Raw genomic sequence first — 126,465 nt, forward strand, 5'->3', positions numbered from 1 at the left:
AGTCTTGTGTAGGCCCTTTTACAGTATTGCAGCAACAAACTATATTAGATGAATTGATCATGGGTTGATCACTTGAATAGAAGCAATAAAAAAATGTGATGTGGCAAGCCAAAAGATACATTGTGGTTTTTAAATTGTCCTTTGTTCATTCAGCCAAAACATCCATTGTAAATTTGTTTGAATTACTATGCCAACAGTGCCCTCTACTTGATAAATTAAGCAGTATTCTTTCACTGGCAATGCCCGCACTGTCGGGATAAACACATTTTCATTTAATTTGACATATATCTACTTTGCAATGTCCAAAACTTGATGTATTTCTATTGCTTAGAAATACCCCATATGCATTGGCTTGAGAGGATTACCACTTCCAGGTCATGCAAAGTCCTAGCAATCGATCAAGTGTGGTCAAAGTAATGCTGAAGCTAAAAGATTCCAGGGGAATGAATCTCATTGTTGTTAGGGTCAGCATATTGTAAATGAACCCACATTGGAGCTCCTGCAGGATTAGAGAAACTACATTTAGACGTTTTATTACCTCTGTCTGTCAACCTCAGTCATTACTGCCTATTGGTCTTGGCAGGAATCTCTGTAACACATATCGCGGGAGTTCCTTCCCTGTAGGTCTCCTGCCTGGTGAAGGTGATATGCAGTGGATTTCAGTAAGATGTTTTTCTTAATTATCTGTTGAAAGTACATATTATTGCCTTTGTGTAAGTATCATACTATAAAATGGATGATTGAAAACTACAATGCAATTTTATACACATGTACTCCATATCAAGATGTAATCTAACCTAAAATCACTGGTGCAGTAACACAGAATCTACTTGTCGCTTATTTGTGTCCTAACGGGTCAGTGGCCCCCTGTGTCTCTCTCTATCCATCCATCCTCCCAGCCAGCCTACAGTAGCAGCGTCCTACAGCACCTCTGTTGTGATTCCCTCCACGCTCCTCCAACCCCAGCATCATGCCGGATGCAGCCCTGGACAAATGTGTTTCAAAGCAGCCCAGCGTGACAGAAACCCGAGCTGCACCTCCTCACGCCCAGCCTCATATTTATCTAACCTCTGGGTTTCTCACTGAAGAACCAGGCGAGAGAGAGGAAAAGAGACAGCAGAGCATTCTCAGCCTAGAAAAACATTAGAGTTCTTCAAAGCCCACTGACACGTGGTAGCCATGGAACCAGAATGGACTCCAGGGACCCTGCTCTTATTTGGGGGGGGAACGGTGGAGGAGAAGAGGGCGGAGGAGCAGGAAAAGGGGGAGGCAGAAAGGGAAGAAAATGGCAGAAAGAGCAGACACATTCACCAAAATAATATGACATATTGCATCATACTACAGCACGCTAACCTGAGACTCTACACTCTTAGACAAAAAGGTGCTATCTAGAATCATAAAGGGTTATTCGGCTGTCCCCATTGGAGGACCCTTTGAAGAACCCTACACAGCGGGTTCTACATGGAACCCAAAAGAGTTCTACCTGGAAGCAAAAAGGGTTCTATAAAACCTAACCCTCTCTCTACATTATGAAAACCTCAAATATGAACAATGAGCAGTAAGTACCCTGACTATACTGAGAGCCTCACTCCCACCTACATGCAGTGACCACACAGCACAGGTCAGGTCCACACAGATAACATGTATTATCTGCTAAACCATTGAGGATGCGTGATCCATTTCCAGTTACATGGTCCTGGATGGTATGAACAGGTCTCAGCTGAATGAAATTCTTCTAACTCACAAAACCCAAACATATACTAATGATTATAATGTGGTTATTGTGGCTATGACTTGTAGCAGCCCGGCTGGGTTTGGAATGACTATACGGCCGTCTCAAGGAGGATTCACATGAACAGTTATCTCATATAGGTGTCCAAATAGAGGGGGCCAGTGTTCCTGGAGACCGGGCCTCATTCGCATGTTTCCTGACAGACTGCCACACTTCATGAGGACATAAAACTGGGGTGTATTCTCAGAGTGACCACAAAGCAGTCACACCATCTCTCTGCCACCGGGATGAATGAAGTGTGTCACTGTGCACAAGTGGACATAAGTGAAGGGTAGTGTGTGCATGTGTGTTTGTGCGTGCGTGCATGCATGCTTGCGTATGTGTGTGTGTGTGTGCGTGTGTGCGCGTGTGTGTGTATGTGGATGGTGTTGTTTCAGCTTGGGAGCATCTAAGCCTCTGTTTGCCCTCCTCTCGGATTCCATGAAAAGGACCAGAGTGCTACTGGGTAGCTTGCATGCGGGCTGCTAAAGAGCTCATTCTAGGACCTGCTGCTAGATCTACTGGTCATGCAGAGCAATGCATGATTGCCATATCAATCACAGTGCTGCTGAGCCTATTTATTAATAGGTTAGAGATATTAGTAAATCATGTACCTTCGCATAGCCACTAGAGGTCCACCTTACCCACATGGAGTAACCTACATTATTGCCTAATAAAATGCAATGTGTTTTCCCTTAACACATAATGCTCTATGGTTGCAAAGCATATTCTACTACAGTCTTATGCATTGATGCTGCCAAAAGGGTTTATGTGAAAATGACGAAGTTGACAACTTTATATACAGTTGTTTCATCACCTGTAATGTCTGCATGTCAAAACATGGCTTGCATAGATAGAAACCCGTTACAATTCCGACGCCCACCCCATTATCTCAGGGGAAAAAAACATCAACACAAACAGAACGATATATTATAGGGATGGCTGAGTGACAGCTTGTTGGACCGGTGAGAGAAGACAATGGAACACAGCTCCAACTCAACCTCGTCTCCCAAGTGACGGTATAGCCCGCCCTCTGATGCATGCTTCGTGGACTGATTCGGAAGAATAGAGAGTTGTTGTCGTGAGCAACAAGTAGGTGCTCTGCGAACTATTTAGTGGGCCTACTGTATTGAGTACTAGCGGCCATTCATTACGCTGAGAAGAAGGGGACTTTATATGAAGATTAGATGCTCAAGTGATCTTCTGGACTTCTCTCTGCAGATCAATTAGTACAGATAGGTGCGGTTTGTGTCCCGATAACTTGTGTTAGACCGAACAGGGGAATGCTTCGGAAAGAGGAAAGCACGCATTAAACACCCCAAAGTTCGAGGTAAGATACATTGTAGGCAATAGCACGAGCTAAGTAAAAGGACAGTGTGGTTTTGAAACAACTCTCGTTGGTCTATTTTGTACAAGACACAATTTACATGTTTCAGATGAGCTATGGCACATTATAGCCGTTTTGATTGATCATCTACGGGTCTGGCCTCATGATTGTAACAATGTAACACATGTTGTAGTGACACGGAGGTGGCCTTGCTGGTTAGAATCCAAAGAATCAAAGCCTATTCCGTGGTAAATAATGCGGCACACCTCGGTAGTGGGCTACCCTGTCCCAGGCACCCCCCTAACTTCGGATCAGATTTAAATCCTAGCGGCCATCAAAAAACATGGGGGATTGCACGCCACTGTTGTGCCACTAAAAATGTGCCCGGAATTAATAGGATGTCATCCCCAGACCCCTGCCATACTAATAACATGCATAGTTGCTTTGATGTAGTTACATGTAATTGTGATGTTAGTTCATGTGGTTATTATTACTTTGGTTCAATAGCTATAAATTACCAAAGTACAGTAGCTATTATTGTTAGGAGTAATGGTGCTCTGATTGTGGTCTGAAACAAATAGCCACATTGAATCAGCTGTGACGTAGATGTAACATTTACTAGTTCATTGCGTTAGGGTTGTGATAATAACACATGTTTCTGAACAACATATTGTTCATTATAAGCCACCTGGGTGTTTAGAAACATACGTTTATACCCAATGTGCAGTTGTAGCAGCAGTTATTAACATGCATACCTAGGCCAGCGGGTGTGGCCAGCGCCACCGACTCTGGTGCGACTTCTCTAAAGAGCTTGTGATTGGTAAAACATGCCAAGGCCTGGGAGCCAGCCTCCGGTACATGTTAACGGGGACTCATGGATTTCCTGTCTTGAGTTTGTTATTGTTTTGAATATTTCTTTACCTTTAACCCCCCTCTGATTACATACTGTAGCCTTGAGTTTGTTGTTGTTAAGACTAGGAGCAGTGGAATTCCCATCGTATGCTGGGTGTTGGGTCTCCGTTTCCCACTGTAGCACCAGCATGCATTAGAGATCACACACAGTTGGACTAGCTGTCTGGCACACATGCATGTTTTGTGTTTCCCCCTCAAGGCTCTATATCTGGCTCATTTGCGCTAAGGTCTTGTCCTAAGGGTTTGGCCAATTGTCTGTAAGCTATCATGCATGTTTTCGTGTAGGACTTGGTCATAGTGGTTCATAAAGACTGATAGAGTACTTTGATAATAGTCCTAAAACCAATTGCTGCACTGCATCCTGTAAATAGTGTGTCTTGTGTATGAAGCTCAAAGCAATGCAGCCGTTCTTGTGAAACACTAAATCAGGGTCACAGAGTGTTTCTTGGTTTTGAAACAAAAGTGTACACCTCACACGCATGGGCTATGGGCTTCAAAAAAAGAAGACACCTGTACCATGTCAGATATGGAGTTGAAATGTATTGTTGCGTTTGCATCCCAATATTACACTTTATACACATCATAGAAGACTGAAATATAACAAAACTATTTGCCATAGAAACACCAGATTTTTTGTCTGTTACATGTTTTGAAATGTTTATTAATGATGAAACTATGCTAGATATGAATAATGTTCCACCCACGAGGCCACTAGTCATTTGACTGCAGGAAAGGTCTACGTGTGTTTTGCAGCTCTGGAAATAGAACTGTCAAACAGGAGAAAGTGGTGGCTGACATTCCTTACAGTGGAATACTCTGTTTAATGAAACTGAAGTGGGTCCATCTGCCACTTACTGCCTGGGTTGGAATTTCAAATCCTTATGAGAGTGGTTCCTCACAGACCACAGGGCCTGCACAGATTGACCTGAAAGTTCTTTCATTGGGGTAACAGTGGGGTAACAGTGGGGTATAGGGAATTATCCTGTCTGAGTTTTAGCCATATGTCTTGTTTTCTCGCCAATTTAATCACTCACGGATCAAAATATGACCTTTTTCTTATTGAAGTGTGATTTTAAGGACTGAGTTGCTAAAGGAAATGGCGTACTGGCATCTTGTCCGCAGCAGTAGAATAGTAGGTGTCCTCGGACTGTCTAGAGGACATACAGGACACAAATCAAAAGTCTTTGCACAAGTCTTTGCATGTAATGGATGATTGGAGAATGCGTTTGCTGCCTGAGTTTCCTCCATTTTCAATGTGGTAAGGCAACAATAAAGACCTCTATGAACATAGTACTGTGCCCCACAAGACTTTCTGACTAAACACCCATGACGCACCAACTGGGTAACCTGGTAGAGAGGGGACCGGTGACACAGAGGGAGACCATACCACGCTTCTGAACCATCAACACCTCTGGGGATAGTTATTTATATTTCAGTTTTTCAATCTTAATAAACTTTCATCAGTTCGTGTGGCTGTTGGGCTGTTTCACAGGGAAGTAATGTTTTGAGCGCAGAGCTCAGTGGCCTATGCTGTCTTCCCTGCCCAGTGATTTGTTTTCTCTTCACTCCCCTTATATGCCTGTGGTTTTGCTGCTTTGTAAGCATGGTCACAATTCCAATCATTCCTGCTTTTCCGGTTTTAAGCTGCTCTCCGACTTCAGAAGTGGTTTTCCAGTGCCCAACTGTCTCGGTGTGATACGAGGCATGCCTGTCTTAGTGCTAACTGCCCCTCGTGAAAGGTTGCGCCCTCAATCGCAGTGCACATTTCCTCCAACAAAGGACAGGACAATAGAAGCACAGTACTTCAGATGGAAGCTGTGTTGGATAGGGTTGAAAACATGATGGCAACAGATCTATTCATAGCACTGAGTCAAGTATGGATTTAGCTAACCAAATTAGCCTTTTTTTGTGTTGAGTCAGTGTCTCACTTGGATTGTACTATGTGTTCTAGTGGAGGACATTGATTGCAAACAGACAGAGGCTCGAGGTCTACCTCTGACATTTTGTTGCGTCAAATTAAACTCTGCACTTCCGGGATCTGCTCGATTACTACAGTATCATCATAATAAACATGAATAACTCTGTCCAGATCCTCCGTTTCAATCTTTCCTTTGTAGCATTCTAACTACAGCTGGGTTTACAGAAGTGCCCTCAACTGTTCAGAAGGGAGCAGGTGTTAACCAAGCCAAGTCTGCTCCAGAGAAGGCCACCAAAAGCACATGTCCCAGGCACTCCAGTGCTGTTGACACACCTGCCTGTGGCTGGCCTGCTCTCCCCCTCTCCCCTGTGACATCACAGCATTTATCTCCCCCTCATCACCATCAACATATTTATCCATTCTGTAAACAGAGTATAGTGCGGCCTGGTCGGCCAAACACTCACACAGGTTCCTCTGGAGTCCGCGCCTGCTTCAAACACTCACACAGGTTCCTCTGGAGTCAGCGCCTGCTTCAAACACTCACACAGGTTCCTCTGGAGTCCACGCCTGCTTCAAACACTCACACAGGTTCCTCTGGCGTCGGCGCCTGCTTCAAACACTCACACAGGTTCCTCTGGAGTCCGCGCCTGCTTCAAACACTCACACAGGTTCCTCTGGAGTCAGCGCCTGCTTCAAACACTCACACAGGTTCCTCTGGAGTCCGCGCCTGCTTCAAACACTCACACAGGTTCCTCTGGCGTCGGCGCCTGCTTCAACACTCACACAGGTTCCTCTGGCGTCGGCGCCTGCTTCAAACACTCACACAGGTTCCTCTGGAGTCCGCGCCTGCTTCAAACACTCACACAGGTTCCTCTGGAGTCCGCGCCTGCTTCAAACACTCACACAGGTTCCTCTGGAGTCAGCGCCTGCTTCAAACACTCACACAGGTTCCTCTGGAGTCAGCGCCTGCTTCAAACACTCACACAGGTTCCTCTGGAGTCCGTGCCTGCTTCAAACACTCACACAGGTTCCTCTGGAGTCAGCGCCTGCTTCAAACACTCACACAGGTTCCTCTGGAGTCAGCGCCTGCTTCAAACACTCACACAGGTTCCTCTGGAGTCAGCGCCTGCTTCAAACACTCACACAGGTTCCTCTGGAGTCCGTGCCTGCTTCAAACACTCACACAGGTTCCTCTGGCGTCGGCGCCTGCTTCAACACTCACACAGGTTCCTCTGGCATCGGCGCCTGCTTCAAACACTCACACAGGTTCCTCTGGAGTCCGCGCCTGCTTCAAAGACTCACACAGGTTCCTCTGGCGTCGGTGCCTGCTTCAAACACTCACACAGGTTCCTCTGGAGTCCGCGCCTGCTTCAAACACTCACACAGGTTCCTCTGGAGTCAGCGCCTGCTTCAAACACTCACACAGGTTCCTCTGGAGTCAGCGCCTGCTTCAAACACTCACACAGGTTCCTCTGGAGTCCGCACCTGCTTCAAACACTCACACAGGTTCCTCTGGCGTCGGCGCCTGCTTCAAACACTCACACAGGTTCCTCTGGAGTCCGCGCCTGCTTCAAACACTCACACAGGTTCCTCTGGCGCCGGCGCCTGCTTCAACACTCACACAGGTTCCTCTGGCGTCGGCGCCTGCTTCAAACACTCACACAGGTTCCTCTGGAGTCCGCGCCTGCTTCAAACACTCACACAGGTTCCTCTGGCGTCGGTGCCTGCTTCAAACACTCACACAGGTTCCTCTGGAGTCCGCGCCTGCTTCAAACACTCACACAGGTTCCTCTGGAGTCAGCGCCTGCTTCAAACACTCACACAGGTTCCTCTGGAGTCAGCGCCTGCTTCAAACACTCACACAGGTTCCTCTGGAGTCCGCGCCTGCTTCAAACACTCACACAGGTTCCTCTGGCGTCGGCGCCTGCTTCAAACACTCACACAGGTTCCTCTGGAGTCCGCGCCTGCTTCAAACACTCACACAGGTTCCTCTGGAGTCCGCGCCTGCTTCAAACACTCACACAGGTTCCTCTGGCGTCGGTGCCTGCTTCAAACACTCACACAGGTTCCTCTGGAGTCCGCGCCTGCTTCAAACACTCACACAGGTTCCTCTGGCGTCGGCGCCTGCTTCAAACACTCACACAGGTTCCTCTGGAGTCCGCGCCTGCTTCAAACACTCACACAGGTTCCTCTGGCGTCGGCGCCTGCTTCAAACACTCACACAGGTTCCTCTGGAGTCCGCGCCTGCTTCAAACACTCACACAGGTTCCTCTGGAGTCAGCGCCTGCTTCAAACACTCACACAGGTTCCTCTGGAGTCAGCGCCTGCTTCAAACACTCACACAGGTTCCTCTGGCGTCAGCGCCTGCTTCAAACACTCACACAGGTTCTTCTGGAGTCAGCGCCTGCTTCAAACACTCACACAGGTTCCTCTGGCGTCAGCGCCTGCTTCAAACACTCACACAGGTTCCTCTGGCGTCAGCGCCTGCTTCAAACACTCACACAGGTTCCTCTGGCGTCAGCGCCTGCTACAAACACTCACACAGGTTCCTCTGGCGTCGGCGCCTGCTTCAAACACTCACACAGGTTCCTCTGGAGTCGGCGCCTGCTTCAAACACTCACACAGGTTCCTCTGGAGTCGGTGCCTGCTTCAAACACTGCCTGGCTTCACTGCCTGATTGCTTTTTTTGTTTGCTTGTTTAATGGGGAAGTTAAGTCTGCGTTTGATATGTGTATTTCAAATACAGTCATTTTCTGTGAAAATGGATGGAAAACAAGTCATGAAAGTCACTCACTCAGACCTGCCAGTGGCCAGAGTTTTAAAGTGCAAAGATACTGTCAAAGCAGAACCTTGCCATGAACTTTAGTAACCTTCAGTAACCCCTGAGAGGAAAGGCTCTTCGTCCTCCTTTCCAACTTGTCATCCCTTGTATGAGTTGATCCCACATCTGCACTTTTAATGATGATGTGCCTGCGTGTGAGGAGAGCAGCAGTGTGCAAGCTGGGCCTGTCCTATCCAGGTCCACATCATTACTGTAGCCTTCACCTCCACCTGCTCAGCCTCTATCTGCCTTTGTCATGCACTGTGGTGGCGGTGGGGGTGGTGGTGGGGGGGGGGGGTCTCTGTAGCTAACACGAAACTACTTAGTCCTAATGTAATCATAGGTCATGATTATATTTGAGAGAAAATAAAGTCATGTTGAAAGGGATTGTTGCTATTAGTTAACAGTGTCCCTCTTGTAGCCCGTGTGCAGTGAACCCCGTAGACATGACCATTTCTGTTGTGTTATCAGTAATAACACTCATGTTTCTATTTTTCTTAAAGGTTAGGTCAGTAAAGAGCAGTTTTTTTTGTTGTTGTCTTTTTTATTTGATATGATATGAATTCACTACACCCACTGTGTTACTTCATCCGCAGCAACACAATTTCCTATTTTTACAGTATAAATATTTGAATTGATTTGGGTGTCTTTTTGGGTATGTCCATTAGAACAGAGGCCATTTAGCGTTTGGGCGTGGGCATGGGCTTAGTAAGAGATTTCAGATTACTCTCCTCGCAGGAAATGGCTATGTGTTGATAATTACTTTTAATTAGCACTATTTCATGGTCCACTGCGCATCATAGTCTCATATCAGGAGTTTGGTAGAGTTTAGTCATGTCCTTCTGGGAAGTCAAATCATTCATCCAAATGACCTTTGTACATCCTGTGAACCACATTGGAGTTAACTACTGATGTGGACTATAAATGGATGTTTATTAAGCCTTGGTTAACTAGTAATGAAGACGCAGTGTAAATACTGTGGCAGGTTTGTACAATAGGCCTTTTCAGGGCCTGATAGGCTGGTGTGATAAGACGAACCAGCAGCAGGTGATAAAACATCCTCTCCTCTCGTTAAAGATGTAAGACTGCCCTCTACCCCGGCCTTCAGGTATTATGGTCTCAGTCAGGACCTGTAATAGAACATTGACCTGTAATAGAACATCTTTCTTTCTTTAGCCTCTCGTTCCCACATCTCATTAAGCCACATTAAGAAGGCAGGCAGACAGGCAGCTAGGGCTCAGTTTGGGGCACCATGTTATGGCTGGCTGACACTTGTATCAGTTAATAGAAGCTTTTTTATTCTGATACCAGTGTTTTATTTTTCACCTCAGACTGATGACAGTCAGTGTAGAGAGGTGGATGGGGATTGTCAATCCGACCCCCTGCCTGCATGTCTGTGCTTCTCTGAATGAGCTGCAGCTCTCTGTCTTTCTGCCAGAGTGTTGCCTATGGAGCGGCCTAGCTGCCTGGGACTGACCGGGAGGAGTGTCATTGTGTTATCAAACTGGGTTTGTTTACAGACAATACTGCACTAAGCCCTGTCTCTAAACCCTCACTACTCACACTCCGGGTCGGCCCGCTGTGCACATTGATTTGGTTCCCTAATATCTGGTTGTTGTGGTGTGATGGTGTTACTGTTATAGTTCTGGTGGATGGAGCTGAGGGATCCTTTCTCCTGCTACAAACAGTGGTTATTCACATCCTGGTGGAGAGCAGCCGTTCCTGGGAAATGATCTAACAAAATGTCATTCCGGTGTAGAAAGTGATGATGAAGTTATGACGTTGTTTACCGCACTTTGGCCGGACAGGTACTTTTTAACAAGGTATTTGAGATTTTACAACTATGCGAATGAAGAGCTTTGTTTTTCACAAACAACAGGCCATATTCTGATTTAGTTCACTACTTCTTCTCAATAGGCCCGTCTTCCTGCTTGGCTGAATGTACCGCTCTTGGTTTTCCTCTGTGTTTATCGGAGCAGAATGGTTGCTAAGAGCAAGGCTCAAGTTAAAGCCTGAAAGTTTAGTTTCAGGGAAAAATGTGTCTCTCCCTCGTGTCCTAAATTCTCTCATCCACAAATGTTTGATTCCTTGCTGTGGAGGGAGTCTCCTGATGGGGGTTTGTTTTGTGCAGACTGCAGAGAAAGGCTGTGTCAGCTTCACATAACTGCTCATTAAAACAAGTTGTGGAAACCTGGACCCCCCCCCCTCTGGGTCTGTGAGTTTTTCGGGCTCTGCTTGTCGGTCACAGCTGTATCTGTGGAGGCCAGGTAAAATGTTGTGGTACATATCCTGATATCTATTAAAGCAGGACACAGGCAGGCTGATCCTCTCATCCAATAGCAAACATCTCTTGCTCCTCGATCCTGCCTCGAGGACAACCTGTTACAGCAGGAGAGCTACGTTTTGGATGGTTTAAACTGCAGTTTAAATCAGGGGCAGATTCTGGTCTTAACTCCCCCCACCTCCTCTAGCTTCCCCAGAGTCTCGCTTTCTTTAGTGCTCCTCACATGCATGAAAACCTCTCAACAGGCTCTTAGCAATCTCTGTATTTGGGCACCGCCATCTTCAGTGCCAAGCTGTTATCAGGCCCCTTAAATACTCCGTCTGCTCTGAGTGTTCTCCATCCTTGGTATGCATTCCACCAGAACCCTTCGCTGGTTCAGAGGAGCCACTCAAATGCCAAACCTTTTTAAGAAGGTTTACTTCTAAAGATGTCTCTGTTTATTTTTGCAGCACGTTATAAACTAAAATAGTTTTTTTATTTTTTACACTGAATGCCCGCCATATAAACACGACTCTTTAGAGATGAGGTGAGCCGTTGAGGGGAGCATTAACCGGGCCTCTGGTTAAACTTCCACTCGATCATACCACCCTCCTCCACCCTCCTGACCTGAACACATGCCTGTACCCCACCCCCATCAGAACACACACAGTCACACACAGTCCTTCACCCCAAACTGAGAAGGCTTGTTTAGACAGATTTAGACAGATTTAAACACAGCGAGCGTGGGGCTATTTCTGCTCGACTCTTATCTCCGTGGTAACTGGCTGTTTAGTGTTTTTATGGGGCTATTGATGTGAGGACTGATTAGACACTATTGTTTTACAAAATGCACTCACAGCGCAGCGAGATGAATCACCAGTTGTTGGGTAATTCTGAAGACATTTAATGTATCTGAAACCACTCTTGGCCTTTCTACATCATAATCCCAACCCAGCTGTAGCCATAATATATTCCCTTCTGGTTTGCCAGCAGTTCAGTTCCCTAAACCTCGGAATGACTGGGGCTCCAATTAGAAATCCCGGGGATTGACTTGCAGCAGGGATCTCCAAACAGTCAGTTATAATGTCCGAGCTGCTTTTGTCGGTCGGCATGGAGACTTCAACAGTGAGACAGCTGATTGGTTGAGCTCCATGATAAGTGAAGTGCAATGTTCCCTCTAAACTGCGGACTGCCACACAATCCCGTTCCGAGATTGAACTTCACTCAATTTTCTAAAGTTTTTCCCTTTAGTTAACACCATCAACGTTTTGCTATACTGTGGGAATTGTGCTCGAATCAACGCAATATTATCCACTTTCAATGAAACATTCCGAAACAAAATGAATTATTCAAGGCTTAGTATGCAAAACTAACTGTGCGTGAGATTTTCTTGTAGGCAAAGCCCATTGGAGTAGGATTCTTTTTGGAGTAGGATTGGAGTAGGATTCATTGGAGTAGGATTCATTGACAGGCAGGACTCTACACAGACCGATGTGCCATAACCAATCAGAGCGGCAGTAGGCCTTTATGCAAATAGCCATTGCCATATATGGATCTGTGCCATTCACTTTGAACTGGACTGTGTTTATAGTGGAGTATGTGAGCAGAATTGAGTGATCAGAAATCTCGCTCAAGCGGTGTTTGCGCAAATTCTCAGGCCAACGGCTCCACTAAAAACCACTCCACGCTCACAGGAAAGAAAACTGCCACTCCAAATTGAGATTAAAATGAATTCATATCACAATTTAACCAACACCCATCTTTTTTTGTTTCTACCTGGACCTACCATTTGGTTTTGAAGCATTGAAACCAAACCACACGATTTGAATTAAAGGTATTTTAATAAACTTGAAAAGGTGAATGTAAGAAGCGCTCATCATTTCAAATTGGTTACATGTTATATTAAACAGCATATGAACAATCTAAATAGGTCAGGAGACAGACAGGGAGCCTAAGAAGGAACTACAATCTTTTAGGCCATATTATTTCAATTATTTCAATGCTATAGCTTACAAAGAAATGCATTGTGAAATACACTGGCGAGTGCGACACACTAGGCTGGTAGGGAGTCAGGGACATTAAGCGCTCAGCATTTCAACAACATTTTGTTGTATTAAATCATTATAGTCTATAAATTGCGCACATAGGCTGTGACTTACTTAAGCAGTAAGGCACGAGGGGGTGTGGTATATGTCCAATATACCATGGCTAAGGGTTATTCTTATGCACGATGTGAAGCGGAGTGCCCAGCCCTTAGCTGTGGTATGTTGGCGATATACCACAAACCCCCAAGGTGCCTTATTGCTATTATAAACTGACTACCAATGTGATTAGAGCAGTACAAATAAATGTTTTGTCATACCCGTGGTATACAGTCTGATATACCATGGCTGTCAGCCAATCAGCATTCAGGGCTCGAACCACCCAGTTTATAATTAGAATTAAACACAAATGAAACAAAAACAAAAATCATTATTAGGCTCAGTATACAGTGCCTTTGAATACTTTTTTTTTTTTAGAAAGATGTGTTTGGCCAGAGTGTGTAGCTTCAGGCTCATGCGATGGTGCCTGGAGAGCAGGTCAGCAGTAGAGAATATCCTCTCCACACCTGCAGAGCTACTGGGGATGCTAAACACCCTTTTGGTCACTCTTGCCAGGCTGGGCAGGGATGCGGAGTTGTTATTTCTTCTATACGTAGGCCTTAAGGTTTTTAGGCAAAATAACCCAATCAAAACAGAAAGCTCTGGTTTTGATATCAAAACATGCGCATCTATTTGCGACCACTAATGCTTAAAAATCAGAGTATGTGACGAGGATCGGAGCTGGAGCGAGATTCCCGAAGGCTGATGCATCGGCCTTCTCGCCCACTCCAATATAAATATTTTCAGAGAGAAACTGATAGAACACACAGGTGCAAAATCAAGGTGACTTACAAAGATGAGGAGGACCAAGAGCAAGAGAGGGAGTGCAGTGATGTAGTGTCCACAACTAAAGAATCATTGTGGAATCTAAAAAGACACCTATCCCCAAAGCATGATGGCGTACTGCATCTACCCACCTGTGCACATTTGTTCATATTCTTTGCTAGTTAGTGAGTTATTAGCCCAGTTATAGGTCGTTTCTAGTCAACAATTAGGGAGTGGTTGCTTCCTGCAAGAGCACAAAATGTGTGTATTTCTAGTCATCTTTGAAAAGCGAGTTAGGTAAAAAGCTTTTTTTTAATGTCTTATAGAATGTAGGCCTACATTGAACACCACACATTTCCTGCCTCTGACAGAACAGCTATTTCCATGTTAAAATGTTATGGGATGCATTTATCTCCATAGTTTCTTTTATTTTAGTCCACCCTGGTAGTCCTACATGATGATCAAATAGTCACAGCAGCCTACTTGGCCACTGTTGACCTTTACGGGATCCCCCCCCCCCCTACTGCGCGGGATGGTTAAGCTAACGTAGGCTAATGTGATTAGCATGAGATTGTAAGTAACAAGAACATTTCCCAGGACATAGACAAATCTGATATTGGCAGAAAGCTTAAATTGTTGTTAATCTAACTGCACTGTCCAATTTTCAGTAGCTATTATGGTGAAAGTATACCATGCTATTGTTTGAGGAGAGCGCACAGTTATGAACTTGAAAATGTATTAATAAACCAATTAGGCACATTTGGGCAGTCTTGACAACATTTTGAACAGAAATGCAATGGTTCATTGAATCAGTCTAAAACTTTGCACATACACTGCTGCCATATTCTTGCTTCAGGTCCTGAGCTACATACAGGTAGTTCGATTTGGGTATGTCATTTTAGGCGAAAATTGGAAAAAAAGGGTTAGATCCTCAAGAAGTGTATAAAACTGTAACTTAAAATGGGTACAGCCTCAGTGTTCACAGTAAACACATTTTAACAATAATCATGTTTGCGCCCGGCAAACCTGAAATTTGCTCAGTCCTACAAAAGATTTTAGGAAACTTTGGTGACATGTCCTGTCATAATTTAATCAAAATAGCTGTTATGAAAAGCCAAATAAAAAGAAAATGATATATAAATGTTAAATTGTTTTTACCTCAAAGATTCTGGTGGTCGGTATGCTCAAAATCCCCATATTTGCTAAAACTGCATCAAAACCTCAGGAGGGGCAACAGGCAACATTGCCGATTGCCGTATGCAGTGCCTACCTTCCCCTTCATTGAAATGCATAGAAATTGTTGGTGCACACGCGCATTCCTGACTCCTACATTAATTTAATTGAGCGATTTCATAGTTTGTGCTTGCGTGTAGCCTTAAAAAGGTTGGTCGTCAGAGATACTCGGCTCTTCCTCTCAGTGGTCATGGGCGTCTCTACATAGTTTGACGCTGGCATCCCCTGAGTGACAACTAACATTAACGAAGCTAGCTACCCACTGGGCAAAAACTGGTTGCACCAACGTTGTTTCCACTTCATTACAACAACAACAAAAAATGTATCTAATGACGTTGAATCAACGTGGAAAACGGATTGGATTTGCAAAAAGTCATCAACGTAAAGGAATTTGGTGGTTTTTTTCACCCGACTTTGAACCTAAATCCAATAACATGGTGAAATGTTTTGTTAATTTCACGTTGAATTCACGTTAGCTGAACCAAATGTAAATCAAAACTAGAGGTTGATATGATATCTGTGCCCAGTGGGTAGTTAGCATTAACAATAACCTGACAAAACAAACAATTTTCCCTTCACCCAGAAAAGTAGACGAATGGATTTAATTTACATTTGCAATTAGCAGGTCACAGGTGAATGAACATGAGAATAACTGGTTTATTACAAATGTGTAAAACATATGTAACTTGCTCTATCATTAACAGGACCACAGAATACACATTTAAGATCTGTATACAGTAGAAAAGAGAAGATTTGAAGCTTCGTAACGATATCATAACTCTCTGATCAGCTGTTAAGAGAAAATCACAGATGTTTGCCGTCATTTTTCAGCCCCGGCGCCATTTGCATTCTGCTTGCAGCAACGCAAGTGTCGCTGTAGAATACATGGTCTGTCTGTCTGTTATTTGGTGTGTGTGTGGTAGAAAGATGACCTTGCTATTACCTGGGTCACAGTGGCGCCAGTGGTATCAGGTAAGGCTAGGGAGTCTACTTTCCCGAACATGAAAGTTTACATGAACTGTTAGCCGCTTCAATATCTCTTTGAGTGACAGACAGACGCTAGCATGGCATTAAGTAGACTGTGAATCCCACAGTCTATGGTAAACAAGTGTAATAGATTTTTTTTTAAAAAAGGTATTGAATGCATGAAACATTATTTGCCAAAATTGGAAACCTGTCATGGTAGAGTAGATAAGCTGGAGAGCTTTGAAGGTGTTCAGTTAAGCTGGTATTTCCCTAGTGAATGGTTCCTTAATGTAACCATTACGTAACTTAATGGTGTGTTCCTACCGCATGACTGCTTGTTCATAGAGACACATACAGGCTTTGATTAAGAAAAACACAAATAGCCCATATCCTTTGTCATGCCTGTTTTCCTGCATATTGGTATAAGCTACGTAACCAGTTGTGTAATGCTGCTATCTATCTGCCTTCAGGGGATGACCTTAGCTGCACATGACCCCTGACCTCTCAGAGGGCCTGACTGGCCCACAGTACAAAGGCTTTCTCATGTTCCAGGGGGAAGTCCCCTAGAGACTGTCCCACATGCTACATCCCATTGGTGCCACAAGGGGTGTGTGTGTACGTGATCCAGCCCTCCATGTACTGTTATTCCTCTGAGTCAGCTCTGTAGCCACACACACACACACACCACACACGCACACACGCACACACATGCGCGCACACACACACAGAGTCCAAAACCACCAGGAAGGGGACATTGACATCCAGACTATTTCTGCAGGCCCTTGTGAATGAGCATCAGCCCCTGTAGCTCAGATTGTTCACGCATTCTTCCACCATGACGGAGGCATGCACATATAACAGCCTGAGAGTCTCCACCAGGGCTCCAGCCGTGCTCTGACACCAGGATACCTCATAGCTGCCATGCTTTTCATATAATTACTACGTGTGCAGATGACGGAGGGTTAAAGCTAATCAAATGTAATGTAATGAATGGGTTAGCAAGTAGCCAGCTAATCCGTAATCACCTTATCCTATTTCAGGCTTCATGTCATTCATGGTGCAGTCTTAGCATCATCCACATCCACACAATAATATCCTTCCCTGGTAATTGTGTGGTGCAACAGGGAATTGGCTTACCTAGGCTGAAACTACACTACATTAATGCTGTCTCTTCTCCCTAGACTTACTACTAGGGTCCTCCCTCGCCTTTGATTTGCGGTATGTTAGTTGTGCGCCAGAACTGTTGTGCTTTATGATTTTATTAAGAGGAGACAGTTTAAGTGCAGTTAATTCCTCCTAACAGAGACCAGGGAGCCGAGGTAGAGCTGAAGAGTGTTTTTTGACGAATTTACCCAGACTAAACAAATGGGTGTTTGGCTCTGGCCTTAGCTGCTGAACTCACAGTTCTCCACACGTTCTGGGATTGACCATAGTTCTCCATTTTTGTTTAGTGGAACACTCTGCTTCTAGGTTTCTAACCTGACAGACTTTGCAACCTGCCCAAACAATCCGTGTTGCTGCTTTGTATTTCAGCAGATAGCTGAATGAAGTTAAACTCACTGACCTAGTTCTTGTTGCGGACCAGCTATTCTTTCTACCATACTGAGGTATGTGTCCTCTGTTGGCTGATTACCCATCCAGTTCACCATCACCACCACAGTCCATCAAACTAAAGTTCTTATGAGGCCACTGAGGCTGTGGTTGCAGAGCAAATCAATTCCACACACACGCCTCTCATCCACACAGACTGAGACAACAACCCGAGGATGTACACAAACACAGAGTTAATATGTTAGTTGTGTCGGGGTTTGTCAGACTCCTTGTCGTCGTTATCACCAATAAGCACTCTCTAGCTTTTTGCTAAAATGTTTTCGAGCGCAGAACGAGTCACTGGTCCTTTTTTAATGCCGTCGCTAATTTTTGGGATGAGAGACTGCAAAACCAAAAGTACAAGCATAATTGTTGTGTTGACAAAAGCATTGCTTGCATAACTGTAGCAGCCATTTTGATTGAAAACAGTACTGGTTTGCTTGGGCTAAAGGCTTCTGTGTTCTGTGGTCTATTGCGCAAAAATTGCAGCCCGTTGCCCAGCCAAGCCCTCTCCCCTCTCCCTTTGAAGATCACAGGATGTTGTTGCTTAATAATGGGTATTTTTCTAGATATGTAGAATAATCCCCAGGCAGTGCTCCGTCATGCACCATAGGTACCCTGGCCTGTTTTTAAGGATTAATCAGGGGACATACGACTAATGTGAAACATGTTACAGTGTTTCTTGATACAGTGGAAATCATGCTGCTATCATTACTATCTTGTTCTAGCTATACTGTATGTGCTATTTTTACATAGTTTTAACTTCAGGATAAAAAAAAAAAAATAATTCTGCATGGTACACTCTTAGAAAAAAAAGGTGCCATCTAGAACCTAATATGGTTCTTCGGCTGTCCTCATAGGAGAACCCTTTGAATAACTTTTTTTTGGTTCCAGATAGAACCCTTTTACATTCCATGAAGAACCCTTTTCTCAGAGGGTTCTTCATGGAACCCAAAAGGGTTCCACCTGGAACCAAAAAGGGTTCTCCTATGGGGACAGCCAAAGAACACGTTTGGAATCCTTTTTTCTAAGCATGTAGAGTGTGAAATTCTGAAAGACACGCTTGGCTAGCATCTCCTTTCCTCACAGCTTTTTGACAGCCAGGGGATGTCCAGATGCTTTATAGGTCAGAGTTCAAGCTCTTTGTGGGAGTCAGTCAGTCGGTATATAGGGCTGTGTGTGTCCGTCCCTCTGTCTGGCTGTGAGGGCTTAGAGCGTCAGGGTGAGATCAGTGGGTATAATTAGAGGCAGTTGATTATCCCTCTATCCCGTCTGTATGTCTGACTCCAACAGTAGCCCATTTACTGAGGAAAGAACTAGAAACTGATCCAGGAATAGAGAGCAGGACCTGCCCCATGATGGATGCCCCCTCACTCCTCCTGATTTATTCATGATGCTGAGCTGACTCTGAGCTTCCTGTTGTCTGGACCCCCACTTCCTGTTCTGTCCTGTCCTCTCCCTAATTAGAATAGTGTTTTTTGTGGGGGTTTTGGAGCTGACCAAATGTACAGGTCGAGTTTCAGCGGTGCCAGAGAGCTAGCCAAGGCACACAACCCCCTCCCCCCACCCCTTTTTTGTGTGAATGCCTTAAGAAATTGATATGGTGTGGAAAACCGCAACCGTAATGCTGATTCTGCAGTTCGCTGCTACAGTCGCTCTCCTGGCCCATCCTAGAGGGGTTTTTTGCCTCTTTTTGCTGTTTCTTTTCCTTCGTCATTCTCAATCTCCCCTCTGTAGCCATGTTCAGCAGTACACTGTTCACCACTCTGCCTTCCTTCCACCCTCTGTCCCTGCCTGGTCCTGGCTGCTGGTAGAGATAGAGATGCTCCTCGCTGATGGTGATCACTTCACTGCTCAGTAGGTGGATGATGTATTTGGACCAAGTTAAACCAGCACCTGCTTAGTGTGAGGCCAGCAGCAGCAGGCCAGGCTGTCTGGTTCCTGTCTGGGGCTGAGGGTTGGCCTGGCGCTGAGGCTGGGGATGGAGTTGGAGCCTAGAGCTGGGGCTGAAACTGGGGCTGAGGCAGAGCCTGGGACTCAGGGTGGTTGGTGTTAAGCTAGGACTGGGATGTGAGCTTTGATGAGAGCAGAGTGGGGCTGGGGCTTGAGCTGCAGAAGTGGCTTATAGAGTGGGGGTTGGGCAGAGTTATGGTCTGTGTAGTTGTGCTGGTGGTTGTTGAAAGGAATTATAGCTGGAACTTTGACTTCACAGTGCAGGATTAGCGAGCCCCTCTATGTGACTGACCGGCACCTGCAAGACTGCAATTCAGTTTAAAGTCTGTTTAAATCCGCTTTTCATTTTGTTGGTGGACATGGGTACACCGTGTGACTTGAGACTCAATAATCAGATTGCCTCTTTAAACTCCCCCCTGCAGAATGTGACTTGAAGCTGATTGCTAAACAATAGTGGGGGTGGATTATCATCTTAAGTAGACAGAAGACAAGATAACAACAATAAGTAGGATGGGTTTTCTATTTACTCAGCTCTAGGCTCCCATTGAGCGGTTGCTTCACAGATGAAATGGATGCTGTAATGGGTTGACAAGGGCAGACATTTTCCCCAATGATACAATAAAGAGGTTAGTTGTGACTAGTTCAGTGTTGTTGTTGGAGTCTGTGTAAGGCCTAGTGTGTGGTGCCGAGATGTTTTAATGCCCGGGTAGAGCTGGTTAGACCCCAACGCCCTGTTATAGGTGGGTAACACGCTCGCCAGCTCTCGTGAGATTCTCCAGCATGGCAAGGGCGAGCGTTGGGCCAGAAGCGTTGGGCCAGTAAACGAAAGGTTGCTGGTTTGAATACCCGAGCCGACAAGGTGAAAAATTGGTCGAATGGCCATTGCGTAAGGCACGTAACCCTCATTTGCTCCATGGGCACCATACTACTGTGCCTGAGCCTGTAAAACACATTTCACTGCACGTACCTGGTGTATGTGACAATAAAACACGGCCTGCTCTGTTCTCTCATAACATAAACCTGTGGTGAGGCGTGTTTCTGCGTCACTCTGTGCACAAAAGCAGGCAGCCTCAAGCGTGTTTGTGTGGTTTTATGCATTGATCAAAGATAATATAATAACTGGTCCAAGTTCAAAGTGAGTTCACAGTACATGAGGAAATAAAGTTAAAGAGGAAGTATGCATTGCAGTTGGAAAAGTAATGTGACTTTCTCCTTAGAAGATATTCATTGCTCACTGTAGTGCAACATTGTCTGTTGTGGTCAGTGTCCCTGCACAGTTGCTCTGCCTGTCTTCCTGCTCATATCTATGAGACTACTTGTAATGCAAAGTGACATGTTTGGGATGAATGGCAGGGCTCGTGCCAGCCAGGACTGTTAGGCCTCTCTGTTCACTTCTCAATGGAGACACTTCCTGTTGCTGCTTTGAACAGAGCCACATCACACAGACCAGCTGACTTTGGATCAGGGTATTACATGATTAATGGTGATGATTTTGTTTTCATTTCTCACTTCAGTCAGGCCCATAATTATTTGCACCAATGATAACGACGAGCAAAAAAAAAGACTATAAAATAAATAATACAAATACTGAGCAATATTATATGATTGAAAAAAAGTATATTATTGTATATTTCTGATCAAATTTTTGTAGCATACAGTATAGATCAGTAGTTGTATTATTTATTTAATAGTCTTTTTTGGTCATCTTTATCAAGGGTGCCAATCATTTTGGATCTGAGATTTTACAAGAAACTTAGGCAAAGGAATCGCCTGCTCAAAGGAGTGAAGTTCCACCACATGTACACAGACATTTTGTACACCTCCAGTCCATGAAAACAGTAGCCTGACGACTAACACTAAATTATTCCGCTGCTCTGTCGTTCGCTACATTCACTACATGACCAAAAATATGTGGAAACCTGCTCATCGAACATCTCATTCCAAAATCATGGGCATTAATATGGAGTTGGTCGCCCCTTTGCTGCTATAACAACCTCCACTCTTCTGGGAAGGCTTTCCACTAGATGTTGGAACATTGCTGCGGGGACTTGCATCCATTCAGCCACAAGGGTATTAGTGAGGTCGGGCACCGATGATGGGAAATTAGGCCTGGCTCGCAGTCGCCGTTCCAATTCATCCCAAAGGTGCTTGATGGGGTTGAGATCAGGGCTTTGAGCAGGCCAGTCAAGTTCTTCCACAATGATCTCGAGAAGCCATTTCTGTATGGACCTCGCTTTGTGCACGGAGGTATTGTCTTGCTGAAACAACAAAGGGCCTTCCCCAAACTGTTGCCACAAAGTTGGAAGCACAAAATTGTCTAGAATGTCATTGTATGCTGTAGCGTTAAGATTTCCCTTCACTGGAACTAAGGGGCCTAGCCCAACCATGAAAAACAGCCCCAGACCATTATTCCTCCTCTACCAAACTTTACAGTTGGCAATATGCATTGGGGCAAGTAGCATTCTCCTTGCTTCTACCAATCTCAGATTTGTACATCGTACTGCCAGAGGGCGCGTTTTCCACTGCTCCAGAGTCCAATGGTGGTGAGCTTTACACCACTCCAGCCGACACTTGGCATTGCACATGGTGATCTTAGGCTTGTGTGCGGCTGCTCGGCCATGGAAACCCATTTTAGGAAGTTCCCGATGAACAGTTCTTGTGCTGACGTTGCTTCCAGAGGCAGTTTGGAACTCAGTGGTGAGTGTTGCTACAGAGGACAGACGATTTGTACGCGCTTCAGCACCCTGCAGTCCCATTCTGTGAGCTTGTGTGGCCTACCAATTCCACTTCACAATAACAGCACTTACAGTTTACTGGGGCATCTCTAGCAGGGCAGAAATGTGACAAACTGACTTGTTGGAAAGTTGTTATCCTATGACGGTGCAACACTGAAAGTCACTCAGCTCTTCTGTAAGGCCAATCTGCTGCCAATGTTTATCTATGGAGATTGCATGGCGGTGTGCTCAATTTTGTACACCTGTCAGCAATGGGCGTGGCTGAAATAGCTGAGTCCACTAATTTGAAGGGGTGTCCACATACTTTTGTATATATAGTGTACTTTAGTCTGTGAGTGCCAGCCTTGAAGTTGTTTGTGCTGACGAGATCCAGACTCATTGCCAGAGAAGAAACTAACGCCCGTGGGCGTGGCGTAGTGTTTGGCCGGAGCAAGGAGTCTGGGTAGCCAGGCAATAAAAACAGCACACAAAATACTAAACTATTTAGACCTTATTCATCAACAACAAAAGCCCAAACCTCAGGAATGGTCTCTCTCTCAGTCTGCAGCGTTCTACACAGAGAAAGAAAGCAGGGTCGTTCCATATGATTTCATTTACTTTCTGACTGCACCCCTTTTGATTTGAATGAAACCTTCCATTTGCTGAGTGGTAGAAGTGGTCAGGAAGGGACTTGTTGGACCTGAATGACAAAACATTCAGGAGATAGAGAGCCTCAAAATGGACCCACCATATCATCCATGTTACGTCGTCTGAGGTGTTTGTGTTGTGACCGCCAATGCAGCATACTCTTGAGTTCAAGGTGTCATTTCAGTCTTAAGTCTTCAGACCACTGCAATTTTGCTGGTACACCATTGAAATATAAATTGAATTGAAACTTTTATTACTACCGGAAAGATTAGCCGCTGGTCCATCCACCATCAAATGCCAAATTGAATGGAGATGTCTATTCTATTATCTATATTTCTGTGATTTCAATACGGTTCGCGTGGAGGAGTGACTGTTTTGATTGAGAAACAATGGATATTCCTAGTTAAGTCAACATTCTCTGATGTGTGGACCTCCAACCATCTTTGTGGTACCATTTGAAAGTTTGAACCTTTATTCACATTTGAGTACATTTTATCAGCCAATACGCGACACCCATCTTGGATTCAAGAGTCTGCTGTGTCTCAACCGATGGAAGGCAACAACACAAACACCTCAGATTATGACACAAGTTTCATTAAAACACTTTTTTTTCTCTCTTCTCAATAAATCATCAAATAGTTTAACAACCCTGTTTGTAAGCTTTCACATTGGTATCAGACTCAACCGTTTATCTTTTTCCAGTGGTGAAGACATGGATGTCTGATGGTGGGGTGGGTTTTATGCAACATAGCCTAACTTTGAGCACCTCTAACTTTGAGCACCTCTAACTTTGAGCACGTCTAACTTTGAGCACCTCAATCTCCTGAATGTTTTAGCAGTTCGGTTCCAAAAGTAACTTTCTGACCACTTCTACGATGGTCAAACATGTATGGATGGCTTCGTTTCGAATCAGAAGGGGTGCAGTCAGAAAGTGAACGAAATCACATGAAACGACCCACCAGCTAGACGCCTTAGTTTAGAGAAAAGGGGGAAAGGAGAAACAGGGTGGCCATTAAAGGCCCAGGCAACTAAGTTACTGTAATGTGCTCTTAATTATGGTTATTAGGCCTGATTTTTGTCTGTTAAATGCCTCGTCTGATCCCAAGCCTGGTGTTGCTGCAGGCCAAACCGCCATCCGTGGGCTGACTCAGGCTGTTGGCCGATTGTGTGGACTGATACAGAGAAGTGGTAGCGTGAGGCTGTATAATGGCTGCTTACCTCATGCTGCCCTCTGCTTCTGGGTTTACTACTGCAACACTGATGGTCTCTCTCCTCTCTCCACAGTGTCCAGTGTCATGAAACTACATCCACAGCAAGCTCCACTATATGTAAGTACTCCACTTTAATCCCCAATCTGTCTGCTGCATCTGAGGAAATGGATTCAAAGCTTCAAAACATATTATGGCTATTTTCTATTGCTAATTAAAAGTTATATTTTGGTGACATGTAAATTATATAGTGTTGTTGAAATATTTGGATTAAAGGAACCTAAGAATAAAAGAGAGAATTGCACTCATTATATAGATAGATCGTACATATGATGTATGTGTACATAACATTGGGTTGAGTGAGTGATAGATAGAGGCCTGTCTGTTCTCTGTGACGATGAGGGTGGGTTGTAGGGCTGTGCTGGATAATTGCATGTTGGTGCTTTGTTTGGGTTCGAGCACGTTTCATTCGATTTACACGGGGTATGAGGCGCCCACGTGTCACAAGGGTGGCTGGGCTGGAGACATAACACTGTTACTAGATTATGTGGCAAACCTGTTAGACTCTGTTTAAACATGCAGGCGGTACCTCCCGGTAAAGCTGGTTGTCCATGTTCACCCTGTGTGTTAAACCAGACCGTCTGGTCTATCTGAACATGGATATATAATGGCCGTGTGTTGTCTGTGCTGGTGGCGAGGTCCTCGCCCTATCGTCTTAGTGATACCAAGTCTGCTTTGTAAACATAGTTTAGTATTGCTGCTCATATCCTAGAACCGAATGTGTGGGTTAAATAAGTTAAAGATTTGCTTTGACTTTGTTAAGTTGCTCTTTTTTATTTATTTTTATGACAAAACATGTTGATGCATCCAGGCAGGGAGGGAAATGTGACATTATGACCCATCTCTGTAAAGTAACCAGTGCTTGACTTGCACTGAAATAGGTGCCGGTACTCATTTTGGGTACTGTTTATATTTAGGTGCAGGAACCCCACAATAGGTTTGAGCTAATATTCTATAAGAGGTGCAGGAACTCAAGAAGTAGAACATTTGAGGTGCCAGGACTCAGTTCCCGGTAAGCTCCTGCCCAAGTCAGGCACTGAAAGTAATTCCTAAGTGGGCCTTAAAACTGTGACCGAAGCACTTTGACTTGGCAGTGCGATACCGTTTTTAGGGTGCCAGTCAATGTTTTTAGCGGGTCATGTTCGTTTTTGCTTCACAATTAGCTTTTTGAAAGTGTATTATTATCGAGATTTATTTAAAAAACAATGGCTATGCAACAATGGGTATGCAAACCAGGTATTCAAAAAGTTGGTTGAATATTTGCGATGCGCAGTTTAGTCATCATCATGTTTCTAAAGGCTTTCCCAGAAAACCTTCCCAATGAAATGTTGACTAAAAAGAAGGACTGCCCGACACAATGATATCATGATGATTTGAACCAATCGCGGGGGGGGGGGCATTTGTTTCGCAAACTCTGCCATCACATGTAACCTACGCTGTACATTGTACAGTACAGCTAGCCAAACACAACAGTCTCTTACTAGGCGAGCAATTGAGTCTAAAGGGCAACTACACCCTCCAATTTCTTATGATGATTGTTCCCAGACCTCAAAAGTGGTGTTCTGATGTGGTCGTTGTGGATTTAGAATGTCCAATTTTTTTGTCATTGCGCAAATGTTTTATTTTTTCTCTCCCTCCTAACAATCAAAGTGAATATGATACTGTTAAGTTAATTCAAATGTAATTATTTGTATATGGCGGGTAGGCTATTATAGGCTGTAGGCTACTTGCTCATTCCGCAAATGAAAGATAACGTTTAAATGTTGCGGACATCATCCGTTTCCCGGGCATGCTAATTTAAAAGATGGCTAGTCATAAATTAGCCTGGTTCAGCGCCGGGGAAAATTGGTGCCATCAAATCCTGCCGGTGTCATCAACTGAAAAAGTTGGTCTAGAACCCTGCTCATAAGTGGAGTCAATGGACAATGTTATCTGTGTGACAATCTCGGTGATGCGAATGGGAGGCCTGCGTGAGTTAGGGATATCTCAACCATCTCCGTGGCCTATTGTTAGTGTGTAGCATGAGTTGGCTCCAGAGGCCTGTAACTGGGTGTGTGGGTGTGGCTTTGGATGGGGCCTGGCTTCATGTTGCCATTGGATCCCTGAGCTGAGCTTTCAGCTCGGCCTGTGGAGCGGAAGCGGGTACACTGAAAGAGAGGGGGAAGGAGGGGGTTGTTGCTGTGTGATGTGCGCCCCGGCAGCGTCTGATTTCAGCGAGCAGCCACACGAAGAAGGGGGATCAGCTGGGCTCAGTGCACACAGCTAGGTCTGGGCTCTCCTCCCGGCAGAGCCTTCTGAGCATGCTCATTACACCAAACAGGAAACCCAGGGCCATCAGACATATAGTAGGAACAGGCTCCAGTCTTCCTCTGACAGCCAGGGGTTTTAATTGGGCAGAGACAGGAGACGTCTGTGTCAAATCAGCACTCTAGATGTGGTTTAGGAAGGAGACGTCGTTCATGCGATATGTGCTGACTCATCCTCATTAACAGGGAGGAAAGCAAACAGAACCTGATCACTCTGAGGATGCGATCCCAGCCCTCCTCTCCACCACAGATATTCTGCTCTCAGACACGAGTTCAGCTATTACGACTCTGATCTAATACATTCATACAGTCCTTAGCTAGCCTCAGATCTGTGGCCTGCTGTATTACCAGGGCTGGAAAGAGTACTGAAGTATTGTGACTTTAATTACATTTTATTCTAGTAGAAGTAAAATTACTGGAGCTAAAAAAATGACTCAAGTAAAAGTCAAATGTAGCATTTAAAAAGTACTCAGGGTAAAAGTAATTGAGTTACTTTTAAAATAAAAACATTGACCTTGATAATTAGCTAATTTCACTAAGGTTACCTGAATGTTGTTACACGTGATCTTTTCCATACATTCAACGGAAAAGGAAGAGGAAACTAATGTGCAGTACTAATTTCACAAACTCCCCCTTTCACTCACTCACCAGGAGTGGAAACTGAAATATCCTCATCAAGTAGAGGTACTGTTACTTCAATTACATTTTACTCAAGTAGAAGTAAAATGACTCATTTGGAAAAATACTCAAGAAAGTACTCGGAAAAGCTACTCAGTTACATTAACTAGAGTAGTTGTAATTAGTACTTTACACCTCTGCGTATTACCTCATTTTGCAGCTCAGCACTTGCTTTAAAACTCTACTTGGCTGAGTTTACTGACGTCAATCAAGACTGACGTGTATCTCGTGACTAAAAAGGGTGTTCTCTGGAAGCGTGCGACCTATCCCTCTTTGTGCCTGTTGTGGTGGGCCATGCTAACTAGAGGATTCTGTCAGGAATCCAGGAATCCTCCTTAACACATTGTCTAGGGGTACCTCTCCTACACTCAGCCTGGTGTTGTCTTACCTTCCTCAGAACTAGAAAGCTGCAGATCAACGTGACTGAGATGTGCTGCAGTCTGTGGTCACGCTTTTTTGCTAGCTTCCTGCCTGTGTGTCCTCTGTCTCCTGTGCATTACGTGACGCCTGCCACCTTTCTGTTCTAAATATTGAACAGGGAACATAAAAAAAAAAACAAGTAGCAACTGAACTCAAGTAACCCCTTGTTCTAAAAGAACACATTATAAGTTAAGTGGTGTGAGAGCAGTTGATATGCTTTGAAACACATGGCTGGTTAGGCCCTGGGGGTTGCAGAACGAGAGAGGGAGGGACTAGCTGCACACATGGAGAAGTTCATTCCTTCTCCTCTGTTGGTCTCACTCTCTCTTTCTCCGTCTGTTCCTGTCTCCTCACCTTAGACAATGAGACGGTGAGCTCAGAGTTTGCCCCCCCCCCCCTGGCCCTATGGTCCCCTCGCGCTGGGTGTGGTGTGAGTAGAGAGTCAGGAATGTAACAGGGCTGGGGCCACTCGTGACAGTGACTCATTCACATGTGCGGGGTGCGCTAGTGTGGCTGGGTTGTGTCTGTACAGGGACCCATTTCAGCAAGGGATCCTGCACATACAAGCTCAAGAAAAAGCAGTTTTGTTCACCTGATAAGTGTGTTGTAACTTGTTTCATTTGAAGGCTCTGATTTCCAGCCGTCAGGGACAACTCTGGTCGTGGCCTTGGTTAAGTGCTAAATAGGTTAGAGCAGGGGAACAGTGTGGCTAATTCAATCAGATGCCCTGCCCTCCGTGGATTTGATGTAATTGTTCCAGCCAAGAGAGCAAATGTAGGAATACAGAGTCTGTGTCCTGCCCTTCTAGAAAGCCTGGGTGTGTGCTGTCGGGATTCTTTATGCCCTTGGAGTAATACAGCTGTCTCTGAAGAGGAGGAAACACACTCACGCACACACACACACACACACACACACACACACACTGGGCCCGAGAACCACCCAGTCTTTTTTGGTGTGAGTGGTGTCAAGGTCAGTCTGTCATTAGAGTACATCAGTAGCAGGCAGCCAGGCAGGAGCTCCTCCTTGGACTGTCTCTCTCTGGGGTTATTTCCAGTCAGGAGCTCTTCCTTGGACTGTCTCTCTCTGGAGTTATTTCCAGTCAGGAGCTCCTCCTTGGACTGTCTCTCTCTGGGGTTATTTTCAGTCAGGAGCTCCTCCTTGGACTGTCTCTCTCTGGGGTTATTTCCAGTCAGGAGCTCCTCCTTGGACTGTCTCTCCCTGGGGTTATTTCCAGTCAGGTTCTCCTCCTTGGACTCACTCTCTGGGGTTATTTCCAGTCAGGAGCTCCTCCTTGGACTGTCTCTCCCTGGGGTTATTTCCAGTCAGGTTCTCCTCCTTGGACTCACTCTCTGGGGTTATTTCCAGTCAGGAGCTCCTCCTTGGACTCACTCTCTGGGGTTATTTCCAGTCAGCTTTTAAAACTACCTCTGATGTTGATCTCTGGAACAGCATCACAAACAACCCCAGAATGCCTATGAACACGCTAGACTAGAGGCAAACCACTCCAGACCCAAGAGCAGTGGAACCGTTGGAATCTTAATGGAATGGTTGGGACATTTGTTCTGTGAACTTATCTGTCAAACTTCTGGTACACATGTAGCTTACATAATTTTGAACTCATAATCACGTTTTCAAATCCATCAAAAGTATATAAAAAGGAGGAAGGGAAGCTCTGCTAAGGTACACAATAGTAGATTTTGGTAGACACAAGGTGCTCTTTGGTAAACAAAGTTTAAAAACTCCTACAGGTTTTTCCTGCATGAAGTACGCCCCGATGAAGGCCAAAACGCGTCAGAGTTGGTTTCCATTCCATACAAATATAGGCATTTTAATGAATTATATGAAGAGTGCCTTGGTCCTCCTTTCTTTTTGATACATAAAAATTATATTTCACAAACCCCTGCAGGGTGGTCTTTTGGCAAATGTTTTGGTTTAGTTCTCTTTTTGCTCTTGCTCTCTTTCTTTCGGCTTCAACACCTGTTTGTCTATATTGGGCTTTTACAGTAGAAGTGGCCCAAGGCCCAGTTTACCATTAGTGTGCATGCTCTTCCTCCTGAACACCACTGCATTTTACTCTCAAGTTGTGATTCATTCTTTTTTCCAACTAGTCTTTTTTTTGTTGTCTTCAGCCTTTTGTCATTGTTGAGAAGCACTTCATGGTTTTACTTTGTATTGCTTGGATTTGTTTTAGACTGTGACCTTTTGTACTTTTGATTGCTTGAAATAAAATATTTGTCCTCAGAGGCCTTCCGATTGCCTTTTATATCGCTGATGACAGTCCTGAAGCCTTTTCCAAACAAGTCATACTGGCTGCTCAAATGATTTAATAGCTTTGTGTCACAGGATTTTGTCATTTGACCTCGGTCTAAAACCTGTCTAACTCCCTAGCCACTTTTACATAATGGAAAAACCTTTTGACTGTTCTAAATGAGAAAAATTAAAATGAAGTCTACTTCTTTCTCCCTCATCACGCCCAACTGGCATCTCCAAATAGAAGCCTCTGTTCAGAGTACAGGCTCCAGTAAACCAATCAGCAAGCCACGTCTGCCACCCTAGGGCCATGTCAACACCACAGAGTAGGACACATCACATCAACAGGTTAAGGAGGTGTGTCCTCCACATCGATCAGAACACAAGACAGGGAGGGAGGGAGCTGCAGACAGACATGCTAGCTACCCTCCTCTTTTTGTGTTGCCGTCGGCTACTCATGTAGAAAATGGCTGCTGCAGTTACAGCAGAAAGATCCCATTACTAATCTCTACCTGTAAAACAAGGGTCTTTCTTTCAGATGATCTGCTCTACCACATAGACAAAAAACAGACTTTTAAGATACATACATGAAGGTAAAGTGCTCCAGGCCAAATACGTTTTGCACCTACACTATGTATACAAAAGTATGTGGACACTCCTTCAAATGAGTGGATTTGGCTATTTCAGCCACACCCATTGCTGACAGGTATATAAAATTGAGCACAAAGCCATGCAATCTCCACAGACAAACATTGGCTGTATTTGCACTCACTGTATATAGACTTTTTGTTTTCTTTTGTTCTACTGTATTATTGACTGTATGTTTTGTTTATTCCATGTGTAACTCTTGTGTTGTTGTATGTGTCGAATTGCTATGCTTTATCTTGGCCAGGTCACAGTTGCAAATGAGAACTTGTTCTCAACTGGCCTACCTGGTTAAATAAAGGTGAAATAAATCAAAATAAAAATGGCCCATACCGAAAAGCTCAGTGACTTTCAACTTGGCACAGTCATTGGATGCCACCTTTCCAACAAGTCTGTTCATAACATTTCTGCTCTGCTAGAGCTGCCCCGGTCAACTGTAAGTGCTGTTATTGTGAAGTGGAATTGGTAGGCCTCACAAGCTCACAGAACGGGACCGCCGTGCTAAAGCGAGTAGCGAGTTAAAATCCTCTGTCATTGGTTGCCTCTGGAAGCAATTTCAGCACAATAACTGTTAGTCGGGAGCTTCATGAAATGGGTTTCCATGGCCGAGTAGCCGCACACAAGCCTAAGATCACCACGTGCAATGCCACGCGTCTACGAGCAGGTCTCCACATACTTTTGGTCATGTGGTGTATACAAGATGAACCATAGGATGGCTGGGGGTTTTCTGTCCTCAGGCAGTTGGTTCTAAGCACAGCTGTATGTTAAACAGTGCTAGCGTACACGGTGCAAGAGCTTCCCCGTTGGTTCTAAGCATAGCTTTATGTTAAACAGTGCTAGCGTTGGTTCTAAGCGTAGCTTTATGTTAAAGTAAGTGCTGCAGTGTTAGCCTATATGCTTTTCATACTATATTCCCCTGTATTGTGCCTCTCCTCCTCTAACCGCTTGTCATCAGCCACAGACAGACCAGCTGACTGGCATTCAGCACTGAAGGATGTGGCTTTTGCAGTCTGTCCAAAGTCAACAGTCGTGTCCACATACGCCCACTGTACGCCATTGAACATCCACTATACAAAGCTAGCTAGCTAGCCGCTACAAAGACTACAATTGGTAGCTCCGGACACGTCGCGTGTATTTGGGAATTGTTTTATTTTTGCGTGTGACTAAGTAAACTATGCATTCTTCTTACCCATGACATCTATGTTTCCCACATGCATTTTCCATCTTCAGTGTTTATTTCTATATGAAAAGATCCTGCCACTGAAGGAGAGAGATGGGTTATTTGGACTAGTCCGTACCTTTCTGTCCCCCTATCTGTTATTCCTGCTGCATGTGATAAGGTGGATATGATGTGGACCTGTGAGGAAAACAACAGACGGTAGGCAGACAGCTCCAGCAGTACAGTGCTTTGGACCGGCCCACGGGTAACCTAGAAATAAGGAAACAGGAAACATAGTCATCCTCCAATCTTACCCTCTTCCTCTCAGGCTTCTTCCTCTCTTGCTATGTGCAGCTGGCTGTCACACTGGACCATGCGCTGGTTGAAGCGGAATGACAGGTAGTCATGTGTTTACACTGGGGTCCCTCAATATAACAGACCTGTCAGAGATCTGCACACAGCCTGGTTGTAACTCTAGGCTGGGGGCTCTATCAATTTGAAGAGTTCTTAGTATAAAGAGGTCTCTAAAAAAAATAATCATTCGTTATAATACACACCGATGCAAGAAGACACACACACACACACACACACACACACATACACACACACACACACGTGCAATACACTGTAATTAAATAAGGCAGGGTAATTATTGTTTTAGCAGAGTTTGTTTTTATGTATTCAGTCGAGTATTCCGCCCTACATTATGGGTTGATAGTGCTATAATAAAACACAGCCTCTTCCTACCGTAATAAACAGGTGCTGATACCTACCTGGAAAATGTGTTAGCTGTGGGGGGCAGTTAGTGGTAGTGGGGGGGGGGGGGGGGGGGGGGTTAAAAAATATGTATAAGTACTGAAAAGCTTGGTTCTGGTGACTTTTTAAAATGAAAAACTCAAATAAACCACCTAAAATATAATTTCCACCCCCAGAAATGAGCTCAATAACGTATCAGTAAAATTATTATAGTACACAGTCTGCAATTTAAGGTTGAGTGTTGCCGCTATCTAAAGAAACACAACAGAGACCTTTCTGAAATAAAAAAGTTTATCTTGACAAAATGAACAGAGGAACATTTGACTGAACATGAATTAGAGCCCATCACAAAAGGAGAGCTTTTCAGGTTCCGACAAAAACCTAGTTCTGACAGCCTTTGTCAGAGCACTTTATTCTTCTGGGCATTTGGAAAAAGATTTCCAACGCCCTCCTGTAATTGAGCTCCTTGATGGGGAGGGGGGGGGGGGGGGGGGGGGGGGTGTTGATGGAGAGCCGGCTGGATGCTCTCCCTGCAGTCTGTTCCTCAAGTCTGTTTTGATCTGCAATAACAGAAAGAAAAATAAGAGAAGGGAGAGGGACAAAGAGAGTCGATCTACTTTCACATTTAAATGTTCTTACTCGTTTCATTGCAGAGAAGTCCCTCTCACAATTAACAGAATACACTGGTATAGTCAGGAGTAGTCTGCCCCCATTGCCGTCAGCTGGTCCAACCCCTAAAATACAGGTGTTTCAACCCCTGAACTACAGGTGTTTATCCTCTCACTAGAGAACGCAGCCTGAGGTCCCAACACACCCCAGAATCTCCAGGGGTTGGAACCTCCGGTCTAGGCTGTCCTGGAGCCCAACAAGATGACCTAATTAGTTAATCCAACACACATGATGTAACATTGGTTTCATCACAGCATTTGAAAACACACCTCCTCTCTGAACCAAGCCCAGAACTGCTCCCTGGTCTTGGTCGTCTCCACCTGGTCTCGCTCTCCTCCGCCTCCTTGATGTTGAATGCTCCCAGACCCATTGGGTCGAGGTCCTGGTGGAGTTGGCTCAGAAATAAACACATAATCCTGTAGACTAGTACAGGCTAAATATGCACCATTTTTTTTGTTAGCCCTTAGCTAGCTAACGTTAGTCAAACAAACAAGCTAACGTACCTTTCTTGCAATTTCTCATGCAGGAGCACTCTGAAGTGAATTGTGTTTCGCGCCGCAGAGCGTCTGTATCGAGCACTGGTCACAGGCACGCTGTGTTTCTTGGGTTGCAGGCTGCCTGCCACAGCTCACAGAGCTAAATAACCTTCAGAACTGTTGAACTCAGAATGGATGATCTATTTACTAAGAAAAGAGAATGTGTATTACAGAACTTTATTGAAACTATGTTTGGTAGAAATATATATTGTTACTTTTGGTGTAGCAGGAATGATTCTGCCGTAAATGAACGCAGAGGAAACTCTGCAGTAGAGTATCGCAATATAATCTTTGCCGATTGCATTTGTGAAATGCAACCAATAAAACCCATACTTTTTTTTAGCTAGCGCTAGTCGGTTATAACGATAGGTTATCCTCCGTCTTCTTTTGAAATGTTTTAAAGAGTGTGCCAACATGTTTTGAGCACTTTTACCCCGACATTGATTTCCTCACGCTCTCTCTTGTCTTTCTGCCGCATATACAGAACAATATGTTTGGAACATCGAATCACAATCAAATCGCAGTACTGAATTGCAATACATATACAGTATAATCGCAATACATTTCGTATCGGCACCTATGTATTGTGATAATATCGTATCATGAGGTCCCTGGCATTTCCCAGCCCTAGTTTAGAGAGTAGTTCATTTCCTTCGCCATTCTGATGCAAGCTCTAAAGATGTAAACTGAGTTAAACCAATCCAAGTATGTGGCTCAAATGTACAGTATGACTGTATTTCCACCCGTCTTGTCTTTTTCCAGGGTGAGTGTCTTCTGACGGTGCAGCTTGGTGATGAAGATCATTTGGAGGATGAGGAGGGTGTAGAGTTCTACCTGCTGTTTGCTGGCACCAACCAGAGGCACCTGACCAGCACCTTGAGGATCAGCCATGTCACCCTGCAGGCCGTGTGCCCAGGTAAGTCCCACAATGCACCGCAGGGCGTAAAGGTCCCAAACATTCCATTGAACAGGCCAATGGAAAGTACAGGAGTACTGCCACACTGCAGGCCGTCTGTCTCCACAACACTTTGAGTCGTATTGCATCCGTTGCCACACTGTACACCACACATGGCTACTCACGCTCACGCAATCCCACACACCTGCAGCCCAAGGACTTACCATACCACCGGGAGTCCTGGGAATATGGCCGGCATTTCTCAAAGTGTTCCAGATTGAAACTAGACTAATAATTCACTCTGAGACAGTCAAACACACACTGCACTTATAGCTAGAGACCTCTAATTGCTGTTGATGTTCGGAGACATTCCATCTTAATGTAACGGATGTCGGAAGTGGAGGAAAACCTGACAAGGCTTTAGAGAAGTAAACACCGATATATTCAGCTCCTGAAAGCCTTGCCCCGAGCGTGTGTGCATATTGACCCTAGGTACCTGTATAAGGACATGTATTTCCACTCCTTTCCCTTAGTATTAAACAGAATGGAATAACTCAATCCTTATCTCTAAAATCCCTTTTCCCAAAGTAGTAAACACACCATAGCCTAATAAATACCTCCACAAGCCTTGCTGTCATCAGTCAGCCTTACAGTGTGTGTCCGCGTGCCAATCCAGTAAACCATTTCCCCCCCAATGTCAGGATACCTTATCTAGCCTATCAACAATACGCTTCATCCCTGCTGTCGCAGCGCTAAATCAGGTAGAACTGGATGTGCTGCAGACTGTTTAAAGTATTCCCTCTGTGTGGTTTAGTGGCTACGATGTCATCTACATAATATGAAATGACCTCACAGCGTAGCTACGGTACATTTCTTCGTCCTGTGGAAAGAGCCACAGCAGCAGCAACCGTGTCGTTGGCCTGTCGATATACACAACACTCCACGGCTCAGTGCGGTGCCAGGCAATCGGGGAAGACACGGGGTGAAAGTGAAATAAACGTCTGTGTGCTCTGACAGATGGGTGGCTCGTTGACGGAGAGAGTCCTAGTGAGGCCGGAGGAGGGGAGAACAGAGCGGGGTGGAAGATTCCAGTCGAATGGCTCCATGTGCGTCCCAAATGGCACCCTATTCTCTATTTACAGCGGTGCACTACTTTTTTACCACGGCCCACAGTATCGGCAGTACGGTGCTGTTTGGGACAATCTGACTGTAACACATGCCACTGTGCAGCAGCAGCTCATTGGCACGGCCTGTGTAATCAATCCAGTGTAAGAACACTTAAAGGATTTTGGCCAGTGCATCAAAACCTTCAAATGAAGAAGAGCTTCAGAAAGCTCTGTCATCCTCCTCAGGTGCACTTCTGTCTCCCTCACAGAGCTCTGCCGCCGCCGGTGGTCCCGGCTCTTGTTATCGTGAAACTGATGGTTGCTAGGACGTTTTTATCAACAGGATTTAAACATTGACATTTTGTTTTTTTAACCCCACGGGACAGTCAGACGAGAGATGAGGTTTTAAACAGCATTCTGGTGCTGGACGGTGGTACTGGTTGTGTGTTTGTCTGTGTGGCAGAGCCGTTTGGATGAACCAAATCTTTTATAGTTACACGCACGCTCACGCACAGACATTCACACGCACACATACACGCGCCCGCACACACCACTCTTCATGGGCAAATAGAGACATTTTACATGGGTTTTCAGCTAAGGATGTGTGCTTTTTGCTTACACTGAGATGGGACGAGCCTCTTGGCAGCTGACACAGGAATGTCGTCTTTGTTTATGACTGCTTCTCTTCTACATGTACACCACTCTCCCAGTCCTTGGAAATACATTGTTCACAATGTGAGAACTTTGCTCCATAATTATATCTGTCTCAGTCTGGTCATTGGTAGTAAACCATGTTTTCATCCACGGGGTGTTTGTCTAGGCAGCCTTAACCAGAAGATGTCCGAGAGATAATTCCCAAATATATTTTTGTCCGACAGAAAAGTTGTTTTTATATTTAACCCCGGCTTCAGTTATCACCCTGATCACCAGGTCCATGTAAAAACATGGCCGACATGTGGCATATTGATGATGTCGTGATGGCTGCCCCAGCTCGGATTTATCTGTGTTTGTGTTGTGTGTATGGACGTCAGCAGAGCCATGAATAGGAGTGGGTTGGCCTCCTGAATGTTTGCGTGCTGTCCCCCCCAGTCCCCTCAGACCTGTGTCATGACTAATATGAGCTGTCAATAAAAATATGGCTCTCACATGGCCTTTTGCTGTGGAGTCGTTTTCAGAACAGGGAGGGACATAGTAAAGGAACAGAACAGTACATCATGTCACTAGGCCATGTCTTAACCCTTTACACTCGTGGGAATTGGCCTATGTGGATAGGGCTCCATGGAAATGTTTCTTACAGAAGAAATATGAAAAGCATAACATTGATAGCAATTGAACGTTTTGGGGGAAATGATTAGACCAAAGTTGAGGACACAACAGTTCACCTGACAAAACTGAATCCAAACATTACACTGTTAATTTTACATTTACTGTACTTGTCGCCACATTCTGAAAATACTCTGGATACATTCAGTACCACGATACCACTATTCCTGGGAAATGTGGGGTCAGCTAAACATAAGACCAAGAAATGCTAAGGGTTTGAGTGAGAGGACTGACTGGTGTCACCACGTGGCTACACAGGCGCACACCTCTCCAAAGTGTGCACGGTTCCTAAGTCATTTCAATGCACTTTTGTGACTCAAAATAGAGTCTTCAACGACAGTATAAGGTGCTACAGTATATACTTCAACCACAGTATATTTTTTAGCTCTCCTAGCTGTGCCATTGAGGAACTAGAGCAAGCACACTTGCCACTGTTTTGTTTGGAACACAGCCCTGCATCACACAATCACTGTTGTTTACACAATCCCCCAAGAAACGTCCCATTATAAATGTTCTATTGCCGACATGACTAGCTAAGTTCTGAAATACAATATTACAGTGTTAGGCCTTCACAGGGCAACTCAGAGAAACAGATCGTACTGTTGGTGCGCATGGAAAGGAGTGGTGTGCATTCAGGTGGTTGTTTTCTTCACATAGCGACAACCATAGGCTCATTATGTTCAGGACAAGCCGGGGTATGACGCCATGTCATCTTGTAACTGTACATCAAACACTGATCATAAACGTCGACACTGTATATGACATGGGTTTTATGATATGTAAATGTGAAGTGTATGACATCAAAGCAGTATGTATTATAATCCTCAGCATCTCATCTTTCAGAATACATCGAGTGCTCTTAATTTACAGCATTTCCCTTCACTCAGACAACAAAACATTTGCAAAAGTTGCCCAATTACCAGGAGGGATTTTCAAGCCGTATACGGGTACGAGAGTGAAGGGCTAGACACTTTTCATAGATGCCAACAGGTTTTGATGGTTATCACCCCTGTTTGCAACACCTGTAGCTAATGGATATTCCTCTGATTGTGAGACTAGCATATTTACCTGTTGGTTCACAGGCTTCTACAATAATACACCTTCAAATAGAATTAAAATGGCCTGTTTAACGGTCCACTGTTTAAAGGTCTGAAACCTGTTGACACCAGCCAAGTTATTTGGGCAAGCTAAGGCTCAACTGAGCTGTATAGGCCGATACACGCTGTAAACTCACTCTGTAAACTCACGCTGTAAACTCACACTGTAAAGTATTTTGGCATGTCTGAAGCATGTGTCTGTACAGTAACAGACAGGTCCCATGCCTTTATGTAAGAAGTAAACTAACCCCTTCTCTTCCGTCTCTTTCCTAGCCCATGACTGCTCTGAGTCGGTGCAGGTCACGCTGTGCTCGGCGCGGCCCGGCGGCTCCGTGGACCCCGTGGCTGAGGAGCGCTTCCAGTTCGTCCAGGACCTGGCCTTCGACATGGCCCAGTTCCTGGTGAGCGCTGCGGGGCAGGCCGACGGTCTGGAGGGGGCGCTGCTGCTGGACGAGTGCCAGATCCCGCTGCAGGAGTGTGAGCGGCTGGACGACAGCCTCTCCCTGGCCCTTAGACACCTGGCCCTGCCCCAGGGGTGGAGCGTCCTGGGTACACACGTGGGCACACCACCAGGTACCAACCTGGACAACAGCATAGGTGAGTAGGGATAGGGTCTCCGCAGACCTATTTTTGAGTGCTTCTCACGGTGTGGTCTGCTTTATTCCCTCTTAATGTGCCTGTAGATTTCATACAGTATGTGCTGCCGTGTTCGGTTCACGCCTCGGTGAGGTAATTAAGTAGACTGAGAAACATTTGTTCCCTTCCTCCCGAAGTGAGAGATGATTTGGCCGGGTTCCCGTTCTACTGAATGAGTAGTGGAGCGCGCCCACCGGGTGGTTCACTAACGATACTTTAGCTCCGCCTCCCGGGCATGCATAAAATCTGCTCCAGCCACTCACGGCCTCCGGAGAAAGAGCCGGTCGTGGTAACGACCAATCAGAGGTCACTTTGTTGCCTTGTGTTTTTTTTGGAGGGGGGGCTTTGACATTTCAATCCCACTGCAGTGATTCTGTTAATTGGCACACAGGAATCCTGACAGTGAGAGGAGTGAGAGTCTGACCAGAGAGGACTGCCCTAGTGAGGAGAGGAAGGGCTCTATCTGAGAGAGGGAGGTTGCCATCATGCCGCAGTGTCCCCTGGGATAGCTCCAGTCCTCCCTCCTGATGTTTTTGGCTGGGCTCTCCGGCTGAGTTCAGATCCACTTTATTTCCTCCTCTGTGTTTCTGTTTTCTGCTCCTATTGGGTCGTCATAAGTCAGGAACGCAATGTCAGATATGCTAAAAACAAACATTCCCACCCAATGAAGAAGTGGGCAGTAACCAACAGTGTTTATTTGGTCTATTAACCAGAGCCTGGGACTTGTTCTGGAGCTCAAAGGGGATTGTTGGGATACATGTCGGGGGCTCTGGTCACAGCTGACTGATGCTTGTTACATTTGGAGCCTGTACGCCTGTTCTTGTCAGTAGAGTGTTAGTGTGCTTTCTCCTCTTTTTCTCTCCCCCCTCTCTCTCTTTCTACCTCTCTCTCTCACACTCTCTCTCTCTCGCTCTCACACTCTCTCACACTCTCTCTCGCTCTCTCACTCTCTCTCTCTCTACCTCTCTCTCTCACACTCTCTCACACTCTCTCTCGCTCTCTCTCTCACACTTTCTCTCTCTCACTTTCTCTCTCTCTCACACTTTCTCTCTCTCTCTCTCTACCTCTCTCTCTCTCTACCTCTCTCGCTACCTCTCTCTCTCTCGCTCTCTCTCTGCACCGGGAATTAAAGACTGTATGAATTAAGTTTCATACAGTCACTTGAAAGATCGGTTGGAATGTATGGCCCTATAGAGCCATTTAATAGTACAAGACCCAACATGAAAACTATAGGCTCCTGCAGGTCATTTGGAACACCAAATTGAGTGTTGCTGAAACATACGGTCTCATTCCAACTCACTGAAATCTAGAGCCCACATGCTTTTTATGCATGTCTGCGTCTAGGCGTCTACTGTCTTTGTATTTTGCTTTGACTGATGACAGATTGTCATACTAACAGAATGTGTTTAATGCTTTAATGTTAGTTACACATCGTGCATGCTGTCAGAATGTGGAGGATGGAGGCCATGCTGAGCCACTGATGGCTGTTATGGCTAGCAGATGTCCTGTTGTGATGTTACCATGTGCCTCTGTCAGGCATAGATAAGAAGAACACAAAAAATGCTGAGAGCTTAAAGACTGAGAGTGCCCCTCCTCCAGGCTTTATTTTTTTTATCCCATCAGCCTCTTTAAAGGACTACTTGATCTTGGCCTCTCAGTGAAAGATATATCCTATTAAACCTTTTGGGATCTGAATGACGTCTGTCCCTTTTTGCTCAGGGATTGAGCTTGTAAGAGCTCAGTGATTTGGCAGGGATATCTGCCCAGCAACAATGTACAGAACTAGTCAACAATGTATGGCGACCTAGAAACACCTGTCAGATGGTTTATATGTTTCAAGTGGTTCTGGGCCTGACGTGCACTCAGACGAAAGCACTGCAGTCCTTTATGAGGTGGGACATGTGACTCTGCCTATTTCCTCTGTGCTTTGCATCTCCTCCGGTTCCACTGTGACCAGAGGCCCCTGATAATATTTGATTCCAAAACTCTCTGATGTTTGAAAAAGGAAAAGAATAGATGATCCTGCAGCCAGGTTAAATTCCTCTCCCCAACGGTTGAGTGGGCCAGCTGTGTAATGCCTTCTCCAGCCCTGGCATTTCCTGAAGCTGGTCCCGGGTACCTGGACGACAGGCGGTGAGCCCTGGAACTACTACTCTCTCTCTCTCTACTGGCTCTGCTGACACTGCCCGGCCCCAGTGCCCAGCCCCAGTGCCCAGCCCCAGCCAACAACTCATTCTGGTTGAAATAAAGCACAGAGGGCCATTATTATCATGAAAAAAATGCAGTAAAACTCCTAAAGGCATATTTTATCCCTTGTCACATCGACTGCCAACACTCTAAATGCCAACAGAGGATCTGCTAGCATTCCAGAGCTTCGCGTAGCAGTTATACTGAGGGTTTGTGGGAGAGAAGCAGCCATGAGAATCCAGCGCTGGTGGAAAATCTGATTTGTTAGGGTCTCTCCCTCCTCCTGTAAGTGGCTGGAGTGAATACGCTCCTACCATAGAATGTGGCTGACGGAGAGGAAATGGCGGCCCATGCTCATATTGTCTCCGTGTTTCTGCAAATCAGATGCACTGAACTGAGTCTAGTAGAGGTCAGGACAAGGGTTGATTTTCCTTTTCACATTGGATAGTTTCCCATCAATGTTACAAACCAGCTAACCTGCCATTTGTTTTGTATTGTATTGAGTATCTGTTCGTGTGATGCAATAGAGTACGTGTTTCTTCTTTTACTTGCCTTTTCTCTGACAGCATTTCACTACTCTGGTCTGCTCTGATGTGCAGCAGTCGTTCAAATGATCTGCTTCAAACGTAGACTCCTGGTGTCAGACCTGGTGCAAACGGTGTTAAATTAGTACCCTCAGCTCCGCTACGACCTAATCCCCAACTCCTCAGCACCGGATTACGTTTCTAGTAGGACTCCTTTTTGTGCAACACCTCTTTTTATGGGGGCTCCAAATTGGTTTGTTGAATTCCCAGTGGGCCGTTGAAACCAGGGCAGTCTCTTTCCCAGACTCTCATTAACCAAAGTAGAACAATCCTCCCACTGTGTGTCCTCGTACTGCTGGGATAGTAATGGCGACCGCCCGGTCGGCGAGGCTCTCTGCTCTCAGAATAGAGCCACCTGTAACATTGCAGATAATCTCCTAATACACCATTGTGAGTAGTCTTGCGTTGGGAGAAAGTCTCCATAAGACTTAATTACCCACACTGAAATGGGACTGAAGCTGTATGGTTTGTAGTAAAAGACACACCTCCGTGTCAGGCCTTCCGGCTGGTTCAGTGTGTATTGAAGCAGAGGCTCAGCAGTCTGACCAGTGGGAGGGGTGAGAGGGGAAAAGGGGCGGGGTTATTAGACACATGACTCAGACAGGATGGTGGGTCACACAGGTTAGGAGGGCGGGACTCTGACAGGGCTGTCACTTCAGGCTTATAGCAAAGGTGGGAGGGGTTAGGGAGAGGGGAGAGAGGGAGGCGCTCGGCCCGTGCATGCCTGAAAATGCACTTAGGGATTTACACGTGAACATACTGCACTGCCAAACAGGTTACTGATCACACAGTGGCAGAGTAAACACGTCGGCTATTAAGCAGAAGCTGGAGTGTTGTTGGATGCCTGCTGGCAGCACATCGTTGCATGTGTGTCGTGTTCTAGTGTGAGGACTGGAACTGTTGACCGTCGCTGAGCCCAGTGTAACTCTCCCTCCCTGTGTGTCCCGTTCAGCTGAGCCCGGTCCACACGAGACCCTCCTGCACTTTGCGGCTCGGCGCGGTCTGCGGAAGGTGGCCTTGTTTCTGCTCCAGCAGCCAGGAGGAAGAGAGGCTCTCAGACTGCCCAACAAGCAGGGCTCCACACCAGTCAGCGTGGCAGAGAAGAGGGGCCACGGCCAGCTACAGCAGCTCTTCACTGGGTAAGTACTCACCTGCGTCCCATCCTATATACGTCACACAGGGCCTAAATATGAACAACCTTTACTACAGTAGTGATAATCTTCAGATACACGATTGCTATGCTTCTATAGGAGTAAGCTAGCTAGCCAGTCATTTCTACTACCTCGGGTACGTGTGAAAGAAAAGCAGAACCTGTTAAAGAAACCGTGTCTTCATAATATATTCTGCTGTTTTCAGAATGTTGTCTGTGAATGAAATGCACAACCCTCTCCACAGCATTTAGTTGCTCTCAAGTCGTTAGGTAGCTCTTCGTCGCCCTTTTCGTTAACACATACTTTTGCATTCCTACAGATGAATAGGCAAGAATTTCAAGCGAGCTCATTAGGATCCAAACGAGCGAGAGGTGTCTTTATGTAACCGTGGGAATGGGAACAGCTCTGGTTAGTTAGGAGCTGGGGATGTTGAAATGTGTTTGGAGTGTTTGGGGAACACAGAGACAAGCAGACAGACCAAGGATGAACTCTGCAGCTTCGCTCCGAACTGCTGCTGTCAGCACAGAGTCCAACGCTGTATGCACTTTAAGTACGTCAAGCCAGACCAGTATTTGGTCGTCTTTGTGGGACAAAAATCACAAAATGTACCTAGCTGGCGCCTCAGGATGGCATACATTTGAGGTCCGTCTTTTTAATTTGTACTGTTTTAGAATCAGGAGGGGATGTTAACGTGCTGGACGACAGCTCGTACGCTACTCTGTGTTCTCACAGGCTGTACCAGCTGTATGGGATCGGTTACATGTGCTCACACATCTGAGCTATAAAATCTCACAAGAAAAAAAATCGCCCAGCCAACATTTTGGTTTCAAAACTAGACCAATGTTAACTCGGCAGCCCCAGTAGGTTACATCCCCCAAACACAGATGACAGATTCACCACTGAAAAAGTTGTAGTGAAGATGGTGGGAAACAGTGGTTTCATGGAACTACTATAGAAACTGCATTTCCAGTTTATCTAATAGAGATAATTTGCTCCCGGCCACAGCCTCAACTAGCACCTCACCAAACCAGTTTGAATACCTGCTTTTACCATCAGTGTTGTCCGTGACACAGTGGTGATCTGTTCTCCAGCTGAGCACATACGGTTGACCTCATTACAGAGTTCACCAGAGGTCACTTATCTCTCTCTCTATGACATTGAGGTTCAGATGTCACCTAGTCCCAGACAGGGACGTGCTGGACCTGCGTGGACCAGTAGAGACCGGATCATAGGGACACTCTCAGGTCCCAACACCGCATGGTGTCTCTCTATCTGCGGCACACAGACTGCTTTGCTGTCCCCTGGGTCAACGGTCTCTGTCGGGTCTCTTTCGACCTGGTTTGGTGGAGGCTGTGAAACCCGATCACCGTAGGAGAGCGAGAGAGAGCAGCACTAGCGGGAGCTCCTCAGAGGCACTGTGTGTGTTACAGAGGAGAACAAAGCAACTGTTTTCACTAGACTAGACCAGGGATTTCTCCGTACCCACTCTTCTTGCGCTTCCTCATCTGCATGTAACAGTTACACCGGTCACATAGACACCAACCCATGTTCATCTCTCTGATGTTGCTTGGTGTCGTTGGGGAGGCTGTTGTTCGGTGTTGTTTTCGGGAGAGTTGTGGAAAGATTCCTGAAATGAGTTAAGCTGGGAGTGGAGAGATTGAGTCACCTGGCTTCTGACGTTAAATGCTCTGAGACAGGATTAGTTCAGGTCAGGGACAGCCGGCTGTTTATTTGGCACAGGAGAACAGTTAGGTGTCATGGCTGAATCCCAACAGCATAGTTGTGTACATTCCACCCGCTGGCTGTAGGAATAAGCTGGTTAGGTCATATACCATTAACAAAGGAATAAAAAAAACAACGTTTATAGTACAGTTGTCTTCATGGCAACTGTGTGTTGTTAAACGCTTTCTCCCCTGGCTCCCGAGATTGAGGCTGGGTCCTGGCTGCATTCGGGTTCCCTACTCAGGTCCCACAACGTGGCTCTGTTGTGTTCTTCCCCCGTGCCGTGTCCTGCCTTTCATTCCCCAGTGAATGATGTTAGGGGGTTGCCATGGAGACCCATTCAGCCCTGTGCTGGCACCGAGCGCCAAGAGGCAGGTGAGAGCAGCCTCTGATCTCATCGCTCCTGCAGACCAAGGCTCAAATACTATTTCCAACCATTGAGTTTTTGCTGTAGCCTGCTTAGAGTGGGATATGGAGCAGGGTTTTGGAACTATTCTATTGGTCCGTTAAGCTGGGCAAGCTCAATCAAGCATGGAATAAAGTATTGGAAATGATTTCAATTAATATTTGAACCCAGGTCTGCACTCCTGTCACCAGGGGCTGGAATCTTACTAATCCAATCCATTTACTGAATGACTCCCTCATGCCCTTTGTTTCCATCAGATTGTTTTGGTTTTGTGTCCTTCTCACCGGAGCTTACCAGTGGTGACATCATCACCCCTGAGTCGATTAGAGTCAGTTCCACTCATTGTGAGAGAGTAGAACAGATGACTCAACCCAGGCAGAGAGAGACTCACACCCAGAGTCAGCAGGACAATACACTACTAAAGTCCCTCCCAGGATTTAGCCATTACAAGAGGCGTTTAGAATAGGTCCATGCAGAAAACGTAATTTTAGCACGGCTATGTTTGATCTCTTTTCTTTGTTTTTTGTTCCTCTTTGTAACTCAGTAGAACTGGTTTCACTGGTGGAGGAGATTAGAAAGGGAGAAGTGGCGTTTACTTTTTCAATTCCACCGATATCATAGAACAATTAATTAAATACCAGTTCTGTGATTGAGATAGAAGTAACAATGAAGCTGACCAGTTTTGGTGGTGAGGTCGGCGGTGGAATGGTGAAAGGTTGGTCTCCGGTGCCTACCCTGGGAATGAACCTGTGGGTCACAATAGCTGTTATAATATGGGCGTAGGTAGTGCTGCTGAATGCTGAGTCAGTGCTGAGTGCTTTGGCTACCTCCGCTCTGACCAGGTGTGTTCTGTTTGTGTTGAGCAGGGTTGAGACCTCGCCGGACACCCGGATAAAGGCAGAGGAGAGGCAGTGTTACCCAGGAGGCCGAGCGCTGCAGCACCACCCTAGACTGAACACCTACACCCTGACGGTGGACACGGTGCCAGGGAAAACTCCGCCCAGCCTGCAGGGAGAGGTGGAGGAGCTACAGAAACTCATCCGCTCACACAGAGACAACAAGGTGAGCTATAGAACTCTAACTCCGTCTGCGTTCAACTCTGTCTGCGTTCAACTCTGTCTGCTGTCTCATTTTGTTGCTTTGAACTATGACTTACTTGCCTTATTCTCATACACTGTCATCTCAGAACCCAGAATCAAATCTTCTGCCTATTGTTACCTGTGGGTTTTTGTTTGCTCTGAACATTTTGTGCATGTCTTATCTTGACTCGAAGTGAAGATCCCTGTGTGTAATGTGTGATGTATAATGTGTGTAATTGACGTTTAATTAATGGGACAATTATTCACCCTGTGTTTCTGTTTGTACTGTAGGGAGATCATGTGTTTCAGCAGCAGTCACCAGTCGAGCTAAACAGTACAGCAGGATCCGGCGGCATCAGCAACACGTCAGCGCACACAGCTTCACACCCCCAACACAGCCATGCCCACCTCGCGGGAGGGGCGTGGCCTCGTCCGAACGGCCAGCCAGAGGAAGGGGAGGCGGGCCCCGCTCAGGCAGCAGTAAAGGACTCTGTGAAGGCGTTGGATAAAAGAAGTGAAGCTGCAGCACAGCGGCGGAAGAGGGAGGGTGAGACTCCAGCTGTCAGCACACCGTCCTGTGGAAACCAGCAGGAGGAAGCTGATAGGGAGAGGACAGGCGTAATCACTGCCAGGCAGAGCAGCAAGGCAGGGCGCCGTAAAAGGAACAAGGAAGAGAGAGAGAAGAGGCGAGCAGAGACTGAGACGGGCGATAAGGCTGCTGCTTTTCCGACGACGGTTACGCCAGCCATGGGCCACGCACAGTCCCAGGAACACCCGGAACACCCAGAAGACAAGCATTGGCCCCTGGAGACTGGGGAGAGGAGTACAGTCAACAGCAGTAGCAGCTGTGGGGACTTGAGGGCTCAAAATACTATGGAAAGGCAGGGGGAGCCTGACAACATCGAGGAGATGGATTGTAGAGCACCCTGGGCTCAGATAGAGGCTGGGGTTCCTGTGGAGAACGGGCAGCACGGCGGACATGGCGGCGAGGTGGAGTACGCGGAAGCCGCCTCTGAATGTACTCTGCAGACAATGACAGGAGCTGTGAGCCGCCATCAGGCACAGGCTGCACAGTCACAAGACCCCGAACAAAGACAGGAAATCACCACAGCGCTGACAAGTTATTCTGAGGAGCAGGATTTGGCCAATAACAGCAGCCAGACCCGGGGGTCTGAGACTGAAAGAGTTGGTGATTGTGGCGGTACACACGAGAGAAAGAGAGAGGCAGGAAACCCCGGCCAACAGACTAACGGTAGCACTGAGTCAGCCAGCAGCCGAAGTGGAGAGACTGACACAAACAGCATGAAGCAGAGCCCCAGTATGACAGAGGGAGAAAGCGAGAGCAGCCGTTCACACGGACCCAGTAGCGTTACAGCACCAGAGCCCAGTGAGCAGGTCCTGGATCAGACGGCGGAGGGCACAGTGGAGGTAGTGGTACCACCACAGCATAACCAGGACGGTGCCCACAGCGAGGGCCACGAGGCTGGGCAGGAATGGGAGGAACAGGCGTCCACCGACTCAGCCAGAAGGACAACTGAGGATGGAGAGAGACCGAGCGTAGAGAAGTGGACCATGGGGCCACAGCACTCTGATGGTGTCACAGACCTCAAACCCTCTCGTGAGGAGGAGGAACTCGTCCAGTCGGATAGTTGCTCCGCGGACAAACTGTCTGAAGAGGGGACAGTCACAGGAGAGGAGACCCCTGCAAAGAAGAAGGTGTCTATACAGTGGGCATCGTTAGAAGAGGCAGACTCTCTGCCTTGTAGGGAGGAGATAGCAGCCACAGCTGTAGCAGTGGTGGCCATAGCAGTAGCAGCTGCTGTAGCAAACATAGAACAATGCCTCTCCAATTCAATGCTGGAGGCAAGCCATGTACCGGAGGCTGTTGACAACCAGAGTGAGCATCAGACTGGACCCAAAGACACTGCACCAAGGTCAGGGGTCACTGTTTCTGAGGCCACTGAGACCCTTACCTTGGATGGGGGTCCTATTGTCTCACCTGGGGAGTTACAGGGGGATGTGATGGACAAGAACCCCTCAAAGGGAGAGGATGAGCCTCGTCTTCTACAAGGAGAGGAGAGCAGTGACCCATCCGAAGCCAGACCTGGGAATGAGAATGAAGTTGAGGCCAGACTAGCAGGCCTGAGTCTGACCCAGGGAGAGAGTGTAGAAGCCAGCAGAGAGTGTGGAGACTCCCACCCTCAGACAGACATGTTGTTACATGATGAAAGGGCTGTGGACAGACAGAGCGATGAGGTCATCACATCCTCCTCCACTATCTCCCCAGAGAGATCCTCAGAGCTGACACATCAGGAGGCTATTCCAGAGAGACCGGCCACACCTGCAGATTTACATACAGCCAGTGACTCTGACAGTGGTACGGCCCAGAGTCCAGAGCTGACTTCCCCCTCGGAGCTAGACAGTGAAACAGGCCCGGGTGAGGAGAAGCACAGCTTCTCAGTGGAAGTAGATGGTGGATTGTCCTTGGGCCTGCAGTCCCCAGACACACTGGCCAGCCTGGATGGAGCGAGTGAGAGAATGCTGGATACTAAAGTGGAGTGTTCTGAAGCTTTGAGACCACTTGACAAGTCTGTGAAAGGTAAGGCCACAAAATGACAAAACAATGATAACTGTCCCTTTTCATAGCTTGATGTTGCTATGCATTTGCTTTGCTCACCTATAGATTCATTAATGCAGATGAGTAAGAAGAAACCATTTATTTGAAAGATTTCATTCACGGATTCATAAGTAAGCATTTCACAGTAAGGTCTACAGACCTGTTGTATTTGGCGTATGTGACAAATACAATTTGAGTTGATGAGTTAGTAGAGCTGGGACGAGAAAGTGACAATGACAGACATGGACACTGCCTTCTTCCTACCGAAGCATTTGGCTCACGTCGGGATCTCGCTACGCAGGGCTTCTGTTGGATTGTTCTACAACCATTATTTGGTCAACGGTAATAGCCTATGCATTATGTCGACTCATGCTCTGAAAGCATCTGTCCCAGTTCAGCTGCCGGCTGCTGTGTGAGTGAGCCACCCTCAGGGCTCAGAGGAGGGGAGAAGCTCAAACATATGACCGTTACTTAAAATGCAATTGCGGGAAAAATACTGTTTTCAAAAGCAGCTACTGTTGTTCCAGTTTTTTTCCCCCACACGGAAATTGGTTAGGGGATTGTGGATCTGTCGCCGTCCGTTAGTACTTTAGCATGTTTGTACGTTAGCCACAGACAACATCTCAGACAACACAGGGGCGATTTTGTTCAAATTTAGGTGAATGACGCGTCGTGCCATAGAGAGCCGGCATTTACAAAATGATACTGCTTGGCCCAAGGGGGGCACTGCATCATTCGTGGGGGATGACAGGTTTACTGTTGTTGATTTTATCATTATCGCCAAAGAATTGTCAATTTATCGATTTGTTTTGTTCATATCGTCCAGCTGCAGTAGTTAGTACAAGCTCAAATTCAAGTAGATTTGGGTCATGAGGAAAATCTGAAGCTCACTTTACATGTACATAAACCCTTTACTATATATCCCCTACTTTATATCCCAGCTGCTAAATTCAGGCCTGGTGTGCATTTTTGACGTCTTTCTTAACTGCACCGTCCGTTCTGTGTGAGCACACTGTCGTATGACTCTGAGCATGTGACCATTTAGTTCAGCTATGCCTGAGCTTTTACCGTTGCTAAAAGGGGATAGGCTGTCATTTGTCATGGCATTCTGTGCAGGTTGAACCACAGAATATTTACCTCAAAACAGGAAGTAGATTATATTAAAATGTAACTTTTAACACATTTTTTCAGCTACACCATGTAAATTGTAGAATGCTTGATTTTCAGGAGAAACATTATATGAGACTCTCTGGCAAGGCTTGGGCAGTATCCAGATTGTCATACCTTCATACAGACCTTGTGCCATACCGAGATATTCTGTATTACCAGCACTGAACACAAGGGGCGCTATGTTCAAACAACACTTAGCATCTGTAATCCGAAGGTTAGCAATGCTAATAAGTACATGTAAAATTACATAGAGGATGCTAACTAAATGCTAACGAGCGCAATGTGAACATTTTATACAGTCTCTGACCTAAACTATTTGCAGGACAGACTTCCCAACTCATAAAGTTTTACAATGAGCTCAGAAATGCTACTCACAGTTTACTCCAAGCGCAAGACAAATATTAGACAGCAAGGCTCTTGATCCAGGAGGGGATTTTCTGCTGTTAGGATTTTGGAAGAAGCTAACCAACCACTTAGCTAGATAGCTAACTAGATACTAAATTAGCAAACAAAATGCACAACTGCAGAAAATTAGCACATTTTAACCCGTTAACTTAATAGTTATAAGATGTCTAGCTGGCAAACATTTAGTTGTGAATTCCATACTGTAAGTAGTTCACCTGACGTGTGCTGCACAACAGTGAGCGACTGAGCTCCGGTCTCTCATCTGCTGTGTTTATAAAGAAACACCACATGACTGGGGATTACCGGTAAACTTCATAATGAAAGATTATGTGGCAGATGTAAATTATGATTGCGATCTTCTTTATCTCCTAACCTATAGAACAAGTTGACAGCAGGGATTTACTTCAAGTTCAGTAGCTTTAAATATTATAATTTATTCAAAGACTTCTGAGAAATTGTTTAAATGGTTTTTCCAAATACCCCGGTATAAGGTATATATGGTATACCACCCAAGCCTATCTCTGGCCTCTCGTCCCTGAGTCAGTCTGAAAAGGTCAAAGGCTCCATGTCAGTCATCTAGAGAGCTGTGTGATTGTGAATGGGGCTGTGTGTGTGTGTGTGTATTTACGTATCCAAGCAGCAGTACAATGATCTCTCCAGACCTTACAGTAGGCTCTGAAAATAAAGGTATCCTTCCACTCAGCCTTCCCTGTCTTGGCAGTCTATGAGCACATGGCTACACCCAGGCCTTTTCCTGTCTGGATGGGAATATGGAGCAGAATAGATCCTCTGATTCTACACTGATGTAGTATAAATAGAGATCATTGTCCTCTCTTCATGCATGGCAGCTTGTTTATTGTTGCTTTTCTAACGGTTGTCAAGGCATATGCTGTTTATACATTAGATACTACTGGTATGATTCATTATTTTGAGTTCATATTTTGAACTTGAGTTGAAATGAAGTTTTCATTTATGGAGAGGATTCTGTGTTAGTTTCCGGTCGGGTTCCGTATATGTCTGTGTCATACCTGTGTCATACCTGTGTCATACTGTATCACTCCCCAGACAAAGACACGGTATGTCCAGCCCAGGGAGAAGAGAAGGGAAAGAAGGAATCTCTCGCATACACGGAAGACTCTACACTGGTGAGTTAACGTTTCATGGTTCAAAGTTTATTCGCCACGTGAACATGTGGAAAACAGTACAGTGAAGTTGATACTTTGAGAGCTCATTGCCAAGAATGCAGTGATAGTAATAATAGTATGGACAATTATAGAAAATATAGAAAACATAAAAAAAATATATATAAATAAACAGACACCTTACAAGTCCTCAACTGGCAGCTTCATTAAATAGTACCCCCAAGGCCTCCCGGGTGGTACTGCATCGCAGTGCTAGCTGTGCCACCAGAGACTCTGGGTTCGAGCCCAGGCTCTGTCGCAGCCGGCCGCAACCGTGAGGTCTATGGGGCGACTCACAATTGACCTAGCGTTGTCCGGGTTAGGGAGAGTTTGGCCGGTAGGGATATCATTGTCTCGTCGCGCACTAGCGACCCCTGTGGCGGGCCGGGCGCAGTGCACGCTAACCAGGTCGCCAGGTGCACGGTGTTTCCTCCGACACATTGGTGCGGCTGGCTTCCGGGTTGGATGCGCGCTGTGTTAAGAAGCAGTGCGGCTTGGTTGGGTTGTGTATCGGAGGACGCATGGCTTTGGACCTTCGTCTCTCCCGAGCCCATACGGGAGTTGTAGCGATGAGACAAGATAGTAGCTACTAACAATTGGATACCACAAAATTGGGGAGAAAAGGGGATAAAATAAAATAAATACATTAACAATTTAAAAAATAGTACCCACAAAACACCAGTCTCAACGTCAACAGAAGAAGGCCAGCATCCTGGAGTCGCCTCTTCACTGTTGACGTTGAGACTGGTGTTTTGCGGGTACTATTTAATGAAGCTGCCAGTTGAGGATTGTGAGGTGTCTGTTTCTCAAACTAGACACTCTAATGTACTTGTCCTCTTGCTCAGTTGTGCACCGGGGCCTCCCACTCCCTTTTCTATTCTGGCTAGAGACAGTTTGTGCTGTTCTGTGAAGGGAGTAGTACACAACGTTGTATGAGATCTTCAGTATCTTGTCAATTTCTCACATGGAATAGCCTTCATTTCTCAGAACAAGAACAGACTGACGAGTTTCAGAGAAAGTTCTTTGTTTCTGGCCATTTTGAGCCTGTAATCAAACCCACAAATGCTGATGCTCCAGATACTCAACTAGTCTCAAGAAGGCCAGTTTTATTGCTTCTATAATCAGCATTACAGTTTTCAGCTATGCTAACATAATTGCAAAATGGTTTTCTAATGATCAGTTAGCCTTTTAAAATGACAAACTTAGCTATTAGCTAACACAACGTGCCATTGGAACACGGGAGTGATGGTTGCTGATAATGGGCCTCCATTCAAAATCAGCCGTTTCCAGCTACAATAGTCATTTACAACATAAACAATGTATTTCTGATCAATTTGATGTTATTTTAATGGACAAAAAATGTGCTTTTCTTTCAAAAACAAGGACATTTCTAAGTGACCCCAAACTTTTGAACGGTAGTGTATGTAAACAGGAGTAATAGTGACCAGTAGCAGAATAAATAGATACTGAATGTAAAAGCAATCCATAATCAATGAACAGCAGCGTAATGGTAGTAATACATCTAGTCAATAATCATTATTATCATTATATCACGTTCATGTTTTTGTCAATTTACAGATCGAAAAACTCTTGGTACTCTAATGATTTGGAACATGAGTAAAACTCTGACTCCTGTCCCCACAAATCAGTTGAAGTCACATATAGTCTGATTGATGTAACATTTTTCATGACTGGGAGATCATTTGTTTCTGGGAAGCAATTATCTTATCGCTGTTCCATGCCAAGCATTCCCACCTGACCTCACTAAATAAACCCTTTTTTTTCATGTTGTTTGCCTTCACTTTTGGGAAAGTCCGTACAAACATGACGCACTTCTCGGCCTGAAAGCTGAACTCTTGTTTCTAAAGGTCAGGTGGGCAGATATGGGAAAGCTGTGGCCACGTGGTTCACCGTGTGTGCGTGTGTGCGCGTGCGTGTGTGTGTGTGTGTGCCCTGCCCTGTTTAACCAGGAGGAGAGAAAAATAAAAGATGACCTCACCGTCTCTTCTCTCCCCTGAGAGGAGTGATATGAGGGGTGAGAAACAAGCCGTAGAGAGGGAGGCAGAGATAACACAGTCCCACTGACAGTAGCTGCAGCAGCAGTGTGAAGACAGAGAGGAAGGAAGGAAGTGTCTGATTAGCAGCAGGAGACATCCACACCAGCAGGTCAGGGCACTGCCCTCCCACGCAGCTCTAGAAGCACACCTTTTCCTATGGGAAGCCATATTGTTTCCTACCGTTGTCATTCTCTGTTTCTGACTACCTGGTTCTGAAAGGTGACCTTCTATTGTATAGTAGGTCTTGTGTTATGGTGAGGGACTGACCGTGCAGTTGTGGGCAGGCATCCTCTGTGATTTTCTTTTGTGATTCTCTATAATTTTCCTGGGTTGTTTTGTGTGGTGCGTAATTGTCAGCATAGTCCACAGGGCCTATGTGACTGAGATGATGTCATACTGAAATGCTTCGGCCATGTCATATCTCTGTTGTGATCACGCCGCAATCTGCAGGCAACTTTCTTCTGGTATGATAATTGTCTTCATGCATGAAGGATTAGGTGTATTGTTCAGCGGTGATTTAGTTCTGCAATTCACCCCCCTCTTGTGAATGTGGCTAAGCTGTGCTGCTTATCTGGAGAGTGGCATGTAGACAGGGCCACTGTCACAGCTCTCTCTTGGCCAGACTCCCTCTGTACTTCAGTATTAGCCTTTGAGAGGAATTACACTGTAACTCTGGAGGACTGTCTTTATAAGAAGCTCACCAGGTCAAACACAACAGCCAGCCAGCCAGACAGCCTGCCAGCCAGCCAGACAGCCAGACAGCCAGAATTCTGTGGCACGTAAACTACATAGTCTCAGAGGAGAAGAATATTTCAAAACTCTTTTATGAAGATCTTTTTCAACGTACTGAGTCTAGTTTCAGTTAGAAGCAACGTAGTGTACTCTCTGAATGTCTATCAGAGTCAGACACTGGATGGAACCAAGGCTGTGGGTACCACAATGCTTAGTACGAGGATCAGGGTACATCTGATTTTTGAAAATAGAAACAGAGTTTGTAGACATGATGTATACCGTAACTGAATGATCGGCTATGAAAAGCCAACTGACATTTACTCCTGGGGTGCTGACCTGTTGCACCCTCGACAACCACTGTGATTATTATTATTCGATCCTGCTGGTCATCTATGAACGTTTGAACATCTTGGCCATGTTCTGTTATAATCTCCATCCAGCACAGCCATAAGAGGACTGGCCACCCCTCAGAGCCTGGTTCCTCTCTAGGTTTCTTCCTAGGTTCTGGCCTTTCTAGGGAGTTTTTCCTAGCCACTGTGATTCTACACCTGCATTGCTTGCTGTTTGGGGTTTTAGGCTGGGTTTCTGTACAGCACTTTGTGATGTAAAAAAAGGGCTTTATAAATAAATGCAATTGATTGATTGACTATGAGACAGCTGAAGATTGGGTGCAGTGCAGGACTCATTCATGTCTTCCTATTAGCAGCTGTTGAAGGTCCATGCCGGGGCCTGCTCCGCTCAGTGCTCTTCCACCTGAAACTAATATCTGCCAGTGAGAGTGAACGCAGATGCCATTTCTCAGATCCTTTCAGTCTAATTCAGTTTGCTCCAGCAGTGTTCCTTGTTGTTCTGTTGATGGAATCACGTCATTGGTGTCCGCCTCGCTGATTATGACAACCTGTCAGAGAGACAACCTGTGAGCTGTTACAGAGTGGGAGGAGCTGCATGGAACACTAATTTGGTGCTAACCTTAGTCGCCAGTAGAGGGCAGTCTAACATCAACTGGAGCCGCATTTTGGTCCACAGACTCGGCACCAGAGGTCTGTTTGAACGTGTTTAATGGCCAAAGTTTTCAACGATGAGTGGAGAATGTATACAGAACAACGTAGATCACTACAGTTCAGAATTAGCATCGACATTTACATTGCTATAAAGTGTGATGCAGAATGTTTGGTTAATTGAATTGTATGATGCAACACAGCTTTCAGTGTCAATGAGTTTGTGTGAGGTACAGTTGAGTAATCTTCGTAAAACAGAACTGCGAGTACTGCAGAGAGCAGCCAGGAAAGGAGGAAGTCCTGAAATACGGACAGACTGTGCTGCTGCTGCCTGCCAAAACCATAATGAATGTTCCTGCCAGCTCTGTGTCTCCTCAGGCACCCCCTAGTGTTGTGTTCTGGTATAACTACCTCCCGATGTGTACAGCATTTCAAACGGTTAACAAGAAAAATACAGATTACATAAAAAAACATATTTTTGGCAGAATGTTTGGTTCAGTAATATATTGCCTGTCTTAATCTTGCAGAGGCGTGCTTGACAGCCTACATTCTAGTCAGGAATTGTCATGGTTTATGATTTTCGAGTTTTCACAGGTTACCAAACCAAGCATGATTATAAATGTGCTTCCCTACTGCAGTGGAATGGGCTGCCTGGGCACTGTAGGTCCTGAGGCTGCTCAGTGCATAAAAGGAAGGATATTTTCCTCCATATTGTTTTGGTTTGGGGGGAAGCAGGGGGTAGCTAGTTGCGGTGAATTCTTCAGTGAGTCTGTTCATCGCTCACTGAACCTGACTAGGGTGGGTCTGGCTGTCTGTGTGTCTCTTTACCCACGTCCCTCTTCTTTCCCATTCATCCTCCTCTCTGGTTTCTCTTCCCCTCCCTCTGTAGTTGTACAGCAGGATATGAGGACACACGCAACCGTGCAGTTTGTCTCTCTCCCTCTCTCCCTCTCCCCCCTACCTACCTAGGTCCTGTTGACTACAGGTCCGATACCAGCCCAGAACTCCATAGGTGCCCAGGCTCAGACCCTCTGTGTTTGAATGCATCAGGGCCTTACAAAGGGCCCTTCACGGAGCGCCCCCTCTCCCCTCCACCACCTCTCTGAACTCACCCTGACCCACAGCCTTTTATGTCAATTGATCCTTCTCTCAGTGGAGGAGCTCACATGCTTCACCCACACCGCTATGTTTACTGAGCAGGCAGCACGTAACATGGTACACTTATTGACATTTTGTCATACAACCACGTTTTAGGTTGCTTTCAGAGACTCTTAGGTTGCTTTCAGAGAATTCTGCATTCTTCACTATTTGGAATAGGTTGTTATTTACTGTAGACGTGGGTTGAGAGTTTGTTGTGGTATGCACAGTGGTTGTACAGTATGAGAATAGAAGCCAGTCCTTGGTTAGCACAAAGAGAGGCTGGAAGAAATCAGGAAGTGTTGATTAAACCCCCCCCCCCCTCCGTAGTAGTGGTTTTAACCAATGAGAATTGCCATGTTAGAAAAGTCCCCTAAACATGATTAGCATGTCATGTATCTGGGTCTGTTGTTTTCCTCTCATAATGTTACAAGCCGTGTGCCCTGGGGAATAGTAGGAATTGGGGCAAGTTGCTCTTGTTTCCAGGGATTGTCTTTCGTTCCACTAAGCTGCCCAGACGTGTTAGGACCGAAGGAGCCCCAACCCTCTCTCTCTCTCTCTCTCTCTCTCTCTCTCTCTCTCTCTCCTCTCTCCCCCCCCCCCCCCCCCCCGCTCTCTCTCTCTCTCTCTCTCTCTCTGTGCGTCATGTGAACGGTTTGTAATGGTTGCCATGGTTCCAACTGTTTGTCCGTTCCATTGATGACTGTCTGCAGATGTGGAGTTTTTTTTCCCCTGCTCAAGTGTTTCACACAGAGGACACTTCTGCTTTCTCCTCTGCTTCGGGACACCCACTGTTTGAGAACATGTTACACGCATTGAGATTCCAATTTTAAGTGATACGCATGGGGTGTTTTTCATCAAGAGGACCATGTTTGTACTTAAGTAAAGATAGAAGATGTATGATTTTAATTCCTAAAGGTATTGTCCTTATTAGCAGTGTTATTACATCAAACCTATGGGACAAGCAACAGCAATTGACTATGTCTCTAGTCATAGTTTATCTGATCTGTTGCTCCTCACTGTGTGTAGGAGAGCTTCCCTCTTCTGGAGCCAGCCAGTATGAAGGTCATGCATCACAGTGGCTTCTCCTTATCAGCCTGTTTCCATAGACACTCTCTCCCTGCCGCTCAGCATCACAGCAGCCACTGGGTACAGCTGTTCAACTCGTCGCCACACGGGAGAAACAGGGGGGGGGGGGGGATAGATGCAGATTGACGAGAGGATAACAGGAGTTGAAATTGAACAGAAAATGGAAAGAGATGAATAGGGGAGAGGAGAGAGAGAAAAAAATGTCAGTGAAAGAGAGGAAAGGAGGGAGGAGTGTGTGTGAGAGAGGGAGAAGGAAAAGAAGGGAGGGTCAGACTGAGGGGCTGGTTCTGCGAGCAGATGTGGGAAGAGTTGCTCATTTCCCCCAAACTTCACAAAGGACTCCACAAGCCTGAGCTTCATGTTGGAATCTAGCGCCTTTCTGTTAATAACCACTACTTTTCACTGCCTGGAAAGATGTACGAGCGACACAAGCGGAGGTACAGTCTGCGTGGAAAGGGGGAGAGAACAGTGGATGTCGTTTTGATAAAGGTACGAAATGGACAGATAATCTTTTTACTTGCCGCATGTGTGAGAGAGCGCTCTACGCCTGTGGATGTGGTCGTGAAAGAGACCAAAAAAAAAAACAGGCTGTAGGTTATCTTAGCAAATTTCATGATGTGTTTTCATGGAGCCTTTCGTCTCCGCTGTATCCTCGTGGTAACAACTGAGATTTCACATCTACACTGGGAAGATGACTGTCACCTTTCGTATCACGGAAGAGTCATTTACTCTCTTTGTGTGTGTTAGTATTTGTCCGGATGTGTCTCATTTTTAGCCGTTCTTCAGTGTGTGCTCAGGAGGTGTGGAGTGTTTGTGAGCCGTTAGTAGCCTTGAGCAGTGTGCTCTCAGGGTGGACTTTGTCTTTGGATGGAGAATGAAGGCCTGCTGGCCAGATCTCAGGAAGTGGTCCATACTCTTCTCTCTCTCTTTCTTCCTTTCTCTCTTTTTCTTTCTTTCTCTCTCTCTCTCATTTCCTCTCTCTTTCTCTCTCTCCCTCTTTCTCCCTCTCTCTTTCTTTCTCTGTCTCCTCTCGCTCCCTCCTCCTCCCAATCTCTTTCTCCCTCTGTTTACTTTGGATGACACTTCGTCTGTGTGCAAAGTGTGAGTCATGGAATACAATGCTAGGATTCTGAATGTGATGCATATTCTGCTGTCTGTGCGTGTCGGGATTGTATATCATTTATGTAAACTTTGTGTAAATTCCTCTGTCTGTTTTCTGTCTCCAAATGTTGTCTATTTCTAGTGGCACCATATTGTGATTTTGATCGGTTTTGCCTCAAGTATCACGTCAAAGCCTGCCTCATCTAGCTCAACCGATTCATTCGATCAGATCCTGTTTTTCCACAGACACACAGCTACAAGCTCCGAACTCAGGAAAACCCTGAATTTGTTTTTCCTGCGAGAAACAATGGCACGGCGGTGCTTTCAGCATAAGGCAAGGGAGGCGTTTCAGTGACGTGACAAATCGGTGCTCCACCAAACCGCTCAGGTTTAAGTCATATTTTCAGCATCTCTTCTCCACCACTTTGAGCATCTCTCTGTACTTTAGCTGGGTGGGACTGGGAACAGCACTGGAATTCCAGTGGAATGTGGGATGTGGGCTCTGGGTTGGTGAATATATATATATATATATGTGTGTGTGTGTACTGGTAAGGAAGGGCACTGTATCTGTATCTGAGAGAGCCCAGACCAAAGCAGAACAGCAGAGCATGTTGGAGCGCTTGGACAGAGTAGAGTGGCCTGTGGATTTGAGGTTTGTGATAAGAGGCCAGGCTGTATCTCTGGGGCCAGGCGTCAGGCTCTATCTTTGGGCATGGGACCTGGGAATTCTCCCCTCTGCTCTCCATCATCTCTGGGTGTCAGAACCCAGGCCAGACTTGTTTTGGACAGGCATGAGGCTGGACTAGATTTGGATGGCTTCAATACAGAGGGGAAGAGATCTGCGTAAGAGAGGACTTCTTCCTAAAGGATGTCATTATGCACAGGTTTGTTAGATTTCAAAGGGAATAGACAAGATGGTCCATATTAGATGGCCCTATTGCAATTCCACCCCAAAAATGAAGATGAATTGTGGTCAGATCAAATCTCCCCTTCCTTAGCCTTGGTCCTCCCTCTCAGGCTGTGTGTTGTGTTCCCTGAAGGGCGAGGAGGGCAGAGTGAACTTGGTGACAGATAGACGAGGGTAGAGCGTCTCTCGAGTCCAACTCCTGGGAGAAAACATGTCTGAAATGTTTTTCTCCAGCTATGTCTCTGCTTCAGAACAACTCCACCTATTCCAAGGGCGTGTATTGATTGTTTGGGCCTAAATTAAGCTTGGGAGTGTTGTTGTTTCTGTCTGCACTGTAAGTACTGTAGCAAAGCACTTAAATGTAGCTCTCTCCAAGGACATTCCTCTCCCTTGCTGTGCCTCTGAGTCATGCCAGACATTGGCTGTCACTGTGGAAAGTGCAAGTCTGAAGTCTGCCATTCGTTATATTGGGTTTCTTTTCACCAGGGGCTTCCTTCTCTACCCACATGTATCCATTTATAGCTGATCATCTCCTTTTCCCAGGCAGCGCAGGAGACTGATCTACTAGGCAGCACAGGAGACTGATCTACTAGGCAGCGCAGGAGACTGATCTACTAGGCAGCGCAGGAGTCTGATCTACTAGGCAGTGCAGGAGACTGATCTACTAGGCAGCGCAGGAGACTGATCTACTAGGCAGCGCAGGAGACTGATCTACTAGACAGCGCAGGAGATGGATCTACTAGATGGTGCAGGAGACTGATCTACTAGGCAGCGCAGGAGACTAATCTACTAGGCAGAGCAGGAGACTGATCTACTAGGCAGCGCAGGAGACTGATCTACTAGGCAGCGCAGGAGATGGATCTACTAGATGGCGCAGGAGATGGATCTACTAGGCAGCGCAGGAGATGGATCTATTAGATGGCGCAGGAGATGGATCTACTAGATGGTGCAGGAGACTGATCTACTAGATGGCGCAGGAGACTGATCTACTAGATGGCGCAGGAGATGGATCTACTAGATGGCGCAGGAGATGGATCTATTAGATGGCGCAGGAGATGGATCTACTAGATGGCGCAGGAGATGGATCTACTAGGCAGCGCAGGAGATGGATCTATTAGATGGCGCAGGAGATGGATCTACTAGATGGTGCAGGAGACTGATCTACTAGATGGCGCAGGAGACTGATCTACTAGGCAGCGCAGGAGATGGATCTACTAGATGGCGCAGGAGATGGATCTACTAGGCAGCGCAGGAGATGGATCTACTAGATGGCGCAGGAGACTGATCTACTAGGCAGCGCAGGAGATGGATCTACTAGGCAGCGCAGGAGACTGGAGACTGATCTACTAGACAGCACAGGAGACTGATCTACTAGGCAGTGCAGGAGACTGATCTACTAGGCAGCGCAGGAGACTGGAGACTGATCTACTAGACAGCGCAAGAGACTGATCTACTATATAAATGCATGCGCTCATCTATGTTTGTACCAGTGACAATTGTAGAATAGAATAAAATATAGTTTGTTTTTGTTCAAATATCATCCATTGTTGGATAAGAAGGGAAATGTGTCCGTACCTGAAAATGTTGTGTACGGTATGTACACGTGTTCTATATTGTACGTTACATGTGTTTGTCTGGTGTGTGTGTCTGCTTCTGTAGGATAAGAGTGTAGTGTTCTCCCTCCGCCCAGCGCTGCAGGGCACACAGAGGCTGCTCAGTGCTGCACTGGGCTGTAGGCAGGCCCATCAATGAGGCCTTGTGCATTGTCCACTAGCCACTTTAAGACTGTACAGAACCCTGGTAAAGAAGCCCCCTGCCCCCACATTCTACTAGTGGGGGAAAGACAATTAACCACAAGCCTGGGGAAATCCACATGTTTTCACATTCCCTACAGAGGAGAGACATGTACACATAGACTTTGTTCTCTCTCCCACTCCTTCTCTTTCCCACTCCTCTCTCTCTCTCTTTCTCTCTCTCTCTCTTACGCACACATAACAAAAATGCGTATGGTCTTTAATGAGTTTAATGCTTTTAAATATAATGAACTTTTACAAGACTCAATCAGTTCTGCCATCAGGTCAGTTGTCACTAATAATGAACGTCGGTGCACTTGTCTTTATTGCTCAAGAAAGCAGTGGAATTACTCCATAACTTAATCGTCGGGTCATAAATCATAGTAGCCAATGGATCCTTTGTTCAGGGTTTCTTAATAGTTCCATTGTACTGTCTGTTTCATTCTCCGGCCACTCTGTCTGCTAAACCGTTTAGTCCAGACAGATAACTGACTGACTGATATATTTCCACTATAACAAAAAGATCCCAACCTTCTTGAGCTTTCTTTTCTTGCTGGTGGAAACCAAATAGACAGTGAACTAGAATTTTATACTTCATCATTTTTGACCCCGTAACCTACAAGTCTGCCCTTTTTGAGACTGTACTGTATAGTATATGTTTGAGCCTTCGGAGCGAAGATATACTGCGCTACCTCTGAGGTTTATGTGTTCTGTATTCCATATCTCTTGATTACCGTCGCTCTGAAACCAACTACACAAACCAACTAGCACAAACTAATTGCAAAATCACGTATACTCTGTTAGCTAAATGCTAACGAGATTAAAAACGAACATGACCTAATTGCAAAGACAGGCAAATCCAACTCATAAAGTTATAAGTGTAGCTTGTAGCTACCGAATGTAATTTTCGGTGAGTGGGGACATTTACAAGCGAAAGTGAAATTGTGCAACTTAACAAAGTTGTGATGAATGCTTTTCTGAAGGAAAAAAACACTAGAAGAAAGCACAGGGAAAAAATGGCAACTGTAGAGAGAACTGATCCAGAGGTCTTTGACTTCTGGCAAAAAGCCAATATAAGACATCTGATGGCAAACATTTAGTTATGAATTGCATACAGCACAATTGTAACTTCATCGCCTTCTGCGCTCGGCACAAGAGACTCGCCAATAGATATAGAAGGCTATGGACGTTCTCCCGTTGTGCTAACGTTAATGCGTTCTCCTGTTGTGCTAACGCGTTCTCCAGTTGTGCTAACGCGTTTTCCAGTTGTGCTAACGTGTTCTCCTGTTGTGCTAACGCGTTCTCCAGTTGTGCTAACGCGTTCTCCAGTTGTGCTAACGCGTTCTCCTGTTGTGCTAACGCGTTCTCCTGTTGTGCTAACGCGTTCTCCTGTTGTGCTAACGCGTTCTCCTGTTGTGCTAACGCGTTCTCCTGTTGTGCTAACGCGTTCTCCTGTTGTGCTAACGCGTTCTCCTGTTGTGCTAACGCGTTCTCCAGTTGCGCTAACGTGTTCTCCTGTTGCGCTAATGCGTTCTCCTGTTGCGCTAACGCGTTCTCCTGTTGTGCTAACGCATTCTCCAGTTGCGCTAACGTGTTCTCCTGTTGCGCTAACGCGTTCTCCTGTTGCGCTAACGCGTTCTCCTGTTGCGCTAACGCGTTCTCCAGTTGCGCTCACGCGTTCTCCTGTTGTGCTAACGCGTTCTCCTGTTGCGCTAACGCGTTCTCCTGTTGCGCTGACGCGTTCTCCTGTTGCGCTAACGCGTTCTCCAGTTGCGCTAACGCGTTCTCCTGTTGCGCTAACGCGTTCTCCAGTTGCGCTAACGCGTTCTCCTGTTGCACTAACTCTTTCTCCCGTTGCGCTGACATGTTCTCCTGTTGCGCTAACGCGTTCTCCAGTTGCGCTAACGCGTTCTCCTGTTGCGCTAACGCGTTCTCCAGTTGCGCTAACGCGTTCTCCTGTTGCACTAACGCTTTCTCCCGTTGCGCTAATGCGTTCTCCTGTTGCGCTAACGCGTTCTCCAGTTGCGCTAACGCGTTCTCCTGTTGCACTAACGCTTTCTCCCGTTGCGCTGACATGTTCTCCAGTTGCGCTAACGCGTTCTCCAGTTGCGCTAACGCGTTCTCCAGTTGCGCTAACGCGTTCTCCTGTTGCGCTAACGCGTTCTCCAGTTGCGCTAACACGTTCTCCTGTTGCACTAACGCTTTCTCCCGTTGCGCTGACATGTTCTCCAGTTGCGCTAACGCGTTCTCCAGTTGTGCTATTTCCAAACAAACCCGTGACTGGCTCAACTGGGGAACTACAGGAAGCTTCATAATATTTGTGACAGGTGAAATGAAGAACGAAATCTGCTTTATCTCCTAAGAAATTGCACAAGTTGACTGCAGGATAATAACTTAAAAAGTACCTACAAATATTCAAATGTATTTAAAAACTTAAAATAAATAGTTTTGACGGTATTTACATTTTTCCAAATACCCCTGTATACGGTATATACAGTATACCTCCCCAAGCCTAGTCAACACTAAGGCCATCTATAGGCGATAAAGGAATGGTAAAGGCCTTAAAGTATCCTCTGTTTTGTGATAAACCATGCTTATGTCCTGACATGGGTAATCTGTAAGTGATTGTGGGTCGTCTGTCTATCTGACCATGGGTTGTGAATTGTGATAAAGCCATTGTGTGGTCTGAGAGGACACTATCTCTAGGTCACTTGTCCGTATTGTCCCCCTGGTCTGGTTCTGAGCAGCAGCAGCTGTGTGTGATTGGACGGACACAGAGAGGGGCGACGCCCACACCCCCCTGTGTCACGACACTGAGACCCTGTCCCTCTGAGCAGGGGCGGAACAATAAGGCCCTGTATCAGCAGCCGTGTGTGTGAGGGGAGAATTTCCTGGATACACACACAGACACCTCAACATATACACACACACACACACACACATGCAGTCACACTTGCATGCTTGAGTACATTCACATATGCACTCATGTAAACACACTCGCACACACACACACAAGCAGGCACACACACACACTTATTACAAACACACGTACATGAACACATGTACAAGGCGTGGGAGGATTGGCTCTGTAGTTGGCGACCTGATCACATGATGAGTGGTCTGCCAATGGGTGTGATGTCTGGGGATGATGATGGATGATGAGGAACAGACAGTGAGCTGTATGAATCTAATCTCTGTCCTCATGGAATCTACTCTCTGTCCTCATTCTCAATAAACCCCTCCCTGGAGAAGTGTAATTGTTGTTGTTAGAGAAGTGTCATTGTTGTAGTTAGAGAGGTGTAGTTGTTGTAGTTAGAGAAGTGTGGTTGTTGTAGTTACAGAAGTGTAGTTGTAGTTAGAGAGGTGTAGTTGGTGTATTTGTTGTAGTTAGAGAGGTGTGGTTGTTGTAGTTAGAGAGGTGTGGTTGTTGTAGTTAGAGAGATGTTGTTGTAGTTGGAGAGGTGTGGTTGTTGTAGTTAGAGAGGTGTGGTTGTTGTAGTTGGAGAGGTGTGGTTGTTGTAGTTGGAGAGGTGTGGTTGTTGTAGTTGGAGAGGTGTGGTTGTTGTAGTTGGAGAGGTGTGGTTGTTGTAGTTAGAGAGGTGTGGTTGTTGTAGTTAGAGAGGTGTGGTTGTTGTAGTTGGAGAGGTGTGGTTGTTGTAGTTAGAGAGGTGTGGTTGTTGTAGTTGGAGAGGTGTAGTTGTTGTAGTTAGAGAGGTGTAGTTGTTGTAGTTAGAGAGGTGTAGTTGTTGTAGTTAGAGAGGTGTGGTTGTTGCAGTTAGAGAGGTGTAGTTGGTGTATTTGTTGTAGTTAGAGAGGTGTGGTTGTTGTAGTTAGAGAGGTGTGGTTGTTGTAGTTAGAGAGGTGTGGTTGTTGTAGTTGGAGAGGTGTGGTTGTTGTAGTTGGAGAGGTGTGGTTGTTGTAGTTGGAGAGGTGTGGTTGTTGTAGTTAGAGAGGTGTGGTTGTTGTAGTTAGAGAGGTGTGGTTGTTGTAGTTAGAGAGGTGTGGTTGTTGTAGTTAGAGAGGTGTGGTTGTTGTAGTTAGAGAGGTGTGGTTGTTGTAGTTAGAGGTGTGGTTGTTGTAGTTAGAGAGGTGTGGTTGTTGTAGTTGGAGAGGTGTGGTTGTTGTAGTTGGAGAGGTGTAGTTGTTGTAGTTGGAGAGGTGTAGTTGTTGTAGTTAGAGAAATGTTGTTGTTGTAGTTAGAGAGGTGTAGTTTGTGTAGTTGTTGTAGTTAGAGAGGTGTGGTTGTTGTAGTTAGAGAGATGTTGTTGTTGTAGTTAGAGAGGTGTAGTTGGTGTAGTTGTTGTAGTAAGAGAGATCTTGTTGTAGTTAGAGAGATGTGGTTGTTGTAGTTGGAGAGGTGTAGTTGTTGTAGTTGGAGAGGTGTTGTTGTAGTTGGATAGGTGTAGTTGTTGTAGTTAGAGAAGTGTGGTTGTTGTAGTTAGATAGGTGTAGTTGTTGTTAGAGAGGTGTAGTTGGTGTAGTTAGAGAGGTGTAGTTAGAGAGGTGTGGTTGGTGTAGTTAGAGGGGTGTGGTTGTTGTAGTTAGAGAGGTGTAGTTGTTGTAGTTAGAGGTGTAGTTGTTGTAGTTGGAGAGGTGTAGTTGGAGAGGTGTAGTTGTTGTAGTTATAGAAGTGTGGTTGTTGTAGTTAAGTGTAGTTGTCATTAGAGAGGTGTAGTTGGTGTAGTTAGAGAGGTGTAGTTGGTGTAGTTAGAGAGGTGTAGTTGGTGTAGTTAGAGAGGTGTAGTTGTAGTTAGAGAGGTGTAGTTGGTGTAGTTAGAGAGATGTTGTAGTTAGAGAGGTGTGGTTGTTGTAGTTAAGAGAGGTGTGGTTGTTGTAGTTACCATATTGTAACTCTTGAAATCTTCAACTAATGTATTTGGGTTTTAATAAGGGCATCTACTAGAAAAAGTAATAGTTCTTCTCTGTTCAGTCTCTTTGTTTTTATCTGAGGGTTGGGTGGTGTTCTTCCTCCTCCATTCTGTTCTTACTGCCATCTGAACAGTGAACACTGATCTTGAGGCGGCAGGTAGCCCAGAGGTCAGAGAGGCGAGCCAGCAACCTGAGATTTGCCCGTTTGAATCCTGGGTCCGCCTAGATGCCATTGCCTGCTGTTGTGCCCTTGAGCAAAGCACTTAAGCCCCCACAACAACAGCTCCCTGGATGCCCAGTGTGGCCTAGAGCCTCAGACTGCTAGTAGCTGTGAGCTGAATGTCAATCAGGCCTGATGTTTACATGTGGGCAGAATTCCTCTCCGACTCCCGGTCCAAATTCCCAGCAGCAGCACGTATGGTGAGCAGCAGTTAGAGCTCAACACAGCCAGTTCCAGACACAGAGAGAGAGAGCCTACTGAAGGCTGACTGTAGCAGTCCTGGGCCCAGGGAATAGGCCAGATGTGGCCTATTGAGTCAGATCGAGGCACAGCCACACTGTTTATGGTCTTTCATTCACGTGATTAGATTCTCTCTACCTGCAGACATGTATTTTCTTCTCCTTCTATGCAAAGCTGTGCTCTGTGGTAGGTCTTCTATGTTCTGTGGTAGGTCTGCTGTGTTCTGTGGTAGGTCTGCTGTGTTCTGTGGTAGGTCTGCTGTGTTCTGTGGTAGGTCTGCTGTGTTCTGTGGTAGGTCTTCTATGTTCTGTGGTAGGTCTTCTATGTTCTGTGGTAGGTCTTCTATGTTCTGTGGTAGGTCTGCTGTGTTCTGTGGTAGGTCTGCTGTGCTCTGTGGTAGGTCTTCTATGTTCTGTGGTAGGTCTTCTATGTTCTGTGGTAGGTCTTCTATGTTCTGTGGTAGGTCTGCTGTGTTCTGTGGTAGGTCTTCTGTGGTAGGTATTCTGTGTTCTGTGGTAGGTCTTCTGTGGTAGGTCTTCTATGTTCTGTGGTAGGTCTGCTGTGTTCTGTGGTAGGTCTTCTGTGGTAGGTCTTCTGTGGTAGGTCTTCTGTGTTCTGTGGTAGGTCTTCTGTGTTCTGTGGTAGGTCTTCTGTGTTCTGTGGTAGGTTTTCTGTGGTAGGTCTTCTGTGTTCTGTGGTAGGTCTTCTGTGTTCTGTGGTAGGTCTTCTGTGTTCTGTGGTAGGTTTTCTGTGTTCTGTGGTAGGTCGTCTGTGTTCTGTGGTAGGTCTTCTGTGTTCTGTGGTAGGTCTTCTGTGTTCTGTGGTAGGTCTTCTGTGTTCCAAAGTAGAGGCCATCAATATTAATGTCCTGAGACTGATACTATTGTATATCTGTCTGACTGTTCTATAACACCAACCTGCCAAGACAGCATGAGAATACTAGGAATTCTTCCCAGATTCTTAGGTTTTTGAAAATAGAAAGTACTTAGAAAACTTGCAGTTGGTGTATATTCAGTATTCATTTTGTTTCTCCACCAAAAAAATATGCTTACCGCTACTTTACTAAAGACATCTGTTGTATAAGTTCGGTCTTGTTGATCCCAAAAGTATTTTTGTTTCTAGATCCACAGAGAGAAGGAGACATTCTACCCTGCCCAGCCCTGCACTGATCCTACATTACAGGTGAAGACTACCATAACAGAATCCACAGGTAAGTCAAAATACCCTAAAAGGGTTCTTTGGCTTTCTCAATGGGAGCACCCTTTGAAGAACCATTTTCTGTTCTAGGTCCTTGTGGTTCCAGGTAGAACCCTTTTGGGTTCCATTGTAACCCTTTCCACGGATTATTCTACATGGAACCAAAAAGGGTTCCTCTTCAGAATAATTTGTATTGACCAATCCCAGGCAGTTTATTTCTGCCAGGCAGTCAGTTATCATACAGGTTATAGGAGATAGAGAAGAGCAGAAATGAAGATTGGGAGGGTTGTCAGGGGTATGGAGGTCCTTGCTTGGATCATGGAAGAGCACATGTCCGAATATAATTTGATTTCTGGAAGATCTCAGTTGGAAAGACCAGGTTGTAACTTAATTTCAGAGGATTGAGATGTACTGTAGAGAAGAGAGCAGCTCTCTGTAAGAGTAGTGAAAGGCTTAAAATGGCAAGGTCATTGATTCAGATAAGATGGGGATGGCATGGACCTGCTTTCATCTGAACTTCTATCCCTACTGTACCATGTGTCCCCATAGTATCAATCAACGTATCTCGTACCTGTAGACTAGGTTAGCATGTTGTGCAACCCTACCACCTTTGATGTCTGAAGAAGATAGTGTTCACATCTGTGCAGAGATCAGTTGGAAGAAAATACCTTATGTCATAGGAATTAGACTAGCGTTCACATCTGTGCAGAGATCAGTTGCCATAATAGCTTTAAAAGGTATCCATACCACTGCATTGTCCTTAGCATCTCTGTATCTTTGTCCCCTCCCTTTGAGATGCTTCCAGTCCCATCGTTCTGGTTGCTAGGCCAAACAATGACAAAACAGCAACCCACTCAAACAATAAAATCCTTCTTGTTAAAATAAAAAAATAGTTTATCCTTTTTTCGGCATCTGACGTCATCAACATCATACCCAAGAGGATCGCAATTATCAATGCAACGCAGCTCGTTTTTCTTCCTGATCATGTGAAAGGAAGACATGGGAAAAATGTTAAAGATTCCAGCCACCCAAGCCATAGACTGTTCTCTCTGCTGCCGCACAGCAAGCAGTACTGGTGCATCAAGTCCGACACCAACAGGCCCCCTGAACAGCTTCTATCCCTAACTAAATAGCTAACAAAATGGCTACATGGACAATCTGAGTTGGCCCTATTTTTCACTGTCTTTATGCAGTCAAACTCCATGTGACTGTTTAGTCCCGGTAATTAGGCTTCTCCAAGCTCTGATGCTGCTGAGGGTCATTAGTAGCCTACCAAACGTGCTAACTGCCTGGTACTCAGCACTCTATTGTCCCTCTAATCACTCTAACATCAATGCAAATCTAATCAAAAATCTAATCAAACACTTCATGAGAGCCCATGAGCTCATGTTGCACAAGGTTTCTGTAGGCTGTGCAATTGCGTGAGAAAACAGTGATGGCCTCTACTAAAAAGAGGAAGATCCCATCAGCTTTCTATAGGCTAGGCTTACTACCTTTATTTCTCAACTTTCCTAATATTAAGCACATTGCTTCTCTTTACAACAGGAGTATAGCCTACCTGGCTGGCAAGAAAATGAACCACAGGAAAAGCGTCCTCCATTCGATATTTAAGTGCATAGATGACATTTATGTTTCCGCTGCCCCGGTTTCAATACAGGTGAATGATAATGGTCCATTCTAAATCATAACAAAATGTCACACATATATTATTTAGTATATGTAAGACAAGGTTAAATCAAGAATAGTCTGATGGGTGACAATATTAGCCTATCAATTGTGAATTATGTATTATCACGTATGAATGATGCCCAGCATAAGAAACAATGCCTTTTTTGCGACTTTTTCCAGTCATAGCCACACACCTCATGTAGCCTAGCCCATAGGCCTATACATTTTGATACGGTTTGTATCTAAAGTAACTAAAGTGGCCAAATAACTTCTTAAAATGAAGCACATTTAATCTGTTTACAAGGGTTGTAGAGCCTAACTGGCATGTATAAGCAGCACGTGAGTTAAGTTTGGGGAAGATCATTTTCACCATTAAAATGCACTTTTATAATAAAAGCATTACATGAATAATCACATTTGTGGTCACTTTTGATAATGGTGTTTTCCCGCTAATGGAACATTTGCGCTTACAGCCTACTGCCGTGTGCACATTGCTGCGCTTATAATGTGAATAAATAGTTTATATAGTTTATATAGTTTATCAATATTTTAAGCTTAACGTTCTGATCTGTTGCGTCAGCTACATTGCGTAAAAAATGTTTGGGATGCTCGTGGTTGTATTAATTTGGGATCTATCGCATCCCATAACTGTCCCAGACTATGTTTTTAATATTTATTTCCCTCAGAGAACAGAATAGGTTGATTTTTGTGCTATGGGGGATAGTAGATTGACACAGGCTAGTGCTTTTGCTGTTCGTTAGGCCTACTTGTCTTGTTGGCTGATGAAAAGTAAATGTGGACAGTTCTTCCATGATCTTCAATATGCACCTCGGAATTAGATTAGGATACGCTCAGTTGCGTAACCGATGTGTCTGTCTTCACTTGTAGCCTGTGAGAAAGACATGATCACGTGACAGAGAGCCATGTGACTGAGAGGTGATTCGGAGGGCACAACGAGCGCAAAATGCATAGAGTTTTTTAGGGTGCATTATGGCCACACACAGGGGATGCCGGCATGAAATTGTAGGCATTATCAAGTGCTTGTCAAATTGTGAATGAGTGACTGATGAAGTGTGTACAGCCTGTGAAAGAACAAAGCAGAGCTCATGCCTTTCAAGCAACATTTTTCAAATCATCATTGGAGTCTCATCATGCAGCCTTATAATGTATTAAAAATCAAAACATATAGCCCACTGTTTGTAGAACAACTAAAGTTACATTAATAACTCTAAATTCATCATATAGGAGTACCTATTTTTTATTAACCGCTCAACATAGAATAGCCACATTCCCTCAAATCATTTGGAGAAAATATCCTTTCTGTTTTATTCAGCTATGTTTAACTGTATTTTTGTATTAGACTTTTTAAAATGTTCCAAAGGACTGCATCAGTGGCTTGTAGGCTATGTGTGGAGGCCAGGAGATGCTAAATGTGTTTATGTTAATTGACGGTCAATTCCCGTGAGACAGACAGTTATTTGCTTGACAATCACCAGCTGATGAAATTTTAGTGACCACCACAGCCCTGCACACACACACACTGACACTCGAACACACACACAAACAAGGCAAGGCCATGGTGAGTATCGGACACTCATCTTGATACCCCTTTTCTCTCTCACAGAATTCCCTGTGTCCCCGTGCTCTGAAAGCTCTGAGAGTGTTGGGGGCTCTTTGTCGACCACTGGTGCCCTGAGAGACTCAATCAGTGATGTGGAAAGTCTGGGAGAGGACAGTGTCTTCAGAAAGGTGAGCACGCTGGACTGGACCCAGACACTCGCTTTCAGTCACAATACAATGTAAGGAGAGGAGTAGGAGTCTTCATCGGCTGTGACATGATAGCATATGATTACATTATGAGTCCGTATGAGTCAGTTCTAGAAAACAAGCAACACGGTCTATGTCTTCCCTGTTGTATGTTTTTGGTGATGTAGTTCCATTGATTTCCCAGCTAGTCTGTTTGTTAATGCACCTTCAGACCACAGCAGACTGGTTAGCTTCCTCTACCATGTGACATCAACAGGCTCCCATGAGCCCTCCTTCCTGGGCCAGCAAACCCCATTATGACCTCATCCCCCTCGTTTTCTCCTTTACCTCCCTTCCTCCTCCACCCTTCTTTCATAGTGTACACTCAGTGGAGGGCGGGTGAGGCATAACGGCACTCCAAAGCTGTTTTTCCACTACAGCCTTGGTCCTCATTTCTTTGGTTTCAACAGGCTTTGGTTTCTCTGCACTCATGAGGTCATTTCCTCTCCGGGCATCTACTTAGCACTCAACCACACATGCACACTGTAACTTCAACTCAGTCTGTAGGCTACATGTTTTATTTCATTAGGTTTTCATGTTGGTATGTAAAAAAAAAAGAGTAAGTTAATGAGTCAAATGTTAGAAACGTTAACAAATGTTTTCTTCCTGAGAAGCTACACAAGTCCCCTCTAACTGCTCCCAGACCAGTCTCTGCCCCTCCGCCTCCCGTCTTGAGGTTTGTCATTACGCAACAGGTTTTGAAACTTCGGGTGACCTCAGCACTTTGGACAGAGACAGGCAGGCAGTGACCAAAAAAGGACCTGAGTAACATGACTCGATTCTACTAGTCTTTTCATTCCTCGAAGGCTCTTTTAAAACGATCCTTATTCCAAGTCCAATTTTCTCTAGAGCATATTTTCGAAATGTGCGTCTGTGTGTGTGTGCGTGACTGCGTGACTGCGTGTGATTAGTGTAGGTGTGTGTTTGTGTAGAGAGTGTTAGCTGGCTGACTGCTTCCCTGCTGCGTGATCTCAGGCAGGCTGAGTCATTTGTTCTGGAAGTTGATTTTCCATAGCCTTCTCCTCATAAAGAGGCCTGTATGGTTATTATGCTCTGAGCCACTGCGGCCGACCGTTAGCTTAACACCCGCCCAGTGCTGGCACTGCTGGAGAATGTGAAAACTAATGATACACTCCCAATGAAGATCATCTGCAGCCTGCCTCCCTAAAGGGTGTGTGTTTCAGTTGTTATGTAACCTTTATAGGGCTGGAAAAAACTCTCTCCTCCATCAGTATGCCTCTCTCCCTGCCTTGCCCTTTCCTCTCGCCAGTCTGAAGCCCGCAGTAAGCTCAGACTAATGGCAGCTCTGGCCAGTCATCATCAGGCCTAACCTCCCAGGCCTGGCATGTGTGAGGAACAGCCTGAGAGACAATGAGACAGGACATTTTTGTTTTGACATTTAGGGACACATTTGGCATCATGCTTACCAGACTTGTTAGATTAGGTTGTAATGTGCAATTCCAGCTAAAATATGTCTGTTCCAGCAAAAAAGTCCCCTACAGACTTTCCAAACCCTAATATATAATATACACACACACTGAAGATGATCGCGACATGTTGGTCCGTTTTATTTTTGAATTGCAATATCCTCTAAAATAAAGTTACCTTGGATGGTTTTGAAGTATGGTGTTTTTACACAGCTGCAACTTAATTTGATCACTAATTCATACCCCGTTCTCCCATGACCACCTCTCTTTGTCTTCATACTTGATGCAAAAGAAGTGCTCCCTCTTTTTTGCACCCAAATATAATGCCTTTGAGTTGTGTTGACTTTGGCTCCAGTGGTTAACAGGGTCTCTCTCTGTCCCCAGGCTGTGGATGGGCCAAGGGATAGCACCAGCGGGGTGTCAGTGTCCTTCTCCTCCGTAGACGACGTGGCCAGTGTGGGTCCCCTCAGCGCCAGCTCTCAGGGCAGTGTAGGTCCCCTAAGTGTCTCCTCCCTGGGCAGCGTGGGCCCTCCTTGGGCCGGGGCGGGGGCGGTGGGAACTCGGACCAGCTGGAGCTCTGGAGACACCTGGCAGACAACAGGGAAGGGAGGAGAGGAGGAGGAGAGGAAAGACAAGCTGACAGAGGTGCCTGTATGCTCTGCCGTCATGCGCCCGTGTATCCGTTCACTCTCTCCGTTCCGCCGGCACAGCTGGGGCCCGGGGAAGAATCCCGAAGGAGAAACAGACGTGAACCAACGCAGGTGAGTCCTCTTAGACCCAGACACTGACCTCTTACATGTACCCCACACACACTCACATAAACATACGGTACTCCCCAGGAAGGATAGCTATAGTGGTAAAACGTCATCATCTGTGTGAACCATACACCGCCAACTCCTACAGTATTCTGACTTGTCCTCAGTATGATTATATCTATTGTGGAGCCACTTGAGACTCTGGTAGCCTGGGAAGTACAGTGTACAGAGATGAGACTAGGACAGAGACTGGCTCCCAGAGGAGTGGTCCTCATATGGCCTTGTGTGTGTGTGTGTGTGTGTGTGTGTGTGTGTGTGTGTGTGTGTGTGTGTCTGTGTCTGTGTGTTCTGTGCATGTCCCTCAGAGGGCCTGTGTACAGTATAGTCAGCTTGGAGGCTCCTCTGTGTAAGTGGACTTTGTGGGAAAGGCCTGGTCCCGGTCAAAGGTTAAACACTGACCTCTGACCTCCTTCAACAGCTGCGCGAGCTGTTTGCGAAGTACTGTACCATCACTCCTCTGACATCACTCATTCTGCTCAATGTTTCAGTCTGCGACACTGAGACACTATCCAGAGGCTTGACTTGAATAGCCTTTGTTTTTATTGCTACCAATTCCTTCTCGCTCATTTTCACCCATTTGGTCATGTATTGTACTGTCAGTGCTCCCATCTCTCTCTGTCCATCCCACCTCTCCTGTCTTCTGATCATCTCTCCATTCATCTTCTCAGTTCGTTGCGAAGTCAAGGGGAGGGGAAGCCTCGAAAGCCAACGTTTCATAGGAGAAGGTACCATAGTGTTATTTCTCAATGTTTCCATTCTGACTCTCCCTGATGTGTTGCAATTACGGGAAGAAAATGCTAAACCTACTTTTACCTCTATCACACATATGCTATGGAAAAGTCATTTCTAAAACAGAGAGTACTGTCAGATTATGTCTGGAGAGAGTGGAAACCAAGCAAAAAGGTTTTTCCCCCCAATAAAATACTTTATCAAACCACTCCCAATGGGGGAAAAGAAGCCTACCGTTTACTGCAGTGGGCTAAATCATTGTCATTGTAAATAAGAATTTGTTCTTAACTGACTTGCCTAGTTAAATAAATTAAATCAAATAATTAATCAGGGTCACAGAGTTTTTCTTGGTAGTCTTTAAACAAATCTACTTTGAAACAAAAGTATACACCTCATACACATGGTTGTGGGCTTAAAAGGAAGACACATTTACCATGTCAGATATAGAGTTGAAATATATTCCATTTTGAGTTTGCATCCCAATATTATACTTTATATACATCACAGAAGACTGAAATATAACAAAACCGTTTGCCATAGAAGAAACATCAGATTTCTTGTGTAAAAAAAGAAAAGAATGTTTATTAATGATGAAATAATGAACAATATTAATAACATCCGACTGCAGGATTAATCATTAACCCACCACTTTCACCTTTGACCCCCCCCCCCCCCCCCCCACCCTGTAATAACGTCACCCTGTTTCTCCCTTTGTCCACCCATCTCTCATGTCCCTCTCCATCCCTCTCCCTGGCATCTCCCTGTCAGTATGAGCTGGTGTCCCTCCAACATCCCCCCTCCTCACCCGGAACAGATTGATAGCAGAAGGTATGCCATCACTGTGTGTCAACTAACTGGGAGAGAAATGAAGATGGAAAGAATGCACTGACAGTATAGGAGGATTAACAAGATGAGAGATACAAAAGAGACGGGAGCCCCTGCATGTTCTGTGCTCTGTGCGGGATGTACTGTATCTGGCTTGGTGTGTGTCACTGCTGCTTTCACTGTGGTCTCTTTGTCTTTGTCACTTTGCTGGTCGGTCGTGGTCAACCTCAGGGATGCAGTCACTTCTCTTCTGCCTCTCTCGCTCTGGCTCACTCTCAGAGACAAGGAAGCTAGAATTTAGAGAGGAAGCATCAAGCATCTTTAGAACAATCGTATTTTACTGCTACACTGCTGGTTAACTATGGCAAAGCTTAAAACAACCAATATAAGCATCGTCATCAGTGAGCCGTACATGTGAGTTATGGTTTTAGTTCAGTTACCTCGCTTGGCAGCTTCAGTGAGAGGACCAATCATCACAGTCGGGAACGAGGTGCTAGTTTTTTTGTACACCAATACTGAATGCTGATTTCTTATACATTCATGATCTCAAGTGTGTTATTTGATAGCTGTTATTTAACATGAATTGTTCTGTTGTCTTAAATGTTCTACACTTTTTAATCAACTAAACTAAAGGTTGCCAACCTGAAATTGAAGCTTTGGGGGGGTGGGGGGGAAATATTTATTATACTTCAGTTATTTGCCCTTTATATTATGTTTAGGTTTGCATGTATGTGTTCCTTCCTGTTTGTGCTGGTGTTCATTTATTCCTCTTTGGCTATACATGCTTTCCTTCCTTCCTCCCATCACCTCCTCACTGCCGTCCTGCAGGCATCTAGTTCAGTGTCTACATGTGCATGTACTTGTGCGCTACACTTGTCTGGTTTCAGTTTTGAACCAGCTGATTGATCATCTGCCTGGAGCACGAGGATCTGCTGGGTGTGAATTCACTGCCTGCCTGTGGTTTAAACATCTCTCGGGGCGTTAGTATCTATTGTCCCGACGCAAAATGCTTTCAGTAACTCACACAGTTTTGTTGTGTTGTGGCTGCAGTTACAGTTTGGAGGGCCTGGCTGGAGAGGAGGATGCTGGGAAGGCTTCCGTCGACGTGGGGAGCCCTGGACGTGTGACCCGCCTGGACAGTGAGGAGAGAGGCTCGCTTCTGTCCCTAACAGAGGAGCAGGAGTCAGACCTTGGCGACTGCAGCAGCCTCGACAGCCAGGTATGTGTCCAGGCCTATCTTTACCATAGGGGTCCTGTGTCTTGCTTGCGCAAAGACTTGCGCAATTGCCGAATCTTTGCAACTTCCCGTGTAGAGTGGCTCTCTGTATGCACAGTAGTTGAGTGAAATTGTGTTTTATTTGATTGCAGACAGCTCACTGATCACTCTCTCTCTCCTCTATTTCAGCTATCAGGGAGAGTTCTGCCTGTGAGACGTCCCCTCATACCTCACCAAGCGCTCACCAAGTCGGTGTCCATGCTGGCCATCAGTCACAGAGACCTGGACGGTGAGGCTCACTCTAACACGTTAACACTTTCTTTGGGTTCCCCTCTACAGCACACAGGTCAAACTCATTCCACGGAGGGCCTTGGTGTATGCGAGTGTTTCGCTCCACCCTTGTACTTAAGGTCACTGATTAGTAAGGAACTCCCCTCACCTTGTACTGAAGTGGGCTACATTAGTGTCACAGTGTTTCTTGGTAGTCTTACAGAAATCTACTTAGAAACAAAAGAATACACCTCACACACAATGGTTATGGGCTTAAAAAAAGATGTTGAAATGGATTCAGTTTTGAGTTTGAATTGCAATATTACACTTTATATACATCGCAGAAGACTGAAATATGACATAGAAACACAGGAAAAACAAAGTTTATTAATGATACAATTATGGAAAATATGAATAACGTTCCACCCATGAGGCCACTAGAGGGCGAGTTGGTCATGTGACTGCAGGAAAGGGAAACATTTTTAAACCTGCAGACCCTGCCCTCCGTGGAATGAGTTTGACCCCCCTGCACTACAGCCTTCTCTCTGTCTGTGGTGGCATGGTGGCACAAAAGGCCAGGCCTCTATCTATCCAACAATCAAGTCTCCTGTCACCTGCTGTTTCCAACCTCATCCTTCAGGTCCATTTTCCCTCTCTACCTCTGCTGTTCATTTTCCAGACAGTTGACAGGGACAGCATCCAATCAGGTGGCTAGTTCACTCTCTCAATCCCAATCTCCTCTGGGGCTAACAGAGGCTACTGTTACAGCTTCTCCTCACTATCACTGGGGGCGGGGATTTCTCCCTTCTCTGGTTTCCCTGTCCCTTTGTGTGGGGTGTCACTCATTCAATCACTTGGTAGGGAATGAGGTCAAGTCTGTGTAGGGCTCATTTGATCACTTGGAAGGCATTGAGGTTCGGCCCAGGTTCTTGTGCTCATTTAACGCGTGATTTGATGTCTTTTGTACCCTTGAACTGGATAGCGAGCGGACGGACTCGACCAAAGAGACGCATCTCCTTCTCCTTCAGCATCCCCAAATCTAGAACATTCTTTTCTATTGGCTCTTCCTCCAGTGATGAGGAGGAGGTTGTGAGTAAGTACTGTACAGCTCCCAGAATGCCCTGAGTACCCACCTAGCCCCTGGCTGCTTCCTGTGTAGTGTGCCTCTTCTTCTGCCCGTGTCACTAAACGGACGTCACATCCCGCTAAACTCTAAATCCAACCCTAATCTCTGTTTGGTTCCCCTCCCCTTAACAGGGTCAATGTCTCTGAAGTTGTAGACAAGTCATTTGGTTTGAGAGAAATTCAACATGTACATAGCTTTGTTTTCAAAGAAGTAGGTTATCATCTGCAGTCACCAAAACTGAACAGGTGATCAGATATGCACTGGTAATGAAAGTCCATTTAGTGAAAATTCAAGCAAAGTGTTTCTGAATAGAATAAGAAAATTGCTTCCACATAGACTATTAGGTCTTGTAAATGGGGCGAGTCTGACCAGTGCACTAATTGTGTCTGTTAAGTTATTGTGCTCTATGTTATTTTCTGACTATGGCTTCATCTATTTTATGAAAGCAATGCCTACAGCTTAGTTCTGAAAATCTTGGTTACCAAGACCAGGACGGAAGAAGAATGAAAAGATTATGCCAAACCATGTCCATGTTTTTCATTTCAGTCTAATTCAAAATAAATAAATACAAATCCGCCAAGATGTTCACATATTTATTAAATGTTCATGAAACAGTCAAGGACAAGATTGACTCTTTTGTCCTTTTAAGAGCGTTGTATTTCTGAACGATTTGTACCCGGCTGAAAACCTAGCAACAGCAGCAGACTCAATGAGGTCTTTTATACGAATAAATACTGCAGCTTCAGAGTAAAAAGCCCTCTGCAGTCCAGTCAGCCATCTGGAATCATCATCATCATCATTCATCATTCAGCCCTTAATGAATATCTGCAGGAGACACCCATGACCCCAGAATCTATTTCCCACTATTGGTATCGAACGGAGGCTAAAGAATCAGCGTTCTCCTAGCACAGATTTCCCCAGGTCCCCAAGTAGCCCTTTTCCTATTGTATTTGACATGGCTGCCACGCATATTATGTCCCTCCTGTGAGTTTTCCACATATTTCTTCCCCTTTTTCTTTCCATCACTTCTATTTATTCCCTCTAGCCTCCATTCTTTGAAATCCACATAAACACATTTCAAAGTGTTCCTTTTGGGCTTCACAGCTGCTAAAAAGGATTGAGTTTCCTTTAGGAAATTTCACTGCTGCTTTCACACTCCTTTGAGCCTCGTAAGAACGGCTTGTATATTATTTTGGGGGCGAACGATAGGAAGAAAATCCCTGGCCGGGCCGTTACTGGGGGATGACGTTTCAGAGGGCTTTCGCGGCTCTAGCGTTTCAGAGCTGCAGCTTAAGAGCTGTAAGAGATGTTGCATGGCAGTTTTTGAAAATGCCTCTGTGTTTGTCACGTGATGTGTGCCTTATTGAGCTTTGCTGGAGGACTGTGTTTGTCACGTGATGTGTGCCTTATTGAGCTTTGCTGGAGGACTGTGTTTGGCCCCTAGTAACTTTCTTTATTACTGGCCGCCCATGACTACTACTGTAAATATATGCTGTCTATTGTTCACATTCGGTAGTGTATGTATTTTTTGGGGGGCTTGATGTTAATTGGCTATGTCCTTAACCATATTACCCAGTGTGCAATTCCACATGTAACCCGTCCTACCAAGTACCCACTGGTTCAGTTGGATGTTTGTACAAACGTGTTATGTGATATCACCTGTGCTTGGAAATGTCTTGTAATGGTTATGTAATATGTCATTTATACATGTACTGAACCACAATTCTGATAGAAAAATATGACAAGACTGTTTCATGGTTATATACTATAAGTCTATGATTTTATACAGAGGAATTGCAGTCTGTAATTTCAACATGTTATTTCAACATGCTTCCATTGGTCCAGCTCATCACCCCCTCTCTCTATTTCTCCCGTAGGAATGGGATCCTACTCCAGCACCTCTGGATCACTAGAGTACAGGTACGACAGAGGCTTTCTTTTCAATGGGGCCTTTCTTACAATGTGTACTCTGATTGCTATTTCTCCAGCAGAACAAGTGTAAATGGCCGTATGTTCAGTGCATTTTTCCTTGTCTGGTTCAGCATCTCTGAGGAGGACCCGGGCCCCCTGCGGAGTTACACTGAGGGGAGACAAGGGACCAAGGTCAGCCGCACTTTCAGTTACCTCAAGAGCAAAATGAGTACTAAGAAGAACAAGGTGAGTCTGTCCATTCAGCATTTCCTCCTCCTCCTGCTTCTCTTCCTTTCCTCCTCCATTTCCTCCTCTCCTCCTCCTCCTGCTTCTCTTCATTTCCTCCTCCATTTCCTCCTCTCCTCCTCCTCCTGCTTCTCTTCCTTTCCTCCTCCTCCATTTCCTCCTCTCCTCCACTTCCTGCACTAGCAGAGCACAGAGCCTGGCTCAGAATTGTATGTGAGAGGATAAATCAAGTTGTATTGGTTAATTGAATTGAAGAAGCCCCAGTAGTACATTTTCACTCTGACCCTAGCGCTATTGTTCCCTCTTGGTCTTTCTGACGTTAAATCAAATGGATTATTAGGTGTTCAAAGGCTTCTCAATACATACAGTTCTATGGATACATTTATACAGAGTACATGTATTCAAAAGGGATTTACAGTATCTTTCTGTTAGGTAAGTGTATCCGTCTGTGAGGTGTGAGTAGCAGAGCGAGGCGCCTGTTCTGCACGCAGTAGGGAAGTCAAACAGGAAACAGAGGCATGCTGTGGTCTTTCTCAAAAATCTGTCTGTATGGCATCACTGCTTCTGCGAAAACAAACCACTCTCTTAGACTTAATTCTACCATGTTTCCTGATAACATTACAGTAAAAACAGTCACGCCCAGACCATGCATCAACACAGTTCTCATGTGATTTTATTTCCCTGTGATTGTATCCCCAAAAATACATTTTATTTCCATTAAGACTTGTTCATACTTGAAAGTATGTACATTGTACATACTGTAGAAATATTTGCTGAGATTGCGAGCCAGAGGCCGGAAACTGCAGTGGGGCTGCTGTGTAACAGAGACGGCAGAAAACAGCAGTGCAGAGGCACAGATCCTCCCTCCACCACCCCCCTCATCCTACACATGGTATCTCACTTCCTCCTGGTGGGCTGATGGCTGGCGTCATGGGAACGCCAGTGTTCTGTCTGTAGAGGCTGTAGCGCCTTTTGTTCCAGACCAGCGAACAGACAGACTGTTACTGTAATGTTGTGTAGACGTCTCCTGGCACACGGTCGCTCCCTGAAGCTGAGGGCTGAGGCAGGACAGGATGAGGTAGGGGATATTGGTCATTTGGGACTTCTGGGAAGAAACCGGGAGTTATTAGTCACCATAATGTACTTAGTCACTAACTACTGCATGTCGAAGGTGTGCCTCCCACTTTCCCAATGTCACTTTTTACTGTATTTGTTTATCATATCTACTAGTTTATTTCTATGACGTCGAACGGTGCAGGGTTTTCGTTGGCAGCCTGTGACTTGTGTCTTGATGAGAAGGGGAAGAAGTGTCTCCAGCCTCGTTGTTTAGAGTTGACTAGTGCCTGGCTCACGGCTCAGACGGGAACACATCATGATACACTGTCTTCTCACCACACATTCTTCCCTCTTTCAGGAGAATTGATTTTAGAATCTTATTTAGGTTGAGTCAGAATCATAGGATATTGGTTGTTTCCTGTACCCATCATGAATTAGTGTCTATCTGTACAATACACCCGATAGTGTGTTTTCTGTCAGCCCGGTGTATTGTATGTGGTTACGTTGATATACTGTAACCGTTTGTCGGAATTAAGTTTCTGTTTGTGAATGAGACTTCTAGATAGAAAATACAGAAATATTAGGAATGGGTTTTTGAGACTGCCAAAACACATGCCGTTTTGACTAGTGGTCAATGATGTCAGCATACTTCCTCAGTATATCTTTGTGCAAGTGACTCATGCATCACGTCTTTGGATAACTATTATCCAAGCGTGAGATCTATTTGTAAGACCTTGATTGCTTAACTCCCGAAAGCATCACTGTGCTTTGATTCAGATAATTGATGGCGTTTTGTCTTTGTATCTCTAACAGGAGAAGGAGAAAGACTCCAAGGAGAAGAAGACCCTGAACGGCCATCTCTTCAGCTCTGTGAACCCTGCCCCCTCCTCAAACTGCCACCAGTGCAACAAACCCATCAACACTAAAGAAGCCTTCCTCTGTACCAGTAAGACACCCCCTCCTCTTCTGTAAACCACTTCCTCCTCCTCCTCTTCTTCTTCCTCCTCCTCCTCCTCAACCAGCCCACGTCAGGTGTTATGAGAGACCAGACTCCACAGTACACAACGTATTAATTTTGTTCCAGGGTAAGAGACACTGCTCTAGTTTTATTAACCCCTCAAAACTCCTATTTCTTCACATGGTGGTTATATAGGCCTGTGGTTATATAGGCCTGTGGTTATATAGGCCTGTGGTTATATAGGCCTGTGGTTATATAGGTGCTGCTCTGGACAATGACCTTGGGTTTCTACCTGTAGGTTTTCAGGGGCCCAAGCTGTGTTTGCAGTCATTGTGTAATGTCTGGTGATGGAACGTCCTACTTTGGCTCCAAGCCATGTGATAAAATGGGGACTGCTTACTATATTCAGTTCCCTGAAACGGCCTAGTCAGCTTGTCTAGTTGAGAAAGTCCATACTAAGCAAAACACAGGAAATCCTACACGCCGAGGGTCTGTCTGAGGAGAACTTAAGAGGATGTTGTTTATTTTGGGGCCAACAGAAGTGGACGTATAGAACCTCTCTGTCACGGCAGTATGTACATTCCTGCCACCATCTTTGTATGGACAGCAGCTTGCATTAGAACAGCAGAGCCTAGTTCCCAAGCCTAGTTCTCAAACTCTTTTGTTTGTTGCCAGTCTGTCTGAAGTGTGATGGACTGGGTGGGTCTGTCCCAGTGAAGAGGGTGGTTAGATGGAACCAGGGACAGGGGACGGATGTGGCCCCCGGCCCAGCTAGTCCCCTCAGTCTTTCACTGGGTTGCATCACCCTGCCCCTGACACAGCTGGGAGAAGTCAGCTCTGCTCTTACAGCTCGGTTCTGTCTCTCTGCACTTTGCTGTGTGGTGACGAACATCCTGTCTGTCTGTCTGTCTGTCTCTCTGTCTGTCTGTCTCACACACACTAGCGGAGGATCCTGTACTGTAAACCCTAAGTTAAGTTTACGTGGCTCATTTCTCAGAAGTGACTTAGTTTTAGACATGCAGTGTTTCACAGCATTGCAGCCCACATAGGGTTTGACGAGCACGGACCTAGATTTGAAACAAGCCCTTAGTTTTGACAATTGACCTAGTTATTCAGAGGTACCTTGATCAGTGACTGATCCTCGCCTCTATCTCCTAGCTAGAAAGTCAAATAGGGCTTTGTGGAGAGTGAGGGAGTTTTGTCTGAAATATAAACAAATAGAGTTTATTCTAATGGACACCTGCCTCCTCTCTCTGTTCTCTCAGCTTAACTTTGAGAGATTCAGTCTGTCAGGATCTGTGTTTGACACACAATCAAAACAACTCCCACAAGCTGGCCACGGAAAAATTGAAGGGCACACACCCTGTTGCACAACACAATCCCCTCTCACTGTTTAGAACCTCCATCTGGGAGAGCGCAACAGCCTGTTCATTGTTGTCTTCCTTCCCTTCTGTTCCCTCCCTGAAGTGTTGTTGTTGTGTTTGTTGGATGGGCTGGAGGTGCAGAGGAACTCTTTGAACTCAATGGCCTTTTCATACTCCACATTAATCCCGGATTCTTCTGTTAGTCATTGTGTTGCTTTTATGTGGTTAGATGAGCTGTTTTTTGATGGCGCCTGCATTTTCTCAGCATTTTCAGATTAGAGTTTCCTGTTTCTATAGTATAGGGCGGTTCAAAGAAGCAGTGTTGATTTGGTATGAGTCAGTCACGTGATGCAAGTGAAACCAAGCTGTGTTGATTTGGTATGAGTCACGTGATACAAAGCAGTGTTGATTTGGTATGAGTCACGTGATACGAAGCTGTGTTGATTTGGTATGAGTCACGTGATGCAGGTGAACGAAGCTGTGTTGATTTGGTATGAGTCACGTGATGCAGGTGAACGAAGCTGTGTTGATTTGGTATGAGTCACGTGATGCAGGTGAACGAAGCTGCGTTAATTTGGTATGAGTCACGTGATGCAGGTGAACGAAGCTGTGTTGACTTGGTATGAGTCACGTGATGCAGGTGAAACGAAGCTCTGTTGACTTGGTATGAGTCACGTGATGCAGGTGAAACGAAGCTGTGTTGACTTGGTATGAGTCACGTGATGCAGGTGTAACGAAGCTGTGTTGATTTGGTATTGGTCACGTGATGCAGGTGAAACGAAGCTGTGTTGAATTGGTATTGGTCACGTGGTGCAGGTGAAACGAAGCAGCGTTGACTTGGTATGAGTCACGTGATGCAGGTGAAACAAAGCTGTGTTGACTTGGTATGAGTCACGCGATGCAGGTATAAGGTTGTATTTTTTCTACTTACATTAGAATCACAGTATTCTGTCCTGTGAGATGAGTGGAGGCTTTTTCTGCAGTGTTTGACCGATTGTTCGACCAACTCTTTGTCCTATTGTTGTTTTTCTTCTGATCGTTTCAGACTGCAATGCACAGGTCCATAAGGGCTGCAGAGACAGTCTTCCTGTGTGTGTCCAGGTCAAAATGAAGGTAACGTTTGGCTCTGCTCTGTCTGTAATGCATCTCAACTCACATCTACAATGCGTCTTCACTCACACACACACAGGAACAGAATGTGCCTGCCCTGTTGGAGCTAGAAACACAAGCATTTCGCTACACCCGCATTAACATCTGCTAAACATGCGCATGTGACCAATGCGATTTGATTTGATCAGTCTCTGTCTAACGTGTGAATGAATGGGTACAGGCTTGTTATTGGCATTGATTTAGCGTAATACGTGATACTGCATTTCCGTTGTGTTTTTCAGCAGCAGAAGCAGCAGACCGTGGTAGATTCTGCGTCCGTGTCCGGAGTCATGTTGAGAAGTAAATGTAATACATACTTCTCTGTCCACTAATTCCATGTCTGTCTTTCTGATCAAACCTGTGTCCATGTCTGTGATCTGGCTGCTGAGGGGAGGACGGCTCACAATAATGGCCGGAATGTGGTTAATGGAACGGTATCAAACGTGTGGTTTTCATGTGTTTGATACCATTCCATTCAGTCCATTACAAGCCGTCCTCCCTTCAGCAGCCTCCACTGATTCTCAAGTACTGCATGTATGTATTCTCAAGTACTCCATGTATGTATTCTCAACTACTGCATGTATATTTGTAAGTACAGTACGTTTGTGACCATGTGCAGTAGGCTGCCTGTGCATTTATGTGCACCCACACCTCTACGAAATATACTATATACTAATTTCTGTGTCTGTGATCAGCCACGTCGGCGGCGTCTCGGGAGCGTCCGTGGTCTGCCATCTTGCCCCCTGACGACCAGGCCATGGTCATGGTGGCGCCGGTGGTGCCTCGCAGGAATACCAGCATCCTCTCCAGCAACCTGTCCAAGAGCATCTCCATCAGCAACATCGCAGGGTGAGACACAACACCACTAAACCAGCAACCAGCTCACCATCGCCCCCTTCACATACTCGGCTTGTACATTCTCATGCCGACGCGCTCATTAACACTACTGGACCTGTTCTATCACAAGTGTCGTGTCTAATGCATTGTACCGCAATTGTGCAGCTGGAGTGTGTAAGGGACTTTCTCTCTCTTAGCCCCTCCTTCACTAACTCTGTTTCTCTCTCACCCCGTCTGTCTGTCCGTGCAGGCCATTGATGGACGAGATGCCTCTGAAGGGCCTGAAGTACCTGTCCCAGTCCACAGACTCACTACACAAGATCTCCAAGGTCAACGAGTCCACTGAGTCTCTCACCGATGAAGGTCAGTTACCCTGAGAGACCCCAAGTCACAGAGCCTGTATTGTCTAATCATGTTCCCCAAGTCACAGAGCCTGTATTGTCTAATCATGTTCCCCAAGTCACAGAGCCTGTATTGTCTAATCATGTTCCCCAAGTCACAGAGCCTGTATTGTCTAATCATGTTCCCCCATCATTGCCTGTATTGTCTAATCATGTTCCCCCATCATTGCCTGTATTGTCTAATCATGTTCCCCAAGTCACAGAGCCTGTATTGTCTAATCATGTTCCCCAAGTCACAGAGCCTGTATTGTCTAATCATGTTCCCCCATCATTGCCTGTATTGTCTAATCATGTTCCCCCATCATTGAAGGGCTCGCTTCAAATGAGTGAGCAAATGTGAAACACATTCAACATGTTCAGATTGCCTCCGATGTTTTCAGCTGTTTTATTTCAATGTTTTAATGCATCGTATTGATCCTCGCTCAATAATGAACCGTGTATGCGTAGGAGCGTGCTCGTCTGCTCACGGTGAACACCGTACAGCAAGCCCTCATGTGCTCCTGTCTGTTGCCGTAGGGACTGAAATGATGGACAGCCAGCTGATGGGGGAGTTTGAGGCGGAGTCCAAGGATCTGGAGGCGGACTCCTGGACCTTCACTGTGGACAAGAAGTATGTGAAGGGGCTCAAGAAGGAGGTGGTCAAGAGACAGGACGTCATCTACGGTAGGAGGACACTGTCGCGCTACCACTCATGCCATCTCACTGGGACACACTTTGTTTTTGTTCACGCAATTGATTTGAGATGTTATCATATCATCAGCGTGGCGGGTTAGGATATCGGTTACTCAGTACAAACGCAATCGTAGGGTGCTGTTCATTGGGAATTCACTCTATAACCCCTCATCTTTAACCATATATCCTCTCCAGAGCTGGTCCAGACAGAGATGCACCACGTGCGGACGCTGAGGATCATGTCTGAGGTGTACAGTAAGGGCCTGCAGAAGGAGGTGCAACTGGATACCCAGGTGGTGGAGCGAGTGTTCCCCATGCTGGACGAGCTCCTGGAACTACACACACACTTCTTCGCACACCTCCTGGAACTCAAGCGGAAATCGTCCATCGAGGGCCGGGACGACGGTAGCTTCCTCATCCGCAAGATAGGAGACGTGCTCGTCTCACAGGTCAGCATGGGGGGTGGGGGGTGGGGGGGGGGGGACTCGGGAGTTTAGGTGACGTTGTGGAAATGTTGTGGGAATGTTGTGGAAATGTTGATTATTAGGCTAATCGGTTTGTTGGTATTAATCTCACGGGATTTTCTTGTGTGGTGTTCAGTTCTCGGGTCCCAATGCCGACCGCATGAAGAAAGTCTATGGGAAATTCTGCAGCCGCCACAACGAGGCGGTCAACTTCTACAAGGAGCTTCACACCAAAGACAAACGCTTCCAAGCCTTTATCAAGGTATGGTGTCAGCATGATGTTTGTTTACCCATCCTAGTCTCACCATTATAATGTATGGAAAATAATCCCTCTCTCCACCAGGGGGTGCCAACACTCTGTTGTGATTTTTTTTGGGGTTGCATTTAAACACACATTGACATCTGCTAAAGTCATCATTAAGACATTGTATGAAGCACTATATGAGTATCTCTATTTAATTTGTTTTTCAGAAAAAGATGAGCAGCACAATCGTCCGAAGACTAGGCATCCCAGAGTGCATCTTATTAGTGACACAGCGAATAACAAAGTACCCTGTGTTACTACAGAGGATACTGCAGCACACAAAAGGTGAGAGACACCTCCTGTGAGACTTATAATTCCACCTCTACTGAGTATTGTGATATAGTGTTATTCTTTATGCTTTGAATGCCACTTGTTAGCAGAAAGAACCGCGATGGAGATTGTTGGGAAGTCTTGACCTCTGTACAATATGTATTGAAGTGACATGCTGATCTTTGACATGTGCAGAGAACGAGGAGGACCATGACGATATAACCCAGGCTCTGAGGCTGGTGAAGGAGATTTTAAATGCGGTGGACAGCAAGGTGAACGAACACGACAAGAAGAAACGGTTAAAAGAGGTGTACAGTCGTACGGACAGCAAGTCCATTCAGAGGATGAAGAGCGGCCAGATGTTTGCACGGGAGGACCTGGTGCGAGGCAGGCGGCTGCTGCATGACGGACCACTGCAGCTCAAGAACTCTGCAGGCAGGCTAAAGGGTACGGCACCAGCCTCATTTATCACGGTCTCCCTCTCTGTCTTGCTCTCTCCTGTCTATCCTCTCAATCCGTTTCTTTCTCCATCTCCTCCCTTTCTCATCCTCTCCTCTCTATCTGTATTTTTCGTGCCCTTCTCTCCCTCTCTTTTATCGCTCTACCTCCCCTCCCCCTCTCCCCCCTTCTCTCCTCCACTGATCCCGACTCTGTTCTTTTCCACAGATGTCCAGGCCATGCTGCTGTCTGACGTGTTTGTGTTCCTCCAGGAGAAAGACCAGAAATATGTCTTTGCCTCACTGGTATGTTATGTTTGTTATTCATTATGTATTATGCACATTGTTCCCTATGGTGCCACACACTGTAGTATTCCTACCTCTAAGAATTCATAAAAAAAACATGTTTTTTTTTACAATACAAGTATTAGTTTACTGCAAGATTAGCTTGCTCTGCTGTTACAATACAGGTGTATCTATGTTTTTCCAGCTATATTGTGTAAGACTGGCACACAAGGCTATTAGATGTAGATGCACGTTTTAATGACTTTGGCATGGTTACACTCTTGGCAGAATTTTGCTATCCTGCAGTTTTTTAAATCGTTCAGTGGAGATTGGAGTTTTCATTCAGTTCCCTTTTCCTTGGGCTAAACATTGCATTTCCCCAAAGTAGCTTCCATAGAAACCTCCCACTGGTCTATACATCCTTGAATAGAACTCTGGTCTAAACATCCTTTCACCTCCTTCCTCCCGCTCCTTCCCTCTCTCTCTTCCCTCCATTCCTCCCTCTGTCTTTCCCCTCCACTCCCTCCCTCTCCCATCCCTCAGGACCAGCGCTCGACGGTGATCTCCCTGCAGAAGCTGATTGTGCGGGAGGTGGCTAACGAGGAGAGGGGTCTCTTCCTGATCACAGCAGGCATAGAGAAGCCAGAGATGGTGGAGGTATTGGCCAGCACCAAGGAGGAACGCAACACCTGGATGCAGCTCATACAGGACGCCATGCACTCCATGTGAGTCAGTTAGACAGGAACACACATGGATATAGAAATACTTGAATGGGAGAAGCCCCTCAGACCACAGCAATTCTATTATTCTTGAATATGTCACACACATTGTATATCCACAGATACAGTATAGAGCATATTAGCTTGACACTACATTTACGTTGACATTTTAGTCATATAGCAGATGCTCTTATCCAGAGTGAATTACATTTAGTGTGTTCATCTTACGATAGCTAGGTGGGACAACCACATATCACAGTCATTGTAAGTACATTTCTCCTCAGTAAAGAAGCTATAAGCAAAGTCAGTGCTAGTAGGGAAAAAAGTAAAGACGTGAGTGTTAGTTTACAAAAAAAATGTAAATTTTTTTTTTCCCATGCAGTGTAAATGGTTTGATTGATAACTGGTTGTGTATGTGAACAGAGAGAAGGATGACGATGAGGGAATCCCCAGTGAGACGGAGGAAGACAAGAGACTGCTGGAGACCAAAGCGCGGGAGATGAGAGGTAAAACCTGTTCTCTTTTGTTCTGCTAACCATTTGTCCCAAAGCGGTGGTCAGTGGCGCGATAGACGGGTAATAAACACAGTGGGTCTCTCTCTGTCTGTTCCTCTTAGAGCTGCTGAGGAAGAAGGACGAGCAGATCGTGTGTCTGTTGGAGGAGAAGGTTAAGGTGTTCAGGGACATGTGTGAGGGAGGCAGCGGCCCGGCAGAGGAGAACAGCCCAGCCCAGTCCATCAGGACCAAGATGCTGTTCAGAGCCACCCCAGACTACGTCACCAAGGGAGAGCCCATCATGAAGGATGCCCTGAGGGAAGGTGAGTCAAGAGTGGACGGTCGGCTGCCCAGAGACCACACACACAACACAGGTGACCCTTTATCCAATCACTGGTGACCTATTGAATTACTTGGTCACATGGCCCAACCAGTGATTTTCCCCTGAAGACACACAGAACCAATCAGAAGTAATCAGGGAATTACCTGAAAATCCCCTTTATATAATATAATGCCAGTAGCAGCTGAAAGACCAGGGCAGAGAGATTACAGAATACTGCTGAAAACACGTTTTTGACCTAAGTCAGAGTGATATATGGTTACTTGTCATAGTTATTTATATCCTTGTTTTTCCTCTGCAGACAGGGATGGAATCAATGCATAAGTGTAATCTGATTCAGCTGTGTAGAAAGAAAACAAATGGATTGCTTTAATGCTGCAGGTTGAGTAATGGGCCAGATATTGATATTTTCCTCCTTTTCTCCTCCCTAAGTAAGCCAGTTTATGTAGGTCTGACCGGGTTGCTTCAGCTGATAGAGTAGTGTGTGTAGTAGTCTTTACTGAAATCGTACAGTACGATGTGTGTGCGTGTGCGTACATGTAACCAGGCAATGGTCACAAGACCTGGCAAATAGCAATGATAAACAGCACACAACTGTGAATGATTTTATGTCACGGCACTGCAAGAATACAGCACCAGAGTAGAGGTCTGCGCGGGCCTGATTTCTTCATACCGCACTGCCCGCTCCCTCATACTTTTCATCCCGCACCCGCTGCTCCCACTGCTTTTCATCCCGCACCGCCCGTTCCCACTGCTTTTCATCCTGCACCGCCCGTTCCCACTGCTTTTCATCCTGCACCGCCCGCTCCCACTGCTTTTCATTCCGCACCGCCCGCTCCCACTGCTTTTCATCCCGCACCGCCCGCTCCCACTGCTTTTCATTCCGCACCGCCCGCTCCCACTGCTTTTCATCCTGCACCGCCCGCTCCCACTGCTTTTCATCCCGCACCGCCCGCTCCCACTGCTTTTCATCCCGCACCGCCCGCTCCCACTGCTTTTCATCCCGCACCGCCCGCTCCCACAGCTTTTTATCCCGCACCGCCCGCTCCCACCGCTTTTCATCCCGCACCGCCCGCTCCCACTGCTTTTCATCCCGCACCGCCCGAAGCAGCGAATTCTGAGAGTGTATGAATAACGTGAAAAACATGTTATTTTAATACAATATGTAGGCTAACGCATACAAGGCAGAAAGACTATCGTTTCCAAATATTCTGCAACAAAAAAACAAAGTATTAATCCTGCAGTTGTCTGACCGCCTGCCCTCAGCATGAAAAATGCAAACCACGCCGCAATGATCTCTGTAGCCCTCTACACCAGAGCGCAGGACCTATCTTCACGGGTGTGGTTTGTTTGTTTCATTTCAGTGGAAACTCTCCATGTGCTGGTGAATGGCAGTCTAGGCGGGGCCGTGGGGCAGCAGGTGTCCAGTACCCAGGATGCATCGGGGGGTAGTGTGGGGCCGGTTTGTCTGCCTCGTCGCGCTGAGACCTTCGGAGGCTTCGACAGCCACCAGATGAACATCTCCAAGAGTAAGAACACCTCCCTCTCTCCTGATGGACTGGCTGTCGTACTGCAGCTGACTGTCGTTAACAGTAGCTGTGGGCTAAAGGTGTCCTCTTTTTCATTCCAGACGGAGAGAAAGAAGAGGGGGAGGACTCATTAGACCTTCGGAGGACTGAGTCAGACAGTGTGTTGAAGAAGGTAATTACAACTAAGCTCAGAGGTGTGTGTGTGTGAGTGAGCCACAGTAAAGGATGCACGCACAACACACACCCACCACAATGCACACGCACCACACACATACACACACACACACCACACACACACAGTGCACTTTGTGCATGAACTTTACATTCTTTGGAACTCTCCTAACCTATGCCACCAGGAGGGATTTAAATTGAGCTGTCTCTCAATAGGCCTGCTTCTGCCCATCACCACCACTGACATTAACAGACAGACATTAGCCCGGCCCTGGGCCCTGGACTGAGGTCTGAGCTAAGCTGAGGAAGTCCATATCGTTAAGGCTCCATTAGGCTAGGTGATGCCCCTGGGCCGGGCTGTGTGGGAGCAGCCCTGTGCTTTGAACGCCTGTAATCTCCTCTGCACAGGCCCAGGCCTCTCTGGCAGGCAGGTGGGATCAAGCTCTTCCTCCTCCGAGGAGGTGATTAACGTGGCCCCTCGCCTCAGTAGCTCCTTAATATCTCAGTAACTAACTGCAGCTGTGCTTGTCTTCATCCACAGGGGGGCAACAACAACCTATTGCTGCTGCTCAAGAGGAACAGTGAGGTAGGTCTGACTCCCACGCTATGTTACACTACCAGCATACTGTACATCCCTGACTGACTAACTGGCTGTGTGAGAGAGGAATTACTGCTTGCTCCCACGCCTCTCTAGTCTCTGCTGGACAGCGCTATGCAGTAGGTTATTTCATAGGAAGTATTTTATTGTATGTGTACCTACTGTGTAACCATATGCAGAAGTGACGTGTTTTATCATCTCTCTTCCTGACTAATAGCAGGTCCTCCACAGTGTCACATATCTCCATGATCTCCTCAACACGCTGCAGGTACGGACACTCTTCCTCACATCTCCTCTCTGGTTAGACCACAAAGAGCTGCTAACCAGGCACACAGACACGCACGCGATCCATTAGTATAGGGGATAAAACTGTTTACATCCGTGTGTGCTCTGCAGGCAGTGGTGGTTCAGCAGGACACCTTCATCGAGGACCAGCGTCATGCTCTGGCTGAGCGGCCAGCCTCCCGCCACTCCTCCACCTCCTCCCTGTCCTCCTCCTCCTCGCGGCCCAACTCCCTGATCGAGCAGGAGAAGCAGCGCAGCCTAGAAAAGCAGAGGCAGGAGGTGGCCAACCTGCAGCGCCAGCAGGCGGCCCACGCCGAGGAGAGGAGGAGGAGGGAGAGGGAGTGGGAGGTGAGGGAGTCGGGGCTGAGTGACAGGGAGGCGCAGGTGAAAGAGCAGGACGAGGAGACGTTGAGGAGGCGCGGGCAGCTGGAGGAGGAGAGGCAGGAGCTGCAGAAGAGGAAGGAGGAGTATCAGAGGGATCTGGAGAGGCTGAGGGACGCCCAGAGGAAGTTGGACAGAGACAGGGATACCCTGCGGCGGGAGGCTGAGATGGTGGAGCAGATGAAAAAGGCTGAGGTGAGCTAGAACAGTTGGTTCTGCAATCCCACCATGCTGCTCATTGCTCTCCGTCTGCCACCTTATACTACTGCGCTCCAGAAAGGACGTAACTGCTATTATGTGACAGCGATTTTACCACAAATGACTACACATACATTATTTAGTGATGCCCTTAGAATAACCCTTTACTTACTGCTTACCCTAACCTCCACCTGGGCTCAAGCCTGAGCTTCTAATCCTAAAGCTAACTATTTTTCTCGTTGCGTGGTGTTTGATTTGATCGGTAGGCAGAGCAGGCACACAGGACCCAGCGGACGCCCTCCTCCACCTCAGAGGAGTCCATGAAGTTCCAGAGTTCCACCTCTCTGGATAAAGAGCCTGGTGGAGGGGAGGCAGAGCTGTCCTCCTCCCCCGCCACCAAAGAACCCTTTCTCAGGATGGGCTCCAAGAGGAAAGGGAAGAACCTGAACCCCTTCTCGTCCTCTTCCTCCAACGCCAGCTCTAAGGCCCAGAGCAGCACAGAGGGCCAGAACCAAATCCCCAACCGCCTGATGCAGCTGGCCATGACCAAGGACAAGAAGGAGAAGAAAAAGAAGAAGGGGAAGGGACAGCAATCACAGCCAGGTACAACAAGCAGCACACGTCTTTGTAAGGAAAATAGAGCCATGGTAAAGGTCTACTTACCTGTGCTAGACACTGAGGGATGTTGTTACAGTGTAGTCTTAATTAAATTATACCTCCATCTTTCTTCTCCACAGATCCCCAGAACACTGGGGTCACAGAGCTTCAAGCCGATGGAGAGATCTTCTTCTGCTGATTCCTTGGTCCTCCACTATCCCACAATGCCCCACACTCACAATGACTGCATCAGCTGACTGCCCAGACTCTGTACTAGCGTGGGAAGATAGATATGCACCCCATTGACCTGAAGGGGATGGCCATGGACAGGAAGTACAACTAGAGCATTTCCTGTGACCTTTATAGGGAAACATGCAGACACTTCCCAGCAATTCTGAAGTGTCGAGTTGTGACTTTTGGATGAACAGAATTAGGATTCTGCAAGTCTGATGTGGCATGGATTGGACTGGCTTGCATGGGTTGGTTGCCTTGGCTTTGATAGTGTTCAGATATGATTTGGACAGTTTCAGGAGTTATACCATGGCTAGAGGAAGTTTTATCATTCATGAAGTATACAGTAGCTAACATTCATTTTCTATCCGAAGGGAAGATCTGCGGGTGCCGTGGGACCTGTTATAGAATGTTCTGCATTTTGCAAATTCAAGTATACCCTAATAGCCAAAATGACAAAAGAGAGCATACACACTATTTAACAACTCCAGTTCAGTGAGTCAAGCTTATACAATGGTGTTTCTTGTCATACTTGTCAAGGTATTGCTTAACACTGGGCCCCATAATGCTTCACTCCCGCCTGTAAGGAACTAGAGGCTAATTTCTCCCATCAACTCTACATCAGAAGTTATGCAATGTAATCACTCAAATGGGTGGCAGGTAGCCTAGTGGTTAAGAGCATTGGGCCAGTAATCGAAAGGTTGCTGGTTTGAATCCCTGAGCTGCTTAGGTGAGAAATCTGCTGTTTTGCCCTTGAGCAAGGCACTTAACCCTAATTGCTCCTGTAAGTTGCTCTGGATAAGAGTGTCTGCTAAATGACTAAATGGTAACATTTTAAAAGTTCTAAAGAAAAGCGACTCAAGGTCCGGGCAGAGGAAACATGACTGACTCAGAGTTATGAGAGGAGGATGAATGAGTCTGGGAGAAATGGAAGACGAGCAAAGAGAAAGAATAGCTTATAGCAGAGGAGAGAAAGATGAGCATGTCTCAGAGAGAGCGAGAGAGCCAAATGAGGAAGAAAGAGAGTCTGTAAGGGAGATAATTGTCCACTTTGCAATTGAATGTAATGATGAAAACTGTTTGTTACGGTTCCAGCAGACTGAATGGGTAGAAGAAACATTTGCGGTACTTGTTGTATTCCTCCACTGCACACTTGAATTTGTGAACCATTTTATTTGTCAATCACTGCAATGCAATACTGGCACACCCGGTTTGAAGGTGATGAGCACTTTAGATTATATTCACTCTGTTACAAGAGAAGAGACTTTCTCCTTGACTTTGAGTGACAATCATTCAAATGACCCAGACTGAGTCGAAACTAAGGAATAGCTATTTTACAAGAATGGACCGAAATTCTGATTATCTTCCCCTAGTAATATTTGAATGCTGATATTGGAATGTAATAATCTAGACCTGACCAACCATTCCCTTTGTTAATCCCATTGGAATTACACTGATAAATCAGCCTGCGGGACAGGCTGTTCTTTTATTAAAACCAAACCGAACCTTTACTCTGGACAACCCCATATTTCCCTATTTTCCCTGCAGTCTGCTCTTGTATTGATGGACTGTGGTGCCATAAACTCTCTTGTGCCTCTCAAATGGTCCAGAATAATTCAAGTCCCTGGATTTTATTCATTGATTTTTTTCCCCCCTTCCACGCTCCAGTTTCGGGTTTTGATTCGTATAACCAGAGCTGCATAAAGCCTAATATTTCAGCAGAGGTATGTTCTTTCTCTTTTCTGCCGATGAGCAGAATTGAAAGCGAAAGCAAAGCAAGGCCATCCCCTCTCCTGACTGTCTGTAAAACTGAAATATGGTGCTAATCACTAACTCATAACTGTTCAGCTTATTTTTTTTTTTTGACCATCAGACAGAGCTTTGTCAATTTTTCCCACCACTATTCACTCTGTGGCATTTGTCATCTTGATATCTCACAACAATTCCCCCTGGTCATGTATATAAAACGTGAATCACCACGTTAACATGGTGTATTATGGCCTTGCTTAGTGATTTTACAAAAGTGAAAGCATAGGAAGGGATCATTTGGCATTTTGATTGATTGGGTCATTCACACACTGACTTGCATTAATAGACAGATTCCACTTTTGACAGGTGTGAACGCACCTACAGTAGATCCTACCCTACCACTTCATATTCCTCCAGGAATATATGCTAATTATTCCGTCAACATGAACTGTCATGGCCGTCTTATGGTGTGGAAGTTGAGCAGTGCTACAGTAGCTCTGAAATGTTGTACATGACGCATTGTGGCAAATGCAAAGATATTATGCTCAAATTGAAATGCACTATTAACCAGCCTCTGTGAGGGGGTTGGAGTGTGTTTGACAGTGAGACTGTAAACCAGTGCTTTTAAGGTAAAATGTTGTTTGTACTAAAAAGGTACAATTTTTATTTTCTTGCTGAATTCCATGTAAAAAAATAAAATAAAAAAAGGGCAAAGCAACAATTATGTAAATATGTGTCATGTACAAATTCAACTTTTAAAGTATTGATTGTGGATTTTTGGATCAATTTAAGCTTTTTATAATGAGGCTTTATTTATCAGTGTCCTCCCTGTTTTGGAGGCATAAAATGTACATTGATTTTCCCCTTAATAAAGAACTATTATTGTTTGTCAACTGAGATGTGTGTCTGTGTCTATTTTCTCCCCTTGTTTTCGTGTGTTAATAGCTTGTACTAGAATAGAATGGCTTTGGTGTACCCATGGACCACACATAATGGCCAGTCAGTCAGGAGAGGATCTTGTTTCACAGTTATTGGGTGAATGTATGCCTTAATTGACTTGACTGATGCCAACTGCATGGAGGGTATGTTTGATTTAGCCACCTGTTGTTACTCTCTCTCTCTCTCTCTCTCTCTCTCTCTGCCGTTCTTCTTTGCAGGGGACGTTGTCTGTCTTTGAGCTGGTGTGTTCAATTCCATTGACATGATAGAAATATGCTGTTTTTTCTCACTGTAGCTTGCTTCTTCATCCAGCTCACTGCTAGCTCTTTGGGCTGAGAGTGGCTTCAGCAGGGATTCTGTGGGAGAGGATGTGGCGGAGCCCACTTCTGGACGTGACTAGCTCTGCCTTTGTCCGTGACAAGTGACCCTGCCCAGCTGGCCTGCACCATACCGCACTGCGCAGAGGAGGAACGAAGGACTTTAAGGTAAGAGGAGGGGAAGAAGATAAGAAAATGGTTTGTAATCAGATCCAATCTTCATCTTATCCCAAGTGTTGAGAGAAGAACGTGCACTCATTTTTCTCAAGTTTGTCATAAAAAGAACGGTTCATCCAAATATTTTTTTAACTCATGAAAATACCAGTGGTATAACTAACCCATTAACCACCCTTAGTTTCTGTGTTACTGAATTTGATGTTGTCCAAATTAGTATCCATATTTGACGTTTAAAGTCAGATTGATAATGGTATTTGGATAAGGATTACAGACCGTTGTCTTTGGCTGTAATGAGCATTCTCTGGCAGATTCTCTGAAATGTCACACACTCGGGTCCAGATCTATATACATTCCGAAAGGCCCCCGAGCTCCAGCCTACAAGATGTCTGCCATTATAACTTCACCAAACCACATATTAATCTTTGCTAGTATGACCTTTTCAAAGTGTTTCCAAATCCCCTGGCCCTACCTCCCTCCCTCTCTCCCTCCACTGCAGTGGAAGAATGACTGGGCAACCTGTCACACCATTAGAATGTGAGCAGAGCAGATCAGCAAAGATTTGGCTTGTGAAGGATGATATTATCATGCATTGCTCACAGTCAGTAGTGACCTTTCTCCAGCTCCTGGTGCAGATTGGTGTGTAATGTGAAAGAGCCAAGCCATTCTGCTCCATCTGGGGGAAGAAAGGAAAGGGGCAAACAATCAAAAGAAACCTGAGCCTTTGTTGTGTTGCGTGACGATGGGCATATAAATATCGTCCGTATGTTCGCTGGAACAATAGTGGCAGCCTGGTGACATGAGTCATTATTCTCCTTTTACATACAGTATTAAAGGACAAACCTCAATGAGCTGCTCTGTGTGATAGTAAACATAGTGGAGAGCTGGAGTAAATTTTTTGCATTCAGCATCACTCCGTCAAGGGAAATATAGTAGTATTCTAATAAAGACATCTACATATTGACACGCCCTGATCATAGAGAGCTGTTTATTCTCTATGTTGGTTGGGGAGTGATAGTGACTAGGGTGGGTCATCTAGGTGAGTAGTGATTTATGTTGGCCTGGTATGGTTCCCAATCAGAGACAGCTGTTTATCGTTGTCTCTGATTGGGGATCATATTTACAGTGCCTTGCGAAAGTATTCGGCCCCCTTGAACTTTGCGACCTTTTGCCACATTTCAGGCTTCAAACATAAAGATATAAAACTGTATTTTTTGGTGAAGAATCAACAACAAGTGGGACACAATCATGAAGTGGAACGACATTTATTGGATATTTCAAACGTTTTTTAACAAATCAAAAACTGAAAAATTGGGCGTGCAAAATTATTTAGCCCCTTTACTTTCAGTGCAGCAAACTCTCTCCAGAAGTTCAGTGAGGATCTCTGAATGATCCAATGTTGACCTAAATGACTAATGATGATAAATACAATCTACCTGTGTGTAATCAAGTCTCCGTATAAATGCACCTGCACTGTGATAGTCTCAGAGGTCCGTTAAAAGCGCAGAGAGCATCATGAAGAACAAGGAACACACCAGGCAGGTCCGAGATACTGTTGTGAAGAAGTTTAAAGCCGGATTTGGATACAAAAAGATTTCCCAAGCTTTAAACATCCCAAGGAGCACTGTGCAAGCGATAATATTGAAATGGAAGGAGTATCAGACCACTGCAAATCTACCAAGACCTGGCCGTCCTTCTAAACTTTCAGCTCATACAAGGAGAAGACTGATCATAGATGCAGCCAAGAGGCCCATGATCACTCTGGATGAACTGCAGAGATCTACAGCTGAGGTGGGAGACTCTGTCCATAGGACAACAATCAGTCGTATATTGCACAAATCTGGCCTTTATGGAAGAGTGGCAAGAAGAAAGCCATTTCTTAAAGATATCCATAAAAAGTGTCGTTTAAAGTTTGCCACAAGCCACCTGGGAGACACACCAAACATGTGGAAGAAGGTGCTCTGGTCAGATGAAACCAAAATTGAACTTTTTGGCAACAATGCAAGACGTTATGTTTGGCGTAAAAGCAACACAGCTGAACACACCATCCCCACTGTCAAACATGGTGGTGGCAGCATCATGGTTTGGGTCTGCTTTTCTTCAGCAGGGACAGGGAAGATGGTTAAAATTGATGGGAAGATGGATGGAGCCAAATACAGGACCATTCTGGAAGAAAACCTGATGGAGTCTGCAAAAGACCTGAGACTGGGACGGAGATTTGTCTTCCAACAAGACAATGATCCAAACATAAAGCAAAATCTACAATGGAATGGTTCAAAAATAAACATATCCAGGTGTTAGAATGGCCAAGTCAAAGTCCAGACCTGAATCCAATCGAGAATCTGTGGAAAGAACTGAAAACTGCTGTTCACAAATGCTCTCCATCCAACCTCACTGAGCTTGAGCTGTTTTGCAAGGAGGAATGGGAAAAAAATTCAGTCTCTCGATGTGCAAAACTGATAGAGACATACCCCAAGCGACTTACAGCTGTAATCGCAGCAAAAGGTGGCGCTACAAAGTATTTTTAACTTAAGGGGGCTGAATAATTTTGCACGCCCAATTTTTCAGTTTTTGATTTGTTAAAAAAGTTTGAAATATCCAATAAATGTCGTTCCACTTCATGATTGTGTCCCACTTGTTGTTGATTCTTCACAAAAAAATACAGTTTTATATCTTTATGTTTGAAACCTGAAATGTGGCAAAAGGTCGCAAAGTTCAAGGGGGCCGAATACTTTCGCAAGGCACTGTAGGTAGCAATTTCCCCATTGTGATTTGTGGGATCTTGACTATGTTTGTGTGTAGTTGCTTTCTGCACTGCATGTAGCTTCATGTTTTGTTTATTCGCTTTATTGTTTTTGTGCTTTAAGTTTCTCTTCTAAATAAAAGGATGGAAGCATACCACGCTGCATCTTGGTCATTATGACGAGCGTGACACATATATTTCAGGATGTTGTATATCCCTGGAAATAATCAGAATTCATGTAAACATTACAAACGTAGCTTGTCCAAAAAAGTGGTCTTTTGGCACAACTTATCCTAGGTATGGGGTAAGTTGAGCCGTCACCAAATGTCTGTACTGAATGAAATATTACCACTACCTTTTTAACACCATGTCTAGTTCCCAAACACAATTCAACACAATCACAATCACTTTTTTGTCTTTTAATCATTTTCAGCATCTTTTAACACGTGCTTCACACCTAACAAAAATGTTGTACTTTTTTAATGACACTTTTAACACAGTTGCTGCCTCATATCCCAGTGATAATGCCTTGCATTACGCCTGGGATGAAAACATGTCATTTTGCTCTACTTGCCATTGGCTCAACCATAGGCTCAATTTACCCCAAGGCAAACATTTTCACTATATTAGCCCACACAGCTACAAGGATACACTTTCATGCTAGGTTTAGGACCTCATATTGAAACTTAGAGAACCCAACTGATGTATAAAACAATCTTGAAATGATCTACTTTGGTTTAGATACAACCATCATGAAACCTCTAGCACAAATTAATTTGACTTTGTGAAAATCATTTTCTATGTGGTTTCTTTCTTCACGGACTCATGAAATTATGAACTGTTCCTTAATAATATTTGGTCAAATTATTAATTTTGTGTATGGTTCCCTAGAAACAAGGGTGGCTCAACTTACCCCACTCTCCCCTACAGTGTTTTATGATTTGCCTCAGTAGAGTATAGGCCTATAGCCTACATGACTTGGGAAACACCTTGATACCGGATAAAGCATATCCTCCTGCTATTAGAAAATGTAGAGGCATCATCAATGAAAGACTATCAAATATTAAGATATATCATACCTAGACTGTAAGAGGACAGCCTGTCTGGTATTGAGTCTGCTGATGACAACATTGATGAGACGGGCAGTCCTCTCAGATGGATGGCTGCCTGATGTCTGTTTTATGATGAAAGCTGTAGAACTGGCCAGCCTGGGTTTATACAAGCCTGTGCTTCTCACAGGTCTCACGTTCTTTTTTTCATTCTGTGTATTTCAACCTTGGAAGCACCACAGTTCAGAGGCTCACACTATCTCCCTGCCTCTCCCCTTCCCCCCACGCACCAGGCAGGCAGCACCCGGCCTATGGGTTAATATTGAACTCAGTCACTGTCTGATGTAAATGGCAGGCAGAGGGACTGAAGCCATTTCCATCAATCTCAGGACCTCCTCTCCCTGGGGGTGGGTATGATGAGTTGGCTGCGCTGTGGTTCATAATTTACCCCCTCAGCGGTTCCCATCATCGGCAAATCATATTTCACCTGGACTCTTAAAGGTTCAGAACTAGGCTGCTTCCGCTCTGCAGCGCTCTCTCTCTCCTTCTCTTCTTGTTTTTCTCCCTATTTTTCTCCCTTCCCCATCATTCCTCCTTCTGCCTTTTCAATCTCAATTTCTGCTAATTGATTCTCTATCCCTGATGTGCTGAATAGGCCATTTTTTCGAGCCTTTTACATTACTCGTAAATTGTGGCATTAGGGCTGTATTGATCCCAGTAGAGGCAGAGACACAGAAAACCTAGTCTACGCCTTCACTATGGTGAATCAATAAAACAATAGAGAAATACACTATGGAAAAAGAAGGAACAGCAGGTCAGAAATCAGCTCAATGGAATGGAAGTATCCATAGAATTGGAACACACTAAACAAAAAAACAACAAGAAAAGTTCTCTATCCAAAACGGAGATGTATGGATAAACCAATTCTCCAATCTTTTTTTGGCAAAAACATATACAGTACCAGGTTTGGACACACCTACTCATTCCAGGGTTTTTCTTTATTTTTACTATGTTTTACATTGTAGAATAATAGTGAAGACATCAAAACTATGAAATAACACACATGGAATCATGTAGTAAGCAAAAAAGTGTTACATCAAAATATATTTTATATTTGAGATTCTTCAAAGTAGCCACCCTTTGCCTTGATGACAGGTTGGCGCACTCTTGGCATTCTCTTAACCAGCTTCATGAGGTAGTCACCTGGAATGCATTTCAATTAACAGGTGTGCCTTGTTAAAAGTTCATTTGTGGAATTTCTTTCCTTCTTAATGCATTTGAGCCAATCAGGTGAATTTTGACATGGTAGGGGTGGTATACAGAAGATAGCTCTATCTGGTAAAATACCAAGTCCATATTATGGCAAAAACAGCTCAAATTACAAAAGAGAAACAACAGTCCATCATTACTTCAAGACATGAAGGACAGTCAATCCATACATTTTCATGAACTTTCAAAGTTTCTTCAAGTGCAGTAGCAAAAACCATCAAGCGCTATGATGAAACTGGCTCTTATGAGGACCGCCACAGGAAAGGAAGACCCAGAGTTACCTCTGCTGCAGATAAATTCATTAGAGTTAACTGCACCTCAGATTGCAGCCCAAATGCTTCACAGAGTTCAAGTAACAGACACATCTCAACATCAACTGTTCAGGGGAGACTGCGTGAATCAGGCATTCATGGTCGAATTGCTGCAGAGAAACCACTACTAAAGGACACCAATAATAAGAAGAGACTTGCTTGGGCCAAGAAGCACGAGCAATGGGCATTAGACTGGTAGAAATCTGTCCTTTGGTCTGATGAGTCCAAATTTGACATTTTTGGAGTAGGTGAACGGATGATCTCCCTCCGCATGTGTGGCATGGAGGAGGTGTGATGGTGTGGGGATGCTATGCTGGTGACACTGTCTGTGATTTATTTACAATTCAAGGCACACTTAACCAGCATGGCTACCACAGCATTCTGCAGCGATAAACCGTCCCATCTGGTTTACGCTTAGTGGGACATTTGTTTTTCAACAGGACAATGGCCCTACACACCTCCAGGCTGTGTAAGGGCTATTTGACCAAGAAGGAGAGTGATGGAGTGCTGCATCAGATGACCTGGCCTCCATAATCACCTGACCTCAACCCAATTGAGATGGTTTAGGATGAGTTGGACCGCAGAGTGAAAAAAAGGCAGCCAACAAGTGATCAGCATATGTGGGAACGCCTTCAAGACTGTTGGAAAAGCATTCCTCATGAAGCTGGTTGAGAGAATGCCAAGAGTGTGCAAAGACGTCATCAAGGCAAAGGGTGGCTACTTTTAAGACTCTCAATTATAAAATATATATACCTAGATCTCCTACACAGATAATGTCAGACATGGGCCCTGAGAGTAAATCTCAGTAAGACAAAAATAATGGTGTTCCAAAAAAAGGTCCAGTCTCCAGGACCACAAATACAAATTCAATCTAGACACCGTTTCCCGTTTCAATCTAGACACCGTTTCCCTAGAGCACACAAAAAACTATACATATCTCGGCCTAAACATCAGCGCCACAGGTAACTTCCACGAAGCTGTGAACGATCTGAGAGACAAGGCAAGAAGGGGCTTCTATGCCATCAAAATAAACATAAAATCAGTTATAGAACCCATTGCCCTCATTGGTTGTGAGATCTGGGGTCCGCTCACCAACCAAGATGTCACAAAATGTGAAAAACACCAAATCGAGACGCTGCATGCAGAATTCTGCAAAAATATCCTCCATGTACAACGTAAAACACCAAATAATGCATGCAGAGCAGAATTAGGTCGATACCCGCTAATGATCAAAATCACAGAAAAGAGCCGTTAAAGTCTACAGCAACCTAAAAGGTAGCTATTCCCAAGCTATCCATAACAAAGCCATCACCTACAGAGAGATGAACCTGGAGATGAGTCCCCTAAGCAAACTGGTCCTGGGGCTCTGTTCACAAACACAAACAGACCCCACAGAGCCCCAGGCCAGCAACACAATTAGACCCAACTAAATCATGGGAAAACAAAATGATATTACTTGACACACAAATAATTCACATAAAAACAGAGCAAACTAGAATGTTATTTGGCCCTAAACAGAGAGTAAGTACACAGTGGCAGAATACCTTACCACTGTGACTGACCCAAAATTAAGGAAAGCCTTGCTATTGAGAAAGATTGCCTTTGGCAGACCTGGCTCTCAAGAGAAAACAGGCTATGTGCACACTGCCCACTAAATGAGGTGTAAACGGAGCTGCACTTCCTAACCTCCTGACAAATGTATAGAGACACATATTTCCCTTAGATTACTCAGACCCACAAAGAATTTAAAAACAAATCAAATTGGGATAAAATCCTATATCTATTGGTTGTTACGGTTACATAAGGCAGAAGATTACTTAAGGCAAAAAATGTAAGTAAGGTGGGTGGGTGTATAACGTAAACGTCTAACAACCCTAAGGTTGTGTTTGAATCTCATCACGGACAACTTCAGTATTTGAGCTAATTAGCAACTTTTCAACTACTTAGCTAATCCTTCCCGTAACCCTAACCTTAACCCTTTTAGCTAACCTTAACCATTTAACCTAACTTAACCCTAACTCCTAGCCTAACTAACGTTAGCCACCTAGCTAACGTTTGCAACAAAACATTTGAATTTGTAACATATCATATGTTTGCAAATTCATAACATATAGTGCATTACGAAAATATTCAGACCCCTTGACTTTTTCTACATTTTGTAAAGTTACAGCCTTATTCTAAAATGGATTAAATAGTTTTTTCCCCCTCATCAATCTACACACAATACCCCATAATGACAAAGCAAAAACAGTTTAGAATTTTTTACAAATTTACATAAAAAAGCACTGCTATATCACATTTAGCTAAGTATTCAGACCCTTTACTAAGTACTTTGTTGAAGCACCTTTGGTAGAAATTACAGCCTTGAGTCTTCTTGGGTATGATGCTACAAGCTTGGCACACCTGTATTTTGGGAGTTTTTCACATTCTTCTCTGCAGATCCTCTCAATCTCTGTCAGGTTGGATGGGGAGCGTCACTGCACAGCTATTTTCAGGTCTCTCCAGAGATGTTCGATCAGGTTCATGTCCGGGCTCTGTCTGGGCCACTCAAGGATATTCCGAGACTTGTCCCAAAGCCACTCCTGCATTGTCTTGGCTGTGTGCTTAGGGTACTGTTGAAAGGTGAACCTTCACCCCAGTCTGAGATCCTGATGGCTCTGGAGCATGTTATCATCAAGGATCTGTCTGTACTGTGCTCCATTCATCTTTCCCTCTATCCTGACTAGTCTCCCAGTCCCTGTCGTTGAAAAACAACATGATATTGCCACCACCATGCTTCACCGTAGGGATGGTGCCAGGTTTCCACCAGACGTGACGCTTGTCATTCAGGCCAAAGAGTTCAATCTTGGTTTCATCAGACCAGAGAATCTTGTTTCTCATGGTCTCAGTGTCTTTAGGTTCCTTTTGGCAAACTCCAAGCGGGCTGTCATGTGCCTTTTACTGAGGAGTGGCTTTCGTCTGGCCATTCTACCATAAAGGCCTGATTGGTGGAGTGCTGCAGAGATGGTTGTCCTTCTGGAAAGTTCTCCCATCTCTACAGAGGAACTCTGGAGCTCTGTCAGAGTGACCATTGGGTTCTTGGTCACCTCCCCGACCAAGGCCCTTGCTCAGTTTGGCCAGGCGGCCAGCTCTAGGAAGAATCTTGATGGTTCAAAACTTCTTCCATTTAATAATGTTGAAGGCCACTGTGTTCTTGGAGACCTTCAATGCTGCATACATTTTTTGGTACCCTTCCCCAGATCTGTGCCTGGACACATTGCTGTCTTGGAGCTTTACAGAGAATTCCTTCGACCTCATGGCTTGGTTTTTGCTCTGACATGCACGGTCAACTATGGGACCTTATGTAGATATATGTGTGCCTATCCAGATCCTGTCCAATCAAGTTGTAGAAACATCTCAAGTTTGATCAATGGAAACAGGATGTACCTGAGCTCAATTTTGTGCTCTGAATACATACGTAAATAAGGAATTTAAGTTTTTTATTTGTAATAAATGTGCAAAGATTTTGAAAAACCTGTTTTGTCTTTGTCGTTATGGGGTTGTATGTGTAGATTGATGAGGATCCATTTTAGAATAAGGCTGTAACGTAACAAAATGTGGAAAAAGTCCATGGGTCTGAATACTTTCCCGAATGCACTGTATCATACAAATTCTAATTCGTAAACATATCATATGAAATGGATGATGTAAATCCTCAAATTGATACATATCATATCATATAATATTAAATGAAGTGTGCAAATTTTTGTATAGAAAAGTACGAAATGCTCTGAGACTAGGTTGGGCAGGCATGCAGTTGGGGGGTGCGGTCATCATCTTCTGTGCTCCAGTAAATGCTGCCCCTCACAGCATGTTTTGTCATTTGGCTGTTATTTTCTCCACCACCACCTTCTACTCACTAGCCTACCACGACTAGGCTCTCTCCTAATTCTCCTCCAACATCGCCTAGCTTTGAGGCGGCAACTACAAAGGGAGAGAGGGGGAACATGATGGGGGAGGGGAGTGAAATTAAAAGAGCATCTTCTTCACCCTCCCCAAAATTGGAGGCTGGGAATATAACACAAGATTCACAGACACAGGCCACTATAAGACCTATGGGTTGTAGCCGCAGCTGAAGCAATTAAATCCTTTTTGCTCCATTATGGATGTCAACAAGTGTCTTTTAATGTGCCCGTTCACTGGGAGCTTAGCGCTCACGCGGCCGTTGGCGCTGGACTAGTGGAAGGTTCTGGGCTGATTGTGTGTGCTTTCATTAGCACTAGGCTGACCAGGCCCAGCAGCCAGCTAGTGGTGAGCAGGCAGGAAATCGCTCTGGCAGAACAATAGATCAAAGGGGCCGCCAGGCCGGGTGAAAATGTGAGAGTCCAATGGGCTCATGCTTTACTTGCTCTGTGAGAGAGAGAGGATGACTTCATCGCATGCCAACCATGGGCTTGGGGCTCCACCATGCTCTGCTCTGGACAGATCAAACGGACCGTTTATTGATCTGACTGGGCCTCCTGGGGGAGCTGCACCTCACAGCCCACTGGGTGTCCTCTAACCAATTACCACAGCCCTCTGTGTCTGTCTGTCTGTCTGTAGGTAAATATACAGTATTTTGAGGAAGTGCTCATGCCTGTCACACAGGTATGTTGTATCGGTTGGTAGGTGTTTCTGTGATATTAAAAGATTGTTGGTGTCTTTGAAGCCAAACCACAGAGTAGGGGAGAGTGGGGTATGTTGAGTTATTATTTTACATTCAGCATCACTACATCAAGGGAAATGTAATATTTTAGATATGCACATTCAGGATGTTGTGTATCCATGGATCAGAATGCATGTAAACATAAGAGTTTTGAAAACATAGCTTGTCCCGAAAAAAGGTCTCTTGGCACAACTTGGTTAGGGTAAATTGAGCATAGGGACAGGGTAAGTTGAGCCACCTTGGGGTAAGTGGGTGATGGTGCTGGTAGGTCAAAGTTTAATTCATGGAATGGGGGTGTGGTATATTTAAATCTTAAATGTCTGCCTACATTCGGGTATAGATAACTCTGTTCAATATCACTTACCCTTCCATTGCTTGACCAGTTGTCTGGGACAGGGATATTGTGTCAATGTGCCAATTCGTAGTTCTTTACATTTGAGACAACTAAGCCCATGAAACTGGTGCGCGAGATTGTTAATATGTTTAGCAAGCTAGACTCCATGTCATCAGATAAGACCTTGTGTGCCTCTGCTACTCTACCATAGCTTCTCTTTTGCACAGTTCCATTACATCTTTTGTCAATATACCTCTTCAGTGTCATTCAGTCTATTTTTTCATCCCTTGCTGCTGCTCTAATGGTTTTCCCTTCTCTCACTTCCTTGGCTGCTCTCTCAAGAACCTCAAGGCAGGGGCATAGCCAGAATATTTTTGTTGTTGTTGATAGGCCTAGAAAAATGTAGATAGGCATTTCGTCTACTTGTTTATTACATGTATTTTGCGATGTGCACCGTATATTATTTCATAATACAATCGTTTTATACTAGTGCATAGTACTTGGAGCAACCTCGTTACATGTACAAATAATTACCTATCCCAGCATATTAACATAAGACAGTAACTTTAGACCAGTTGCCAACAACATAAAACTCATCTTCAGGCTCATCTTTAATCTCGATGGGCAAACAAGCCTATATTTGATGTTACCATGTACAGTTGAAGGAGGAAGTTTACATACACCTTAGCCAAATACATTTAAACTCAGTTTTTTACAATTCCTGACATTTAATCCTAGTAAAAATTCCCTGTGTTAGGTCAGTTAGGATCACCACTTTATTTTAAGAATGTGAAATGTCAGTATAATAGTAGAGAGAATATTTTATTTATTTCATCACATTCCCAATGGGTCAGAAGTTTACATAAACTAAATTAGTATTTGGTAGCGTTGCCTTTAAATGGTTTAACTTGGGTCAAACGTTTTGGGTAGCCTTCCACAAGCTTCCCACAATAAGTTGGGTGAATTTTGGCCCATTCCTCCTGACAGAGCTGGTGTAACTGAGTCGGGTTTGTAGGACTTCTTGCTCGCACACACTTTTTCAGTTCTGCCTACACATTTTCTGTATGATCTAGGTCAGGGCTTTGTGATGGCCACTCCAATACCTTGACTTTGTTTTCCTTAAGCCATTTTGCCACAACTTTGGGAGTATGCTTGGGGTCATTGTCCATTTGGAAGACCCATTTGCGATCAAGCTTTAACTTCCTGACTGGTGTCTTGAGATGTTGCTTCAATATATCTACATTATTTCCCCCCCTCATGATGCCCTCTATTTTGTGAAGTGCACCAGTCCCTCCTGCAGCAAAACACCCCCACAACATGATGCTGCCACCCCCGTGCTTCACGGTTAGGATGGTTTTCTTCGGGCTTGCAAGCCTCCCCCTTTTTTCTCCAAACATAACAATGGTCATTATGGCCAAACAGTTCTATTTTTGTTTCATCAGACCAGAGGACATTTGTCCAAAAAGTACACTCTTTGTCCCCATGTGCAGTTGCAAACCGTAGTCTGGCTTTTTTATGGCACTTTTGGAGCAGTGGCTTCTTCCTTGCTGAGCGGCCTTTCAGGTTATGTCAATATAGGACTCGTTTTACTGTAGATATAGACACCTTAGTACCTGTTTCCTCCAGCAACTTCACAAGGTCCTTTGCTGTTGTTCTGGGATTGATTTGCACTTTTCGCACCAAAGATCGTTCATCTCTAGGAGACAGAACGCGTCTCCTTCCTGAGCGGAATGACGGCTGCTTGGTCCCATGGTGTTTATACTTGCGTACTATTATTTGTATAGATGAACGTGGTACCTTCAGGTGTTTGGAAATTGCTCCCAATGATGAACCAGTCTTGTGGAGGTCTACCATTTTTTTTCTGAGGTCTTGGCTGATTTCCTTTGATTTTCCCATGATGTCAAGCAAAGAGGCACTGAGTTTGAAGGTAGGCCTTGAAATACATCCCACAGGTACACCTCCAATTGACTCAAATGATGTCAATTAGCCTATCAGAAGCTTCTAAAGCGATGAAATCATTTTCTGGAATTTTCCAAGCTGTTTAAAGGCACAGTCAACTTAGTGTATGTAAACTTCTGACCCACTGGAATTGTGATACAGTGAATTATAAGTGACATAATATGTCTAAACAATTGCTGGAAAAAATGACTTGTGTCATGCACAAAGTAGATGCCCTAACCGACTTTCCAAACTATAGTTAGTTAACAAGAACTTTGTGGAGTGGTTGATAAATGAGTTTTAATGACTCCAACTTAAGTGTATGTATACTTCCGACTTCAACGGCGGGCAGTAGTACTATAAAGTTACCTTACCTTTACCTACATCACAAGGTGCAGACGGCGAGGCTTTGAGTTGAATATGGTGATGATTTCATCATAATCCAATGTACAGTGGGACAAAAAAGTATTTAGTCAGCCACCAATTGTGCAAGTTCTCCCACCTAAAAAGATGAGAGGGGCCTGTAATTTTCATCATAGGTACACTTCAACTATGACAGACAAAATGAGAAAAATAATCCAGAAAATCACATTGTAGGATTTTTAATGAATTTATTTGCAAATTATGGTGGAAAATAGGTATTTGGTCAATAACAAAAGTTTATCTCAATACTTTGTTATATACCCTTTGTTGGCAATGACAGAGGTCAAATGTTTTCTGTAAGTCTTCACAAGGTTTTCACACACTGTTGCTGGTATTTTGGCCCATTCCTCCATGCAGATCTCCTCTAGAGCAGTCATGTTTTGGGGCTGTTGCTGGGCAACACGGACTTTCAACTCCCTCCAAAGATTTTCTATGACCTCTTTAATCATTCCAGCATTAATGTATCGGATGGACACAGCAATTAGTTCTCGTTTAGATTGATATTTATATTCATCTGCTAGTTTGGCAAAATACGTGGAAGGAGCAGAATGAACTTCATCTTTTATCCTGCACAGTAACAATGATGCTGCACACTCCAGCAACTCGTTCTGAATTTCGGGGCTCATAAGCGTGGCATTGCGAGGTAGCTCATTAAGCCTGTTTTGTATTTCAAAGTCATGCTTTGAGATGAAATTGAAGATTTCTAAAAAAGTTAGCTAGCATGTAATTTGCTATTCTTGTGTTTGCAGCAAGCATTTCTTGTGAGTGTCCAGTTCTTAAATCCATCTCGTACAAATCTGAATTTCACATTTGCCCCAGGAAAGTGCCTACAAAACTTACAATGAATTGCATATTTTGCTTTACTATACTCAATCCACACGAACTGGTCATGCCACCTTGAAGAGAAGCAGCGTGATTTGCCATTTATCATACTCAAAGGGAACTTTGCTAACTTTGGTTGACAGGCTGGATTCATCAACGGCAGACAAATCTGTCGGTGGACCTACTGCAGGTTCACCCCCGCCCGCAGCATCAAGAACGAGAGGAGACAGTGGGGTAGGCAAGAATGCCTGGCTCAACATGGTATAGGTGGTTGTGATGGCGATTGCGGTTGTTTCTACCCTGGCGCCACCTGTTAAATGTCTCATTCTGGAAGCTATCGGTAGATTGATCCAAATCATTTTCTGGCACCCACTCTTTTTCCTCCAGACGTCTTTTTTTGAAAAACCTAGCGATTGACATTTGGTTTGCCATTGCTAGAACTACTAAATGACCTTAGCTGGTGAGTCAATTCGAGTAAGCTAGCGTGGTAGAGCTAGCTAGCTTATGCGCTACAAAGTTGATCCACGTGACGTTGTTCAGGTAAACCACCGTATTAATTTTTTTAAAAATGTAACCAATAGTTGGGAGCCATCTTGATTGTCGCGGACTATTTCTTTATTACATTATATTAAAATGACCCATAGAAAATACATCTCACATGCGTTTCTTTTAAAAAGGTAATAAAATAAATACAAAATAAAAATGTATATTGAATAATAATAATAACTTTTTATTATTACAGGCCTACCCGTGGCTACGCCGCTGCCTCAAGGGGACTGGAACCCTGTTTGTTTTACAGTTGTATACACTGGCATGATGGTGTCGGCTTTGTAACAGTAACAATTCAATATCTTGAGTTCATATGCATGACACATTGTCAAAATATTATGCATAAAACTGACAAAATGAAATAATCATTTGTATGGGGTATTGTCGCCATAGGCTCAACCAACGCCATGGCTATTAGCTCAACTTACCCCAAGCGTTTTGACTATATTAGCCCACACAGCTACAAGGATTAACTTTCATTCTAGGTTTAGGACCTCATATTGTAGCTTATATCAAATGATCTACATTGGTTTAAATCAAATCAAATTTCAAATCAAATGTATTTTATTTTATTTATATAGCCCTTCGTACATCAGCTGATATCTCAAAGTGCTGTACAGAAACCCAGCCTAAAACCCCAAACAGCAAGCAATGCAGGTGTAGAAGCACGGTGGCTAGGAAAAACTCCCTAGAAAGGCCAAAACCTAGGAAGAAACCTAGAGAGGAACCAGGCTGGGGGTTTAGATACAAGCATCATGAAACCTCTAACTTGCTTACCACTTTTTCCATGTGGTTTCTTCCTTCACTGACTCCATGAAAGGATGACCTCTTTCTAAATATTTGGTCAAATGATTCTGTGTATGGTTTCCTTGAAACAAGGGGTGGCAAAAATACCACTTCTTCAACTTACCCCACTCTACCCTAATGGTTGTTTTTTTGCTACTGTGCTGCACTGGCTTCAGTAATGGGTTTGTGGATTAATGCAGATGTATAGAAACCCCTAGAATGCTGCATATAGAGTAGCGAACGCCACAGTCCATGGACTGAGTACAAAAACAACTGTGCAGCAAATGCTGTAGTCAGCTTTTTCATCCCCACTCACAGGACATTGTTTGTAATCTAATTATGTGAAAGTATTTTTTCCACCAGTTTGTTGATGTAGTTCTATGAAGAAACTCCTTCTCTGTCTAGACATGTTATACTGAACAAAAATAATAAACACAAAATGTAATATCTTGGTCCCATGTTTTATGAGCTGAAATAGAAGATCCCTGAAGTTTTCCATAAGCACAAAACGCTTATTTCTCTCAAATGTTGTGCACACATTTGTTTACGTCCCTGTTCACGAGCATTTCTTGTTTGCCAAGATAATACGTCCACCTGCCAGGTGTGGCATATCAAGAAGCTGATTAAACAGCATGATCATTACACAGATGCAACTTGTGCTGGGGACAATAAAAGGCCACTCTAAAATGTGCCGTTTTGGACTATGCAATTGGCATCAAGTCGTTTTCGAGAATTTGCCAATACGTCCAACCAGCCTCACAACTGCAGACCATGTGTAACTATGCCAGACCAGGACTTACGCATCCACCTTCTTCACCTGCGGGATCGTCTGAGACTAGCCAACCAGGCAGCTCATGAAACTGTGGATTTACACAACTGAAGAATTTCTGTACAAACTGTCAGAAATCGTCTCAGGGAAGCTCATCTGTGTGCTCGTCATACTCACCAGGGTCTTGAACTGACTGCAGTTCGGCAGGCAAATGAGGGCAAATGCTCACCTTCGTTGGAGAAGTGTACTCTTCGTGGATGAATGCAGGTTTCAGCTGTACCGGGCAGATGGCGTGTACGGCGTGTACAGCGTTGTGTGGGTGAGCGGTTTGCTGATCAACATTGTGAACAGAGTGCCCCATGGTGGCAGTGGGGTTATGGTATGGGCAGACAAAAGCAATGGACAACGAACACAATTGCGTTTTATCAATGGCAATTTGAATGCACAGAGATACTGTGATGAGATCCTGGGCCCATTGTCATGTCATTCATCTGCCGCCATCACCTCATGTTTCAGCATGATAATGCACAGCCCCACGTCACAAAGATGTGTACACAATTCCTGGAAGCTGAAAATGTCCCAGTTCTTCCATGGCCTGCATACTCACCAGAAATGTCACCAATTGAGCACGTTTGGGTTGTTCTGGATTGCGCGTACGACAGTGTGTTCCAGTTCACGCCAGTATCCAGTAACTTTGCACAGCCATTGAAGAGGAGTGGGACAACATTCCACATGCTACAATCAACAGCCTGATCAACTCTATGAGAAGGAGATGTGTTGCGCTGCATGAGGCAAATGGTGATCACACCAGATACAGACTGGTTTTCTGATCCACGCCCCTAACTTTTTTTAAGGTATTTGTGACCAACAGATGCATATCTGTGTTCCCAGTCATGTGAAATCCATAGATTAGGTCCTAATGAATTTACTTCAATTGGATGATTTCCTTACATGAACTGTAACTCAGTAAAATCTTTGAAATTGTTCCATGTTGCGTATATCATTTTTGTTCAGTGTAAGTAGGGCCTCTGTCTAAAACAAACATTTGTCGACCACAGCCAAAAGTGGTGAATGTGAATATTTTGTAGGCTGTGATTCAGATGCTTCCTATTGGGCATACCTCCATGGTTACAAGGCTGTCGACACACAACGGCCGACATCTCCTCAGTGACAGCTGCTTGGCAAATACCGCCCTGTAATGAGAAAGAGGAGGGAAAGAAGACATGTAGTTTGGGGGAATCTTGGCTGGAGGCCAGAGCCATAGTCAGGGTAGGGCACCTTGACTAGTCAGTTGGAATTTCAAGGTCTGACCACTCGAGACATCTCATCATGAGGCATTCGACCAGAAAGAAAGTGTTTTTAGCCTACTTTGAAAGGGGTAGAGAAATTGTCTTCTGCACGTCAGAAGGTCACCACACAAAAAAATGAAGTAGTGGGATTGTTCATTGTATTAATTCTAACAGTATGTACAGTATACACTGGTAGTCTCCCCTTTCTCTTTCAAGAAATATATGTTTTCATGCTTAATAATTGCAGTTAGGATCCCCGACAAACTATCTTGAAACTCAAAGTGAAACCTGTTGATTAATGTGTGGGTACTATACAGTATGTAGTGACAGGTAGATGAAGTAGGGGAGATGAAGTGATGCACAGAGAGGCCTTGGCCCCTGCTCTATATAATAGGGATGAATAAGGTTAGTGAGACTGACTGACAAAAGGCCCTTTTCAGCCACCCTCAAAGGCTGAGGCAGGAGAATAGTTTGGCTGTGAGAGAAACCTCTGCTTCTCACCACCCGGCAAAGTCCTCCTAGCTTTCCCCTCCTCGGCCCTAGCCTCCTCCAGCTCTTTCAAATGCTAATCTAGAGGAGAAAACCCCCCACTTGGCCCTGCTTTGAGAGCATCAGTTCTAGTGTGCTCCCTGACTGACTGGTAAACTTTCAGAGGCCCTTTCTGGGGGCAAAAAATAGGGTTAAAAGCTGCTCTTGGTTCAAGCCAATCAGTGTCCGCTTTGCTGAACTTCACAGTTGAATGCTTTGGAATGGAATGCAGCGAGGAGAGGAGTCACCTTCACTGGGGGAGCTGTGGGAGGAAGCTGGGACTCTGATGTCTCAATGTGACGTCCCAACTCAGTCTATGCCAGAGTCACAGACAGGAACTTTAATGACCAGCTACAACCACTATGGACAGGTCTCTCCATTGGGCTAGGAATGTTTCTTTGATGTGAAAACTAACCAGAAAAAACCTCTGTGACCTAGTTGTAGTCTTAGACAATAATTCAAAACTAGCTGTTACATTTTACTACAGCGGGATAAATCAGGGTCACACAGAGTGTTTCTTGGTAGTCTTAAACAAAATCTACTTTGGAACAAAAGTATACACCTCACACACATGGCTATGGACTTACAAAAAAGAAGACATCTGTACCATGTCAGATATGGAGTTGAAATGTATTTTTGAGTTTGCATCCCAATATTACACTTTATATACATCACAGAAGACTGAAATATAACAAAGCCGTTTGACATAGAAACACCGGATTATCTGCGGGTTTAAAAAGAAAAAGCTTATTAATTATAAAATGATGAAAAATATGAATAACATTCCACTCATAGGTAATTTGACTGCAGGAAAGGGCTACAAGTTTTTTCTGTTATGTAAGTCTCGTAGTCATTAAAAACTGTCCCTATAGGGTACACTGCTCCTGCTATATCCCCCTCCTTTCAGTGAACCCTATGGCATGCAGAGTGCATATCTTGAAACAGTTTGATAAAGTGATCAGTCCCAGTGGGCTGCAGGGTTTTTGTGAGTTTTCAGACAGCTGAAGTGCTTGTGCTCAGGACGGACAACTCCTGGGTCTTGGCTGGCTGAAAATAGCTCCTCCGCTCAGTTCCTGCACCCATTCCACTTGACTGGAACTCTCGCGACTTAGACTCACAGGAACGCTTTTAAAAAAGAAGATGTGGTTTCTCCTGTGAGTTTAGAAACTACATTATTAGTTACATCAGACATTTATAGACACAGCAACCTACAGACGAGATGGAGTCCTCATATATAATGTATAGGGCTATGATTATTTGGACTCCTGAAAGGGTTTGGTGAACTAATGTTCTGCCCGAAGCTCCAGAAGTTCCCTTAGGCCTGTGTTTCAGAACTTGTGCCTGAGGCTGTAGATCTGTAGGTAATTGTCACGTCTAGTCCCGTTACCCCTCTCCAGCACTCGCAGGTCTACTAACCACCAGTCCTAGCAAACCCATCATTATGCACACCTGGCAACCTTCATTACGCACACCTGTGCCTCATCATTAGACACACCTGGACTTCATCACTTCCCTGATTATTTACCCTTTGTCTAGCACTCCATTGTTATCACCCATCGGAGAGTATTGTTTCTGTTCATATGCTACGCTTATCTGTGTATTCACGCTTATGGAACTCACTGTCTGTGTCTTTGTTACAGTAGTACACTGAACAGAAATATAAACGCAACAATTTCAAAGATTTTACTGAGTTTCAGTTCAGTCAATTGAAATACATTCATTAGGCCCTAATCTATGGATTTCACATGACTGGGAATACAGATATGCATCTGTTGGTGACAAATACCTTTACAAAAAGGTAGGGATGTGGATGAGAAAACCAGTCAGTGTCTGGTGTGACACTGCCTCACGCAGTGTGACACATCTCTTTCGCATAGAGTTAATCAGGTTGTTGATTGTGACCTGTGGAATGTTGTCCCACTCTTCTTCAATGGCTGTGCAAAGTTGCTGGATATTGGCGAGAACTGGAACACACTGTCATACAAGTTGATCCAGAGCATCCAAAACATGCACATTTTTTAAAATGTATTTTACTAGGCAAGTCAGTTAAGAACAAATTATTATTTTCAATGACGGCCTAGGAACAGTGGGTTAACTGCCTTGTTCAGGGGCAGATTTTTACCTTGTCAGCTCTGGGATTCAATCTTGCAACCTTTCGGTTACTAGTCCAACACTCTAACCACTAGGCTACCTGCCACCCCAATGGTTGACATGTCTGAGTATGCAGGCTATGGAAGAACTGGGACACTTTCAGCTTCCAGGAATTGTGCACAGATCTTTGCGATGTGGGGCTGTGCCATATCATGCTGAAACATGAGGTGATGGCGGCAGATGGATGACATGACAATGAGCCCCAGGATCTTGTCACGGTATCTCTGTGCTTTCAAATTACCATCAATAAAATGCAATAGTGTTCGTTGTACATAGCTTATGACTGACTGCCCATACCATAACCCCATCACCACCATTGAGCACTCTGTTCACAACGTTGACATCAGCAAATTGCTCGCCCACACAATGCTGTCTGCCATCTGCCCAGTACAGGTGTAACCTGGACTCATCCGTGAAGAGCTCACTTCTCCAATGTGCCAGTGGCCATCAAACGTGACCATTACTGCAGTCAGCATGTCAATTGCACGCTCCCTCAAAATCTGAGACATCTATGTGACAAAACTGCACACAATAAAACAGCCTTTTATTTTCCCCAGCACAAGGTGCACCTATGTAATGATCATGCTGTTTAATCAGCTTCTTAATATGACACTCTGTCAAGTGGATGGATTATCTTGGCAAAGGATAAATGCTCACTAACAGGGTTAGAGGGTTATTTGAGAGAAATAAGCTTTTTGTGCTTCCTGAAAATGTTGGGGATCTTTTAATTCAACTCATGAAACACTTCATATGATGCGTTCATATGTTTGTTAATTATAGATCTGTGGTGGAAACAGATTTATCTCTTGGCTATAGTGATCCAGACAGACACAGGCTATGAGGGTTCCAACCCTTCCCACTGTTCAGTCCAATTCTATACCACAACTACTGACTGAAACCCTTATTGGTCTGAGGCCAGAGCTGGCTGTAATTACCCGACAGTAATACATGTAAATGCTATAATGTGCTCTATATATAAGCTATGGTTCACCACAGAGGTGGAAGACAAGTCGTTATAGCTCCTGCAGCAGCTCAGAATCAAACGTTGATTTGAGAGAGTTTATTATTAGTGAGTCCGTTGCATATACTGTAGACATTGAAATGCATCTGACACCATATATCTAGAACGTGATCATCTACAATCATCTACAATGATCAGTCTGGTCACACAGGCATTAAAACCAGTCCTCTCCCATCCCAGGCCGTGTCCAGAGCGTGATGGATTACACCTGGGAGACAGGCGTAATTAACCCGGCTAATATGGTGTGACTATTGAAGACGAGAGTTCATTCTGGAGAGCCTTACCTAACAATGGCATTCTCTTACTGCTTCACTTTTGTCTTTTCGTTTTGGGTGCCTTTGTGATTATGGATGTGTTTCCATTCCCTTAATTACTTCTTGGACTGTAAATCCAGACAAAGAGTGTGTCTCAGTACCAACAGAGAACAGAACAGAGTGTCAAAACGTTAATTATGGTCAGCCTTTGATTTCCCTGAGTACTTTTTTTATGCTGGATGTTGATAAAGATGAAACACTTTTCCCATGTCACAGTGGAAGGATTACTGTATTTATTAGATTGTTGTTCCTCCAAAATGATTGTACCATGCCCATCAACCCCTCTCTCTCTCCCCCAACCTGCTCTCCTCACAGTCCCTGGCACAGAAGGAAGTTGGCAGGTGAGTAATAGAAAGCAGGGTGTAATTACACTGAGCACTGGAGTGTGGAGAGGGGAACCTCAAAACATCAAATAAGGGCCCAACATTTGCTGTCAGGTCATGTTTGTGTGTTCCAATCAAGCTGTCATGCTGCCAGGCAGCATCAAAATAACTCTTTAGATGTGCCATTGACCTTGTAAGAGTCAAGGCAGTGACTTGTGAGTGATACACAGCTGTGTGGTTGAGTAGTTCAACCAGCTGTGTTCCTGAAAGCGTTGGTTACCCCCACACCTGTTTTCAGGTCTCTCCGTTGGTTCTCTTTACCTCGTTAGGCTTAGGTAAATGCATTTCATTCATAACAGAGGGTATACTTTCATTGCTTGTAGTTTAATTGTGTTATTTGTCCATGTTCGTCTGAGAGAAGTGCTGTGAACGTCTAATTCTGCTCTTGATGATTACATTGTACGTGAGGTTGCAGGCTAATCTGCTCCGCAGGAAATGTGACTAGATCAGACTATATATAGTAAGCCATATTGGTTCTAGTTCCACATACTGTCCAGGCTGCTGTAGGCTACAGTAAGTGCTTGAACATACTTATTTTCCTGTGGTTGTGTGAAGAATTCATCCTAATGGCAGCAACTCAGGGATCTGCTGTTTTTCACAGAACAGCAGATCCCGCTATCAACCTGATTTTGGACGGAATGACTTGGTATCACCTGGAACGCTTCCTACACCCAAGGATTATTATTCCCAAGCTATACCGAGAATGTTCTGGCAAACAAACAGAAACCTGAAAACACCGTCCAACCTGGAATGTTTTACTTTCAAAAGCCAAGAAGAAAAATACATTACAATGATACATTTGACTTTATAAGGACCGAATGCTAAGGCTACCAAGCTTGCTAGGACAAAAATATACAACATCAATTAGCACTGACGTGTGAAGCGAGAGGTGTCCAAGCCCTTGAGCCCAACAATGGCAGGAGAGCCCCAGCCAAATGGAGAGGCCTTAGAAGCTGCCTCCCGCTGTTCAGAGGTAATTAACATACAGTACCCTCTGTATGTAAAAAATAATAAGACACAAAAAGAATGCAAAAGGAAGCTCCTTATGAAAAATCAAGAGACACTTTTTGCTGACTATTATAAAAATGGGAACATAAGCAAGCTTATCTTCCACACACACCATCCCCTGGCATGGCACAGTGCTATATTAGCACACCAGCCCTCTGTAAGAGGTGGAAACTCAGGATAGTAGACAACGAGGACTCTGAGTCAGCTAATATAAATCTCGATAAGTCTGGAACAGTATTGGTACAGGGCAACCCCAAACAGTTTCAGCTGGACTTTCCCCTAATCAAATAAATAGCTCAGCAGGGAAGCTCTCCCTTTAGAGAAAGATACCCCAACCCCGAGCGGTTAAGACCAGACTTTTCATTATACAACCCCACAGACGAGCAACCCCAAAAGGCGCCCTATGCCAGAACCGGAAAATAACCTGTCACCCTCAGCACACAGGGGGACAAATACCTGCCTGGAGGTGACAGCATTCCCTCCCCCATATGCCCCACTAGGCACAACTATGACAACATAACCAACAAAAACGGGTCACAAATCCTGCAGTTCTGTCGCACGCTGGGTATGTACATAGTCAATGGTAGGCTTCGAGTGGACTCCTATGGTAGGTACACCTATAGCTCATCTCTTGGTAGTAGTAATGTAGTCAACCTAAAAGGAAGCGATTCCCAAAACTTTGAAAAAACTGAGCAAACTAGAATGCTATTTGGCCCTAAACAGACCCAAACTTAAGGAACGCTTTGACTATGTACAGACTCAGTGAGCATAGCCTTGCTATTGAGAAAGGCCGCCGTAGGCAGACCTGGCTCTCAAGAGAAGACGGTCTATGTGCACACTGACCACAAAATTCAACACACACACACACAGAGAGACAGAGAGAGAGAGAGAGAGAGAGAGAGAGAGAGAGAGAGAGAGAGAGAGAGAGAGAGAGAGAGAGAGAGAGAGAGAGAGAGAGAGAGAGAGAGAGAGAGAGAGAGAGAGAGAGAGAGAGAGAGAGAGAGAGAGAGAGAGAGAGAGAGAGAGAGAGAGAGAGAGAGAGAGAGAGAGAGAGAGAGAGAGAGAGAGAGAGAGAGAGAGAGAGAGAGAGAGAGAGAGAGAGAGAGAGAGAGAGAGAGAGAGAGAGAGAGAGAGAGAGAGAGAGAGAGAGAGAGAGAGAGAGAGAGAGAGAGAGAGAGAGAGAGAGAGCCCATACAGTACCACCCATTCTTTATCCATCTTTCTGATGGTCCTATTGGAGATCGATAAGGATCACTGATAGGTTCAATGGTTGGGCCCAAGGCTAACCTAGCAGTCATTCTCAGTCTGTTGCTGTTGCATATGATATTATTGATTTGGTTTATAACAGTGATGGAACATTCACCACATAGAAACAGCCAAACCCAGCTACTGTGCTGGTGCTGTATATATCTGGATGTTTAGCATTATGCTTAGCTACCAGGTTGTGCTGCTGCCATGTTGTGTTGCTACCATGCTGTGTTGTTGTCTTATGTCTCTCTTTATGTAGTGTTGTGGTGTCTCTCTTGTCGAGATGTGTGTTTTGTCCTACATTTTTTATTTTTTTTGCCTTCTGGTAGGCCATCATTGTAAATAAGAATTTGTTCTTAACTGACTTGCCTAGTTAAATTAAGGTTAAATAAATACAACATAAAAGCACTGTCTTCCTTTTCAGAACCCTGCTAAAACAGTTTACATGTCACGTTGTCAATTTGAATGTATTACTGACGCAAATATGTTTTTGGCCATACGTTAACGACCATTTCAAATATACAGTAGGCTACACAACCACTCTTATACAGTCAGTCAGAGTGACACATAGAAGCGTGCTCTTTTCTCTGCCAATTATAATTGCCTCACATGAATGTTCCATCCATCTGTCAGATCTGACTGCTTCTTAATGATACTGTCATGGTACTTTAGATTTCTGCTGGAATGGTAACAGCTGATGGATGGCACTGAATTAATGAAGAATTAGTGGTACTATGATAGAATGACAGGAATCTTTTATATCCATCATATATACTCTTCCGATCCCCATGGATAAAAGATGGTAAGCTTTGAGGGAGGACAGACATCAATGTCATTGTGTTACATGACCTTTGAGTAACCTTAGAGGGAATCTAACATACATGCCAGACCAGTAATACAGTATATTTGATGTGTATACAGGTTTATGGTGAATCCTTCACCTTGTTTCCCCCTCCCTCTGACAGTACAGCATGTTCTCTCTCTCTCTCTGATTTAATCGGGAAGCTGTGAAATGGGATTTGTAACACCCTGTGCTGAAATCCTCAACACCTAACTTGTGAAACGACAGAAAGTCTCTACTAGAAAGTGTCCTCTTAGCGACCTTATTTTGTCACTCAATGTTTGCGTGTGCCGTTCCTATATTCTCTCCTTTTCTCATGAGAATGTGTCATATATTTAACCCAACACCTGCCCAAACACCTTCCTTTGCCCTTCATGGAAACCTAATATCTCAGCCTTGGCTGTGATTACTGTCATTGTCATTCACTAGCTTCTACGGGACCAAAATTACAGCTTGCACCACCTCAGGGGGATTACTCTCCCAGACATAAGTGATGGTTACCCCTCTAAACATGGGGTTTATACCCTTTTCCACCCCCCACCTAGTCACAGTGTCCTAAGAATGTCACACAAACATACAGCAACAAGGTGACTCCCAGGCAACAGGAGCATGTGGCGGAGCCCCCTCACTGACCGCCTGAGCCCATCCCACCCCCACCCTGTCACTCCCCTTGGCCACAGCAGCTGGCTCTGCCAGCCTATATAACCTACTGCAGGAGGGAGGTAAGGAGCAGCTGTATTTACCCTGCACACCGCAGGAGACAATGCGACAGGGTGGCAACTTGAGCCAGAATAATGTGTTCCACTGCAGTACTGTCAGGGGAAACCAGGGTTAGGTGTTCCACTGCAGTACTGTCAGGGGAAACCAGGGTTAGGTGTTCTACTGCAGTACTGTCAGGGGAAACCAGGGTTAGGTGTTCTACTGCAGTACTGTCAGGGGAAACCAGGGTTAGGTGTTCTACTGCAGTCCTGTGAGGGGAAACCAGGGTTAGGTGTTCTACTGCAGTCCTGTCAGGGGAAACCAGGGTTTAGGTGTTCCACTGCAGTACTGTCAGGGGAAACCAGGGTTAGGTGTTCTACTGCAGTCCTGTGAGGGGAAACCAGGGTTAGGTGTTCTACTGCAGTACTGTCAGGGGAAACCACGGTTAGGTGTTCTACTGCAGTACTGTCAGGGGAAACCAGGGTTATGTGTTCTACTGCAGTACTGTCAGGGGAAACCAGGGTTAGGTGTTCCACTGCAGTACTGTCAGGGGAAACCAGGGTTAGGTGTTCCACTGCAGTCCTGTGAGGGGAAACCAGGGTTAGGTGTTCCACTGCAGTGCTGTCAGGGGAAACCAGGGTTAGGTGTTCCACTGCAGTCCTGTGAGGGGAAACCAGGGTTATGTGTTCTACTGCAGTACTGTCAGGGGAAACCAGGGTTTAGGTGTTCCACTGCAGTACTGTCAGGGGAAACCAGAGTAATGTGTTCTACTGCAGTACTGTCAGGGGAACCCAGGGTTAGGGGTTTTACTGCAGTCCTGTCAGGGGAAACCAGGGTTTAGGTGTTCTACTGCAGTACTGTCAGGGGAAACCAGGGTTATGTGTTCTACTGCAGTCCTGTCAGGGGAAACCAGGGTTAGGTGTTCCACTGCAGTACTGTCAGGGGAAACCAGGGTTAGGTGTTCTACTGCAGTACTGTCAGGGGAAACCAGGGTTAGGTGTTCTACTGCAGTACAGTCAGGGGAAACCAGGGTTATGTGTTCTACTGCAGTACTGTCAGGGGAAACCAGGGTTATGTGTTCTACTGCAGTACTGTCAGGGGAAACCAGGGTTAGGTGTTCTACTGCAGTACTGTCAGTGGAAACCAGGGTTTAGGTGTTCCACTGCAGTACTGTCAGGGGAAACCAGAGTAATGTGTTCTACTGCAGTACTGTCAGGGGAACCCAGGGTTAGGGGTTCTACTGCAGTCCTGTCAGGGGAAACCAGGGTTTAGGTGTTCTACTGCAGTACTGTCAGGGGAAACCAGGGTTATGTGTTCTACTGCAGTCCTGTCAGGGGAAACCAGGGTTAGGTGTTCCACTGCAGTACTGTCAGGGGAAACCAGGGTTAGGTGTTCTACTGCAGTACTGTCAGGGGAAACCAGGGTTAGGTGTTCTACTGCAGTACTGTCAGGGGAAACCAGGGTTATGTGTTCTACTGCAGTACTGTCAGGGGAAACCAGGGTTATGTGTTCTACTGCAGTACTGTCAGGGGAAACCAGGGTTAGGTGTTCTACTGCAGCACTGTCAGGGGAAACCAGGGTCAGGTGTTCTACTGCAATACTGCGAGTGGAAACCAGGGTTATGTGTTCTACTGCAGTACTGTCAGGGGAAACCAGGGTTATGTGTTCTACTGCAGTAATGTCAGGGGAAACCAGGGTTATGTGTTCTACTGCAGTACTGTCAGGGGAAACCAGGGTTAGGTGTTCTACTGCAGTACTGTCAGGGGAAACCAGGGTTAGGTGTTCTACTGCAGTACTGTCAGGGGAAACCAGGGTTAGGTATTCTACTGCAGTACTGCGAGTGGAAACCAGGGTTATGTGTTCTACTGCAGTACTGTAAGGGGAAACCAGGGTTAGGTGTTCTACTGCAGTAATGTCAGGGGAAACCAGGGTTATGTGTTCTACTGCAGTACTGTCAGGGGAAACCAGGGTTAGGTGTTCTACTGCAATACTGTCAGGGGAAACCAGGGTTATGTGTTCTACTGCAGTACTGTCAGGGGAAACCAGGGTTAGGTGTTCTACTGCAGTACTGTCAGGGGAAACCAGGGTTAGGTGTTCAACTGCAGTACTGCGAGTGGAAACCAGGGTTATGTGTTCTACTGCAGTACTGTCAGGGGAAACCAGGGTTAGGTGTTCCACTGCAGTCCTGTCAGGGGAAACCAGGGTTATGTGTTCTACTGCAGTACTGTCAGGGGAAACAAGGGTTAGGTGTTCTACTGCAGTACTGTGAGTGGAAACCAGGGTTATGTGTTCTACTGCAGTACTGTCAGGGGAAACCAGGGTTATGTGTTCTACTGCAGTAATGTCAGGGGAAACCAGGGTTAGGTGTTCTACTGCAGTAATGTCAGGGGAAACCAGGGTTATGTGTTTCACTGCAGTACTGTCAGGGGAAACCAGAGTTAGGTGTTCTACTGTAGTACTGTCAGGGGAAACCAGGGTTAGGTGTTCTACTGCAGTACTGTCAGGGGAAACCAGGGTTAGGTCTGCCACTGCAGTCCTGTCAGGGGAAACTAGGGTTAGGTGTTCTACTGCAGTACTGTCAGGGGAAACCAGGGTAAGGTGTTCTACTGCAGTACTGTCAGTGGAAACCAGGGTTTCGTGTTCCACTGCAGTACTGTCAGGGGAAACCAGTGTAATGTGTTCTACTGCAGTACTGTCAGGGGAACCCAGTGTAACGTGTTCTACTGCAGTACTGTCAGGGGAAACCAGAGTAATGTGTTCTACTGCAGTACTGTCAGGGGAAACTAGAATAATGTGTTCTACTGCAGTACTGTCAGGGGAAACCAGGGTTAGGTGTTCTACTGCAGTACTGTCAGGGGAAACCAGGGTTAGGTGTTCTACTGCAGTACTGTCAGGGGAAACCAGGGTTATGTGTTCTACTGCAGTACTGTCAGGGGAAACCAGGGTTAGGTGTTCTACTGCAGTACTGTCAGGGGAAACCAGGGTCAGGTGTTCTACTGCAATACTGCGAGTGGAAACCAGGGTTATGTGTTCTACTGCAGTACTGTCAGGGGAAACCAGGGTTATGTGTTCTACTGCAGTAATGTCAGGGGAAACCAGGGTTATGTGTTCTACTGCAGTACTGTCAGGGGAAACCAGGGCTATATGTTTCACTGCAGTACTGTCAGGGGAAACCAGGGTTATGTGTTCTACTGCAGTACTGTCAGGGGAAACCAGGGTTAGGTGTTCCACTGCAGTCCTGTCAGGGGAAACCAGGGTTATGTGTTCTACTGCAGTACTGTCAGGGGAAACAAGGGTTAGGTGTTCTACTGCAGTACTGTGAGTGGAAACCAGGGTTATGTGTTCTACTGCAGTACTGTCAGGGGAAACCAGGGTTATGTGTTCTACTGCAGTAATGTCAGGGGAAACCAGGGTTAGGTGTTCTACTGCAGTAATGTCAGGGGAAACCAGGGTTATGTGTTTCACTGCAGTACTGTCAGGGGAAACCAGAGTTAGGTGTTCTACTGTAGTACTGTCAGGGGAAACCAGGGTTAGGTGTTCTACTGCAGTACTGTCAGGGGAAACCAGGGTTAGGTCTGCCACTGCAGTCCTGTCAGGGGAAACTAGGGTTAGGTGTTCTACTGCAGTACTGTCAGGGGAAACCAGGGTAAGGTGTTCTACTGCAGTACTGTCAGTGGAAACCAGGGTTTCGTGTTCCACTGCAGTACTGTCAGGGGAAACCAGTGTAATGTGTTCTACTGCAGTACTGTCAGGGGAACCCAGTGTAACGTGTTCTACTGCAGTACTGTCAGGGGAAACCAGAGTAATGTGTTCTACTGCAGTACTGTCAGGGGAAACTAGAATAATGTGTTCTACTGCAGTACTGTCAGGGGAAACCAGGGTTAGGTGTTCTACTGCAGTACTGTCAGGGGAAACCAGGGTTAGGTGTTCTACTGCAGTACTGTCAGGGGAAACCAGGGTTATGTGTTCTACTGCAGTACTGTCAGGGGAAACCAGGGTTAGGTGTTCTACTGCAGTACTGTCAGGGGAAACCAGGGTCAGGTGTTCTACTGCAATACTGCGAGTGGAAACCAGGGTTATGTGTTCTACTGCAGTACTGTCAGGGGAAACCAGGGTTATGTCTTCTACTGCAGTAATGTCAGGGGAAACCAGGGTTATGTGTTCTACTGCAGTACTGTCAGGGGAAACCAGGGCTATATGTTTCACTGCAGTACTGTCAGGGGAAACCAGGGTTATGTGTTCTACTGCAGTACTGTCAGGGGAAACCAGGGTTAGGTATTCTACTGCAGTACTGCGAGTGGAAACCAGGGTTATGTGTTCTACTGCAGTACTGTAAGGGGAAACCAGGGTTAGGTGTTCTACTGCAGTAATGTCAGGGGAAACCAGGGTTATGTGTTCTACTGCAGTACTGTCAGGGGAAACCAGGGTTAGGTGTTTTACTGCAATACTGTCAGGGGAAACCAGGGTTATGTGTTCTACTGCAGTACTGTCAGGGGAAACCAGGGTTAGGTGTTCTACTGCAGTACTGTCAGGGGAAACCAGGGTTAGGTGTTCAACTGCAGTACTGCGAGTGGAAACCAGGGTTATGTGTTCTACTGCAGTACTGTCAGGGGAAACCAGGGTTAGGTGTTCCACTGCAGTCCTGTCAGGGGAAACCAGGGTTATGTGTTCTACTGCAGTACTGTCAGGGGAAACAAGGGTTAGGTGTTCTACTGCAGTACTGTGAGTGGAAACCAGGGT

General features: G+C 45.2%; 1 protein-coding gene and 1 long non-coding RNA gene across 9 annotated transcripts; one reads left to right on the forward strand and one right to left on the reverse strand.

Annotated features, from left to right (window-relative positions):
• Positions 1-2,774: 2,774 nt before the first annotated feature.
• akap13 (A-kinase anchoring protein 13) lies at positions 2,775-96,033 on the forward strand. Of its 8 annotated transcripts, none has more exons than XM_036953038.1 (39): positions 2,775-3,101; positions 24,307-24,350; positions 34,472-34,625; positions 38,404-38,727; positions 42,490-42,676; positions 45,683-45,878; positions 46,187-48,494; positions 51,153-51,232; positions 67,534-67,621; positions 70,901-71,025; positions 72,894-73,270; positions 73,993-74,049; positions 74,822-74,881; positions 75,929-76,097; positions 76,284-76,383; positions 77,347-77,457; positions 79,368-79,410; positions 79,533-79,647; positions 81,517-81,649; positions 84,071-84,138; positions 84,417-84,480; positions 84,870-85,023; positions 85,262-85,374; positions 85,929-86,075; positions 86,280-86,533; positions 86,685-86,810; positions 87,020-87,137; positions 87,318-87,569; positions 87,789-87,865; positions 88,388-88,569; positions 88,987-89,069; positions 89,180-89,380; positions 90,762-90,926; positions 91,028-91,098; positions 91,639-91,683; positions 91,916-91,963; positions 92,092-92,556; positions 92,826-93,162; positions 93,297-96,033. In XM_036953038.1, the coding sequence occupies exons 2-39, from the start codon at positions 24,318-24,320 to the stop codon at positions 93,353-93,355; spliced, it is 7,689 nt and encodes a 2,562-aa protein (XP_036808933.1). In that variant the 5' UTR covers positions 2,775-3,101; positions 24,307-24,317; the 3' UTR covers positions 93,356-96,033. The 8 variants fall into 8 exon arrangements, with proteins under 8 accessions (XP_036808933.1, XP_036808946.1, XP_036808924.1 ...); XM_036953029.1 differs by having other exon boundaries at positions 2,777-3,101; positions 91,913-91,963; XM_036953046.1 differs by having other exon boundaries at positions 2,777-3,101; positions 84,417-84,474; positions 91,913-91,963.
• An 18,364-nt stretch (positions 96,034-114,397) lies between these two features.
• On the reverse strand, positions 114,398-115,679 carry LOC118937287. Its single transcript, XR_005034529.1, has 2 exons — positions 115,273-115,679; positions 114,398-115,185 (listed from the first exon to the last, which is right to left on the reverse strand). It is a non-coding gene; the product is annotated as an uncharacterized LOC118937287 (long non-coding RNA).
• Positions 115,680-126,465: the final 10,786 nt, after the last annotated feature.

This window comes from Oncorhynchus mykiss, chromosome 2 (genome assembly GCF_013265735.2).
Source record: "Oncorhynchus mykiss isolate Arlee chromosome 2, USDA_OmykA_1.1, whole genome shotgun sequence".
NCBI lineage: Eukaryota > Metazoa > Chordata > Actinopteri > Salmoniformes > Salmonidae > Oncorhynchus > Oncorhynchus mykiss.

Coding starts and splice junctions, on each gene's coding strand:
- akap13 (XM_036953029.1), top strand. CDS start 24,318: ATGAAACTACATCCACAGCAAGCTCCACTATAT. Junction 45,879..46,186: donor GCTCACACAGAGACAACAAG/GTGAGCTATAGA, acceptor TTTGTACTGTAG/GGAGATCATGTGTTTCAGCA. Junction 71,026..72,893: donor AGGACAGTGTCTTCAGAAAG/GTGAGCACGCTG, acceptor CTCTGTCCCCAG/GCTGTGGATGGGCCAAGGGA.